At 39.9% G+C, this 144,179-nt stretch overlaps 1 protein-coding gene across 3 annotated transcripts; it reads left to right on the forward strand.

Moving 5' to 3' along the window:
- The first annotated feature begins 17,128 nt into the window (after window positions 1-17,128).
- On the forward strand, window positions 17,129-94,544 carry MBD2 (methyl-CpG binding domain protein 2). Of its 3 annotated transcripts, XM_079942516.1 has the most exons (7): window positions 17,129-17,693; window positions 32,518-32,677; window positions 59,404-59,541; window positions 84,334-84,424; window positions 85,733-85,910; window positions 90,253-90,391; window positions 94,069-94,544. In XM_079942516.1, exons 1-6 carry the CDS (start codon window positions 17,158-17,160, stop codon window positions 90,377-90,379), a joined length of 1,230 nt encoding a protein of 409 aa, XP_079798642.1. In that variant the 5' UTR covers window positions 17,129-17,157; the 3' UTR covers window positions 90,380-90,391; window positions 94,069-94,544. The 3 variants fall into 3 exon arrangements, 2 of the variants coding, with proteins under 2 accessions (XP_079798642.1, XP_079798643.1); XR_013831302.1 differs by lacking the exons at window positions 90,253-90,391; window positions 94,069-94,544 and adding an exon at window positions 60,567-60,690 and having other exon boundaries at window positions 85,733-85,777; XM_079942517.1 differs by lacking the exons at window positions 59,404-59,541; window positions 84,334-84,424; window positions 85,733-85,910; window positions 90,253-90,391; window positions 94,069-94,544 and adding an exon at window positions 34,514-34,757.
- Window positions 94,545-144,179: the final 49,635 nt, after the last annotated feature.

The raw sequence follows: 144,179 nt of genomic DNA on the forward strand, positions 1-144,179 counted from the left end.
AAACAGGCAACAGATTCGTTTGTTGATAGTGCTGAGTGTTGGAAGAATATACTCCTGGACATTGGGTTGAATCTATTCTGTGTCTGTTCAAACAGAATCCCACTGATAGAATTTTTTTTTTTTTTTTTTTTGCGGTATGTGGGCCTCTGACTGTTGTGGCCTCTCCCGTTGCGGAGCACAGGCTCCGGACGCGCAGGCTCAGCGGCCATGGCTCACGGGCCCAGCCGCTCCGCGGCATGTGGGATCTTCCCGGACCGGGTCACAAACCCGTGTCCCCTGCATCGGTAGGCGGACTCTCAACCACTGCACCACCAGGGAAGCCCTAGAATTTTTAATAAGGTATAAAGGGAGACAAAGTTTGAAGCTCATGAATCTAGAAAGATTTTTGAACTGTTTTCACAGCAAAAGTCTTCACTGTGTACCCTATTTAAATCAAACTTTTTATTCCAGTGAAATATATGAAGAGTTATTCCTAGGTTTCAAGAGAAAAGGCTGCAGTCTGCAAAGTTCAGAGCAATTATCTTAGGATGTTAGAGCTGAAAAAGGCCTCCAAAGTTTCTGTCAGGGCTCGGGCTTCTAAAATCTCACACATCAGAGTTATTCTACCGTTCTCAGCAAAGGTTTGAAGGCTAAGACCCAAGATTTTACACATATTTTTACAGAGAGCACATTTATAATAAGATTGAAAATCACTGAGTTCTCAAATAGCCTCATCCAGATTGTGCCTCTGACTTACCAATCGTGGAAGTTGAAACCTGAGAAGGATAACGTCAGTTGTAGGTTGTTATTGATCTGTTTTTTGAGATCTAGAGGGAAATTTCAATAAATAATAGAATTTGAAAGCCCATGATTTTCAACCAGGTCATTTAAGTCTTCTTTTTTTAACTTAATAACTCCCTCCCCTCCCCCAATATAAAAGCAATATGGCAATCCTTTATCAATTATGGAGGTTAAATTCCTAAAGAGTACTGTGGTTGGCAAAACCACTGTGGTTATGATCCTAAACACAAAAATATACAGTGTGAGGAGAAAAATGCACATCATAAAAATGTGATACGTGTTTTTAACTCAGTAAATAAAAGCAGAAGGCATCTGCTTTAGAAAGAAACCAGATTTGTTGGCATTAAATATTTCCTCCAGTAAGTCACCCTTTTCCTGAGTTGCCTTTATCCATTATTCAGGAAAAATTGCTGAGGTAGATATACAAGTTAACAGCATGTTATCAGATTATAACTATTTAATGTTTTCGAATCACCCCTCTCTACGTTAAAATTTACTGTTGTTTTCTTTTCTTATGCTTTCCTTTGTTTTTTGCAAGTCTCAGCAAATGCTTGGGTAACACCCATACTTTTTACAAGGTATCTCAATATTCAAGTATTAGGGGAGAGAGGAGGGAGTCTGATTTTGAAGGCATGTCAGAGAGGGTGGGGCAAAAAACAGAGCTGGCCATGAACCTCTGAACTGGGCCATACTTCCACGAAGGGAACAGAATGGAACCACACATTCACATAAGCCAATGCAAGGTCTTTTTTTGAATCTCAAAGGCCATAGCTCAAATCCTCTCCAGATTCTGCTAACTCAAACACAGCTCCAAGGAGATGGAAGACATTTTGATTCAAAATTTTATTAGCAGTAAAACTAGGTTTGAAGTAAAAAGCCTTTTTCTGAGGCCCCGCCCCTACCTCCCACATTGCCCTACCCACCATGAATTGAAGATAAACAACCAAATATGAACAGCCGCGCTGATTTTTCCACACAGGAACAGGGTAAGAAGCTGGTTCTCAGAGAACAGAGGCCTGTCAGGGCCTGCAGGAGGCTAAACACACCTGCCAACTTACTGATTAGAACCTGGAAGCACAGTGAACCCACAGTGCCTCAGGGGAGGCGGTCCAGGAAGGATTCTAAAGGCTGAGCCTACCTGGCTTTAGGATTGTCAGGCTCTCCCCACTAATTAAATAAATAACTGTTCTTGCCTTGGGGAAGACAAAAGAGAGGATGAAGAGAGTAAAAGAGAGAAGGAAAGTAAATACACCGCCTCTGGGAGAGCAGAGCAGAAGTCCTCTTCATTATTAAAATGTTAAGAGCAAATCTTTAACAAACCACCCCCATATACACATCTGCAATAGTGTGAAAAATAGATCACTGCTATTATTTTGGATGGGACTCCATCTTTTTTATCTGTATTTTGTTTTAGCAGGTAATACAGATTTCAAAGTCTAAGTATGCACACAACTCAGCTCAGAGACAGCTATTCAAGATTTAGAGTAAGGAGATATGTCACCGTCTATAGAGTCCAAAGAATCTACCCTGAGCATGGGAGAGAGCAACGAGAGCTTAATTGTTTTTCAATTTGCCTCTCTCGTTTTAAATAGAAAATTCTAAGTCTAAGGGTAAATATGAGTTATTTAAAAAGTATCCCCTAGATTTCTACTGGCAATATCTCATTTACTAATTGATAGTTAGAGAAAATTTTCCGTTTAAGTTGACATTCTCTCCCTAGAAGGATAACCATAGGAACAAAAACACACACACAAAAAAACTTTCTTCCACTCTACATTGATTGCAAGGAGGCTTTCAACAGCCCCTGCACTAATTCTAGTGCTCATGTCTCCAATACTAATATCTACCACAGGGTATGTGAAATAAAGAGGGCACCAAATTGTAGCAAGCAGCACATGCCCTGGCAGGAAAGATCTAACTATAGAGATAGGGGACATCCAACATACTAGGTGATCAGATTGAGCAGTCCAGAATAGATTCTTATTCTACAGAGAGGAAAGTATAAGTCCCCTCAAGTTTGGTAGAGATCAAAGTGGTTAGCTTATCATTTTCTGAGCCAAAATGTTCAACCTGAGGAAATGGATTATTTGAATGCCAAATCTTTCCCAGACACACTAAAAAACACATTGGACAGCCCAGGAAGAAAATGGGCAAAAGATCTGAACACCTCACACAGAAAGATCCTTAACATCATTAGTCATTGGGGAAATGTAACTTAAGACCACTGCACACCCATTAGAAAGACTAATCTTCTAAAAACAGTACCAAGTGTGGATGAGGCTGTAGAGCGACTAGAACCCTCATACATTTTTCATGGGAATGCAAAATGGTGCAGTGACTTTGGAAAGCAATGTAGCAGTTTCTTAAAAAGTTAAACATAACACCTACCATATGCCAATTCCATTCCTAGCTATATACCCTAGAAAAATTAAAACGTATGCCCACATAAAGACTTGTACGTGAAAGTTCATATCAGGTTTATTTGTAATAGTCCAAAATTGGAAACAACCCAAATGTCCATCAATATTGAATGCATATCAGAATGGCCATCATCAAAAAATCTACCAACAATAAATGCTGGCGAGGGTGTGGAGAAAAGGGAACCCTCTTGCATTGTTGGTGGGAATGTAAATTGATACAGCCACTATGGAGAACAGTATGGAGGTTCCTTAAAAAACTAAAAATTGAACTACCAGACGACAGAGCAATCCAACTACTGGGCATATACCCTGAGAAAACCATAATTTAAAAAGGGTCATGTACCACAATGTTCACTGCAGCTCTATTTACAATAGCCAGGACATGGAAGCAACCTAGGTGTCCATCGACAGATGAATGGATATAGAAGATGTGGCACATATATACAATGGAATATTACTCATCCATAAAAAGAAATGAAATTGAGTTATTTATAGTGAAGGATTGATCTAGAGTCTGTTAAGAGTGTTAAGAGTGAAGTAAGTCAGAAAAAGAAAAACAAATACTGTATGCTAACACATATATATGGAATCTAGAAAAAAAAATGGTTCTGAAGAACCTAGGGGCAGGACAGGAATAAAGACGCAGACATAGAGAATGGACTTGAGGACACAGGGAGGGGGAAGGGTAAGCTGGGACGAAGTGAGAGAGTGGCATGGACATATATACACTACCAAATGTAAAATAGATAGCTAGTGGGAAGCAGCCGCATAGCACAGGGAGATCAGCTTGGTGCTTTGTGACCACCTAGAGGGGTGGGATAGGGACGGTGGGAGGGAGATGCAAGAGGGAGGAGATATATGTATACGTATAGCTGATTCACTTTGTTATAAAGCAGAAACTAACACACCATTGTAAAGCAATTATACTCCAATAAAGGTGTTTAAAATGTATATATATATCCCCTAAAAAATAAAAAATAAAATAAAAATTAAAAAAAGAAAAAAGTATTGATGGATAAACAAATGTGGTATAACCGTACACTCAGCAATCAAGAGGAATGGACAGTTGATGTTCACCACAAGGATGCATGTGAAAATGAGTCAGCTGAGTGAAAGAAGCCAGGCAAAAGAAGAAGACATAGTGGATGATACCATTTAATTTCAGAAAATGTTAATTAATCTGTGATAACGGAAAGCAGAGTACTGGTTCTCTGGGGGAGGGGGTGGAGGCAGGGAAGGATTACAAAGAGGCAACGGAAACTTTTGAAGCTGATGGAAGGGTTCATTACGTTGACTGTGGTGTGCATATGTTAAGATGGATCAAATTGTACTCTCCAGATGTGTGTGGTTTGGTACGTTTCAACTGTACCTGAATAAGATTCAGGGGGAAATCCCCTGAGAAACCTAACACTTTAGGACATTTAGATTTAGCCCTTTCCTGACCCCAGTCCAGGAGAGGAAGTTTTTGTCCCATAGGAGGCACAGACCAAGGGATACACTGTGTTTGGAAAATTGTATTATGGATTTTAGGCAGCCTACAGTTAACTAAAACTTCAGCTGACAGTTGAAAGAACTGACCTTGTCTGGTAAAATGCGACTAGTCAGATCTTAGTGGTAGGAGACTTACTTATTCAGATTTAAGGCTTACTCAGCGACAAAAGAAAGGCTATTGTATATCTCTGCAGCAGAGAATGAACGGGGTCTTGATCAGGTTCAACAAACCTTAGCTAGAGGAGGTGATGTCAGTAGTCCTGTAATCAGACTGGGTGGATATACAAATGATCAAATTATATAAAAGCTCCATTTGTCCTATTCAAGAAAGAATTGAATTAAATTATTAACTTGATTAAGCTCCTGAATTTCCTAGATTCATTTGCTAGCTGAAGACCCAGTCTTCCCAATACTATCTTGTTCAAACTCTTCTGTGGCTTTCAAATCGTTTTAAAGCAATAGACTCCTTAATCAAGCAAAACCTCACTCAGAACACCCACCTCAATCACTGCCCCTGCTGTAGATAAAAGCAGAAACTTATGACCATAAGTCATGTTTATTTTATAAGGTTACATTTTAAAATCCTTATCAACGAGTATAATGTAACTAGAAAATAAAACACAGGCTTGGATGATCGTTGCTGATCTATCTACCTCAGCATCCGTTTCCATATCTTGTTGGGATTGCCGAGTTTTCAGAAATTCCAGATTCATACAGATAAGGAATTTCAAGTGGTATTTTGTTATCCGCGCTCCTGGAAAACTCTTCAATTAAACTGTTCCAGAAGCTTAAGAGGATGTTAATAAAGGTTTGCCCCTGAGTGGAATTCCCAATAATACCTAACAACTGATTTCATTCCTTACCAAAAAAAAAAAAAGGCAGGCAAAAAGCACAAAAGATTTACAATTAGTGTTAAAATCGCTTAACAGGAAGGATCACAACCCCAGGGGCTGTGCATTTACTCTCATTGCACAACTTCATGGTAAGCACACATAAAGCAGACGTACCCGAGCCTCGCCTGATATTTCACAATGGTGCACACAGGCTGTAACAGTGTCTTTACTTGTACAGTTTTATGTGTTCAGACAGGCAAAAACTTAAATTAAGATTGGGAAAAGAAAAGGCTGAGTCAGAACCGAGTGACAAACTCAGTGGCCAGTAAAGCAGGGCAAGAGGCTCAAGCACCTGGCTTGGATGACAAAGGTGAAGAGGTTTTGCAAGGTGTGATTAATGTGCCTGATTAGTTTACACTGAGCGGATCCAAAGGGAGATTATCCTTGTAGCCTGACTTAACCAGGTGAACCCTTTCAAAGAGGGTCCTGAGATCAGAAGCAGAAGCCAGAGACCCTTTTGTGGGTCCTGAAGAAATAGGCCACTGTGAGTACTATGGCTACTACAAGGAATGAATACTGCCAACAAGCACGTGGGCTTGAAAGAAGACTGGGCTTCGGATTGAGACCCTGGCCCCAGTCAACGCCTGGAATATTCTCAAAATCAGAGGACCTGGAAAACCATGCCCAGACTCCTGATCCGTGGAAACTGTGTGATAATAAATATGTGTTGTTTTAAAAGGCGAAATTTGTGGTAATTTGTTATCCTGCAATAGAAAAATGAATACAGATGCTTTATTCCCAGGCAAATAAATCCTGTGAGCACTTCAGGGCTGTCATTCAGTGTTAAAAATTCTTTAAGCTCAGAGATATAGCTGAGAGTGATTTCAGATTAGCTCAGAAAATTCAGCTCAGCTGAAGAGAAAACGCTATAAAGAATCACGCAAAATTATATTGTAAGAACCTGAGAAAGATAGTAAGCAACAGGCTAGGCTCTATGCAAACATAAGTTAAGGCAACAACTTGAAATGGCCTCCAAGGTGTTAAAAGTTGATTTATAAGATATTCTAGTATGTTTTACCATGATTAAAACTTTTTTAGCCTATATACTAAAATACGTACAAATTACAAAAGTAAAAAATGTAACCTTACAGTGGAGGAGCTTGCTAGACACCACCATCAGGTGATCAAAGTTAACATGACCAGTAATGGGCCAAATAGAAATCCTGTGTCTGCTGATAGGATGTAATGAGAACACAGCATCGCTTCTGTGGTGTTCCTGCCAAAGTTGCACATTACCTGCATTTAATCACAAGGAAACAACAGACAAACCCAAACTGAAGGATGTTCTACAAAATAACCAACCTGTAATCTCCAAAAGCTTCAAGGTCATGAAACTCAACGAAAGACTGAAGAATTGTTCCACAATTGAAGGAGACTAAAAAGACGTGAAAACCAAATGCCCTGTTATGATTCTGGACAAGATTCTTTTGCTATAAAGAATATTGTTAGGACAACTGGCGGAACTTGAATGGGGTCTGAGGATCATGATATATATAAATGTTAATTTCAATTGATTGGTTTTACTGCTATTGTTTTGGAGGAGAATGTCCTTGTTTGTAAGAATTACACATTAAAGTATTTGGGGTTATAAGACATCATGTTTGCAATTTAGTTTCAAATGGTCAGGAAAAAGATGTTCTTTAAATTTTTTTGTAAGTTTGAGATTGTTTTAAAATAAAAGGTACACAGGGCTTCCCTGGTGGCGCAGTGGTTGAGAGTCCGCCTGCCGATGCAGGGGACACGGGTTCGTGGCCCGGTCCGGGAAGATCCCACATGCTGCAGAGTGGCTGGGCCCGTGAGCCATGGCCGCTGAGCCTGCACGTCTGGAGCCTGTGCTCCGCAACGGGAGAGGCCACAACAGTGAAAGGCCCGCGGACCGCAAAAAAAAAAAAAAAAAAGGTACACAAAAAACTACATACTTGGACATTTAAGAAATGATGCGTCTGGGCAACCCCTAAAGTACTTCTCAGGGAGCACTGTTTTTAAAAGGCTTTGGTTTATTTTTTCCAAATATAACACCATGTTAAATAAAACTACCTCTCATCTATATGGCAAACATATACTTTTCTATTTATTTTAAAAACTGCATAATTTATCATTTTTCTCTTTTGTGGTTTCACTAATTGTTTAATTTTTTTCCCTTTGTGATTAGGTCATGATTCGTATAATCATAGACTTTGAAAAATTTGCAGGAGATGTTTGCTAAAATAAGTACAAATTTCTCTTCTCATATTTTCAAGCATCCACTAATTCTCCATTTCTCTCCAAAATGTAATTTAGTTTGGGATTTTTTTTCCTTATGCATCCTCCAGTGCTATTTATTTTTTAGAATCAGTTAATTACAGTATTCTATAAGTTGTAGGGGCTAATAGCAAATCCACCATGGATGTTCCAATGTTATTTTAGTGTAAACAATAAAAGGTATACAACTGGAAAACCATTTCTTTCTAACTTTAGATACTAAAAGAAATCAATTTATAACCCTAACTTCTTTTTATTGTTAACTAAGTAGTTGTGGCACACGGGCTCAGTAGTTGTGGCTCGCGGGCTCTAGAGCGCAGGCTCAGAAGTTGTGGCGCACGGGCTTAGTTGCTCCATGGCATGTGGGATCTTCCCAGACCAGGGCTCGAACCTGTGTCCCCTGCATTGGTGGGTGGATTCTTAACCACTGCGCCACCAGGGAAGTCCCTCCAAGAGCTTTCTACTATAATTTTCTGCATAGGCATCAGCATAGATAAACGGTCCTCTTTTTTTTTTTCTAGAAATTTGCCTCATATAACCTTTGTCCTTTTCGCCCAAATATTGCTCCCTGGGCCTACTGCACATCTCTGAGGAGCTCTTTTCCCTATCACCCTGGGCATTCCTTTGCCACTCTCCGGTGTTATTGGAATCGCCCTTTCCTGGATCCCCCATCTTCCTCAATCTTGTTTCACCCCCATGTTTTGGTAAAGAACATCTTTTAGCAGCCTCCTGGGAAAGACCCCTTAGAAGGTTCACTTTTGAGACCTACCCTGCAGTTCTGCAATTGATTGTTGATGGAGTGTAAAATTCTAGTTTAAAAATAACATTTTTAAAAAAATTTAAGGCATTGTTTCTTTGCCTTATAGCTTTAAGTGTTGTTGAGAAGTTCAGTGGTATTCTTACTGCCGGCTCTTTGTATGTGAATTCTCCAGAGTTCAATGGTGTTGTTATTGCCAGTGCTTCGTATGTGAATTTTTTTCTCTCTGGAAGTTCAGGATCTCTCCTTTAACTATGATGTTCTGAAATCTCATGACGCTATATCTAGGGGAGAATTTGTCTTTTTCTTCATTATGCTGGGGTCTCAGTGGGCCTATCAATCTGGAGGAATTTAAGCAATATCAATATTCCTTAAATTTTTTTTTTTTGATAATTTACTCCTCTTTGCTTTTTCTATTCTTTATTTCTGATATTTTTATTGATCAGATATTGGAATTCCTAAGTTTTTTTCAATCTTTTTTCTGGGGGATTTTCTTAATTTTCTAATACTTCTATTGATTTTTAAATTTTGCTATCTTAGTTACATTTCTAAGAGCTCTTTCTTATTCTCTGATTGTTTCTTTTTAACATCATCTTGTTCATCCTGAAACATCTTCTGAATATGTTAATCTCTGAGTATGTTAATTAGAATTTTTTAAAGTTTATTCAGTTCTTCTCATTGCTCTGTTTCTTCCAAAATTATTTTTTTCTACTGTTTTTTGTTTGTTTGTTTGTTTGTTTTGTTTTTTGCGGTACGCGGGCCTCACTGTTGTGGCCTCTCCCGTTGCGGAGCACAGGCTCCGGACGCGCAGGCTCAGCGGCCATGGCTCACAGGCCCAGCCGCTCTGCGGCATGTGGGATCTTCCCGGACCGGGGCACGAACCCGTGTCCCCTGCATCGGCAGGCGGACTCTCAACCACTGTGCCACCAGGGAAGCCCCCTCTCTGGCATTTTGATGCCTGTCCAGCCCATTTGTTCTTGATTGTTCTTGGCCAGGTTATAAAGACTAAAATTAAAAACCAGGCCCCTGGGGGTGGAGGGAGAGCCCCTATATAGTCTAGTCCTAACCAGGCAGGTTAGTCTATTAAATTTTGGGGTTCTGTGTTAAGCCCATTCAGCTGTCACACTATGCTCTGTCCTCTAGCCAAGCTTTTCTCAGTGAGAAAGGAGTTATTTTGGACATCATCTTTCTTGTTCCTTTTCTTATTTCTTTATTAGATTCACTACTCAAGAGTGATAGAGAGGTTCCAGGCTTTGGGCCTTTCAAGGCCTCACCAGAAGCCAATGAGTGTGATTCCCTTTTCACCTGGAAAACTGTTATCCGGTATCTATAGTGGGATGATCTTAGCATTGCTGCCTAAGCCATGTCGGCATCAGAGGACAGGGGTCAGCTCCTGTGGCTAAATCTGGTGAGTAGGTGACATTGCCAAGGGAGAGCATGTAGAATGAGAAGACAAGTCACCTAAAGAAGGACCTCAAAGAATACCGTTATCTAAGGAACTATTCAAGAAAGAAGCTATACCACAGGCAAGTGGAAAGTGATAGAATGAAAACAGAGGAGTATGATGTCTCATAAGTCAAGGAAGGTCAGAATTTCAAGAAGTAGGAGGTCACCAGAGACGAATATCAATTTCTCAGAAATCTCTTTGCTTAGGAAGAAAGGATATGACTAGGAGACTGCAAATTAGGGCCCTTTTCCTTAACCTTGAGAAATACACATATTTCTTTTACAAGGAAAAAATTCTTGAGGACCCTCCCCTCCCTGTGTTGAGTTAAATTATTGTTCTGATGTTACTTAAATATGTAAAAATATGAAACTTGTTTTAACCTCATTATGCTTATGGTTCTTATATAATTAAAAATGAACAAATTTATAAGTTAAATATAAGTAAAATTATCAAATTAACTCAGTTTACTATTGTGGATGATTCCCAAACCCTCCAAAGTCCGTTCCCCCTCCCTGAAGCCAAATTACTGACTTCATGTGAACATGGCACTTCTTGCCACTAGTCAGATAGTTTGGGTTTTGGCCTATGAACACCACTGTATTCGTCAAGTAACAAGCTTTCCCACCGCTTTTCTCTCATTGAAAGAGAGCAAAACTTTTTATTCGTTGTGCCCTGAAGTTATTTGGCTTTCATACGGCACAACCTCATCATTCACATATTAAGTTGGCAACTGTCCCTCCCTTTGTCATTAGTCAATGTCATTCAAAACAGCACTGTTACCAACTAGATGAATCTTGGGCAGTGAAATAAGGTGGCGTGACTCAGACACCAGGTGTTTATTCTTACGTTAGGGATTTTTTTTTTAAACAAAAGATTCTCTTGAAATGGAATTTTCAGCTGTAGAAACACTGACTAGGCTCTCCCTCCCCATACTTATTACTCTACTCAGGGCTCAGATGACAGTTGCAATGAAATGATCAAGTTCAAAGACAACTTAAACTCCAGATACTCTCTGGAGCTGGACCTGTCATTGTGTGAAGCAAGGGGATAAAAATTAGAGCCGAAGTAGTGGGGATCTCTTGGAATGCTTTTCCTTCTATCAGAGTATGAAAGGGAGGCCTTTCTTGGTTTGCTACTGTTAGGGGCAAAGCCTACCATCCATTCTCCTTTGCTTTCTCTCTTCCCTTCTCGCTGACTCTCTCCCTTACCCTTTGCAATCTCTTACCCAGTGATCTTAAGCTTGGGAGCTGCCCAATTTCCAGCAAGATACACACACTTCATTGAAGGTAGGAACCGTATCTCAGTAAAGAATGCTTTCTACTTCAGTTATCCAAAAACCCAAAAGTGGTTTAATCCAAACATGGTTTAGTTTCTCAAATAACACAAAGGTCTGGTGATAAAGAGTTTGCAAGATTTGGTTCAGCTGCTCAATAAGGCCATTCAGGCTTCATCCTCTGGCTTCACTGTTCTTAGGATGTCTGCTGTCTATCTTTCTGTTCTTTGCTTCACAGTTGCAAGTGGCTGTCAAGGTTTCAGAAATCATGTCCATGTTTAAGGCAGGGACAAAGGGACGAGGGTAGTGCCAATCATGTTTTTGTTTTGCTTTAATAGAGAAGTAAAGACTTTCTCAGAACCACTGCCAGTTCTTCCCTGTTCTCATTTAAACTACACTGGGATAGTTAGCACTTAGATTTTTTTAGTCTTTATAATAGAAGCAGGCAAGGGAGATTGGTAGTGGGTGTTGCATTAGATCAACCAATGTGTCTGCCACAGATGGTGACAGACAGCTGCTGGATCACTGCTGTTCCCACCTTCCATCTCAGAGGACAGACTTCCAGGCTGTGTAGAAGAATAAGTGACATTAATAATAGATGCTTGGAGATAAGCAATATGAGGACTCAAGATTGTCTGTACAATTGTGATCAACTTGTTGGGGAGTCGAGGTAGTTGAAAGGTTGGGATATAAAATCTGAAAGTATTTCAGAATGGAATCAAAAGGCCAAATCATGGGCTTGCTCTTAGTTTTTATAAGCTATGCTAAGAAGTACCACAGATTAGGGGTAAGGCAGAAATTAGCAACTCAAAAACAAACAAAAAACACTCTGAGAATTTTGTAAAAGATTCCAAAATAAACAAAAAGACATTGAAATATATGTGTGCATATAATCTCAGACTATTAGGAGGAGTCAAGTTATTCGAAGTCAAAGAGGAGAAACAAATGTAGATAAATATACCAATTCAGGAATGGTTGTTTAGAAGTAGACTCTTATCTTGTGATTCTTTTATGATATATATTCCTCAAAATTTTTGAGGAACCGATGAATAGTTACTTTCAATTCATGTAGGAGCGACTACCCTAAAAAAATCTTATAACTGTTTTATAATTAAACATGTTTGTAAAATAAATTTAAGCCTCATTTTTAATTAAGTCAAATTTATTGTTAAATAACTCTTGGGACATGGAAACCTATTCATATTTTCTAAGATAAGAACAGCTGTTAATCCTCTGATTTCACATAATCCATGTGATTATATATTTCCATTAAGAATAAAATATGCTACCCATTATTTTGAGAGTGCACAATTTTTACAAAATGCATTAATTTGATTTATTCATCAAGTATCTAATAACCTCTCCCATGTTCCAGGCAAGCCCAGTCATAGGTACTGGGGATGCAATGGTGAACATGAAGAATGGCCTTCTAGGCTGGTAGGGGAAGAAAGACAAATAACAAATTACAATAAAGTACAAGAAATGGATGGGGGAAATACTTAAGGACAGTGTGGCATCCAGCACACAACCCAGGGGGGTGCAGGAGAGGAGGGTTAGGGGAGGTCAGAAAAGGCTCCTTGGGGGAAGTGATGTCTAAGGTGAGACCTAAGGGATAAATAGGAATTAGCCAAAGACAGGTGCTGGGGTGGGAGTGGGGGTAGAAGCAAAGGAGCTTTTTCCACTCTGAAGTAGGAACAAGTTCAAGGGCGAGACAACCAGAGACAACGGGGCAGTTTGAAAGCAGCTAAGCAGACAAAGCTCTAAACTTGGGAGTCAGGAGGACTAGGGTCTATCCCTAGCTCTGTTACATCTGAGACATACGTGAGACATTGGGAAAGCCACTTAACAGCACAAAATCTCCTGGCAAGATGCGTTTTCTGATTGATTCAGTTACTACTCCTCTACGTCTCGTGAACAGCAGCCATTGTCAGCCCTTATTTCTCTGGATCACGTGTCCTAGCATTCTGGTGGTTTTTTGTTTTTTGTTTTTGTGTGCCTCAGGTTTATTTGTACAAATAGCACAGGAGGACACCAGCCCCATGCAGCCCAGGGGTCACACTGGTCCTTCTGTCCTCATATTGGCGGAATTCATCAAGACATTCTGTCCTCACAAAGGCCTCTACTCTGGAGCCTAAGCCTGAGCTGGAGCCGGAGCTGGAGCCACAGCTGCAGTTGGCTTGGCCTTGGTTTGAGCCTTGGCCTGGGACTTTGGCCGGCAGAGCCTGAGACCCTTGGCGATGTGGGCACGAGCACGTTTCCCGAGGTTGGGGTGAGCAATGTAGGCAAGTCCCCTGAGGTTTGCAGCTGCCACCCTTTAGGAACTTGGGCTTGAGCATTCTGGTGTTTTGTAGCCAGAATTAAGTTAAAAAACCCCACTGTTTGGCATGTTAAGTGGTATCTTAGGACTCTGAAACCTAAATGTGGTTTTCTTTCTACTCCTAGTACTGTGTTTTCTATTTTTTAGGATGTTAAATCAAATAAGCATCTCTCCACCCCTTAATCCTAAACACTTAATACCAGCCACTTACCTATGGCTAATGTAACAACCAGCAGAAAATTTAAAATAATACCAGACACCATCTTCTGAAATAATTTCCCTTGGTACAAAACTTACCTTTCCTTGTTTTCTCTTGCCTTTCAGGTAATTAACTCTTCTCTTTTTAGTTTGAACTATGCAGTGTAAGATTCCTCTGGAGTCATTCCAAGCGGCAGGTTAAAAAAAAAAAACAACTTTATTTACACTGCATATACTTGAAAGTGTCATTTGGTTTCCTGACATGCCATGCCAGCAAGCATTTTGTTTTAGTTGGGAATTAGGTGAACGGTAGTTGGGCCAACTCAGTGAATCATAAAACCTGCTAAGTAGAGCTGGAAAATGGTTTTTGGCTATGCCCTCACTCTTATTTAATGTCTTGATGAATTCTGACCATACTGCTTGGACTCTGTTAAGAGAGGGAAAGTTATACCCCTGTTATCACTTGATGCAAATATGCTCATTAGAAACAAGAAGAATTTCCAACATTTAAATCCTTCATTTACTTAGTATCTTATCACACTCGAAAATTCAAATGCAGGGTATGTATTTGTTAATTAATATACAGATCTCAAAACCAGCCACTACTTCACGTTCTTTTAAGTTTCATTCCCTGAATTTGTTCTATTTTTCTTAATAAAAATCCAAACTAACACCTATTTTTCTTGAAAACTGCATTTTCTGTAGTGGCTTAAACTCAGTTTTTCCTGGAAATAACAAAGCGAAAATATTTTAAAGAATAGGTAGTCTTCCAGGGGTGACAGTTGGTGTTTCAGCACCTGCTTTTACACCTGGGAGTAAGAGATCAGAAGTGGTTAAATCTCTGTTTGCTTAATGGGCCAGATTTCATACATAGTTCTCTCTTGTCTTTCACTTTTTCCATTAGGTGAAGCCAGCAAGACCTTTTCCACTGTAAGAGAGATAAAATTGAAAAGTTTCGTCACAGCTGTCCTGCCTGAGAAAAACAATGTTGCTATTCTTCAAGGAGTGATACAAAATGCACTTTCCCAGAATTAGAAAAGGGTTATTATTTGTCCAGTATTTTAAGGGAAACAAAAGGACCTATCTCTTAGGTATTTAGCATCTATCCTCAATACTTTTAGGTGTCAATCTAATCCCTGTGAGAATTTAATGTTTACTTAATTACACTATTTTCTTCTTTTAGTGGGAGAATAAATGTTTTTTGTTTGTTTGTTTTTATACTTTGGTTTATGGTATCACAGAAAAATTCAAATGTGAGCAGAAAATCTTCTGAAATGCTCTAAATGAGATTTTCTTAACAGAGGGAACATTCCACTATGTCTAGTGGGAATAGAATAGAATCTGTTAATAGAAGTCAAAGTAATTACCTTAAAATGATAGTGATTTATTCTTTTAAACATGCGTTTATATCCATTACATCATTTGATCTATAGCCTTGTCAGACACAGCATGGAAAGGTAAAAATTTCCAAAAGTATATCTTTTCCCATCTCTTATCTCAACTACCATTTCTACTGAGATTTTTGCTCACATTTATCCTTTTGTTTTTAATTAGGTGTGAATATCAAAGCCCTTCCTCTTACAGAGGTTGTTTTTTTTCTGTTTTTCTTTTGTTTTTTGTTTTTGTTTTTTTTTTTGCGAACTGCGTGGCTTGTGGGATCTTAGCTCCCGGACCTGGGATTGAACCTGGGCCCCCAGCAGTGGACGCATGGAGTCCTAACCTCTGGACCAGCAGGGAATTCCCTGTTATCCAAACTTTGATCTCATAATTCTCTGACTTTTACTCCTTCACCTGAGCCTTAAACGTAGGTGTTCCTTAAGATTCAGTTCTTGGTTCCTCTTTCTTTTTTTAATTATTATTTTAAAGATTTTAATTAATTAATTAATTGATTATTTTACCATGCATACTCTTCCTTGGCAATCTTATTGCAGGGTTTCCTTCAATTGTCACTTTCACAAGATGACTTCTAAATGCATGTCTCCAGCACTGACCTCTCTCCTGAGAACTTGACTTTCCAACTCTTTGCTAGACACATTTCTAGACAGATTTCATGGAGGAAGCTATAGCTTAGCGTATCTCAACTCAAGGACATTAAAAGAAGTCTAAGATCAAGCTCAGAGATTGACAAGTTTGTGTGTTTGAGCTGGTGTTTGAATATGCTGCAAAGGCAAATCAAACAAATTTAGATTTTCCATTATTGTATATTAATCAATATTTTCTATCCATTAAACTTGGCCCTCAACTTTTAGGTCCTACATATGCAAAAACTGAAGATAATTGAACACTATTTTCAGTATTCCAAACATTTCATAATATATCATCTTAAATTTCAAAAGGTTAAAAAAAGATATAGAAACTGTGCTCCTCCGAAATGGAAATCAGTTTTCTTAATCAATTTGGTATTATTCTTTAAAAATCACTCCTGAACAATGAGTTGGCAGGTCCAAGTGAATTCCATCCAGATTCCTAAAGGCTGGTGCCAATGGGTTAAACTGGTCTTTCAACATAAAGGTGTATTTACCAAGTCAAAGGCCATTGATATTTGTCAAAGGTCATTAGACAAGGAAGTATAAATTAAGAAAAGATCCTGAGAAATTTGGTAAATTCTGGGTGGATTCAGGAATTCTGGTCATTTTATGGGGAATTTAGCGGTAAAACCTGCAGAACTGGAGGGAACTTTCCAAGTTGTCACTTACCTTCCTGTAGCCTTACAAAGTTCTAAGAGAATAATCAGTCCAGGGTCCTAAGGCCCGGAAGCCAGACTCTGGAGTATAGTGATACTCCTCTATGGGGACACTTCGACTCAATCCATCAATCTGAGCTCCCTGGCAAGCTACGATGTCGAGGCACAAAAAGGGGTATCTTCTATGCCTTTAAATGAATAGTCTCATATTTATATAGTAAACATAAAATATGAGATACATTTTGTTTGTTGCTCTTTAATTGGGAAGCAAACGTAGGTAAAATCATACAGTGAGAGAGGTTAACCCAGTTTAAAACAAATAAACCGCAGTCCTGACATTTCTCTACAAGTGACTCTGGGCCCAAACCGCCCGCCTCGTGGGGGTGGGGGCCGGAAGGGCGCGGCCGGGGGCGGAGCGGGTGCGGCTGTGGGGCGTGTCCTCGAGGAGGCGGAGACAAGATGGCCGCCCTGACCGCTTGGAGGACCTAAGAGGCGGTGGCTGGGGCCACGCCCCGGGCGGGAGGGCCTCTCTGTGCGCGCCCGCTCTATGATGCTTGCGCGCGTCCCCCGCGCGCCGCTCTGCGGGCGGGGCGGGTCTCCGGGATTCCAAGGGCTCGGTTACGGAAGAAGCGCAGCGCCGGCTGGGGAGGGGGCTGGATGCGCGCGCACCCGGGGGGAGGCCGCTGCTGCCCGGAGCAGGAGGAGGGGGAGAGCGCGGCGGGCGGCAGCGGCGCTGGCGGCGACTCCGCCATAGAGCAGGGGGGCCAGGGCTGCGCGCTCGCCCCGTCCCCGGTGAGCGGCGTGCGCAGGGAAGGCGCTCGGGGCGGCGGCCGTGGCCGGGGGCGGTGGAAGCAGGCGGGCCGGGGCGGCGGCGTCTGTGGCCGTGGCCGGGGCCGGGGCCGTGGCCGGGGACGGGGCCGGGGCCGGGGCCGGGGCCGCGGCCGTCCCCAGAGTGGCGGCAGCGGCCTTGGCGGCGACGGCGGCGGCTGCGGCGGCAGCGGTGGCGGCGGCGCCCCCCGGCGGGAGCCGGTCCCTTTCCCGTCGGGGAGCGCGGGACCGGGGCCCAGGGGACCCCGGGCCACGGAGAGCGGGAAGAGGATGGATTGCCCGGCCCTCCCCCCCGGATGGAAGAAGGAGGAAGTGATCCGAAAATCTGGGCTCAGTGCCGGCAAAAGCGATGTCTACTACTTCAGGTACCGCCTTGGGGGGGGGAGGGGGCGGCAGGGTCAGGCCGGGGTCAAGGGTCGAGAGCTGACCTGGGTAGGGGATGTCAGGAGGAGAGCAGGGGCCAGAGGGGAGTGGCAGAGACAGACTGGCCTTGTAGTAGAAGGTGCCCGAGCCCTTGGGTGAGAGTTGACCCCAGTGCAGTGACAGTCACAGTGTCTGAATGGTGAGAGCCCATAGGAGGGCCTCTTATGGGTAAAGTGTTGGGGAAAATGGTTTGTGGAAAGAAGGGTTACTCTGGCAGGGATGATTATTCCTCTGAAGGGTTAAAAGAAGGTGTAATTCATCGAAACTATAAAACCAGTCACTGTTGGCTCCTGTCCCAGATTCATCATCACAAGAGTGTTTAATCATGCACATGTGGAAGAAAGGTATCTGCAGTAACAAGGTTTCAGTTGCTTTGTGGGATCCACGAAAGTTTCTTATGAAGTAGCCACTTAGAATGCCTGTAGTTTCTTGGTGTTGCAGAATTTACTCCCTTTTGAAACCAAACACTGTAATACGTTGTTAGACTCCTAGACCAAAATTTGTCCTCCGGGCATATTTGATAATGTCTGGGGACATTTTTGGTTGTCACATCTTGGAAGGGGGTGCTACTGGCATCTAGCGGGTAGAGGCCAGAGATGCTGCTAAACATTCTACGATGCACAGGACAGCCCTCACAGTAAAGGATTATCTGGCCCCAGGTGTCACGAGTGCTGGATTGAGAAAACTTGGTCTGAATGATAACAGGTTTTCAGCTTGATGGTGAATCCTGTAATCATGCTGTCCGACCCAGTAAGCTCAGGGAAGTGTCTTTGGCTGTTGATACCAATGGAATTTTCTTAACAACAAATTTACTAACTTTTCTTATAAACAGCCCCATTTCTCAGAGAGTATAAATATAAACATGTTATACTCAGTGGCTTGGAGGGCCATGTTTGTGGGCTAATTTAATCATTTTCAAGGACGATATATGGGTGTTGGAGTAGATGTCGTCTGCCATTTAGCCATTGGAGTATTGTAGGAAGAATTTCCTTTTTTCCATACATTACTCCTGGGTAAAAGTATACACACACACACACAATACAATGTTTATGAATTGAAAATACTGTTGGGCTTCCCTGGTGGCGCAGTGGTTGAGAGTCCGCCTGCCACTGCAGGGGACACGGGTTCGTGCCCCGGTCTGGGAAGATCCCACATGCCGCGGAGCTGCTGGACCTGTGAGCCATGGCCGCTGAGCCTGCGTGTCCAGAGCCTGTGCTCCGCAACAGGAGAGGCCACAACAGTGAGAGGCCCACACACCGCAAAAAAAAAAAGGAAAAGAAAGGAAATACTCTTAAATAGATTTAGGAGGTTAAAAAAATACGTGTATATGTGTATATAAGTATGTACATATATACATACACACAAGAATGCGATCACTACTGGTATAACATGTAAATATGAACATATTCCTGATAGTTGCTCAAATATATAGAAGAGTAGTTTCAGTGAAGTTATTTCACCTATTGAAGTAAAAAAATAAAATAAAATGAAAGTGGTGTTGCACTAGAACTTATTTTGTCACTTAATCCGAGACCACTCATTTTGAAATCTTAAATGATAATTAGAAAACTTATTTTAAACATACAAAGGTGATAATCTTGTTTTGTATTTCCCCATCATTGCATATTAAATTTGTTTCAGTAATACTAAGAAAGTTATTGTGGAACAAATGGTTACTCTCAAGTTCAGTTGTTTCATTTAGTGCTTTTCACAATTGTTCATTTTTGCATATTCTTTTGTTAACAGCTCCTTCTGTTTTCTTTTTAAGCAAGTAGTATGCATAACCTTTATGTGAACTCTGTATTGATGTCTTTTAGCCAGTTATACGTGACAAGAACATTCTGTGTCTGGGATTGAACTCCTTGAGGAATAAGTGAATAGTCTATTCTCAGTAGAGCATCTTTAACTTTGAATTTCACTCCCTGTGGCATTTCTCCTGGGATATGGTTTGTTTGGTTTTGGGATGATGTATTTGTTGGAACTTACTTTTGGTTGCTGCAAAGCTTTTTTCTTGCTCTTCTTCTTTCAGTACCTGGAAAAGTTATTTTAAAAGGCAGATTGCTGTAGCGCTCATTCTGATGTGTGGTCACCTTTTTTTTTTTTTTTTTAATGTGTTGTAAATTTTCGATGTTACCTTTTTTATACAAGCCCAATAGATTATTTTATGGTAGAAAAACTGATATAATCAGTCTAAAACTTTCTTAACAAATTCATCCTGTGAAGAATCACAAACCAGTATAGTAATAATTACTCTCTAAAATTAAAGTCTTGGGCTTCCCTGGTGGCCCAGTGGTTAAGAGTCCGCCTGCCAGTTCAGGGGACACGGGTTCGAGCCCTGGTCCAGGAAGATCCCACATGCTGTGGAGCATCTAAGCCTGTGCGCCACAGCTACTGAGCCTGCCCTTTAGAGCCCACGAGCCACAGCTACTGAGCCCACGTGCCACAACTACTGAAGCCTGCGTGCCTAGAGCCCATGCTCTGCAACAAGAAAAGCCACTGCAATGAGAAGCCCAGGCACCGGGCTTTTAATTTATAAAATTAAAGTCTTTTTTTGTTTTGTTTTGTTTTTTGTTTTTGCGGTACGCGGGCCTCTCACTGCTGTGGCCTCTCCCGTTGCAGAGCACAGGCTCCGGACGTGCAGGCTCAGCGGCCATGGCTCACGGGCCCAGCCTCTCCGCGGCATGTGGGACCCTCCCGGACCGGGGCACGAACCCGCGTCCCCCGCATCGGCAGGCGGACTCCCAACCACTGTGCCACCAGGGAAGCCCCTAAAGTCTTTTAAAAAATAAATTTATTTAATAAATTTATAAAATTAAAGTCTTTTTAAAAAATTAATTAATTAATTAATTTTATTATTGGCTGCACTGGGTCTTTATTGCTGCACGCCAGCTTTCTCTGGTTGCGGCGAGCGGGGGCTACTCTTCATTGCGGTGCGCGTGCTACTCATTGTGGTGGCTTCCCTTGTTGTGGAGCACGGGCTCTAGGCGTTCAGGCTTCAGTAGTTGTGGCACGAGGGCTCAGTAGTTGTGGCTCGCGGGCTCTAGAGTGCAGGCTCAGTATTTGTGGCGCACGGGCTTTCCATGGTGTGTGGGATCTTCCTGGACCAGGGCTTGAACCTGTGTCCCCTGAGTTGGCAGGCAGATTCTTAACCACTGAGCCACCAGGGAAGTCCCTTAAAATCTTTTTATGAGACAGTGCAACATGATTTGCTTTTTACTTGTTTATGCCAAATGAAAAGACACATTGAACAGAGTTGTGCCACATGTGCTTAGTTCAGGGCTGGAGGGACTGTTGTCTATTGTTGTCCACCTACAAAGCTTAGTTACTGTACAAGATTGTAACATCCAGTCTTGATTTCATTCTGAGAGGTTACATTCTGAGACAGGAGGACGCATAGAGTGTGATGTGATACTTGTGATATAGTAGTTACTCTAAGTTTGACTTCTGCTTTCAGTGATGAATGCTGCAAGTCACCTACTCGTATTAGAGGTGAACACACTAGTTTTCAATCTGCAGTGTCACTGCTTTGCATATTAGCATCCCTGTATACCTACCACTCATTAAAAACCAGTAGCTCACAAAATACTAGCCATATCTGTTAATAGGTGGGTTAAGAGTCAACTCTTCTGTTGGTAATGTGAACACCTGCACACAGTTGTGTGCACATAGATTCTAATAATGCTAACTCCTGATTTAGCTTGCCCATGGGAAGATTAATCTAAACAAATCTGTGCCTGTTAATGCAGGGTGTGTCTTACACTTATTTTTTTTTTATTTTTTTATTTTTTTGTGGTACGTGGGCCTCTCACTGTTGTGGCCTCTCCTGTTGCGGAGCACAGGCTCTGGACGCGCAGGCTCAGTGGCCATGGCCCACGGGCCCAGCCGCTTCGTGGCATGTGGGATCTTCCCGGACCGGGGCACGAACCTGTGTCCCCTGCATCGGCAGGCGGACTCTCAACCACTGCGCCACCAGGGAAGCCTTTACACTTATTAATTGGACTTAAATTAAGCTTATTGAGAAAGCCTCAAATTTTGGTAGAATTTTTTTCTTTTCTTGCTGTTTCCTGAGATTGCCAAGTTCTAATAGGAAGGTATGCCTCTGGTTGCTAGTTAAGCAATATAATTATGCCTTCTGTCAGGATTACTGATAGTACTGTGGCAGTTTGTATATGATCATCCAAAGTTTCTTTTTTAAAAGGGTGTGGTTTGATCAAGCGTTGGATCCATTGGTATAGTTTCTGAAAAAGTTCATTGCCATCATATGAGCCCATTATTTGAACAATACTTTTCTTACCGGTCTACTTGACTCCTGTCATTTCTAGTTTTTGGTTCTTACACTTGCAGATTGATATTTTTGAAATACTGTTCTCCTCTGCAGAGGAACCTTTAGTAGCTGTCTTATGCCTTTTTTAAAATCAAGTCTATGCTTAACCTTGGTGTGAGCTCTGTATCGATGTCTTGTTGGGTTCTAGACTTCTGGTTATAACTGGATTAAAGGCCTGGGAGTCATGGTAAACTGCTGCAGCTGCTGCCATAAAATATCATCTGGTTGGGTATTGGAAACATAATAGTAACCATTTTTGACTCTTTTATCAAATTATGATGCATTCACACCTGATCACTTCTCTGAAAAGATAAAATGGAGCCAGAGAACAATTAAAATAATCATTAAGGAGCAGATGCATGATGAGAGACTAAAGAGATTTCATTAAGAAGAGGACTCAGAGGCAATATAATTGAGGGCTTTAAATCATGAGTGAGATGATAAAAGTAGGAGTCTCTAGGGAAAGCAGCAGGGCACAGGGGGTTAAGGTCTGGAATTGGTATTCTACCTCTGCATTTACCAGTGGTGCAGCCTCCAGCATGTCATTTACACTTCCCAGTGCTGTGGTTTCTCTGTTTGTAAAGCGGGTATGATGTACCTGTACCTCATAGTGCTATCAGGTTTCAATTCTAGAACACCAAAATAAATATGTAGATCCCTTAAAGCTTTGGATATGTTTAAGGACTAACTAAGGAAAACAGTTCATTAAATAACTCAAGTTGTATGGACTGAACATATAAATAGGTTTAAAAAAGTCTGTAGGCATATCTCATTTGTTATGAAAGGCTGGTATGGTCTTTGAGGGCATGAATTCTGAATCATTGAGGATGTCAAAGTTCAACTAGGCTCTTTCCCTCTTTTTTTTTTTTTTTTTTTTTTGGTTTAAAAATAATAGACTCTCCCTTGTAGTCTTTGTTGGAAAAAACTAGCTCAGTGGACCAAGGGTCACCGTTCTTTTTTTTTAAAAATAATTTTTATTGGAGTATAGTTGCAAGGGTCACACTACTTAATTGAAGTCTCGTTGACGTTCAGTAAACTGTCTTTCTCCATAATATTTTCTTTCTGGTCATCCCTGTGTAGTTAAACGTGGTGTCTCCTGTATTACTCTGTTGTTCATTCCCCTAGGACCGGTGGCTTTCTCACCTAGCTGTCTTCCTCCCGCCAGACACAGTGCTGAACACACAGATACTAGATAAGTGTTTGATGTATGGCATGTAAAATTTTGTAAAACAGGGATTAAATGACCTCTTAGCCTTTGCTTTATATTACCTGTGATGTTGTGCTGTACAATTATCTCCATTTTATAGGTGGGGAGTTAGGACAAGGAAGTTAAGTAATAGGCTTGAGGTTGTACTGCTAGTAGGTGCAGAGTTAGAATCCTGATGCAGGTGGTTTAACTCCACAACTCTTAGCTACCCTGCTCTGCTGCTGCCTCACATAGAGATCTCTAGTTATATTCTGAAATACTGCAACATCTCTTGCCTAGTCTACTTTATTAAGCTTGGTGTACCACTAAAATAATGTAATTATTTACTGTTATGCTTGCATCCTGAAGTTGACAAGGGGTACGTTTTAAATCCTAATTCACAGTGAAGCTGTTGTACCAAAAGATGATCTTCCAGTTCTATGTAATATTGAAGGGGGAAAAAAATGGAAAAATTGTGGTAAATTAACATAATTAAAGCAGTTTTTCTCTGGGTAACAGAAGTGACCATTTTGTTCAGAAATGTTTCTCTTTCTCTTTCTCTTGTTTATCCTAGGATTGCCCCTCTTATTTATCAGATATTCAGATAGGCAACACATTTGCTGAGGAGCAAGCTATATAGATCTTCTTCATTTTAAAAGCTTTCACTTAAATTAGAAGAAATCACATTGTAACTTGCAGGCTAAATGCAGCTTATGAGATAGTTTTATATGGTTCCTGGGAAAAACTTTATATGTTTCTTTCAGAGTTAAGATATAGTTGAAATGTATCCTACAGACCAGTTTAAAAAAAAATCCCTTTAGTTGGAGAAAGGAAAAAAATACAATATTTATTAAATTCTTATTGCGTAATTGAAAGTTTAACCTGCTGTTAGTCTCTTTTCTTGATGATGCCTGATTAAAGCCTGAATCCAGAAATAAAAGACATAGGTGTGGTGGAAATTGTGCTCTGATAATTCTTTTCTCAACTGTACCATCACATCTTTTTGTGATGTGCTAGAGGGATTTCTGTTAGGTTGCAACATTGCCATCTGTCCTACATCCGATTTTTAGAGTTTGACATGCAAAGTCTCACCTGCCAGAACACGCATAATACCTGTCGTAGAGGAAATACATAGCTCAAAAGGAACTGATACACATACATTCTAAAAATAATCTCCAACAGAAACTGATGTATGATTTTTTTCAAATTGCTTTTAAAATTTCATTTGTGAGATATAGAGTCACAATTTAAGTTTTCGTAATTTAACTTTAATTAGTGGAACAGAAGCAGATGATTTGTGAAGTTGATGATGACTTTTTTTGCTTTGTTTTTGTTTTACACTTTATAGTGGGACTAATAGAGATTCATAATGTTTAGCTTGTATTTGAGATTTGTTAGCCCAGCATGATGAATTAGAAATAAGCCATCAAGGGCTTCCCTGGTGGCGCAGTGGTTGAGAGTCCGCCTGCCGACACGGGTTCGTGCCCCGGTCCGGGAGGATCCCACATGCTGCAGGGCGGCTAGGCCCGTGAGCCATGGCCACTGAGCTTGCGTGCCGGGAGCCTGTGCTCCGCAACGGGAGAGGCCACAACATTGAGAGGCCCGCGTACCACAAAAAAAAAAAAAAAAAAGAAAGAAATAAGTCATCGACTCTTATTTCATGGATTTACTGTTTGACTTGATAGGTATTACTTGCAGCTCTTGTCTGTTGATCTTTTACTGTTGTTTGCCATTTCCACTAAGAAATAACTAGACAAATTGACAAATAAAGTTTTACTTAATTTTGTCAGAACTTCTAAAAACTAAAACTTCTCAAGGAAGTAGAAGTATGAAATAGGGTGAAATTTGAATAATATATGTGGATCTTATGATTTTGCCTTATCTTATTAGAGTATAAATTCAAACTCGTTTGTTTGGGAACTTGACTACATAGGCAGTGTGTAAATGCAAATGATAGTAAATATAATTTAAAATTAGATCTTAAAAATTGAACACTTAGCATTTGTCAGGAACAATTATTAGTGATTTACAAATGTGCGGAAGAAGAACATCATCCTCTTGTTGATTTCTGACTACTGTATCTTGGTATTCTTTTCCTCTTCTGTCTATACTGAAAGAATCCATAGATTAAAGCAAAAATGAATGTCCTTAGAATTCTTTTTAATGTGTATGCAGTGATGTATGCATCTCTTTAAAAAAGAAAGATCTTTCCTGGAGGCCCCTAGCAGAAGTGGGCAATATAATACAAAAGTGGATATATGAAATACACATTGCAACTTTTTATTGTTAGATGCTACAAAAGTCATAAATTTGCCATGTCATATTGCCATAGCAGTTTCTAAATGCTTTCTCTCCATTTCTGTACTTATTTGAAGACCTTGTTTGAAGTAAGTCTGTCCGTAAACTATACTTGCATAGCACTGGTTTAGAATAAAAATAGGGACTCTGAGTCAGAAGATTGGGACTTGAATCTTGCTTTACTATTTCAACTTGGACAGATTCTTAAACTTCTGTAAGCTTCCGATTTCTCAAGTGTAAATCGGGTAGGAATTCTACTTCATGGAATTTTGTGAGATTAAATGAAAATACATGTAAGGCATTCGGCGTGTAGTAGATGGTCAATAGATCAGTAAAATCTTTGTTCCTTTCTCTTCACTTAATTACCCAACATAAATAGACGCATGTGCTTGTTAATTATGTGAGGATTTGCAATATTTTGTTGTATTTTGAAATGTGTTTAGGGTAGAGCTTAGGTTATACACGTTCATCAGAGGTTTAAAAAATATTTCATTTTTTCCCTGATTATAAAAATAACCCATGCTCAGTGTGGAAAATTGGGAAAATAGAGAAGAGTACATAAAGAGAAATGACAATCCTTATATAGTTCTAAAGAGAATCACTGTTAATATTTTGACACATTGTCTTCCATTCTGTTTTCTGAATATATTTGTCTGTGCACACACATATACACACACCCCAACACATATGTGTATATGTTCTTTCATAGTTCTTTTCATACTGGAGGAATCCATAGATTAAAGCAAGGATGAATGAATTTAAAATTCTTTTTAACATGTGTGCAGTGATGTATGCATTTCTTTAAAAAGGCCTTTTCCAGAGACCCCTAGCCTCTTTTTAAGAAATATAGTTTGTTTTTTGGGTGTTCTTGTCTATCTATGTGTATGTTTTTTTATTATGGAAAAGTTCAAACATATGCAAAAAACAAAAGTAGTTAGAAAAGTGTAATGAATTCCTCGTGTACTTGTCTACCAGTTTTAACAATTATTGACTCCTGGCCAGTCTCGTTTCATCAATATGCAGTCCCCTTCCCACCTCTCCCGTTATATTTTGAAATAATTTGCAGACATGCTTAATTTCTGACATTTCCATAGCAGTGTTCAGTCTCCAATTCAACCAAAATAACCAGTGTTTTTGCTTTTTCAGAAGGTGAGTGCTTGTGGCAGTGGGATGAGATTAGGTAGAATTCTATGTTCATTCATTTTTTATTTTTTAGTGGGTCACCCTGAATTTTTAACCATATTCGTAACCATGATATAGAGATAATAGAATTTGCTGCCAATAATATACTCTTTGCATATAATTTTTGTTAAATAAATGCTAGTTTATGGAATAAGGATGATTGGTACAGAATTTGAATTCTACTAAAGGTCTTTCATACCATTTAAAATTGTGTGGTGATTCCTTAAACATTTAAGTCGAGGGAAGAGGTGGAATGCTGTCCTATCTTATCAGTAGCCAAATTGTAAATACACTTTTTTTCTTGTTGATACTTTAAAAATAATTCTCCACCCCAGCCCCCACCCCAGCTGCTAAGGAAATTCTTTCATGCTCCAATTTACTTGCCCAAACTCTTCATACTTAAAAAAAACTAGTTTTCAGTTTTCATGGGGAAATAGCTTGCATACTTTAATGTTTATATTTTAAGAATTTTATTATAGAACATTTCAAACATATATACAAAAGTAGAATTATATAAAGAACTACCAAGTATCCGGTTCAACAGTTGACAGCCTTATTTCATCCATACCCACATCTACTACCCTGACTCAGCCTTCATTATTTTGAAGCACATTTGACGTCCTATCATTTCATTCATTAATAACTATACTTCAGTATGCTATTTGTGAAGATAAGATTTGAACTTGTAGAAGTTTTACAGCCATACGGAACTCAGTGTTTCAAACTAAAAGAGATGCCAACAGGCGGTTCATGATTATTTACATAATTCCTATTACTTTGTTCTGTTAAGGCTTTATGGAAGAGGTATAAGATGGATTAGTGTTTCTGGGCTCTTGGGGATTGCGGGTGGAGACACGCATGCTGGACCAAGTAAAATACATGGTTTGCATAGGGCTGAAGAGGGAAATCATTCAGCCTATTGATTCAGAATAGACTTGAATAAACCAATATGGCAGTAGTCCCTGGGTAAGAGGAGTGGAAAATAGGGTTGAAAGGTTAAGAGAAGACTAGATGACAGAGAATCCTAAATGCAGGGCTAAAATGTTTGGCTCCCTTTTGCTAATGGGTTGAAGTCTGTTGAAGGCATTTAAACTGGCACTTTGGTAATAGTGGTGTTTGAGGAAGAGCAGTCTGGCTAGTTTAGGATGCAAAGAGGCTAGCAAATAGAAAATCAGCCTATTGTGGTGATTGAGACTTGAGGTGATAAAGATTTGGTTTAGGCAGTGGCAATGGAAATGGAAAGGAAGGATGGATTCAAAGGTGATTATGAAGGAACTGGATTTCATAATTGATCAGAGATGGGAGATAGTAAGATAAGAGTAGATAAATTCTGCCTGGGACAAACTATAGAGGAGGGCTGAGGATGTTCATTTTAGGAAAGGCCTACATTTAAAGTTTGGGAGGAAAGGGGTTAAGGGGGACTGGGAGCTGACTTTTAGATGGATTTTCCTGTGTGTATGTCATGTAGTTTTGAAAAAATTGGTATATATTTCTTCGAATTAATTGGTTTGGCAGTTTTCTGATTGTACTAAGGTACAAAAAGATAATGTTAATTTCAGATTTTTAGTCTCAGCTAAAATTTGATTTCTGGAGACAATCGTTATTGAAAGGTAGAGAAATCTTTCAATACTTAACACTCTTGTAAGTAACAAGTAAACTTTAACACTTAGAGGGATAGAAAAAATAGAAAGTTGACATTTCTTTATTCCCAAACTTTTCCAGTGCTGTAGCTTCTGGAATTTTTATTATTCCCCACAAAGCACTTCCTGATGTTGTTGGAGAGCCATACACCTTAGAACTTACCCTTGAGACATAGACCTAACCATCTGCCGTCCACGATGCTCCTTCCTGCTGATAGGCCGGTCCATCGTCTTCCACTCTGGTTGTCACCACCCCCACAGTTCATCCTGTTAGAAACTGGTTTGAAGTTATACTTGTGTTTGCTCAGACCTCTGGTCTCCTCATAATGGCTTGACTGGACATCATGATTATCCATTTTACCAAAGTAACATGAAAAAATACGTTTGCTCTACTACTCATTTTCAGAGTGCAGTTTCACATGCAAGCAGCGGTCTTCAGAGAGTTAATTTTCATATCATAGACTGGCAGGGCATATTACAGTTGTCTAGCTCCAGTAACGCCGTTTACAGATGAGTTCATAGAGTGACATAATGGGAATACTACTAAGTTAAGGTGACCGTTATTTAAGTCTTTCTGGTATCTCAATAAAGTTTTTTCTTAGGTTTGAAAGTCAGATGCCAAATAAAATTTCTTTCCTTTTGATAATCTATAGTTAGAAACCTCTAAGGTAGAGTTAGGTTTAAAAAGTGCTTTAAATCAACTATACTTCAATTAAAAAAAAAAGTTGCTTTAAACAGCTTAATCAAAATGAAGGCAAGCAAAGACATAGTTCAAGTGATGAAATGTTCTAATATGAACCAGAAAAATGTAACTCATGCTTTTGATTTTCATTTAATAGTTACTTTTCTTCAGGGTATTTAGTGGGGAGGACAAGTTAAAGGTGAGATCACAGGTTGGCTCAGGATAGGCAGATCTAGGGGGCAGTTGGTAGGGAAATTTTTTGTGGTTGAAAGTGAAATATTAGTATTTCATTACTAGGATTAGAAGTAATCGCTTTGGGCAGAGAAAACTGAAAGTGACTAATATCCTTCACTAGTCTACTAGAGTTTAAAAAAAAATAATTTCCCTGAGTTACAACTTGATGCTTTTAGAATAAAAGCTTAGTCACATTAAGTCCTGGTGTGTCTGAGACTGTTACCTAACAGCAGCCATCTTAGAGGGCAGACAGATGATAACTTAGTCACTTTAGTGACATACAGTTGTTTTGTTTATCTAGCACTGACTTCCTCGGCCACCACTTCCAGAGTCATTTTGCCGTTGTGCAGTGGTCCCTATGGACAGAATTTCTGCTTAACCATTCCCATGGGCCTTGCCTTTCTAATATGCTTGCCTTCATCTCCTGCAGAGGAAGGTCCCTGGTCTTAAAATCCCTTGGGGCAGCCAGGTTGGCTTTCCTTAAAGCACCAAGCACAAGCTATAGCAGTTACGGAGAAGAAAATGACTTGTAGCACGTTCTGAAGGCAACAGTGTGTATGACCAGTACTTGTAGCTGTGCATTACAGATGCTTGTATCTGTATATCAAGTAGTTTATCAGAATCTTATTTACCAGTAACTGGAATATCTGATTATAAGGACTATATGCCTATTTTAGCTTAATTAAAATTATTCGTAATTATATAAGGATATAATAACAGGGTACTCTTTACCAATTTTTCATTAACTTGGGTTTTTTAGTAGTACTTTTTATGTAGTATAAGATTAACCATGAAAATATTTTACAGTTCAGTTTTTAAATTCCAGACAATGTAAGTTTTATATAAGCATAGACTTTTCTGTTCCATTGTGTCTGCAAATGAAAACCATGTTCTTAACTATTCAACTGAGAGGTTTTTCTTTTTGCTCTCAGAAGTTACTTTGTTCAGTACTAGGCTGTATACGTTATGTTTGAGGGTTTTAATAAGGGACATTGTAATTTTTGGTTGTTTACTAATCAAGGGAATGTTTAGAATTGTAATGAAGTAGAATTGAGGGATAGTCGAATTATTTCTAAGTGGGCTTTCAGAATCACAGACAACTTCATAGATGCAGTGATATTTTAGCTGGGCTTGGAGGATTTAATAGTTTTTGTTTTGTTTTGTTTTGTTTTTTTTGCGGTATGCGGGCCTCTCACTGTTGTGGCCACTCCCGTTGCGGAGCATAGGCTCCGGATGCGCAGGCTCAGTGGCCATGGCTCACGGGCCCAGCCGCTCCACGGCATGTGGGATCTTCCCGGACCGGGGCCCGAACCCGTGTCCCCTGCATCAGCAGGCGGACTCTCAACTACTGTACCACCAGGGAAGCCCAGATTTAATAGTTTTATGATAGACAGGATATTGCTTATGCTCAACCTTCCACCTGGAAAGACATGGCTGGAAGGCAAAGGTACATGGCATATTTTGGTGATGTTGAGTTTAGAATGTGAGGTGTGTTCAAGGCTGGTGGGAAAAAGTCAGGAAAAAAAAAAAAACCTGAACAGATGGAAGGTTTTTGATGTTCCGTTAAGGAGGCAAAACTATTTTGTCAGCATTGGGGAGTCTCTGAACATTTAGAACTTGGTATTGGATGTGTGGGCTGAGGGATGGAGCATTGAACATTGTGTTTGGCCTCCTAGCTTGAAGAGAGTTGCTAAGTAGACAATAATGCTACAGTAGAGGGCAACACAAGAAGATCAGGTTTGGGGGTGGAAGTTTGCAGTGAGCAGAAATGATTCAAGTTTTAAACAGTATTGAGGGTTACGTGCTATTTTATTTTGTGATACTGAGCATATTTGGAAATCTGGATTAGAATGGGAGTTGAGGTTTGTTTCTACATAATTCTATATTCTTTCCTCTGCTGTGTTCTGGTTGTTGTTTGCTTCTTTCTATTCTGTTACATTCTGGTCTTAACTGGTTGTTATCTTCATCTGTAGGCTGAATTCTATACCTTGAATTGTGTTTCAGGAATAGCTATGTCATGTGATTGTGGAAAAAGAATGTTGATACGATCTTCAGTTGTGTTGAAGGCTGTGGTGGCAGAATACCATGGAATTTGTGACAGACTGGGGTGTGTTGATTTGGACTTGACCCAGAGAGAAGTTTTGCTGTTCCAGGGAAACGTAAATTGCTTGGTTTTCCAGCCTTTTCTCTTTTGTCTTCCTGTTGAATTATTTTTCTTTTATTGTAGTCCGCTGGTGCAAGGTTAAGTTCTCAATATGACATGTTGGCTTCTTTGAGAGGTATTTGAGAATTCTCACAATCCTCTTCTGGTGACATATCCCACTGCAGTTTATTCTAGCACATTTGGTTCAGAAAATTTATTAGATGAGACTTTGGGGTATTCTTCCTATAAAATTTTTCTTACATTTCAGTGCAATATGGGAAAAATTTTTTTAGGAAAGACTAGTTTAGTTTAGCCCTCTATATAATTACGGCACTTCTGTCATTTTCCAGCTTCGACAGTTTTTCTTACAGGAAATGAGTTATTCTTGATATCCTTCTCTCAGATAAAAGTTAGGCTAACAAAAGTCATGTCAGCATCATACAAACACATTTGCAAATGTTTGCCTTAGTTTTCTTTCAGTAACGTTAGGGAGCATTTAAATATTGTCGGAAATTCAACACTTTTTTTTCTGTTGTGAATGTTATGAGTTCAAATCGGTAGCGCAAAGATTATATGGGTTCCAAGTGTTGTGTAAATGTGTTGTTAACAAGAGTTGTTGACTTTAGAACAATTTGTTTTGAAGTTCTTTGTGATTACTGTTGGCATTGTGTATGTGTAATACAGAAAAAAAGATTTCAAAAATCAGTTTGGAAAATTTGTAAGATTGAAGACGTTTGCAGTGTGCACATTGTGTTGTGCATGCTGTTTGGGTTGGGATTCTGTTAATGGTTGCTGGGTGAGTGACCAGTGGGATAATCGGTATTCACATCTGTTATGTGCTCCAGGGGTGTACCTCGTGGAGTATTATATTAGGTGACACATTATCTCTTTTTACAGGAGATAAAAAGTTCTAATTAAGTTCCTTTAAAACTTCTAATATTTCTTTGAAAAAAAATATGTAAAATCGTGATGTGATAGTAATTGGGAGCAGAAAAGAAGGCATGAAGAAAAGGGTTATGTAGTGATCTAGGGTAAATATTGTTGTCTTTTGTACAATTAATGTTATCTTTCTTCTAGTCCAAGTGGTAAGAAGTTCAGAAGCAAACCTCAGTTGGCAAGGTACCTGGGAAATACTGTTGACCTCAGCAGTTTTGACTTCAGAACTGGAAAGATGATGCCTAGTAAATTACAGAAGAACAAACAGAGACTGCGGAATGATCCTCTCAATCAAAATAAGGTTGGTTAATTTACTTATAGCAAATGAATGCTATTCCAGAAGCTCTCCCAAAAGTATCTTACATTGTACTATGTCACTGGAATTTTGGTTGCCTGAATGTCCCAGTTTTTTTTTCACCTCCCCCTCCAAAGCATTTTGACTTATATATCTGATTAATTTTCTGGTAGTTGGCTTACAGAGAGATAGCCTAAGTAAAATTGTGCACAATTGAAAACAGCATTTCAGTATCTCTCCAGGCCAACATACATCACACTTTTGGCCCATTGGGACTATTTACAAAAGATTTCTTTGTTGATGTTAATTGTCTCCTTTATTCCCCCCCTTAAAATAGTTCCTGTTGCCCAAAAAGAGGCAAAATTTTATTGTGGCGCAAGTATCCTTACCTACCACATAGTTTATACTTACCTGTTAATTTTCAGGATTAGGATTTGAGAAAGAGCAGTTTTTATTTTGACTTTTTGATGATGTTGAGGATAGTGACCTTTAGGAATAATATTCTCATTCTAATACTGTGATTGGAGATTGTTCCATTAGCTCTTATTTTTACTGAGTTGCTTAGTTGATGGTTTATTGTACAGGAATTTAAATGAGTAGCATTTGAATTCTGATGCTAATTTAATTGTATTAAAGCACCCACTATCTGTACAGAGAAAGCTCCCCACCTCCCCGCGGCCCCGAAACAACTAATCTTAGATAACCTTTTTTTTTTTTTCCAGTTTTTTTCCCTCTAAATTTCAGTGAAACACACGTATGTGTGTTGCCACCACCGTTGTCTCACACTGACCATGAAAATGGTGGAGGGAAAAGGAAGGGCTTTTCTTTCTAGGTATTTGGTTGATGTAGCCCTGTGTGCCCCTTGGGAGTGCCGCGTTCACTTGAGGAACTGGGGCGGCGTATGGAGTGGGGCGGGCATGGTTTGATGTAGTGGCTCTGCCTCTTAACAGCTCATGCAGTCATGGGCAACTTTATTAACCTCTGATGGCCTCAGATTTCTCATTTGTAAAATTTAGGTAATAAAATCTTTACTTTAGTTGTTGTGAGGAGTAAACAGGAATTTATGTGAAATTACCTAGCAAGTTCCTTTCCTGTTCCTGTTGTAGCTTCCTAGGCAGGGAGCTACCTCAGTGAACAGTGTTGCCTGGTGGCCCGTGTAGGAAACTTTTCTGACCTGAGCTCTCTTCCTCCTCACCTTTTACTTTTCCTGGAGAATATGGGATCTCTGCTTCATATCCCTCTTTTTTTTCAGAATTCAGCTTAACAGTTGTCTTTTTTTTTTTTTTTAAACAATAGTTTGATTTCCAAAAAAATGGTGTGGAGGTGAGAATGCACTGTTTCCTCACATACTGCGTTAGTTACCTGGCATGGTTTCCAAAGGGGCATCAGCAAGTACCATGTTTAGAGGCAGAGTGGGAAGGGAAGGCTGGAATTGCCTCCGTATCGCTTAACTATGGTGTTACTGTGGGTTGATGGTTCTGAAGGTGTTAAGGAGGGTATGAGGTAGTGGTAGGAGTCTGGGGGTGCTCAGGTTGGGACCTTGAGTGTGTCGAGGCGAAGCTGGGTGATTTCAGCTTAAGAAAGTCTTTATTCTGGGCTTATTTTGCTGCTTAGATGTACGGAGGAAAATCACTATTTATTTTTCTGAAACTGCCTTTTTAAAACTCTGAACAGTGCTGGATGTCTTTTGAAGGGGCTTAAATATTTATGAAATGAATGGAATGCTTTCAAACTACTCTGTTGTTACCAGAATCACAGTTAAGCTGCGCTAAGTGTAATATGAAGATATACTTCCTGGTAGTTATGATTCACTAAAAACCTAAAACTAATTCGTCTCTTTAGTTTGTATGCACCTTTCCGCTCTAGCTGCGCTGGACTGCTCATCATCCTGCACCGTGGCATGTGCTTTCAAGATTCTGCTTGCTCATGTGCTGTTTCCTCTGCTTGGAGTGTGCTTCCCCCTTCCCCTCCATCTGCTGGACTGCTCCTCGTCCAAGGCCCAGCTCCACTGTCTCCGTCTCTGTGAAGCCCGCTCTGCACCCTCCAGGCAGAACCAGTCCTTCCTTCCATAATGCCTCCCTGGTGCTTGGCCGTTGTATTTGAGATCGCTTGTCGGCTTCAGCTAGAGTGTGAGCTCCGTGAGGGCAGGGTCCGTGTCTTTTGTTTTGTTTTGGTATATTTAGTCCAAAGCCTAGCATACGGTAGGTACTTAATAAATGTTTGCTGAATGTTTGTGTATTATTCACCTCATTCCAGAAGTTTATAGTGGTCATAAATGTTTACTGAATAAATTAATATACCATGCATATTTTGGAAATGATTTTTATTATCATTGTTTTCTGAAGCTCTCTGTCTGAATTTTGAGGGGCCTGATTTATTTTTGTATCTGATTTTATTTTAGTTGAGTAGACAGAAGATGGAGTTTTTCCTTTTTTTTTTTCTTTCAAGTACGTTCTCTTTTGGAGTAACATCAACATTAAATATCTCTATAAAGCAGAAAACATGTTTGTGGGTAATTAATAATAACTATATTAGGTATTTTTTTATAATAATACAGTATAGAGAAAATTGAGAGATTTAAAGTGATAAACAGGAATCTGAAGTAGTGTTTTGCTATGTAGTTGTGAACCTGGCTGAAGTGCTTTATTAATTGTATTATTATTTCTTAGTATTCACTGGTTTGTTTTATTTTTTGAGATTCCACATGTAAATGATAACATACAGTATTTGTCTTTCTCTGTCTGACTTATTTCATTTAGCATAATACCCTCCAGGTCCATCCATATTGTTGCAAATGGCAAAATTTCATTCTTTTTTTATGGCTGAGTAGTATTCAGGGGTGTGTGTGTGCGTGTGTGTGTATCTGTATCTTTATATATCACATCTTCTTTATCCATTCATCTGTTGATGGATGCTTAGGTTGCTTCCATATCTTGGCTATTGTAAATGCTGCTTGTGAACATTGGGGTGCATGTATCTTTTCAAATTAGTGCTTTCGTTTTCTTCGGCTGTATACCTAGGAGTGAAATTTTTTTAAAGACTCGTATCTTTAAAGAATTAGAAATGTAATGAACAAAATAAACTTTGAAACAGGCTAAATTGTTTATATTGACTGATTATAAACTGTGATTTTAATGTATCTTTTATATCAAAGGGGAATTTACTGGGTGAATATCTTCAGGTGTGTTTGGAAAAATATCTTTCGAAGATCTTTGCAAAATGGTTTTTAATTCTTTTAGGATTGGTGGGTACAATGGAGTGGACATTACCTTTCGATTGATACTTACTAAGGTTTTTGCAGTATCTATTCCCGTTTGTCTCAAACTCAGTCTTAACCTTACCCTGAAAATCTGTTCCATTATTGATCACATTGTACCTTATTGATTTTCTTGCCACTGCCTTGATTATTTCCAGCCGCTACTTCCGTCTCTTCAGCTGATAAAGCAGAATTGAAATATCGAGTATGTTACTAAAGATATTCCATTAGGTTAATGGAAAAAGACTAGAGACAGATTTGGAAGTCATCAACCTAGAGCTGATATTTGAAGTCATGAGCAGCTTTCTCAAAGCTTACTCAGAGGGAGAAGTTGTAGAGCAGCACCATCAATAGCAGTTTCTGTGATGATGGAGACGTTTTAGCCACCAGCCACATTCGGCTGCTGAGTACTTGAAATGTGGCTAGTGTGATTGAATAACTGAACTTTTAGGGTTTTCTTTTGCCGTACGCGGGCCTCTCATTGCTGTGGCCTCTCCCGTTGCGGAGCACAGGCTCCGGACGCGCAGGCTCAGCGGCCATGGCTCACGGGCCCAGCTGCTCCGCAGCATGTGGGATCCTCCCGGACCGGGGCACGAACCTGTGTCCCCTGCACTGGCAGGCGGACTCTCAACCACTGCGCCACCAGGGAAGCCCTGAACTTTTAGTTTTATTTAAAGGTTAAGTAGCCATATGTGCCTAGGGCCTACCGTATTGGACTGCACAGTTCTAGAGCTATGCCTCTCAATACAACTTTTGCTTCGAAAGCTGAATATTGTCTAGGTATTTACGCAGGCTTTGCTTTTTCAAAGAGGAGATGTTTCAGTGTTTTAGAGATATGATCCTCAACATTTTATGAAGGAAGTTAATTTCTTAAAAAGATACATTTCTTTAAGAATTAGAGAACAGTCTTAAGATTGGGTAAAGAAGAGTACGGTGTTTCTCAGCACAGGATATGTTTAAGGAACTTGAGCAGCTTGGTTTTCTTGCTAGGAATTTATTTTAATGTTTCAGATGTGTAAATATTAAACTGAATTCCTTGTGTTTCTAGCTCTTAACAATACTGAAATGTTTATGAATTAAATCTACAAAACTAATAAAATTCCAGTTCCCTAACATTAACGTGGATATATTTTACAGCTTGCTCACAATATGAATATGGTGTGGAACAAATTGTATTTTAGCCTGACTTGTCAACTCTGCTAATACCTTGGAAAGACTCAGTTCTTTCATCACATTTCACACATTTGAAACATTTGGAAATAAAGAGCATTATGTTCTCTTGAAGGAATTAATTGTATAAGTCTGCCATTATTTTCTCATGAATTACCTTGGCTTATGGTACTGTGCTATTGTGATTATAAACACAGCATTGGATTCTGTATGGTTGTGTCCTAAGTACTTAATCAAACCATCTAGCAGGTGTTTGCTTTAATTATCTTCAACAAAATAATAACAAATTCTTGTAGAGAGCTAATGTATCTTGGGAGCAATATTGGTGCAAGTTGAGAAACTTAAGTGAGCTGGTGGTAATGGTGGAAGTCAGATTGGGTATTGGATAGGTGAATATCCAGTAGGTGTGATTTGGGAAAAGGGGAGACTTGAAGTAGGGAGAGCAGTTTGAGTTGTTTTAGTCCAGAAAAATAATGATGGCTTGAATTAATGCTGTATTAGGAGGTATGAAAAGGTGTGAGACTCAGTCAACAGAAATTAGTAGATATGAGTACCTGATGATTGTAGAGAGAGGGAATTGTTGATGCTAGCTACAATTCTGGCTTGAGTCACTTGGGACAGAGGTCAGTAGGAAGTAGGACAAGAAGAGCAGGTTTGGGGAGGGGGTTGGTGAGGAAGATTGAGTTAAAATACTTTTGTTTCTTGGACGTCTGAAAAGAAATTGTGGACCGCCAGGGTTTCCCAGGTCACACTTCGAGAACTCCTGTCATAGTGGTTTGCTAAAACATATTGAGATCGCCCAACATAGGGGCAAACAGAAAAGTATCTTGTCACACCGTAGGCAGTGAATAAATTAGTTGTGTGGGGAGTAAGAAGGAACTTCCAGAAAGGTAGTAGGAGAATGAAGAGAACGTGGTGTTATAAAAGCCTAGGAAAGATTTTTGGTTAGATGCCGTGGAGAGATCAAGGAGGATAAAGACTTTGCAGTATTCATTGGATTTTCAAATTAGAAGTCACCTGGTGACTTTGATATAACCAGCTTTTGAGGGATAGAAGGACCAGAAGTCATATTTAGAATGCCAGAAAGTTTCTGGGAAATGAGGTATTAGAAGCAAAAATGTAGCCTGCTGTTTTAAAAGTTTAAAAAAATTTTATTTGATATTATTATTTGATTAGGATTTGCACACATGGTAGAAAGGGTATTCAGTGAGAAACATGTCTCTCCTCTTTCAGCCTCTCAAGCTCAGCCTCTTCCCTAGAGGAAACGGTTGTTAACCAGTTGGGTTGTTTTTGGTGTGTCCTTTCAGAGCTTCTGTGCATTTACAAGCATGTACGCGTGCGTGCATTTCTGCATCTCCCCATAAAATGGTTAGACTACTCTTGTGAAGCTTGAATGAGAGGTAGAGGAAAGAGGACAATATTCAGAAGAGAATGCACCATCAAGGAACATTATTATTATTCTTATTTTTCCTGTAAACGTTGAAAGAGGCCAACTTGGCAGGAACCAGTAGAGTTAGGGAGGTGTCTAACCTGAGAGTCCACGTTTCAGGATGCTCTTCAGGAACCTTTGTAATGTGTGTAATACTTTCTGTTACGAATTTTTAAAAATTAATTTATTTTTGACTGCGTTGGGTCTTTGTTGCTGCATGCATGTGGGCTTTCTCTAGTTGCAGTGAGTGGGGACTACTCTTTGTTGCGGTGCACAGGCTTCTCACTGCGGTGGCTTCTCTTGTTGCAGAGCGTGAGCTCTAGGCGTGCGGGCTTCAGTAGTTGTGGCTCACGGGCTCTAGAGCGCAGGCTCAGTAGTTGTGGTGCACGGGCTTAGTTGCTTCGTGGCATGTGGGACCTTCCCGGACCAGGGCTCGAACCCATGTCCCCTGCATTGGCAGGCAGATTCTTAACCACTCCGCCACCAGGGAAGCCCGTTATGAATTTTTTAAGGAAAAAGTCTATCTTCATCAACTTCTTAAAGGAGACTGTAGCCGAAAAAGTTAATAACTACTGTTTTACAGACAGGAAGAGGGAGCAAGGCTTTGGCAGAAGATGTTAAAAGACCAGCTCATTTGCTGTAGCTCAAATTAGGCATTTGTTTAACTGATTAGGAATTTTTCAGTTATTGAAGTAGCACCTTAGAGGGGTGATTTATTTCTGTCCTAGGGACCCCATTGTCAACCAGCACTAAAGGGCCCTGTGGTAGGATCAGTCTGATTACCAACTCCTGGTATTGTGGTAAGAAGTACCCCTTGGCTTCTACCTTCCTAGAATCTTTCCATCCAAACTGAAAACAGAGACCTCATTCCTTATATCAACATTCCTGGCCTATCAGGAAAGTAAAATCTTTCCCAAAGATGCTGGTGCTTTTTTCATCACTGTGTTAAGCCCTTGCTGAACAGAGTGTCTTTTGGTCTCTCTCTGTTGGATATAGTTGGGGGTGGAAGGAGGAGCGAGTAGATTACAGCTGATGAATCCAGCATTTCTAGGCCTTGAAGTCCTTACAGGGGATTACTGGCATCTCACTTAAGTGTGGGCCACTCTTGAGAACAGGTTTCTGTTAATTGGAAATGAAATTGACAGAAGCGGAAGTGAGGAGCAAGTAGCTGTTAACAGTAGCACAATGAGGAACGACGATGGCCTAGACACATGTGCTGATAGAAGTGAATAGACCCTAGTTCTGTTGTGAATATAGACTTGACAGAATTTACTAATGAATTGGTTGTGAAAGATGACAGAGAAGACTCAAAGTGTGAGCCCTTAGATTTTAGATAGATTGAGTGACTGGGTGGATTGGATTGCCATCTACTGAGATTGCCTTAGGAAAGAATTTATATGGGTGAATACAATAATTTCAACCTCGAATATGCAGAGTTTGAGATGCTTATTAAACATCCAAATGGACATGTCATGTCATGTGTGTATACTAATTGAGAGGTCTGAGCTGGAAAGTCATTAGCACGTAAGTAGTGTTCCAAGTAATGGGACTGGAGTTTATAGATAGGTAGATAGATAGATAGAAGGATCCAGAACAAAGCTCTGAGAAAGTCTGGTAATTAAAATTGGGTTAGAGTAGAAAGAATCAGCAAAGTGGATTGTGAAAGAATGGCTAGTAAGGTAGGAGAGACAGAGAAGAGGAGGAGGTTTCAAAAAAGAGAGTGGTCTGTTACATTGATTGTTGCTGAAAGTTTGAATGGAGGAAGACAGAAATTTCCATTGAGTTTGGCAGCATGAAGGTTATTAATAACCTTGATAGCAGTAGTTTCAGTGGGAAGAGAAGCTAGATTGGATTGGGCTGAAGGTGAATGAGAGTTAAAATTGTCAGCATGGACAATTCTTTCAATAAATTTTCTTGGCTAGGAAGGAGAATCACTAGATAGTAGATGAAAGGGATGCTGATTTGGGTAATCTCCCATTTTAATGATTGTCAAAAGGATAAGAATGGGGTCTATAGCACAAGTGGAAAAACCACAGAGGGCAAGAAAGTTAAGCATATTTGCAGTGTAATAACGATGATGGACCATGGAATCTATACTGGGTAGGGAGGAATGTGAAAGAGGTTATGGAAGAGGAAGAAATATGATCAGTCAGTGGATAGGAAATATTGATGGGTTCAAGGAATGCAGAGAGTAAGTCCTCTGTGAGTTACAAGGATAGGAAGTAGAAATTGGAGAGTTGGACGCTTGATTGAGATATTGGAGGTGGTGTAGTTACTAGTGTTGGGAAGCCTGTGCCTGTAGTGTTAGGTGGGCGAGGTTGGGTGGACAAATAGGTCAGAGGACTCAGGATGTTGGGTGGAATATCCACATGGATAGTGAGGCCTTTAAGAATGACAAGAGTTGGGGTGGAGAGGAAAACGTGAAACAGAAACTAAAGTCTTTAGTGAATAAGGAGAAAGCAGGGACAAAGGGTAGACAGTAGTATAGTCAGATCCTATGAGCTTCAGAGGAGCTCCTGTTTTTGGAGGAGGAAAAATAGATGATTTGAGAAAGATGGGGAGAAAGGAGGCAATTACCACTTCCTGACCCTCAGATATGTAGTTGTAAGAGAGAGAGAAAAAACTCTTTCTCTTTAAATTTGAAAGAACTTTAGGGGAGATAGGATCTTTGAGGGACAGCCAAGTTTCAGTAAGCCCAGCATCTTGAAAGAATGTTTAAAGAAAATATTGAGGGTATAGGAGAGCCTGCTGATCAGTCACTCGAGTGTACAGTGCAAGGACTGGGGGGGTAGGATGGGTAAGGCGGGGGGTTGGTTTTCAAACGTCAGATGGTTAAATCAATGTAATTGTTCATGACTGGAATTTTTAAGGTATGAAATGCAATAGGATAGAAAATAGTGTCCATCCCACTTAGTAAGGATAAGTATTTTAGGTGACTTTTGTGATACACACCCTTGTGTATACTAAGTCATGATGTAAAGTATATATTTCTACTCTTAGTTAAAGTCAAAAAAGTTTGAGAGCCATTGAACTATGACGTGGCTGTACAGAATATTTTGGAGATGAGTACTGGGTGATGACCTATGATCTGGGGGACTTGGCTGTTTGGTTATTATGAAGATAGGATGTGGGGTGTGATGGGATTAATTTTGATAATTGCTAGAGCAGAGTATACAAACATTTGAAATATTATTGTCCTGACTTTTTAGAAAGGAGGTACATGTACCTCTGCCAGATAACTATTGTAAGTGAACTCAGAAGAACTTTCTTAGGCAGGTAGGACCTGTCTGGAACTCTGAGCCCCAAAAGAACAGGCTTTATTCCTGCCTTAGTTCCCAGCCTCCTACATGAGTGATCTGCTACAGGACTACTCAGCACAGTATGGGCTCCTTAAACACCTTTGCTTACCTCCCTAAGAGAGAATAGTTTTACCATTTGGGACAGGCTGAATTCTCACTAAACTTTTTAGGATTCAAGTTGATTAACTCTGTTTATCTCCAAGTTAATATTCTTCTTTTTTTTTTTTGGCTGTGTTGGGTCTTCATTGCTGCGCGAGAGCTTTGTCTAGTTGCGGAGAGTGGGCTTCTCATTGTGGTGGCTTCTCTGGCTGTGGAGCACAGGCTCTAAGCGTGCGGGCCTCAGTAGTTGCAGCATGCAGGCTCGGTGGTTGTGGCTCGTGGGCTCTAGAGCGCAGGCCCAGTAGTTGTGGCACACAGGCTTAGTTACTCCGCAGCATGTGGGATGTTCCTGGACCAGGGATCGAACCCGTGTCCCTTGCATTGGCAGGCGGATTCTTAACCACTGTGCCACCAGGGAAGTCCTATTATTCTTACCAATTAAACTTACACCAACTTTGAGTTGGTGTAACAACCAAGAGATAACCTGTCTCATCTCTATAGCTTACCTGTTGACATCCTGTTAACCTTGCACTTTGGCCCAAGGTTTTAATCTCCATACCAGTCTCCTTTATCTAGACCACTGCTAAATTTTAGGTTATTTTACTATACAGATGAGAAGTTGTTATGGCCAGTAAGTTATAGTGAGATGATCGAAGTTTTCAGATCCATAATGAAGAACATTTTTCCTAAACCGTGGCTCTCTAGGAGCAATATGGCATGCTTTCTGCCAATGTATAGTTTGTTTTGATGTCTTAATCTCATGTTGGCAGTCTGCTGAGTTATACGTTTTTTGTACTCTTTATTTCCCATTATTTCATGGTATAACATCACTATAATTGACAGTGACTTTGCCAAAAACACCATCTGAGGATTTATTTTCCCATGGGATGTTTGTGTAGGACTGGCTGTGTATCTATAAGCATAACTTCATGTTAAATACTAATAAATGGAACAAGTCTGGGGATTATTTTACATTGGTAATCTTGAGGTATATAATACAGATGACTATGCTTAATAATTTTGACATGGATATCATAGACCATGTTGAGTTAATAATTTCCACTTAACGTAGTAGCGTGGGTACGTTTCAGGCTGACAATGAGTATTCAGGAGTAAGGGCTGCATAACACAAGACCTTACATGTAACAGACATTTTATGCATCATTTATTCCACAAAAAATATTTAGCACATTCTGTGTGCTCAGACATTATTCCAGATTCTGGAAATATAGTAGAGGAAGCTTATGTGTTTGTGGAGCTTATTATTCTAGTGGTATGACAAACTAATACACAATTTAAGTATTAAATGCTACACAGTAAATTAAGTAAGAATGGTTGAGATTGACTAGGTGGCTATTTTAGGCTGAGTGATCAGGAAAGCTTTTTGGAGGGTGTGATTTTTGGCCAAGATCTGAATGAGAAGGAGTCAGCTCTATAAAAACCAGAGGGAAGGGCTTCCCTGGTGGCGCAGTGGTTGAGAGTCCGCCTGCCGATGCAGGAGACGCGGGTTCGTGCCTCGGTCCGGGAAGATCCCACATGCCACGGAGTGGCTGGGCCCGTGAGCCATGGCCGCTGAGTCTGTGCGTCCGGAGCCTGTGCTCCGCAACAGGAGAGGCCACAACAGTGAGAGGCCCATGTACCGCAAAAACAAAACAAAACAAAACAAAAAATAAACCCCTGAGGGAAAAGTGTTCTAAACAGGGAATAGCCAGTGCAAAATCCTCAAGGCCAGATACATTTAGCATATGAGGGGAGAAAGTAGGCCATGGTGGCTGGAGGTTAGTGAGTGGGAAAGGGGTACTTGGTGAGGTCAAGGAAGAAGACAAACCTAATGACAGGACTTGGGAGGCCACCGTAAGGAGTGGTATGGAATGCTTATTTGTGGACTTTATGTAGGGAGCGATACGCTCTCTGGCTGCTGTGTGGAGAATATACTGTAGAGGTGTAGAAGTGGGAGCTGGGGGCCAGTTATAGCAGGAGGCTATTTACCCAGGCTGGGATGATGATGCCTTGGACAGTGGTCGTTTAATGAATAAAGAAAGAGTAAGATGTAGCAAGAGACACTAGAACTACGGTTAACCTTTGAACAACACATTTGAACTGCATGCATCCACTTATATGCAGATTTTTTTCCATAGTAAATACTGCAGTACTGCACGATCAGCAGTTGGTTGAATCCATGGATGCAGGACCATGGATCCAGAGGGCTGACTATAAGTTATATGCCAATTTTCATTTGTGCGGAGGGTTGACGCCTAAACTCCCGCGTCGTTCAAAGGTCAACTGTATTTAGTATTCCAGAGAACTTCTAATTTTCTCATATGCAGAAATATCCTTAATAAATAAATAAAGGATATTTATCTTTAGCTGATGAATGAAGATAATGAACAAGTTATTAACAACTAACAGCACTGGTCCATGTTTTGGCTGATTTGAGGTAGGTATTTAGGTATGGATTGTATAAAGATTGCTAGGAAGCAGAAAGTGAACAGAAGAACTTTAGCCATGTTAGCAATAGACTTGCTGATGAGAGTATACTGTTCAGTATGAGAGCAGGTTTAGCATGTTATAAGTTAGTACCTCAAAGGTATCAAAGTACAATAGACCTTTTGGGAGGGTCTGGCTTGGCCTTTGTGCTAATAGTGAAGGTAGACTTGGGGACATAGGTGCCCATGGTATGGTTTTGTCAAGATTTATTTTGGATGCTTGGTTTTCTGTCAACAATTGAGTGAATTTCACCCGGTTTTATAGGTCTTGAAGAGTTAGCTGACTTTGTAGACTCTAGGTCAGCGAGAGAATGAAGCCCTACAGAAAACGATTTGGGTGACTGTTTCCATAATTCTAGGGATGTGTACTCAGCTAGTGCCAACACAGATGTAAAGGAGATAATGAATTCCATGCAATTGATGCCTTAGTTTGAGTAGAGCTGTTCTGGTTGAAACTCATTAATCTTTTGCCATCTGTCCTTTAATGACCCCATATTAACTAAAGCTCCAAGAAGTTATTTTTTCAAAGAAAACTCTTCAAAACTTGATTTCAATGATGAATTTCAAACCTCCACTTCTTCAGTTAACTACAAGTATATGTCCTTTTTTAATGAGCTCAAAGTATAGTACACCCATTTCATTATTTTTTTAATATTCCGTTGATCTCCTTAAAAAGGTAATATCTTATTCCTCATTTAGGATATTACATGAAGTGGATTTTCAGTACAAAATCATAGATCCCAGGTATATTTTTCTTTACTTTTTGCAGAAACCTATGAAGCTTGCACAACCTTCTGCATCTACTAAAACCCACTGAGTTGTATACTTTAAAATGGTGAATTTTATGGTGTGTGAATTATATAAAAAACTGAAGGATTGTAAAGCACTTTGTATTGTTGGCTTTTGATTTTTGTGGAAACGCATTAGCTGTTGGCTACTGTGCATATTCTGGAGAAAGTCCGAAATTACATTTTGAGGATAATCTTGTTTCGACCTGAAGATACCACTCAGGCTCCTCTTTGTGTGAAGCAGCAGATGGCTTCCCTTATGGGAAAGCTTAATAGGTCAAGTTTCTAAATTTTAGTAGCATGTTCAATAACATGTTAGTGCTGATAATAAAAATAGCTCCTATTTCTTCAGAGTTCATGTGCCAACATGACGATAAACTCTACACCTATTTTGTTAATTGTCATCTTATCCCTACCCTGAGAATGTAAGCTCTGAGGGATTTTGGTGTTTTGTGAGTGATACTATACCCAGCGTACGGTCAGTACCTGGCAGATGGCAGGCACTCAGTGTTTGTTCAGTGACTGAATGAAAGCTGCATGAGCTTTCATTATCATACATGAATTATCTTGTTTGATCTTTATAAGAATCTTATGAATAGTTATTGTATTTACCCTCATTTACAGATGAGGAAAGTGACCTTAGAAAAATAAAGTCTTTGCTTCTCAAATTGGGGCATGAATATCTCTTGGGGATATGCAGAGCCACAGAATTAAAATGATACTTAAATGATCAGTTTTCTTTTTTTTCCTTTTGTTTGTTGTTGCTTTTTTAAATTGAAGTATAGTTGCTGTACAATATTATATAAGTTACAGGTGTATAATATATGATTCACAGTTTTTGAAGGTTACCCTATTTATAGCCATTATAAAATATTGGCTGTATTTGCCATGTTGTACAGTATATCCTTGTAGCTTATTTTATACCTAAGAGTTTGTACCTCTTACTCCCCTACCCCTATATTGCCCCTCCCCCCTTCCCTCTCCCCACTGGTAACCACTAGTTTGTTCTCTGTATCCGTGAGTCTGCTTCTTTCTTGTTATATTCACTAGTTTGTTGTATTTTTTAGATTCCACATATAAGTGATATCATACAGTATTTGTCTTTCTCTGTCTGACTTATTTCACATAGCATAATGCCCTCCAAGTCCATCCATGTTGCTGCACATGGCAAAATTTCATTCTTTTATGGCTGAGTAGTATTCCATTGGAGGTGTCCAGTTTTGTTGAAGCATTTTGGGTAGGAGAGCAACATTTTTACATTAAAACAAACGTGGCTAATTTCTAAAATAAAATGCAAAATTTGCATGCATTTTAAAGATAAAATGAATCCCCTAGGCGCTTGTTATAGAATATGCACAGTTCTGAACTATCATACTGTTTCAAAGCTAGGCTGAGGAAAGTGGTATTTACAATATATAGTTTAAGTTCCTGCTGTTCAAACTATGCTATGTGGAGGCTTAACATGGTATACACAGCATGGGTGGTTTTAAAGGAATTATTTCTGTGTCCTTAGGTTCTGAGAATGTACCTGAGATAGAGGTACAGGTTCTTTTTTCCCCAGTTCCTCTTCCATAGTCAACTCTCTCCCATTTTATAGAAGAGTATATAATACTCTTCTCGCTTGTGTGCAGTTTTACCATGGTATAAAATGTTTGACCTCCAGTAAAGGGACAATTTGAAATATTGGTGTTGATACTGAGAAAATGAATGACTTGGTAATTGTCAAATCTTTCTACTAGTACAGTTCTTTGCCCACAATAAAATTTACAGAGGACTTAATGTAGATGTGAATTATTGAAATTTTTGATCGTTTGCTATGTGATATTTTCACATATAACTCAAAAGAAGTCCAAAAAATTGACAGACAGACTAAAACTATTCATTTATGTGAACAAGGTTTCTTAGTGTTATATCTATCAAAAAATGAAGAATAGGAATAGAATCGGTATTAAATCTTAAATGTTCTAGCAATTGGGACTACTCATCTAAGGCTATGGAGTTAATTTTTAAATAAATTATTTTCATGTATAGTTTTTATCTCTTACATTTAATAATTATTTATTAAAATGTATAATTTACTGTTTTTGGTCAGTTATATACTAATAATTGTAATAAACCAGAAAAAATTTTTTTTATCACTAAGAACTTTAAGGTCACAGAAAGTAAAAAAAATAACTTTATGATGTATAAATGATTAATTAAAGGTTTTCAAGTTTAAAATAAATAATTCTGGGAATGGAATTGTTCAAAGGGAAAAAGGAGTATAATAAATGTATTACTACTGAAGATTTTGTTTATGTATACATGGCTGATGGCGGGTATAATTAGATTCTGTTAGCTGCATTTTAACATGATGTAACAGTTTATTATTAAAGTGTCAGTATTTAAAATACCTTAGCTCATCCTCCCCAACTCTTTTTTTAAATTTAATTTTATTTACTTTTTTATACAGCAGGTTCTTATTAGTCATCTACTTTATACATATTAGTGTATACATGTCAATCCCAATCTCCCAATTCATCCCCCACCCCCGCTCCCCAACTCTTTACATTAAAATGTGAAATACTTCAAAATGTAGGTGGGGTATATATATTTGCAAAAAATTTTTAAGGGTAGGAATGAAACAGTATTTGAAAACGACCGGTTTATGAAACATGCTCTGCATCACCTCTTTAGTTATCCTCTTTTCTAGCCTTAATCACATTAGATCACCGAAAGTTTACACAGTAATCCGAACACTCTGGTTTAGTTCTTTTCAGAATCATCTTCACTGAGTTGTCCTTTAAATATGTTCTTGGCTTTTATGGAAGGTCATTGGAAAAAGAAAAAGCATTTGAAATCTGCTAAATATTTGTTGTGATGTTGTGTCTTTAATTTTTTTTCTAGGTTTAATACCAGGACAGCTTTTGTTTTCCTCATTAATTGGTATGCTTCCTCCCTTCTGAGTGTGATATCTATGTAATTTAATATTTCTTTTTTTCATCCACACCCCTAGAAAGTTCAGATCCACATTTGATGCTCAGCTCTAGTATCAATCACTGTTAACCTTTTCAAAAGGAAATTTGTTTTCTCCTTGATTTTTAAAAATTAATTTTAAAATTAATTTTTATTGCATATTTGTCCTTTGTGAGTTTTAAGAGCCATCTCAGATATTTATTGGAAAGAGATTAAGTAAAAATTTAAAAAATTTTTTAAAAGATTTATTTTTGTATTCATCCCAGAGGGATAGAATGAACCCTCAACAATTATTTGAGTTATTTGAATACTTCCAGCTTAATATACACATTATTATAAAATACATTAAATTTTGATTTGAGCGCTACCCTGTATACTGAGAAGATTTATCAAAGGTTGGAAACTTTATTAGAATGTGTGTGTTTGTCAAATTAGGTTTGTTTTTTTTTTTGCGGCACGCGGGCCTCTCACTGTTGTGGCCTCTCCCGTTGCGGAGCACAGGCTCCGGACGCGCAGGCTCAGCGGCCATGGCTCACGGCCCTAGCCGCCCCGCGGCATGTGGGATCTTCCCGGACCGGGACGCGAACCTGTGTCCCCTGCATCGGCAGGCGGACTCTCAACCACTGCGCCACCAGGGAAGCCCTGTCGGTTTAGTTTTATGATATAAGGAACTTCTATTTTACTTTTTCTTGTATTGAAAGGGAAGATTTCAAATACATGAATAGCTTTGACTTGTCCCATAAAAAAAGTGTTGGCTTTATAACTGCTAAGTTCATGGCAGATTGGTAGTTATTTAGAAAAACTCAGACAACAACTGGGCGTGAATTAACAGTGGCTCTTTGACAGTCCTCAGGGGAGAATGGTAATAAAATTTACTGTTTTTTTGACAGTTTCTGGGAAAACCAGTTCGTCCAGCTTCTCAGATTATTCTACACGATACTGCTGTAGAATACAAAATTAATTAGTAAAAAATTCTTTCTGTCTTCAGAGCTTTCAGGCCAGTTTAAAAGACAAAAAATAATAGAAACCAAAATAAGATAAAAGAAGAGCAAGGCAGCACACTCTTGAATAATCTCATTCCATGCCACTGGGAAATGAATTGTCTCATTGTCAGACAATGGAAGTTAATGGTGTATTTTGAATACTTTTAGCCAGTAAATAAATTTTTATTAATTGTACCACAAACATAAGTTAATGAAAAAAATATCAATCTAACCATTGTAGCACAGGTCGTTTTACATGTTCCATGCTTCCTTCCAGTCTGTGTGGATTCAGGATTTTATAGTTTTGAATAGTTTAGGCTAGTCTGTGCTTCCTCCAGTCATTCTTTGTAACAATGAGAATCTTACAGGCTCGACTGTGTTTGCTCATACAAACAGTTTTTATATACTTCTTTGTCTACTGATGCCATCTTCATTATAATACCAGCAGAGTTTATTGTTCTTTATTAAAGAACAAAAACATTAAAAACCAAACAAGATATTGTTTAGTGGAAGATACTAATTATAACTAATCAGTGACAGGATAAGTTCTTCATAAGCATTTATGTGTTAAACTTCCTTAGGATTGAATATTGACTATGTTATAGGTTGGATGGCTTCACTTAGGACCTCAGGATGCTCTAGGTGTCATAAATCAGAGGGATCCAAACCGGTGCATCACAGAATTACCAGGAGAGCTTTAAAAAATACACATTTCTGGGCCTCACACTTTTCAGAGATGGCATCCTAAGTGGTTATTTTGCAGCCTGTTGGTCAAATTTCCACACCTCTAAGTTTTTTGGAAAACCATAAAGATAAGAAAGTGAAATGCCTGAGAAATAATATTAAGAGTTATTAAAGATGAATATGTCTCGTAAAGGTAAGCACATACATGGGGAGAAAATTGAGTGCAAGAAATGACAAGCATGCCCAGTAGGTACAGAAGATCAGTGTGTGTGTGTGTGTGTGTGTGTGTGTGTGTTTGGGGCTGGGGGTAGAGGTATATTTAATAGTGAGTCCAAATAATACTGTAATTGTAATAATGATCAGATTAATCTATTGTGATCCTTACCTTTCTAGTCATCCTGATATTCTTTAAGCAGAGATCACAAACTCAGTACCTGTAGGGCTCAGACAGCTTTGCAAATTTGAATTGAAGACTTTTGCAAAAGAACAAAACTTGACACCTCTAGTGGCAGCCATTACTAATCAATAATGGCCTGCTTTGGCCACATCAGTCCAGTATTTCTAGATCTTTGAGTTTTTAAGAGAAGCTAGAATTCTGCATTTTCTTCTCTTTTTTTTTCTTTTTTTTTACATCTTTATTGGAATATAATTGCTTTACAATGGTGTGTTAGTTTCTGCTTTATAACAAAGTGAATCAGTCATACATATACATATGTTCCCATATCTCTTCCCTCTTGCGTCTCCCTCCCTCCCACCCTCCCTATCCCACCCCTCTGGGTGGTCACAAAGCACCAAGCTGATTTCCTTGTGCTATGCGGCTGCTTCCCACTAGCTATCTGTTTTACGTTTGGTAGTGTATATATGTCCATGCCACTCTCTCACTTTGTCACAGCTTACCCTTCCCCGTCCGCATAACCTCAAGTCCATTCTCCAGTAGGTCTGTGTCTTTATTCCTGTCTTACCCCTAGGTTCTTCATGACATTTTTTTCTTAAATTCCATATATATGTGTTAGCATACGGTATTTGTCTTTCTCTTTCTGACTTACTTCACTCTGTATGACAGACTCTATGTCCAACCACCTCATTACAAATAGCTCAATTTCGTTTCTTTTTATGGCTGAGTAATATTCCATTGTATATGTGTGCCACATCTTCTTTATCCATTCATCTGATGATGGACACTTGGGTTGTTTCCATCTCCTGGCTATTGTAAATAGAGCTGCAGTGAACATTTTGGTACATGACTCTTTTTGAATTATGGTTTTCTCTGGGTATATGCCCAGTAGTGGGATTGCTGGGTCATATGGTAGTTCTATTTGTAGTTTTTTAAGGAAGCTCCATATTGTTCTCCATAGTGGCTGTACCAATTCACATTCCCACCAGCAGTGCAAGAGTGTTCCCTTTTCTCCACACCGTCTCCAGCATTTATTGTTTCTAGATTTTTTTTTTTAACATCTTTATTGGGGTATAATTGCTTTACAATGATGTGTTAGTTTCTGCTTTATAACAAAGTGAATCAGTTATACATATGTTCCCATATGTCTTCCCTCTTGCATCTCCCTCCCTCCCACCCTCCCTATCCCACCCCTCCAGGCTGTCACAAAGCACCAAGCCAATATCCCTGTGCCATGCGGCTGCTTCCAACTAGCTATCTACCTTACTACGTTTGTTAGTGTGTATATGTCCATGACTCTCTCTCGCCCTGTCACAGCTCACCCTTCCCCCTCCCCATAACCTCAAGTCCGTTCTCTAGGAGGTCTGCGTCTTTATTCCTGCCTTACCCCTAGGTTCTTCATGACATTTTTTTTTTCCTTAAATTCCATATATATGTGTTAGCATACGGTATTTGTCTTTTTCTTTCTGACTTACTTCACTCTGTATGATAGACTCTAGGTCTATCCACCTCATTACAAATAGCTCAATTTCGTTTCTTTTTATGGCTGAGTAATATTCCATTGTATATATGTGCCACATCTTCTTTATCCATTCATCTGATGATGGACACTTGGGTTGTTTCCATCTCCTGGCTATTGTAAATAGAGCTGCAGTGAACATTTTGGTACATGACTCTTTTTGAATTATGGTTTTCTCTGGGTATATGCCCCGTAGTGGGATTGCTGGGTCATACGGTAGTTCTATTTGTAGTTTTTTAAGGAAGCTCCATATTGTTCTCCATAGTGGCTGTACCAATTCACATTCCCACCAGCAGTGCAAGAGTGTTCCCTTTTCTCCACACCGTCTCCAGCATTTATTGTTTCTAGATTTTTTGATAATGGCCATTCTGACTGGTGTGAGATGATATCTCATTGTAGTTTATTTTTTTTTATTTTTTATTTTTTTGGCGGTACGCGGGCCTCTCACTGTTGTGGCCTCTCCCGTTGCGAAGCACAGGCTCCGGATGCACAGGCCCAGTGGCCATGGCTCACGGGCCCAGACGCTCCGCGGCACATGGGATCTTCCTGGACCGGGGCACGAACCCGTGTCCCCTGCATCGGCAGGCGGACTCTCAACCACTGCACCACCAGGGAGGCCCTCATTGTAGTTTTGATTTGCATTTCTCTAATGATTAATGATGTTGAGCACTCTTTCATGTGTTTGTTAGCAGTCTGTATATCTTCTTTGGAGAAATGTCTATTTAGGTCTTGTGCCCATTTTTGGATTGGGTTGTTTGTTTTTTTGTTATTGAGCTGCATGAGCTGCTTGTAAATTTTGGAGATTAATCCTTTGTCAGTGGCTTCATTTGCAAATATTTTCTCCCATTCTGAGGGTTGTCTTTTGGTCTTGTGTATGGTTTCCTTTGCTGTGCAAAAGCATTGAAGTTTCATTGGGTCCCATTTGTTTATTTTTGTTTTTATGTCCATTTCTCTAGGAGGTGGGTCAAAAAGGATCTTGCTGTGATTTATGTCATAGAGTGTTCTGTCTATGTTTTCCTCTAAGATTTTGATAGTTCCTGGCCTTACATTTAGGTCTTTAATCCATTTTGAGCTTATTTTTGTGTATGGTGTTAGGGAGTGATCTAATCTCATACTTTTACATGTACCTGTCCAGTTTTCCAGCACCACTTATTGAAGAGGCTATCCTTTCTCCACTGTATACATTCCTACCTGCTTTATCAAAGATAAGGTGTCCGTATGTGCGTGGGTTTATCTCTGGGCTTTCTATCCTGTTCCATTGATCTATATTTCTGTTTTTGTGCCAGTACCATACTGTCTTGATTACTGTAGCTTTGTAGTATAGTCTGAAGTCAGGGAGCCTGATTCCTCCAGCTCCATTGTTTTGTGTTTTTTTTGCCGTACACGGGCATCTCACTGTTGTGGCCTCTCCCGTTGCAGAGCACAGGCTCAGCGGCCATGGCTCACGGGCCTAGCTGCTCCGCAGCATGTGGGATCTTCCCGGACTGGGGCATGAACCTGTGTCCCCTGCATCGGCAGGCGGACTCTCAACCGCTGTGCCACCAGGGAAGCCCCAGCTCCGTTTTTTGTTCTCAAGATTGCTCTGGCTATTCGGGGTCTTTTGTGTTTCCATGCAAATTGTGAAATTTTTTGTTCTAGTTCTGTGAAAAATGCCAGTGGTAGTTTGACAGGGATTGCATTGAATCTGTAGATTGCTTTGGGTAGTATGGTCATTTTCACAATGTTGATTCTTCCAATCCAAGAACATGGTATATCTCTCCATCTATTTGTATCATCTTTAATTTGTTTCATCTGTGTCTTATAATTTTCTGCATACAGGTCTTGTCTCCTTAGGTAGATTTATTCCTGGATATTTTATTCTTTTTGTTGCGATGGTAAATGGGAGTGTTTTCTTGATTTCACTTTCAGATTTTTCATCATTCGTGTGTAGGAATGCAGAGATTTCTGTGCATTAATTTTGTATCCTGCTACTTTACCAAATTCATTGATTAGCTCTCGTAGTTTTCTGGTAGCATCTTTAGGATTCTCTATGTACAGTATCATGTCATCTGCAAACAGTGACAGCTTTACTTCTTTTCTGATTTGGATTCCTTTTATTTCCTTTCTTTGATTGCTGTGGCTAAAACTTCCAAAACTATGTTGAATAAGAGTCGTGAGAGTGGTCAACCTTGTCTTGTTTCTGATCTTAGTGGAAATGCTTTCAGTATTTCACCATTGAGGATGATGTTGGGTGTGGGTTTGTCGTATATGGCCTTTATCATGTTGAGTAAAGTTCCCTCTATGCCTACTTTCTGGAGGGTTTTTATCATAAATGGATGTTGAATTTAGTCAAAAGCTTTCTCTGCATCTATTGAGATGACCATATGGTTTTTCACCTTCAGTTTGTTAATGTGGTGTATGACGTTGATTGATTTGCGTATATTGAAGAATCCTTGCATTCCTGGAATAAACCCCACTTGATCATGGTGTATGATCCTCTTAATGTGCTGTTGGATTCTGTTTGCTAGTATTTTGTTGAGGAATTTTGCATCTGTGTTCATCAGTGATACTGGCCTGTAGTTTTTTTTCTTTGTGACATCCTTGTCTGGTTTTGGTATCAGGGTGATGGTGGCCTTGTAGAATGAGTTTGGAGTGTTCCTCCCTCTGCTATATTTTGGAAGAGTTTGAGAAGGATAGGTGTTAGCTCTTCTCTAAATGTTTGAAAGAATTTGCCTGTGAAGCCATCTGGTCCTGGGCTTTTATTTGTTGGAAGATTTTTAATCACAGTTTCAATTTCAGTGCTTGTGATTTGTCTGTTCATATTTTCTATTTCTTCCTGATTCAGTCTTGGCAGGTTGTGCATTTCTAAGAATTTGTCCATTTCTTCCAGGTTGTCCATTTTATTGGCATAGGGTTGCTTGTAGTAACCTCTCATGATCTTTTGTATTTCTGCAGTGTCAGTTGTTACTTCTCCTTTTTCATTTCTATTGATTTGGGTCTTCTCCCTTTTTTTCTTGATGAGTCTGGCTAATGGTTTATCAATTTTGTTTATCTTCTCAAAGAACCAGCTTTTAGTTTTATTGATCTTTGCTATCGTTTGCTTCATTTCTTTTTCATTTATTTCTGATCTGATCTTTATGATTTCTTTCCTTCTGCTAACTTTGGGTTTTTTTGTTCTTTCTCGAATTGCTTTAGTTGCAAGCTTAGGTTGTTTATTCGAGATGTTTCCTGTTTCTTAGGTAGGATTGTATTGCTATAAACTTCCCTTTAGAACTGCTTTTGCTGCATCCCATAGGTTTTGGGTCAGTGTCTCCATTGTCATTTGTTTCTAGGTATATTTTGATTTCCTCTTTGATTTCTTCAGTGATCACTTTGTTATTAAGTAGTGTATTGTTTGGCCTCCATGTGTTTGTATTTTTTACAGATCTTTTCCTGTAATTGATATCTAGTCTCATAGCCTTGTGGTTGGAAAAGATACATGATGCGATTTCAATTTTCTTAAATTTACCAAGGCTTGATTTGTGACCCAAGGTATGATCTATCCTGGAGAATGTTCCATGAGCACTTGAGAAAATTGTGTATTCTGTTGTTTTTGTATGGAATGTCCTATAAATATCAATTAAGTCCATCTTGTTTAATGTATCATTTAAAGCTTGTGTTTCCTTATTTATTTTCATTTTGGATGATCTGTCCATTGGTGAAAGTGGGGTGTTAAAGTCCCCTACTATGAATGTGTTACTGTCGATTTCCCCTTTTATGGCTGTTAGTATTTGCCTTATGTATTGAGGTGCTCTTATGTTGGGTGCATAAATATTTACAGTTGTTTTATCTTCTTCGATAATGATAATGATCGATCCTTGATCATTATGTAGTGTCCTTCTTTGTCTCTTCTAATAGTCTTCATTGTAAAGTCTGTTTTGTCTGATATGAGAATTGCTACCTCAGCTTTCTTTTGGTTTCCATTTGCATGGAATATCTTTTTCCATCCCCTCACTTTCAGTCTGTATGTGTCTCTAGGTCTGAAGTGGGTCTCTTGTAGACAGCATATATATGGGTCTTGTTTTTGTATCCATTCAGCCAGTGTGTGTCTTTTGGTGGGAGCATTTAATCCAGTTACATTAAAGGTAATTATCGATATGTATGTTCCTATTCCCATTTTCTTAATTGTTTTGGGTTTGTTATTGTAGGTGTTTTTCTTCACTTGTGTTTCTTGCCTAGAGAAGATTCTTTAACATTTGTTGTAAAGCTGGTTTGGTGGTGCTGAACTCTCTCAGCTTTTGCTTGTCTGTAAAGGTTTTAATTTCTCCGTCAAATCTGAATGAGATCCTTGCTGTGTAGAGTAATCTTGGTTGTAGGTTTTCCTCCTTCATCACTTTAAATATGTCCTGCCAATCCCTTCTGGCTTGCAGAGTTTCTGCTGAAAGATCGGCTGTGAACCTAATGGGGATTCCTGTGTGTGTTACTTGTTGTTTTTCCCTTGCTGCTTTTAATATGTTTTCTTTGTATTTAATTTTTGACAGTTTGATTTATATGTGTCTTGGCATGTTTCTCCTTGGATTTATCCTGTATGGGACTCTCTGTGCTTCCTGGACTTGATTAACTATTTCCTTTCCCATATTAGGGAAGTTTTCAACTATGATCTCTTCAAATATTTTCTTAGTCCCTTTCTTTTTCTCTTCTTCTTCTGGAACCCTATAATTCAAATGTTGGTGCATTTAATGTTGTCCCAGAGGTCTCTGAGACTGTCCTCAGTTCTCTTCATTCTTTTGTCTTTATTCTTCTCTGCAGTAGTTATTTCCACTACTTTATCTTCCAGGTCACTTATCCGTTCTTCTGCCTCAGTTATTCTGCTGTTGATCCCATCTAGAGTATTTTTAATTTCATTTATTGTGTTGTTCATCGTTGCTTGTTTCCTTTTTAGTTCTTCTAGTTCCTTGTTAAATGTTTCTTGCATTTTCTCTATTTCCAAGATTTTGGATCATCTTTACTATCATTATTCTGAATTCTTTTTCAGGTAGATTGCCTATTTCCTCTTCATTTGTTAGGTCTGGTGGGTTTTTATCTTGCTCCTTCATCTGCTGTGTGTTTTTCTGTCTTCTCATTTTGCTTATCTTACTGTCTTTGGGGTCTCCGTTTTGCAGGCTAAAGGCTCGTAGTTCCTGTTGTTTTTGGTGTCTGTCCCCAGTGGCTAAAGTTGGTTCAGTGGGTTGTGTAGGCTTCCTGGTGGAGGGGACTAGTGTCTGTGTTCTGGTGGATGAGGCTGGATCTTGTCTTTCTGGTGGGCAGGTCCCTGTCTTGTGGTGTGTTTTGGGGTGTCTGTGGACTTATTATGCTTTTAGGCAGCCTTTCTGCTAATGGGTGGGGTTCTGTTCCTGTCTTGCTAGTTGTTTGGCATAGGGTGTCCAGCACTGTAGCTTGCTGTCGTTGAGTGAAGCTGGGTGTTGGTGTTGAGATGGAGATCTCTGGGAGATGTTCGCCGTTTGATATTATGTGCAGCTGGGAGGCCTCTTGTGGACCAGTGTCCTGAAGTTGGCTCTCCCACCTCAGAGGCACATCACTGACTCCTGGCTGCAGCACCAAGAGCCTTTCATCCACACGGCTCAGAATAAAAGGGAGAAAAAGTAGAAAGAAAGAAAGAGGATAAAATAAAATAAAGTAAGGTAAAATAAAGTTTTTAAAATAATTATTAAGAAAAAAAATTAAAAAAAAAAAACAGACGGATGACACCCTAGGACAAATGATGGAAGCAAAGCTATACAGACAAAATGTCACACAGAGGCCTACACATACACACTCACAAAAAGAGGAAAAGGGGAAAAAATAATAAATCTTGCTCTCAAAGTCCACCTCCTCAGTTTGGGATGATTCGTTGTCTCTTCAGGTATTCCACAGATGCAGGTTCATCAAGTTGATTGTGGAGATTTAATCCGCTGCTCCTGAGGCTGCTGGGAGAGATTTCCTTTTCTCTTCTTTGTTCACACAGCTCCCGGGGTTCAGCTTTGGATTTGGCCCCACCTCTGTGTGTAGGTCGCCGGAGGGCGTCTGTTCTTTGCTCAGACAGGACGGGGTTAAAGGAGCCGCTGATTCGGGGGCTCTGGCTCACTGAGGCCGGGGGGGAGGGAGGGGTACGGATGCGGCGGCAGAGGCCAGCGTGACATTGCACCGGCCTGAGGCGCGCCGTGCGTTCTCCCGGGGAAGTTGTCCCTGGATCCCGGGACCCTGGCAGTGGCGGGCTGCACAGGCTCCCCGGAAGGGAGGTGTGGAGAGTGACCTGTGCTCGCACACAGGCTTCTTGGTGGCGGCAGCAGCAGCCTTAGCGTCTCATGCCCGTCTCTGGGGTCCGCGCTGTTAGCCGTGGCTCGCACCCGTCTCTGGAGCTCCTTTAAGCAGCCTAGAATTCTGCATTTTATGTGAATTTTATTTGTAGATGTTGGCTTAATTTACTAAAGGAACTAAAAACTGAACAAAACACATCTATCTATGGGTTAGACCTGGTCTCCCCGCCACCAACTCGCAGTCTTTGTTTTAGAACAGTCGTTGTCCAAGTGTGGTCGCTGTACCAGCATCAACATCACCTGGCCCTTAATAGAAATGCAGTTTCCCAGGTCCTACCTCAAACCTCCTGAATCAGAATTTCTGCGAGTGAGGCCCAATAACCTGTGCTTTCATCAGCCCTCTGGGTGACTCTGATGCATGCTCAAGGTTGAGAACTGCTGCTCTGGAGTCTCAAAGTTGGTATAATTTTTATTTGGAGATAGTTATAAAGATAAAAGTTCATTGAACATCCTGTAGATGATTTATCAGGTATACTTGTATACTAAAATTATCTGATGTGTATTGCTTTCAGGTGTATTGGAGCTTTATGGTTTTTGCCAGACTCAGAATACACAGTGATTAAATCACATTTTGTTCTTTTTCTTCCTCTTTTTCCTCGCCTCTGCCCCACCTGATGTTAGAGTATTTCAAATGAGCTTAATAGCAATTCTGTGCCACATTTGCTTTTCATTAGAACATAACTTAATTTTTTTACTGGTTGATTAAAAATAAGTATGTTGCTTGCCCTTCTGAAACTTCAATTTTAAGTTTTTTTAAAAAAGCATTAAATGTGCTATAAAATATTAAAGATAACGGATATTTCCTTATTTTATTACATTTTTCTAAATTGAGCTCTGTTTGTGGAATTACAACTTTCATTTCTAATTATCTTTTTTTTTTAATATAAAAGGGAAGGTTAACCTTTGTGGTTTTACGTAAGCCTGGCCCCCTGACAGCTCATGAGGTTATTTATATTTTAATGGCCAAGTGCGCTATTAGTTTCCTCCATTTTCAGAATGTAGAAATGACTGCTTTCCGATTATTGTCCTGAAAACCCTCCTTCCTTTTGTGTAACCTAACCTTAAACATATTTGTTCACCTAGAAGTTCCTAGTATCTTGCTAATCAAATTAATTATGAATTTTAATTTAGAGAATTTTCTTACATTTAAAAGAATACAGAAAGCTTTTTATTATGAGAAAACTTTGCACGTCTTACATAATAAAGTGATTAAAGTGTACTTCAGAGTATTTAAAATGCTGAGATTGAGAAGTTTGGAATAATCCAAGTTAAAGTAATACATATTGAATTAATAAAAATTTATCTAATTGTATTTATATATAATATTTATTAATTAAAATGCACTTATATCCACAGGGTAAGCCAGACTTGAATACAACATTGCCAATTAGACAAACAGCATCAATTTTCAAACAACCGGTAACCAAAGTCACAAATCATCCTAGTAATAAAGTGAAATCAGATCCACAACGAATGAATGAACAGCCACGTCAGGTAAGGATCCAATTGGTTCTCCAATCTTATTTTTCAGAAAATTCTGGTATCTTTACCAGATATAGTTCAAGTAAACTCTGGTTAAAGTGGAATATATTTGGAAAGAAAATTGTTTTATATCCTAGGCTATTACATGAATGCTGGAGAATAACTCTGATAAGACAACATTTAGGTAAAATGTTTTAAGAAAAAAATTAAGTTAATTAAAAAATCTAAAATTAATTTTATGGACTCCACTTTTATGCTTTTGTGTTGTAATGTACATCAGACTTGGTTCTGCTCTTCTTAGTTTTTTAAAGATTATCTTTCCAGGGGTAATATTTCCTAAGGGGATGAAGCATGCAGTTCGTGTTGCCTAGTTTAAAAATATTTTATATTATTTGGAAACTACTTTTTGTTCTGATTTCTTATTACAAGAAAGCAGCCCTCCCCTTTGGAAAAACAGAAGTAAATAAACTTTGTCAATATGGTATATTGTCCTGTGACTTCCATTTTTGTATAAATTGCATTTATTTTTCTCTTCCTTTATTGTTTCAAGCTGTATTCCACCAGAATCTTTTCTTAGAAAAAAAGTATTATCTGAAAGGCCTCCCTGCTGCTTAATAATGCCGCTTAGCCAGGGGAGGGAGACTTGACAAAACGCTTAAACTTTCCAAGTAGTCTTGCTCACTCACTCCCTAATTGCGGTCAAAAAGTTTAGGTACTTTGTGAAATTTTAGTAGCAATTGGGGTGAGGGAGCGGAGGGAGAAACATCGGTGCATTTTTTCTCTCCTTTCTCTGCCTCCTCCCACTTAAGGATTAGAAACACTGATTTACCTACGACCAGTATCTTTTGCTCTCGTATTCCCCTTTTAGATGTCTCACTCCACCTTTTCATGTGAATTTTGTTTTTCACTAGTCCCTCAAGTGTCTCATCTCCAGACTTCAAAAAGGATTGGGCCAAAACTTTCAGACAGTTGCTCTAGAAGAAACTACATAAAGAAATTCAGTTCCCACATCCTCTGTAGTGTTTTTTCCTCTTCAGGTGAGCCAGGAAAACAGAAGATATTTGGAGCCACATTGGATCAGCATCTTGCTATAGATGTCTCAAGATTTGAAGTTCTAAACTTGCTTTACTGTTGGTCCCCAAGAGATTCAACAGGGGCCATGTAAGTGTATCACATCCAATATAAAAGATGCGTACCTGCATGTGCCTTTAGGCTCTTGTCACCACTTAGGTTTTCTTTGGGCCATTCAGCTTTCTGTGCCAGGCTTTTCCCTTCTGTTTTACTACTGCACCCAGTGATAGCCACCAAACCACCGGCAGTTTTAGTATATTCATTCCAACAGGGAAGGAATTCTGCCATTCTGAGCTTTGCCCACCTTGACAAAGCCATTCCCTGACTGTGTTCTTTCTTAGATACTGTCTAAAGTCTTGAACATCTTGTCCTTTGGCTTTTTGGTGATTTTAAAATCGTTTCCTTGTAAAGGTTTTTATCAATTGAAAAATTTGAAAGTATGTAATTGGGTAAGACAGTTTGCTTCAAAAAGCCCAAAAGATAAAGAAAGTGGAATAACTAATAATATTAGTTCCATGTTGAAAATTTGAGTTGTCTCATTGAGAACAGATAGTATTTAGTAAATTTTATCCTCATCTTTTCCTTGTCAAATCATTCTCAATATAGTCTGTGAACAAATATTTTGGTTAAAGACAAACCGAGTAGCAAATTATGGTCATTTTAACAGGAATTTAATTGTTTTCTGCACTTAAGTTCAGTCACAGATTTTAAAAACAGTAGTAATTATATTTACTGGGTGTTTATCTGGTTGTAGAGATATTGGCAACCTAGATTTTTAAAGCTGAAGTAACCAGATTAGTTGCTTCTTATTCTTTGGTATGTTGAGTAGTTGTAAGTTTTCCTTCTTTAATTAACGTTTATGAGATTGTTCTCAAGTGAAAAGAATATGTCAAAAAAGCTAAATCATCTCCTGCCCCCACCAAAAAAACCCCACTTATGTCATTTTAACCCAGATCTTTTGAGGGTTTTTATCTTCCTTCTAGCTTTCAGAGACAGGAAGTGTTAAAATTATTTTGGAGGTTACTTCTCCAAATGTTTGCACTGTTTTTCACATTATCCTCTTGTCACCTGACAATTTTTGCTGGATGTTTTTGATTACACTAAGACATTAGTTGTCTCTCCACCTTCTTTATCCTGAACGTAAGAACTGAGATAATATTTGACTACTGTCTCACTAACAGGATTTCAAAATATAGGACTGTGCATTGAGTAAATGCAGGAAAATAGTAAAGAGACAACTTTGGTATTAATGTTTTTTGAAATCATGATCTGTCATCCTGACTACTCCAGTTTAGATTCAGGTTTTTAAGTAAAGGAAAGATGTTGATTTAATTATATTTTGACATACATATGGCAGATGACTGCTAGTGAGCTATTCTTGTTGAGGAGATAGTTGGCATAAAATACATAGGCAAAAATGATTCTTCCAATTTTGCCACCTTTTGCATAGCTTCATTGAACTAGATTAGTAATATAAATTGCCAAATACTTCATTTGGAGAAGTTATTCTGATCATAGAGTAAATAAATTAGACAGTGAGGTTTCTATTTTTTTGAGGTTCCTGCAGATATGTTTTTATCTTAACTGTATCACATTCTTTTAATAAGGTATTCAAGCTAGTGGTATTGTAATTCCTTTTGGAGTGTTGAATTTTGAGACCTAGAACTAGGATTTGATTTTTAGATCTTTTACCTTGAATCGGTTTGAAGTGATTAGTTTAGATGTGAAGCAATCATAGAAATTCATAGTTCTGTTTTTATATAACAAACATCATGTGCCTAGTTCTGTCTAATATGGCAGTCTAATTTGAGTTCTATAAAATATATAAATTATGAAATTCTAATGTACTGACTCCTTGAAAATGCCTTAGTTTTAAAAGGGCAAATTAAGGTATGTAAACAAAAGTGCATTAAACAGAATTCAGCAGTGATTTCTGCCTACAATTAAAATTATAAGGTAGAGATGGCATTTGTAAAATCTGGTTATTATAGGGTAAGTAGCCAGCCAGTTTTATATATACTATTGGCATATTTAACATGTACTTGTCTTGTCATTAGATTACAAAGAAATCTTGACTGGGGTGGAGGGAATTCTACCAGTTATAAGACTCTTATCCCAAACAGTAAGATCTTTGAACTATCCTTATTTGGCCAGATATGTAAAACTTGCCCCTAATTCTTTTTAATCTAATTGAATAGTGATTTTGCTGTCAAGGGTGTCTTTCCTAGCTTCCTTCTTTCAATATATGAAGAACTCACGTATCTGTTTCTTTCTTATTTCTTTAATGCTGTCATCTTTGACACCTTATGGTCTCTTGCTTTTTCTCTTTTTTTATCCTCAAATCAAAGAAACTTCAGCTTTTGAGCCATTACTTTTTCCTTTTAATTAAAGCCTATAGGCTTTAGGTGTTTCTGATAGTCTTTGAATATTAATTACATTTCTTACAGAATATTCTTTTTTTCACCCAAAAGTAAACATTTAAATCACCGAAGAAGTGGATTTAAATCTTCCATTTGATCCTATATTTTTTTCCTTTTATTTTGTTAGCTAATTCTTTGTTCAAAGGATATGAAACTTGCCTTTACTCCGATCCAGAAATGTCTTTTTTTTAATGATTTTTTTCCCAGCTTTATTGAGATGTAATAGACATATAATATCGTGTAAATTTAAGGTGTACAGTGTGACAATTTGATATGTGTATACATTGCAAAATGATTACCAGGAAAAAGTTAGTTAATACATCTATTACCTTACATAATTACCATTTTTTTGTTGTTGTGGTGACTGTGAGAACATTTAAGATCTCTCTTAACAACTTTCAGGTGTATAATACAGTATTGTTAACTATAGTCACCATGCTGTACATTAGATCCCCAGAACTTATTCATCTTACAACTGGAAGTTCGTATGATTTGATCAACATCTCCCCATTTTCCCCACCTTCAGCCCCTGGCAATCACCATTCTACTCTGTGTTTCTATGAGTTTGGTTTTTTGAGATTCCACATATAAGCAAGATCACACAGTGTTTGCTTTCTCTGTTTGACTTATTTCACTTAGCATAATGACCTCAAGTTTCATCTGTGTTATCACAAATGGCAGGATTTCTTTCTTTTTTATGGATGATAATATTCCATTGTGTGTGTGTATATACACACACGCACACATTATCCATTCATCCATCGATGGACAATTTGTTTCTATAACTTGGTTATTGTGAATAAAGTTGCAGTGAATATGGGGGTACAGATATCTCTTTGAGATGTTGATTTCATTTCCTTTGGATATATAGCCAGAAGTGGGATTGCTGGATCATATGGTAGTTCTATTTCTAATTTCTTGAGGAACCTTCAAATGTTTTCCATCATGGCTGTACCGATTTACATTCTTACCAGTAGTGAATGAGGGTTCCCTTTTCTCTACATCCTTGCCAGCACTTAAATCTCATCTTTTTGATAATAACCAAGAGTGACTATTTTTACATGTTAGAAGAAACTTTCTAGGTGAAAGGTAAATTTTTAAAATGTGCACTTTAAAGACATTGTGTGTGAAAAGTTTATAAAATATTTTAGTATTCAGTTATTATAACCCTGAAAATTGCTGTTCATTCCAGGCATTTTAACATTTACTCCTTCCTAACCCCTGACTGTTACTTCTAGTTTAGTCTTTAGTATAATGCTTTTATGATTAAGAAATAGATAAGCTAAAGCACAGAGTTCCATGGAGGATATTATATTCCTTGTCTCTAGACAGATAAATTGGCTGCCTGGGCAGAAGAAATAGATGATATGTTGTCCAGTATTATTTAAAAGCATTATTCTGGGTGATGTTGGAAAGATGCCATGTATATATACATACTTTTAAAACATTTCACCTAACATTGTATTATACACATTTAATCCATGTTTTATAAATTTGTGTGCTATAATTTTATAATTAACTGTATATTATTCCAAAAACTGTGCATTGTACTGGCATACAATTTACTTTATAATTTCCATATTATTTCCAGTTTTTCACCATTATAGGTAGTACTCAAGTGAGTATCCTTATGTATGTAAGTTCCTTCCTATATTTTTCAATATTTCCTTGGGCTAGATTCCCAGAAATATAATTAGTATGAATATTTATGATTTTTGATACATACTGGCAAGTTGATTTCCAAAGACTTGTACCAAATTAAAAGTCTATTGACAAATTATGTGCAGTTCAGTTTCAGCTTACCTTCTATGGTATTATTATCAATATTTCTTCTTCTTGGTAGTTCATTGTATAAAAACGATGTCATTTTAAATTTGCACTTATCTGAATATTTGTGAAGTTGAACAGACTAAAGCATTTGTGTTTAAATTTGCAAATGAGAAATGATTAAAGGATCTGAACAAGGAAGTAGCTTTTTTATTACCCCTCTGAACTGAACTTGACCATATCTTGTGACCTAAAGGTAATACCAATATCTGTGCTTCCCAGATACATTCCCTCTTACCTTCTCAGACAGCTCACTCAATGGATTATGTCAGCTACCTTTCATCTTCAACTTCTTTCTAAACTGGCTTCTTCCCCAAAGCATTTAAATATATTCAAATCTTCCCTATCTTAAAAATTTATTTATTTTACTCTGTGTCTCCTTTAGAATTCATTTTCTTTCTTTTCCCTTTACAGTCAAACTTCTTGGAGTTGTGTGTATTTACTATCTACTTTACCTCTTAGTTTTTATATCTCTGAAATACTGCTTTTGTTCTCACTATGCCGCTTGAACTGTTCTCATCAAGATTATTGATGATCCTAATTAAATTGGTTGAGCAAACTTCAGTCCTTACATTACTTGACCTGTTTTAGTATTAGGCACTCTTGAGTACATCTGCCTTCTGAAATATTGTCTTTTATTCTGTGACACTGTAGTCTCTTGGTTTTCCTCCTTCTTTGTTTTTTTCTCAATCCCCATCCTGTGTTCCTTCTGTGTCTATCTTTCAAAATGGTGGGGTTTCCTGGGGAATACTGTGCATTCTTCTCTGTAGGTAAACCCTCTATGGATGATTTCACTCATTGTCATGGCCTCAGTTATCATCTATATGTTAATGATTTCCAAATTTACATCTTTATCCTGAGCTTCATTTGTTTGTATCACTCAATCTACTAACATTGTTTGCTTAGACGTCTCACCAGTATCTCTAATTCATCTTCCCAAACTTCATCATCATCCTTTCAAACCAGCTCTTTCTTCTATATGCTTTATCTCACTGTATGTACCACTGCCCACTTGGCCGCCTAAGCCAGAAACGTGAGCATCATCCTTGACTCTTCCCGTCTCTTACCCCCAAATCTAATTAGCCAACAAGTCCTGTTGACTCTGCCTCCTAAATATTCACTTGCTCCATCTCTCTACCAAGGAACTATCATTTCATCTCTCTGCTTCTTGTCTTATTTTCTTCAGTTCTTTCTTTATATTGCATCCTGGAGATCTGTTTGACATAATGATCTAATAGTGTTATTCTGCTGAAAACGTTTTGATGATTCGTGTTAGTTTTTAGGTCAACAAAAAACCCAACATGACTTTTAAAGTCAAAACACCTAACATAACTTACAAAGTCCTTCATGATTTGGCTTTTGTGTATCTCTCTGGCCTCACATTCTTCCCTTGTTCTACAACTGAATCATGTGAAACTGTAGATTTTTGAATGTGCTATTCATCTCCCCCTCTGCACCCTGCCCTTGCATTCCCTGATCATATTTCATGCTGCTTTCTTTCCCACTTTAATTAGCTATTTCCTGCTCATCCCTCAAGTCTGAACTTAGATATCACTTCATCTGTTCAGGAAACCTGATTCATGAAGTCTAGGTTTAGAGACCCTCCTTAGTGCTTCTCCTTTCTCCTTTTCTGATCATAACTGTATTAGCTGTTCATTGCTTTATCCATAGTGTCTCCATTACGTCAGTGCTTAACACATATTTGTCGAAGTAATGAATGAATGAATTTTTTTTTTAATTCAAAAATCATGAATTGAGCCCTCAGCTTGCGCCAGGCACTTTTCTAAGTTGTGGGAATACTGCAGTGAGCGAAACCAAGTCCCTGCTCTCATGGAACTTACTTTCTAGAGTGATAGGGAGAGAGACAAACAGATAAATACATATATAATGTGTCATGGCATGGTAAATGCATGAAAACAAAAAGCAGAGGAGTGAGAGAATATATGGTCTTTGAAAGAAGAGAAGTATGGGTAGGACATTCTAGACAGAGGTTTAAATTTATTTATTTATTTATTTTATTTTTGGCTGTGTTGGGTCTTTGTTGCTGCACACGGGCTTTCTCTAGTTGCGGCGAGCGGGGGCTACTCTTGGTTGCGGTGCGCGGGCTTCTCATTGTGGTAGCTTTTCTTGTTGCGGAGCATGGGCTCTAGGAGCACGGGCTTCAGTAATTGTGGCACATGGGCTCTAGAGCGCAGGCTCAGTAGTTGTGGTTCATGGGCTTAGTTGCTCCGTGGCATGTGGGATCTTCCCAGACCAGGACTCGAACCCGTGTCCCCTGCATTGGCAAGCAGATTCTTAACTACTGCTCCACTGGGGAAGTCCCTAGATAGAGGTTTTAATCTGGCTCTTGTATGTAATATGATAACTGACTTAAGGCCAGGAGACCGTTGAAGAAAGTATAGGAAGCTAGGGCATAGATGATAAGATTGGTTTCATGCTGGTCATAAAATAATTGACAAAATTTATCTATGAATCAGCTGTGCCTATGAGGAGAGTTTTAAAATTTAACGTGACTGGGAAAACAATGTCGTTGACTGGAATGTGGAAATGTTTTTTAAATAATAAAATATGAATATAAGTATTAGAAAATGTATACTCTTAAAGCAGCTGTGGGAAGTAAGAGATCCAGGCAAAGGATGCTGGGTTGGAGCCCTACAGAGAAAGCCGCTTTGGTGACTCGTCAGCTTTATGGGGGTGAGAGTTGCAACTGAAAGATTTTATGTGAATTTTTTTAAAAAAAATAATGAATCCATAGATTTTTCATTCATAGTGACCTTTAATCATCATATATTTTTCTAGATCACTTAAAAATATTTCACCGATATGGGTAGATCCATGGCATTTTTTGAGATTTTTGTATTTCTCTAAGAAACGTAGGAATATAGATGAAAAAAAAAATCAATGCTTAAAAACTTGTGTTTCATAACAGTAGTTTTCTACTTTTTGTGTCTTTTAGTTCCATTTCCAGAAGCATTTAATCTCAATTCTGGTCACTTCCCTTTATAATTACCTCTGTATTTCTGAAGAATAAACTTATTATCCTATTTCTTTATTTATTAATTTTAGACATTATTTCTTGACTTCCCACAATGGTACATGAATACATAGTTCTCTCTCTGCTCCATGCTCCCAACATAGTTATATCACATTTTTAGTTAAATAGGTTAAATAGTCAGGGTTTACATTTTTATGACTGAAAGTTATTCATGGTTATGGCAAGTAATGTCTTTTATCATCAGCATCAGAATTCTTTATTGTTGTCAGTCTTAAGAATTGTATGCTACGTTTTCTTTATAACAGAGTTAATCTTTCCTCATGCTTGTTTCTGCCACATGCCCATCAATAATACTTTCCTTATGCTGAAATCCGTGGCGTTCCTTCTTGTGTCTTTCCTGGAATCACCTCTCCTCCTCTTCAGTCTGAACGCATTCTCTGGTATTGCTGTGTAGCTGTAGCTCTGAGGATTTTCTTTACTGTGCTTCTGTGTGGGGAGTTTGTTTTCTGGAATTCTGTCCTCCTCTGTCTCAGTAGATGCCTTCAGTTTGTAACAAATCCTCTAGTAGCTTTCTAATAAATAAAATGGGAGGTAAAGTTGAGAACCTGCACATTGGAAATAAACTTTATTCCAGCTGGACACAACCAAGTTTGTCTGGGTATGAAATCTTAGATTGAGAATCATTTTCCCTGAAGTTTTGAAGGCGTTGCTTCATTGTTCTCTAGTTTTAGAGTTGCCAAAGAGAAATTCAGTGCCATGCTCAATCTCTGTTCCTCTTTTATGGTCTTCTTTTTCGTCTCTTAAAAAGTTTAGTATATTTATGATTTTTAAAAATTCACTGATATGTGCCTGTAGGCCTTTTTTCATTCACCAGGCACTTAGTAGGTGATAGACGTGACTACTATCCTTTGCGTGGGAAATTTTCCTGTGTCATTTTTTCCCATTTTCTCCTGAATCACCTAACTTTGCATTCTCTCTTTGTATGAGTTGTGTATTAGCCATCTATTTCTACTTTTTCTACTATTTCTACTTTTTCTACTATTTCTACTTTTGTATTTTCCCTCTTATTATTGTTGTTTTACTTTCTGGGCTATATTCTTGATTTTACTTTTAGTCCTTTTTTTGATTTTTTTTATTTTGGTGATCATATTTTTAATTTCCAGCAGCTGTTTCTTGGCGTTTGTATATAAAATTTTGCTGTTCTTGTTTTATGGATACAACCTCTACTCTTCCCTCTCTGAATCTATTAATTATAGGGACACTTTTTATTTGTATGATATCTGCTTTTTCTCTGTTCCCTGCATTGACCATTCTGTTGCTGTTGTTTTAGTTTCTTTCTTGTTGGCTGTTATGGATATTCTTCAGTGAATACTGTAGTATGTGTGTTTGGTTTTGAGCGTATGGAGGAGTAGAAGTGCTGGGTCCTAGAGTATGCATATGTTCAGCTTTATTAGATGCTACCATATAGTTTTCCAACGTGATTATACAAAGTTACCCTTCTACCAGTAGTGTGCAGTTGCTTCAAATTCTTGTCAGCACTTGGTATTATCAGTCTTTAAAAATTTGAACATTCTGGTATGTGTTTAGGTGTATTTGTTACAATTTTAACGTGCATTTCCTTGGTATTTAATGATACTGTGCACTGTTTGTATGTCTGTTGGCTGCATAGATACCCTTTCTTTTGAAGTGCCTACTCTTTTATGCATTGTTCTGTTATGTTGTTTATCTTTTTTTCATTGACTTGTGGGAGTTCTTTGTATATTCTGAGTATCAGTACTTTGTCAGATATATCTATCACACATATCTTCTTCCAGTTTGTGACTTACCTTATCCACTTCCTTAATGGCGTTTTTTGGTAAGTGTAAGTTCATAATTTTAAGAGAGTTGGGAGGTGGGATAGAGCCTGGGAGAGTGTGGGGTGGGGGCTTCTGGGGTACTAGTGATATTCTGTTTCTTAATCTGCATGGTAGTTACATGAGTGTTTACTTTATGAAACTCCAGTGAGCTGTATACTTATGTTTTTTTTACACTTTTCTGTACGTAATACTTCAGTGATGATTTACAAAAAGTAAAGGATATACTTTATCAGTCTCTTCCTTTTATTTCTGTGACATGTTTAAGAAATTTTTGCTTACCCCAAGGTTATCAATATATTCCCCGTGTCATCTTCTGAAAGCTTTGTTTTACTTTTGCATTTGGGTCTATGATCCATCTGGAATTGACTTTTGTGTATGATGTGAGGTAAACTTATTTTTTTCCCATATGGATATCCAATTGATCCAGCACCATTTACTGAAAGACCATTCTTTTTCTGTTGCTTTGTGTTGTCACCTCTGTCATAAATGAAATGTATAAGTGTGAAAGTCTTGTGAAAGTCTGTTTTTGGTCTGTTCTGCTCCTTTGCCCTATTTGTACATGTGAATCTGTTTCTACACTCTGTTTTATTTCATTGGTCTGTTTGTTGTTTCTCAATACTGCACTCTTTTAATTGCTGTAGTTTTATAAAAAGTCTTGATATCTGGTAGTGTAAGTTTTCCAGCTTTCTTATTCTTCATTTAAGATTATCTTGGTTAGTCTTGGCTGTTGGCATTTCCACATACATTTTATTTTATTTGTTTATTCATTTATTTAAAGTTTTTTTTTTTGATGTGGACCTCTTTTTGTGTGTGTGGTTCGTGGGCCTCTCACTGCTGTGGCCTCTCCCGTTGCCGAGCACGGGCTCCGGACGCGCAGGCTTAGTGGTCATGGCTCACGGGCCCAGCTGCTCCGCGGCATGTGGGATCTTCCCGGACCGGGGCACGAACCCGTGTCGCCTGCATCGGCAGGTGGACTGTCAACCACTGCGCCACCAGGGAAGCCCGATGTGGACTATTTTTAAAGTCTTTATTGAATTTGTTACAATATTGCTTCTGTTTTATGTTCTGGTTTTTTTTGGCCACGAGGCATGTGGGATCTTAGCTCCCTGACCAGGGATCAAACCCGTACCCCCTGCATTGGAAGGTGAAGTCTTAACTACTGGACCACCAGGGAAGTCCCCCACATACACTTTAGACTCAGCTTGTCCAGTCTTCTTCAAAACCTGCCAGGATTTAAATCTATAGATCAATTTGGGGGAGAATTAACATTTTTACAATATTAAGTCTTACAATTCACTAACCTGGTATATCCCACCATTAAGATTTTATAGTTTTCAGTCTAGACATCTTACATCTTTAATTGATTTCTAGATATTTGATGTTTTTTGATGCTATTCTGATTACATATAAATTTTTTCTAGTTATCTGTTGCTAATATGAAGAAATAAGCTGAATTTTGTATATTGACTATGTATTCAGTTATCTTCCTAAATTCATTTATTAGATAGTGAGTTTCTCCAACTTTGCACATGAACAAACATATCATCTGCAAACGAGAGTTTTATTTCTTCCTTGTCAATCCTTAAACCTTTGATTTCTTTTTTTCCGTGTCTTATTTCACTGGCTTGGAATGCTAATACGATCTTGAATAAAAGTGATAGCAGACATCCTTGTCTGTTATTGTAATACCAGGGAACGTTTTTAATGATTCTCCATTAAATATGATGCTTGCTGTAGGTTTTTTGGTAAATACCCTTTGTCAAATTAAGGAAATTCACTATATTCCTAGTTTACTAAGAATATTTTTCATGAATGGGTATTGAATTTTATCAAATTATTTTCCCTACCTAGTTAAATGATATAATGATCTCTTTTATGTTAATAGGGTGAATTACAGTGATTGGTTGATGTGGTAAATTGCAAGACTTGACTTTTTTAGATGGAAAAACCTTTAAACATACCTTGAATTCCTGGATTAAGCTCAGTGTGGTCATGTTGTGTTATCACTGTTTAGATTTGGTGTTATTTTGTTTAGGATTTTTTGCACAAGAGAGATTGATGTGCATTTTTCTTTTCTCATAATTTTCTTCTCAAGCTTTAGTATCAAGGTTTTGCTGGCCTTGTAAAATAAGCTGGGAGGTGATCTCTCTTTTAATATTCTCTGGAAGAATTTGTGGAAGATTGGTACTTTTCTTTAAATGTTTGGAAGACTTAATTGTGAAGTCATCTCAGCCTAGTTTGTTGTTGTTGTTTTTAAGTGGGAGGCCTTGAAATTGCAGATTCAATTTATTTAATGAGTACATGGATGAATATTCATAGTTCCTATACCAACTTTGAGAGCATGTTTTTCTAGGAATTTGTGCATTTCATAATTTTCAAGTTAATGATATAAGGATGTTCATAATATTTTCTAGTAATATTTTTAATGTTTGTAGTATCTGTGATACCCTCTTTTCTCTGATGTTGGCAGTATCTAGGTGAAAGGTGGAATGAAGTACTGGGGAGAGCTTTCTTAACAAGTTTTGAACTCAGTCTATACATGCACATTTCCCCATGGAAAACCAAACTCCTACTTTTATCATCAAATGTATTAAGATAATATTTATTTTATGGAAGTTAGTTAATTATAATGGGTTAAGCTTTGTCTTATTTGACACTTACTGCCTTGAAGTAATTTTCTAGTAATATTGGAACCTTTGTTTTCTCATTGTCTATATTTGCTTTCTATTTCTTTACTCTTTATTGTCAGCTTTTTGAGTCCCTTTATTTTTAGAAATTTTTTTTTTCCATAAAACATACAGTTGATTTTTTTTCCTATCTGATCTGAGGGTCTTTTTTTCTTTTATAGCTGAGTTGACCATTATATTTATTGATTTTATAGATATGTTTGGTCTTGATTCTATCATTCTATTTATATACTGTTTTTAATATTTTATTGTCATTTTCTGATATTAATATTTTTGTTCTGAGGTCTGGGTTTTCCACTTAAATTCATACTTCTGATAATTTTGAGGATTTGTAACCTGATTTTAGTTCTAGTCATTGCTCAGTGTCATGTTTTAAATAGTATGTATGTACTTCTATTTCTTGATTTACTGATATTAAAAAGGAAATAGTATCTATTAATGTCCCACTATAAAAATGAGGAATTACTTTATACTATTGAAATTAGTTTCAGGGAAGCTCTTCTGAAGGGCCTCTCTTCTGATAGACAACTAGTGATAGCTCTCTATCAGAGATTAAAGTTCTTGCACTTGAGTGGGTTTTGAAATCATTAATTCATTTATTAAACAGAGTATATTGTTGCTTCTATTACAGGTGCTGTACAAACACACAAATCAGTCATGCATCTCTCCTTATAAAACTTTCAATCTAATAAGGGAAACAAACACTGAACAAATAATTTCAACTGTGTGGAAATGTGACATACAAGAAATAAAGGAACATAGCTACATCCTTATATGGACTTACATATTAATAAGAAAATTGTTACAACTTTTCCTGTGGGAGTAACACATGAAAAACTTATAGGCCTCATGAGCAAGTATTCTTATTCCATGGTTATCTTAGGGTAACAGTACCTTTTCAGGTACTTGGCAAGTATTACCTACCAACTTTGTGTAAGTGAAGTGGCGTTCATGACAGAGTTCAGACGAGCAGCTGCAGCGGACGGTTACTGCACCTCCATCCTCCTCAGCTCTACTGCCTCTTGCTTCATCCTTCCATCCTCTCCAGCCCAAATTGTTATCTTTTGCCTTCACAAGTGATCTCACTGTAGTTTGCACAGCCACATGAGTCAAGCTTTTCCTTGATTTACATAATAATTTTCTTGTCGTTATCTAGCCCTTTCTTCCTAGCCCACTACCCCAAAATAAAAGGGTATCTCATGTTTGTCTTTTGATGTTTGCAGGCCGTGGTATTTAAGTTAAGTTGTTGTTTTTGCTGACCAAAACTAGCAACTCAGATATCATATGGGGTTGATCTGAAATAGAGCAGTTTATAAACTGGACAGCAAATTCCTTCTGGGCAGGAAACATTGTTCTTCTGTGTAGCCCTAACCCAGTGTCTTGCATATTTAGCTTTTCATGAATCACTGAATATAAAGTACATTTTTGGGGTTTTGGTTTAGTCTACAAATACATGACAAGATCCTTTGTTCTTTGATTAGATTTAGCAAAAGCCTTAGAAAAGTGAATAAGATATTCATCGAATTTATGAAATCCTAACGTTGGAAAATATTCTAAACAGTACAATAAAATTTTTATGTTTTCAAAGAACTTCCTCGTTTTATATCAGTGTTTATCTTCTGAGGTAGATAAGGCAGTTATTAGTACTTCTATTTTACTAGTGAAGATACATCCAAAGGCGATTAAGTGACTTCCCTAAGACAGCACATCTATTTAATGGTTGAGTCAGGACCAAAGCATTAAACTTCCAAACCAGTGGTTTTCCTGTTACCCTGTATTCCCTGTACTTAGCCACAAATTCATCCCATGAAATTTGAGTGTCTCACATCATGCTCTTGAGAGAGATGAAGACTGTGCAAGGTAAAATTCATAAAATGGTTAAATTTTAAAGGTAACTTTTGGTTCTTCTACTTTGCAAAGTATTAACACTTCTGTGCTCAAATACTTTAAAAGGTATATTACATCTTTTTTTTTAATGTTGATAATTATTTTGTTTTGTTCTGTTTTGTTTTAAATATTTATTTATTTATTTGGTTGCGCCAGATCTTAGTTGTGTCAGGCAGGCTCCTTAGTTGCAGCTCAAGGGCTCCTTAGGTGTGGCTTGCTGGCTTCTTAGTTGAGGCACACGAGCGGGCTCCTTAGTTGTGGAATGCGAACTCTTAGTTGTGGTGTGTGAACTCTTACTTGCAGCATGCATGTGGGATCTAGTTCCCTTACCAGGGATTGAACCTGCGTCCCCTGCATTGGGAGTGCGAAGTCTTAACCACTGCGCCACCAGGGAAGTCCTGGTGTATTTCATCTCATACATTTTAAATATTTGTTTTTATTAGAAAAATTGCTTATAGTCTTATTTCTTTGATAATTACTGTTAGAAGTCTTTTGTTTTGTTAGAAATCTTTTGTCAATCTGTTGCCTAACAGTAATAGAAAATACAGATGCATACAGAGAAGCATCATAAAAGGCAGACTTCCATAAGTCTTCTGACAGCAGGCAGTGGCAACAGTGAAGTAGGGCAAAGGAGGCTTGAATCAGGAATTGGATTTGGTAATTAGAAGGTTACTGTGACTTTGGGCAGGTCAGTGTTAATATAATAGTAGGAGTAGAGTCGAGGTTAGAAGGAAAGAATGAATGGAAGGTGAGGAAATAAGAAAGTTTCTCTCCTGGTGGAAGGAGGAAGACAGATGGTTTGAGGGAGATGTAGTTAAATAAGGACACTTTTTATGTTAGCCATGTTCCAGTGTATCTGTCACTTCAGGGGAAGAATTCCAAGGAGAGGAAGGGGTAAAATGGAAAGTGTGAGAGGAGGACTTTTTAAATTGATGGGCGGGATCAGAAGGAGGCAGGAGAAGATATGACCAAGCATCATTGTAGAGAAGCTGTCGGAAAGGCAGCAGGACACCTATTCCTCTGAGACAGGAGAAAAGTAAAGGAAGGGCGAAATGGTCCAGAGGCGATCTGTGGGGCAGGGAGGGTAACTGAAGAAATTCGGGGCCTTTAGGCTTCAGTTGCTGGTGTTTCTAGTCAGCTGTGGAGTCAATTATTACAGGCTTCTTGGCTTGGAGCTAATATTCAGCTTGTGGTATTTAAAATGAGCAATAAGAAATAGAAGTTTGGATATATAGCAGTTTTAGATGAATTTAGTTTCATTATTGAAATCTCAGTGTGTTCTATATAGTCAGTTTGATTTTTTCTAATGGAGATTATAATTTCAAAAGGGAAGGGAAGATGTAATTTAAGACAAGATATGAAAATTATATGAAGATCTAAGTTTTAAGTTTCTGTATGGCTCAGTTTGGCGGGATGCTTTTTCCCTGGACTTTTAATTTAATATTGGCCAGGCCCCACTGATAGCTACATACTAAGAATTTGTGGAAGTTAAAAGGTTCAAGATCAACCCATGGTTCTATTTTGTTACCATACCTATATTTGAACACCTGAAGTCATTCTGAATGGAGCTGTGTTTTTCTCAGTAGTCAGTGACATCTTTGCACATACATATGGTCTCTGATCCTGTGGTAATAATAGAGAACTCCCTCTAAAATCTGTACACACAGATGCTTTTCAACTTACAGGTTGGGATATAAGATGTCGTGTTTCAGTCATTTGGAACTCCACATCTTCCAATAGAAATATTATAAATGGTTCTAGTGTCCTAGACCAGCCCATAAAAGACAATTAAATCTAAAGTGTGTCTGAATTACTAAAAATAATTACTGTTTATAACCATGTTTCTATCAGGAAGTGTGTTCAATTTCAACTCTTAAGGTAAGAAGTGTTTCTCCCACTTCTGCTTTATCTTACTCACCCCTTGGCTGTCTGGCAGTGACGAAAGAGGCACCCAGCTCCAGGCCACTTAGTGTGGTTCTGGTAAGGCCCGGGAATGGAGAGCTGGGATAGAGACTCTTTGAAAGTCAAGAAAGGGGCTGGTGTGGTGATGCATATGCCAGGGGAGGGTCTCCCTTCTGTCTCAGCTGTGAGATCTGGGCCCCTGCCACTGTAAACCTCCTGTCTCCTCTCCCCTTTCTCTTTCTCTGGACCCCTGGTTCTTAGCCAGACCTGATTTTCTCCTCCCGCCCCGACCCCAAATACCTGGGGAAGTTTGGCAGTGTCTAGAGACATTTTGGCTGTTATAACTGGGGTGGTGCTACTCGTATCTAGTGGGTGTAGACCAAGGATGTCGCTAAACATTGAGAACCAAGAATTATCCAACTTGACACGTCAGTAATGCCAAGATTGAGAAACTCAGCTCTAGGCTACTGCCACTGGTTTGAGATTTTTGCCTTCTTGCTTCACTGAGGAACAGAAATGTCGTTTGTTTCCAGATTCTTTTCTACCTTCTGTTCTTGAAACAAGCTCATAGCCTTTTGAGGTTTCTCTAAGGGCTCTACTATCATCACAAGATGGAAATAGATGGAGTAAAAATAACAAGAAAATTACAGTTTCAGGAAATCTTAATGAAAAGCTTCCATGTTATCCACTCACTGTACTTTAAATAGAACAAAATTCTCATCCCTCTTTAGGCTTCTGTCCTTCTTCCCCATTATGGTTTCCTCATTCCCTGGGCTTCCCTTCTTCCTACCGTACAGCTCAGTCGCAGAGGCTTTGGCAGGGGTCCTCTCTCCAGTCCTCCAAATGAGGAGTGACAAGAGGGAAGAGAAATCCTTGGGCTGTTTTGACGCGGAGTGAGGGGAAGTTTCCTTTGTTATTGCATAGATCCGGCCAGAACAATTTTCTATTGCCCTGCTACTTTTAAGGAATTCACAGAATGAGATTATACCACAGCGTTTCCCTAAGTACTGCTACACGGCACGGGGGTCTCCTGTCTCTGCTGGTCTCTCCTCCTTTCCACCCGGCACGGTAGTTACCATCCCTCTGGCTTCCTGGGCATGTGACCTGAGCAGTTCCTTACTAGGGCCCGTGCCTGGTCAAGTGCTGTGCTGTCATCATGAAATAATCTTAATAACTTTCGGAACAAGAGCCTCACATTTTCATTTTGTACTGGGCCTTGCAAACTGTGTAGCTTACCAGAGTTCTCCCAGCCAACCTTGGGCCCAGGAGGGGCGCAGACTGGCTTGGATGAGAAAAGGAAGGGGAAGGGTTTTAAGATACTTAGAGTAGCAAGAAGGCCCCCCGCTGAAAATCTGGGCGGGACTGGCAGACCGGAATGCATGTCTCAGTCTTCCTTTGTAAATACGCACTTTTCCGAGCTCTTTTTGCTGTGTTTATATTTGTTAATTTTAGTAAGATGACCAATTACTTACTAGGTACTATTGTGTGATGAACAGTGTGCTAGACGCCGTGGGTAAAACTAAGTAGTAAACTGATACTTGCTCTCTATGGGTTATCTTCAAGCGTTTATAAAACCTCCTCATGTAGTGTCCATAACCATTTGAGATTGTTTTTATTGTCCCATTCCATAGGGTAGGAAGCTGAAACGGGCTATGTTACTTGTCTAAGTTTATAAAGCTAGTAAATGACAAAGAATGGATTTGAACCTAGGTCCGGCTGACTCTGAAGACCAGTCTCGTTCACTCAGCTACTCAGAAGTTCAGTCTTCCTACTGTCCAGTTGACTCTCAAGTTGAGGTCATGAGTATACATAGGAGGTCAATTTCTTTTAATCAGTGAATTCTTTTAAAACACTACACAGTGCTTTTCAAATTAAATATAATGGTGGATGAAAATGTGTGTTTGATCCAGATGCTTTTCCTTGTGTTCATGAGAAATAGGTATTCGCATAAGTAACCTAAAAAAGTACTCTTACAGAAAAAAACTCAAAAGTCTTCCATTCTATAAGCTTCATAAATCACTCCATCTCTCCTGTTTTATGAAACATCCATTGGAGCTAACACTCCATTGTTAATGTGACTTATCTGAAGGAGTTTTCTTGGAGTACGGGTTTCTGTCTTTAATTTTTATCCACCAAATAAAAAATGTGTTGTTCAATGTCATTGATATTTGCGATTAAGTCTAAGAAAGTAATTTGTAGAGAATATATTTTATACCAATTCTTTAGTTTTTATCATGTGAGCTACCCCACATATATTTTTTTTAATATTTATTTATTTTGGGGACTTCCCTGGTGACACAGTGGTTAGGAATCCGTCCTCCAGTGCAGGAGACACGGGTTCGAGGCCTGGTCTGGGAAGATCCTACATGCTGTGGAGCAACTAAGCCTGTGCGCCACAACTACTGAGCCTGTGCTCTAGAGCTCGTGAGCCACAAGTACTGAAGCCCGTGAGCCACAACTACTGAGCCTGCGTGCCTAGAGCCCATGCTCCTCAACAAGAGAAGCCACTGCAATGAGAAGCCTGTGTACCACATTGAAGAGTAGCCCCCCGCTCGCTGCAACTAGAGAAATCCCATGTGCAGCAACAAAGACCCAACGCAGCCAAAAATAAATAAATAGATAAATAAAAATTTTTTTATATATATATATTTATTTATTTATTTATTTGGATGCACTGGGTCTTAGTTGTGGCAGGTGGGCTCCTTAGTTGCGGCTCATCAGCTCCTTAGTTGTGGCATGAGAACTCTTAGTTGTGGCATGCATGTGGAATCTAGTTCCCTGACCAGGGATCGAACCCAGGCCCCCTGCATTGGGAGCGCAGAGTCTTAGCCACTGCACCACCAGGGATGTCCCTTGATATCATCTTGAAACCCTGTGCCAGCTTTAGCCAAAATACATTACACGGCCAGGCCTCTTAATTCTACATGAGGAGGAGGCTGGCGTCGGCACCAGTCACCTGCAGTGGGCAATTTACACAGCATTACTTAGTTGGTAAATGGATTAAGAGCAACTTGACAATTTTCTTAGCAGCTACTGATCCTTCATCTGCCTTTGATTTCATGACTACAAGGGTCTCAGGCCTGTTACTATTAGCACAGAGCCATGCATGTGAGTGTTCTTCCAGAGCTTTTACTGTTAAGACCAGGACTGTTTAATCACACTGACCTGAGTTTTAATTCCAGCTGCACCGCTGACTAGTTGTGCACCTTTGGTGAGTTACTGTAGGTGGGACCAATGATGTCTTCTTCAAAATGCTGTAGGAAAGACCGAATTACTGTATGTAAAGTCCTGAGCACAGTGCCAGGCTGAAGGAAAGGGCTCAGTGGGTAAGTGGGAGTTGTCATCCTCCTCCTCTTATTCCACCAAGAGGATATGCCTGGGCACAAACAGAACTTTGGGCAAGCCCTTTTTCTGTTTACACCTAAATAATTTGGTATACTCTTAAATATACTTCGACACACGTCCTCCTGCAGTGAAAAATAGAAAGGCAAATATCTTCCTCCTGTTCTCTGTGAGGAGAGGATAGCATGATGTGTTTTTTATCTTCTGGTAGAATCAGGAATAACTCGGGGGTCTCGGTGATCAGTGTACACAGCCCTGTGTGTGTCCTGCCATTCTCTCAGCACAGACCAGACCAGCCTTTTTCAAACTGAGATCCCCGGCCTGCATCAGAATCACCTAAGACACTGGTTAAAAAAATAAAATAAAAGCCAGCTCTCTAACCCCAGACCTACTGAACAGAATCTCTGGGGCTGAGGTCTTAGAACATGCATATAAAATAAGCCACCCTGGTTATTCTTGGGTATAAAAACCATTTAGAAATACTGGCCCACACTCTCTGTCTCACTCCCCTGCCTTTGCTTAAGCTATTTCCTTGGCTTGGAGTAGTCTTTCCTCTTCTGTAGAATTCTTATACATTTTTCGAATGCTAACTCTTCCTAAAAGTCCTTCCAGATTCTCCCAAATTGGAAGTTAATTTTGTATCTTCATTAGTGCAGTTATTACAGTCTACCTCATAGAGTTTCGCTAGTTTTTCACCAAACAGTAAGCAGCCAGAGGGCAGTGATTGCCTGATTGCCAGTTATCCTAATAACTGTCCCTGGTGCCCAGCAAAGTGCTTTGTGTATAATGGGCACTAAAAGAGTATCTGTAATTTGGATGGATTCTCTACTGCTTTTTTCCAATAAAACCTTCTGTTCTGACTTCCTCCGAAGAGCACAGATCCCTTCAGAGTACGTATTATTAAGCTCAGGGTGATGGAGGACAGTCCTAATAAACATGATCAGCCTTACCTCCCAGCACATCAGAATTGGGATGTGTGTTTGTGTATGATATGAGCAATTGTTTGACACCCCCATTTCTTCCTCACCCTCATCTTTGGGTATCATTTGTAAGGCATGTTGAAAGAGTCTGCCAAAGTCCTAGTTATAACACGTCATCATGCTTGTCCTCTGGGACTCTAAGATAAAGTACTTGCAGCCGCGCTTCCACTGATGTCATAGAGGTGTTTCCTACATTCATGTGAGGAGCAAAGGTGTAGAGATGGACTCCACTTTCTAGTAAGATGGTTTCTCCAAAGCTGCACTGTCGCTGTCAGTGATATTTTAGGCACTCTTTTTCGTTTGGGACAACTTTTACTCACGTCCTGTGCTTCTTTATCAACTGGCTTGTTGGATAGGGCATTGCCCAGATCGTTGGCAATATAAAGTGATGCACACATGGGAGCTATCCAGTTCTCTTATATACTGGAGGGTGACAAAGAAAACATGATATCAGAGGAGGGTCTGATTAGTGGCGATTAGAAAGGGATGTAATAACTGAGAGGGATAGCACATTAGGGAGTTTCTCCAAATATTAGATCCTTAAAAGTCTTACATTGATTATTTGACCTCACACAAGGCAGCAAGGTTAAGCCATGAAAACTATTGGATTTGGCAGGTGAAATCAGATTTTCATTGGGTAGATTAGGATTTATGAAAGCAACAGTGTTCATGAAAGTATGGTGGAGAAGACAGCTGTCCTAGTGGGGGACTCCTTACAAATTTAGGGAGATTCATCTTTTCGATATTTCTGTCTTTAGATTTCTACTGGAAATTCAATAGAAAGAACTCTAGATTACCACAGTTAATCACCTAGTAAACACATGGAATACATAAATGAGTAGATCACAAATTTTAATTTCAGGCAGAGGAAGACCTCTCCCTTTCGCTGCACCCCTCCAAAGCATTCAGGGCTATAAAGTGACCAGAGATAACGAGAAAAGGTCACTGAACTTGGTGAGAGGAGCTGACTAAGTTTTAACAGTAAATTTAATGGAAATTCATGGAATAGGGGGTGGGGTAACAAAGTTGAACTGGGCCTGGGAGAATGGAGATAGTGCATGTTGATCATTCCTTGAGCAATTGGCTTGGGAAAAAAAATGGTAATTGTATCAGCGGGATAAAGTTTATGTTTATAAAAAAAAAACCAGTACAATTCCAGCACCCCAAGGAATTCCCTTGTGCTAACCCCTTGCAGTGAAACCCTCCCTCCACCCCTAATCCCTGGCAACCATCCCTATAGTTTTTTCTTTTTTAGGATGTCATATAAATTCAATCATACAATATGTAAAAGACTGGACTACTTCACTTAGCATAATGCCTGCTCAGTATAAATTTTAAACATATTTTAAAGTACAAAGAATCCCCCCTCTCCAAAACAAAACAAGCAGGAACCTGAGAAGATGGGTGTAGAGAAAGTGAGTTAGGGACATATTGAAATATAAACAGACATCTAGCTCATGAAGATAGCTCCAGTCCTCATGGAACCTAGGCAAGCTTGTTAGCTTTGAACGCATGGTGGACAGGATGGAGAGGAGGGCAGTGGTACCCCTGACCAGTTAAATATTTTCTTTTCTCAAACTAGCCTCCTTTCCTGCTCTGAACTTTCCCACTACCTCCCCACTTCTCAGGGTGGGTAGGGGCAGGGAGAAATACACACATACACACTTACACATTCATAAATACATGTATCTCCATTTTCATGGCATAAGCATTTCATTTATAAAGAGCTCATCAACCTTTCAGTTTCAACTTCGCATTTAGTCGAGGGCTATCAGATGACGCGTAGTGGTACCAGGATTTGTAATCTAGACCTGTACACTTGTTTCTCAATCCAAGATTTATTCTGCAAAATTTTTCTTTCTAAATTTTTTTTCCTTCAAATAAATAGGAATTTAAACATTAAAAATTATAGAGGGTAAACAATTTAACTTTTGCTATCTAGAATTGGCATTTTTAGGTGTAATTTGTTAGTAATCATCTCTGTACAAGGTTTTCAAACTTGGTTTTTGGCAGTGTTATTTTTACAAATTATATATATATATAATTTTATTATAAAAGCACTTACTAATCTCATATTCACTGACTCCCTCTGTATGCTTTTTCATTAGGAATTAACTGCACTTTCGTTTTTCTTGTTTTTTTCCTGTAGTTGTGATATTCAAAGCATAGATGATTGTTATTTCCCCAAAGAGGAAAAGCAGGCAGACTGTCTTGAGACATTTATCACATTCATTAATTATTACCTTCACCTAACTATTTTTCTCATGACGGTTGATATATTCATGTCCTCATATGTGTTGACCATATATTCTGCTGCTGACGTAATTTGTGTGGAGATACAAGGAGCTGTTAACCATATACCAGAGGTCTTCAAGGGACAGTGAAGCAGGTTACTCTTGGTGCTAGCATTGTGGTTATTATATAATCTAACATATTATTGTTCTGCCATAAATAGAAGTATTTTACTGTATCTTTTCTTGTCTGGAAGGCGATTATTTGATACTTTTCATATATCCTGAAGTTAGAATATAAGCCTGAAGAGCCCTCAGAGTGGTCAAAATTTGTTAAAAGTAAATGTAATGAACCTTATTCCTACTCTGTGACAGGTGTTTACATATATTGCTTTATTTAATCTCCACAGTAATCTTACGTGATAGTCATTGCTGCCACATTTTACAGAAGAGGAAATTGAAACTCTGGAGGTCATAGAACTTGTCCAGGGTCATACATCTATAGCTGGGCTCTCAACTTGGGTTTGTGTGTCAGTCAAGATCCTGATTCTGAGTCCATTTACTCCCACATTCAGTCATTCACACAAATATTTTTTCAGTATTTACCACATGACAGGCCCTGGGTATCCAGGGTTAAAGACAGGTATATCGAATCCTGAGGAATTCCTTTATCTGTTTTTTGGGCTGTAGTAAATATGAAGCAGACTAGAAAAGAGATGAGGCTTAAGGACAAAGACACTGTCTATCTTATCTGCTGTTGCATCCACAGGACAAGCACAGCACATAGTAGAAGCTCAATAAATACATGTCGAATGGATGAATGTTATTAGTGAGAAGTAATAGCCAACTAGGAGAGAGAACTAAGTGTAGGAAGGGTATAAAATCAAACAGAACTGTCCTGGACCATTTAGTGTTTGAATAAGCAATTGCGTACCTCACTAGCCCCAGAGGGTGTGAAGAGACTTCAGTGTGCTCACTGGTGCCAGAAGGATGACCTGGGGCCCCCGAGTGGCTAAGGCGACCCAGGCTTTGTGCAACAGGAAGAGAGTCACTCATGAACATTACATCCTGTTTAAAAAGCAAGGAAGTATGTAAGACATTTTAGGCAAGTTTCCATTAAAAAATGGCCTTTTCCCCTTAAAGTATGCTAAAGGGCTAAACTTCAGTGTCTTGGAAAAATCACATAGATGGAGGAGTTATTTCCCAAACAATATTGGATTAAGAGGTATTACATAATATAGTTTTTTTCTTTCCTGGTAAATTATAACATTAAATTTTCATGCCAAATGAATCTTTAAAAAATTCAAGTTATACTCTTTGGAAGATACCTTATAAAGGACTATATATAGTACATAGCACATAAATATCTATTGTATGTAACAAGTGAATAGGTTGCATAGAATAACAAAAGTTTTTGAGTAATACAACTTGAAAGAATTATGATGTGTTGAAGTCATGTTTGGAATATCATTTAGCTTTTTGTAAGGAAAAAGTGGGGAAATTAGGAAACTATTGAAATGATTTCAATTTCATTATTCAACAGCATCGATGCGCTACTTTCTTGTCCCAAGAATGTATCTATTAACAGTGATGTTTTGCCTTACAGCTTTTCTGGGAGAAGAGGCTACAAGGACTTAGTGCATCAGATGTAACTGAACAAATTATAAAAACCATGGAACTACCTAAAGGTCTTCAAGGTATTATCCAAGTTCAGTTGAGAAGTACCTACTATGTGCCAGGCTCTGTGTTAGATGCAGTGGAGTCAGACATGATTGAGACAAGTCTTTGCTTTGGGGACTGTATGCCTTGCTGGATGAGGTACCTCTTGGGTTTTAGTAAACCCAGAGGAAATGTACCTGAAAAGCTTGTATGTTGCAGGAATGCGTCAGGGCAGTGTCTTACTTAAGAGTTTTTTCTGCGTGTACATTTTGGCTTTAGGTTAGTTAGGTTCATCATGTAAATTAACGCATGTTCTGCTTTTAGAACCAAATGCAGCTGAATGATAGGATGTCCCAAGCTTCCTGCTCAAAGCAGCATCTGGCCCCAGCACATGCTCTTTCTGTCCTCCTCTTATCAAAAGAGCAGCCAACAGCTCTCCTTCTGCCTCTCCCTCCACAAACTGCTGCTGCAAGTAGCAGTGGGAGCAGATGCCCATTGGTCCAGTGACAGGAGTGAGTGGGATCTGGGTGGAGAGCTCAGCTGCTGGTGTGCTTGTCATATCATATGTTAATTCCAACTTCTAGAGAAGCATTATTTTTCAAGTATTGGAACTTTGGCTTCTAAAACTTGATACATTGTGGATTGCTCAAAAATCCTCATAATTCATGGTTAGAATATTGTCTCATCCCTCTATGCTCTTGGAAATTATTGCTTTAACTGGTTTAACAAGTTTAGGACTTTAAGCAATGCACTTAAATGTAGCCATGGTTCCAGTCTCCTACATGTAGTCAAGGTGTGCAGTTTTTAATTCTGTTAATTTGGATATTTTGTTAGGTATTTGAAAAACCTGTTAAAGGTGCAGGTACAGCATACTTGCATTGGCTTTTCCTTTGAAATCCCTACATAAGAAAGATAAGTTTTGAGATATGGCTAGAAATGAATGTTAAACAGCTACAGGGGAAACTATTCCAGGATCCTAGGGATACATTAATAGGGATACTGGAGTGTAATATGACCTTAGAAGAGACTTAGATATTAAAATAATTGAACTTGCTTGTGGAAATGTAGCCAACTTTTAAAAAGTTTAATACTTTGGAAAATGTATTTTTAAGTTATGTTAAAGTTTTATTATAATACTCAGGTATTTTGTTACTGTTTCTTTAATGTTAATTCTTTGGTGTATAATAACTAAATAGATACGCCATTATCCTTTGCTGCTTTGGCTTGTGTCAGTTTTAAATAGCTGATCCCAAATGAATATAAAGATATGAGTTGTTTTAGGTTACATAAGGTTTGCTCAGCACATCTAGAAATTTCCTTTAACTCATATATGTTTCTAATCGCAGGAGTTGGTCCAGGTAGTAATGATGAGACCCTTTTATCTGCTGTTGCCAGTGCTTTGCACACAAGCTCTGCACCGATCACAGGGCAAGTCTCCGCTGCTGTGGAAAAGAACCCCGCTGTTTGGCTTAACACGTCTCAACCCCTCTGCAAGGCTTTCATTGTCACAGATGAAGACATTAGGTAAGGCAGCTTAACATGGCTTCAAAAGCTTGTCTTTTACACTTGTTACATTTTATACTGCCTGTTAGGTTCCGTGGCACATCTAGTAAGTGATGAATCAATCAGAAGGAGCTTTTGTGAAACTAATGAAAGGTGATAGAGAACATTTAAAACAAATACATGCTTGAAAAAGGTAGCAGTGCTGTGTATAAGGCATATCATCACGATGATGTCCAAAGGACAGATCAGTTGTACTCTGTCCACATCATTTTGGCAGTGTCTTGTGAAATCTGGGGTTCTGCCTTTCTGCTCTAAGAACCCCTTCATTCAGTTATGCCCTTTGTGATTGCTGACTGCATGGGTTTGTCTGCAGTAGCAGTCCATTGCCGTGCTACTTTAAGTTCAGTTGTGTTTTCAAAATTCAGTTTACTCATCTTGATTATATTTACCTCACGTAAGCTCAATTTAGAGATTTATTTATCTCTACTTAAACCTGTTTCAAGTAAAAATTTAAGGTGACTCCAAAGAGACAGACACACACACACACACACACACACACACACACACACACACACACACACACACACACACACACACACACACACACAGACACACACACACAGTGAAGCCAGATAAGAAGCAAATGAGAAGAAAGACAAAGCAAATGAGGAGCGGACACAAGGTGCATCTTTTAACACCTTTTACTCTTTCTGAGGCTGGGCCACAAATTAGGTTTTTAGCAGCAAATTTTGAAAGGAAGACATATAGCTCAGATTGATAATGCCCAAGGAGTATAAGCAAACCATTGCTCAAGAGAAACAAAACTATTCCAGATATTTAAGACCACAAAGAAATTCTTATATGGGATTTATGAACTTCAGTATTATTACTCTAGAATGATTGTGTAGTATACTGTATTTTCTTTTTTTTTTTTTTTTTTTTTTTTTTTTTGCGGTACGTGGGCCTCTCACTTTTGTGGCCTCTCCCGTTGCGGAGCACAGGCTCCGGATGCGCAGGCCCAGCGGCCATGGCTCACAGGCCCAGCTGCTCCGCGGCATGTGGGATCTTCCTGGACCAGGGCACGAACCCGTGTCCCCTGCATCGGCAGGCGGACTCTCAACCACTGCGCCACCAGGGAAGCCCTGTATTTTCTTTAAATATAGGGCAGTGTGTACACTTCACTATTTCTATCCTCTGAATATAAACCAGAAAGCTTTACTGGAGTATTATTCCTAGACCAAACCGGCAGAAGGCACTTTTGAATTAAAAAATATGTATTATATTTGTATTTTTTTTGTAAATCCATGAAAGTTGGCATGAGAATGTTTTTAAATGCCTGAGTCTAGCTAGGTTTATAATTGGAAAGCCTTTCCTGGGTTTTAAAGTGGTTCCTTTTGCAAAGATGTAGAATGGTTCAAAGTTGCATTCAGATGCCTTTATTACATAGAATTTACGATCAGTGTTATTTTTTAAGAAAAACAAAATGTAAAATCAAGGAAGGGAATCAACTTGCTCTTTGGACAATTCTTACCTTGGAGGAAGGAAATTACTCAGGAGACAAGTTCCTATCTGTCTTGGAATGAGTGCCCAGTTAATCAGCAGGGATTCCTCCAGGTCATTATGGGGGTTGAACTGAGGTTCTCTGAGTGATGTCTTGGGAATGCTGACGGCTTCAACACCAGATCTTTTGACAGTGGAGGAAGCTGTCTCAAAGCCAAATCTGGATGCTTTCCTTTTAGGGTAAACTTGTCTAGCAAATTGTCCATTTGATTTCATTGTCATAACGGAAATTATTAAGCAAACATTTCTTGTTGAATTAGTACAGGTTCAAAATACATGACTGCAAATGGAATTGTTACCCTTTCTCCAATTGGGTAGCCAATAATCTGTATTAAACCTTCAACTAAGAATCTCAACGTTAAGCATATATATTTTCATCAGTCTTGATACGTTTTCACCCACGGGTGTATTTGTTTTCTAATACTGAGTAACAAGTTCTCACAAACCTCACAGCTTAAAACAATACCTACTTATAGCTCTCAGTTCAGTCGGTCAGAAGTCTGGGACAGGCAAGACTCGATTCCCTTCCCGGGGTCTTACAAAGCTGAAATCCAAGCGTCGGTAGAACTGCAGGCCTTCTGGAGCTTGGGCTCCTCCTAAGTTTGTTGCAGAATTCATTTCTTTGTAGTTGTAAGAATGAGGCCCCTGTTCTCTTGTTGGCTGTGGGATGAGGCCGTTCACAGCAGTTAAAGGCTGCCAGCATTTCCTTGCCCCATGGCTCCCTTAATATCCCCTCTCCTGCTTCTTTCTGGAAGGGCCCAGCCCCTTTTAAAGCCTCTTCTTATTAGATCAGGCCCTCTATGATAATCCCTTTTGATTAACTCAAGGTCAGTTATTAGTAACCTAATCATAGAATGATAGCTCAGTCATATTCGTAAGTTCTGCCTGCCCTTAGGGGAGAGAATTTTACTAGGAACGTAAGCAGGGGCAGGTGGGGACATCTTGGGGACTGTGTTAGAATTCTGCCTACCACATCCAGCAGATGCTTTAATTTCAGTTTTCATAAATGTGGGGAGCAGTGCTCAAGACAAAAGAGAAACAGTGGCCAATGTCAAGAGTTTCAGATATACTTCTTGAGCCAAAAGCACCATTCCTTCCATTTTATTTGTCTTCCTGATGGGGTGACTTGAGGGCAGTTGTGTAGACTCTTATACTCTGTTACTAGGCATGAGAGACTGCCATGAGACTGATAAGCCGTTTATCATAAAGCTGGAGTCACTGAGCCAGTGGCAGGGCTAACTGTATTAGAAATAAACATTGTGTTCTTTATGACTCTGCTCCACTGTATGAAAATCAGTTGAACTTCAGTTTCTGTTAATATGATCGAGGCTACAGAGCTCGATTAATTCAGTGACAGATCCCCTCTTTTTGAAAATTCATTTAAAATGTATAAGTCCAAACCTTTTATCTCTTCGTGCTATTTTTAGAGTTTAGTAAAGATGACGTCTAAAGTTTCTGTGTTTACACAGTATATGTTAATTTTACTACCTTGGACATGGTCTCATGACATAGAGAGACGTGGGGACTAGACTACAGTAAACACGACTTTACAACTGGTTGAGTGCCCAAGGGGTGAATACTCAGGGCATCTTAGTGGAGTCTTCTGGAACATTGCTCCTCTACCCTTCTGCTTTCCCAGGTTTGGGGCATTGTTACAATTTGTCTTCCTCAACTGTTGATGGAGAAAATCACTTCTTTCAGTAGAGCCATCAGTGTTCTTTGTTGCATCTCTTATTTGTCCCCGGGCTGCTCCGTCTCCCATCTGTATCCATCCTAACCACCTTTCCTTTGGTCTCAGGAGGTGACTCGTCCTGTTTTCTAATCAAGGCTCATCCTCCCAGCTGGGCCTTTGCCTCTCTCTCTTTCTTGCTTTTTTCTAAGTCTTTTACTTAGCCAGTCTTGTCCCTTCCCTTGTGTCTTCAACCACTGCCTCTCCACTGGGTTCTGGAGGCGAATTTCTATTTACCATCTTCATTTGCTAGAACTGTTTTAGGAATCCCTCTCTTGCCCTGTCAAGGAGCTAGTCTCCGTTTTTTCCTGCTTTTTTAAGATGAATTGTATACCAGTAGCCTTTCTTCCTGTGCTTTGTTTTTCACCTAATGGTTCTGAACTTTTTTATGACTCGGTGTTATTCACTCTCACTTTTGAGGTTCCTTTAGAGTCCCCAAGACACAGGGAAACTTGTGGCATATTCTTAACCTACTCAGCTCATCTCAGTTCCAGAGTCTTTTCATTCCCTGTCCCTGGTGTACAGGATCACGTGGTCTTGGTTCCTTCCTGATGGCCTGCTCCCAGCAGGCCGGGGAACCCAGGGAGAACTCCAGCTACCTTTCCCCTGACACAGCAGAGAGTGGCAGCGAGATCCCAGCTCATCATGCCTCCACCTCCTCTGTCTTTCTCAGTGCTTCACTGAGCAAATCTCTTCTCCTTCTTTATTTTCTGTGTTCCTTCCCTGCTTTTAAATTATTTCTAATTATCCTTTATAGGAATAACCCTGAATCTTCACATATTTGAAGTTTGTGAAGTTGTAGAAAAGGTCACTGAAATAAATCTACTCCTGCCAGAATTCTCTGTGAGATGAGGGCTATCTGCCTGTCTGAATGTCCCTCTTTTTGACAGAGTTCATTCCCCATGTGACTTGGTTTTGTGAGGGTATAAGCAACTTTTGCAAAGTCTAAGGAGAAGGAAATGTATGTTTCTCAGGAATTTTCATGACTTTGAAGTAAAGATAAACCATTTCGGCAGCTTCATTGTTCCAGTACTGGCCAAATTATTAGTATCTTTTTACTCTGTTTTTAAAAAGGAAACAGGAAGAGCGAGTACAACAAGTGCGTAAGAAATTGGAAGAAGCACTGATGGCAGACATCTTGTCACGAGCTGCTGATACGGAAGAGATGGGCATTGAAATGGACAGTGGAGATGAAGCCTAAGATTAGCATCAGGTAAAGCAACACCGGAGAGACGTGGAACTTAAGGTCTTTTATTTCCTCGCTTTTGCCCTTGTCGCCTGATTCAGCAGTGCCCACAAAGCCTTCTCGTCTGCAAATCCTGTGCATGTGCTGTTGTTTGGCCCCTCTATATTGAAGGACCATATAAGCGTGGCATCCTTTTGTTCTCATTATGTGAAGATGTTCACACCCCTGCAGCCACTTGCAAGGGATCTGGTCTCCAAGGTGTCACTAGAGAAAAGCAGGAGGAGGAGGAAAGGACTCTGCCAGGGAGGGAGAAGCAGCTGCAGGAGATGAAGGCGCCATCACCTCTACCACAGTAGCTCTCTGGGGTCTGTTGTCCCCTCTGTAAAATTATGGTCACAAAGTTGGCCAAAATCCCTCCTTTTTTCCCTCCGTTTCTGTTCTCTCTAGCACAGACTTGGTGCAGGGAGAATGAGAAGGACATTTTAAAGTAGGATAAATAATTTACCTTAAAAAGTACAAATTATGAACCGGTCCTGAACTCACGTAGGAGTCTCACAGTCTCTGTTCCATCGGGTACATATTCTCTTCAGATGATTACACTCCCGTCTCCAAGGGTTTATATGGCATCTTGCTTCCCAACTTCTATCCTGCTTTGTTTTGGGGGCCATGTCTTTCTGCCACCCCCAAGCCAATTATTTATTTGCATCCTCTGAAGGCAAAACTGAGCGGTGGGTGGTGGCGTTGGGAGGGAAGGAGAAAGGGATGGGCCGAGAAGCAGAGCGAGCGGAGCGAGTGGGAGTCTCACCCCGTGGCGCCCTTCGAGCCCGTCTCTGCCCCTCACACCTCGTCCTCATAATCGGTCCTGCATTCAGTGCTGGGTCCTGGGGACACCCCTGCGCTCACAGAGCTTACCATACAGTTGTATGAAACAGATGCTCACATAGCTGTATGAGCACCAACTGTGATCAGTGTGATAAAGGGAAAATGAAGGTGCTGGGAGAGCCGCTGGCGGGGGAGCTAATGCGATGTGAGGGCCAAAAGGAATTTGGGGATGTGGCATTTACGGTGAGCCTGAAAGGTGGGTAGGAGTGAGCAGGAGAAGTTAGGGGGAAACGGTTCTCATCCAAAGAAATAGCAGGGACAACTCAGTTCCTTTAAGGAGCAAAGGAAAGGTCACTGTGGTTGGCATGTAGGAATTCTGGGGAGGGTTAGAAAGTGTGGAGACGCATCAAATCCTGGTGAGCCTTGTGGATTCTTGTTAAGGATTCTGAGCTTCGTCATTGAAACCACTGGGAACCCCCTGAAGGCTGCGTAAAGCGATTAGATGTGCTTATTTATAAGGTCCCTACGGCTGCTGCCTGAAAAAGGATGTCCTTTCTAAGGAAAGCTTAGAAGCAGGGAGACCAGTTAGGAGGCTGCCGTGGTCCCGCAAGAGGTGATGGTGGCTTCACGAGGGTCTCGGCAGCGGGTGTGGCGAAAAAGAGGAAAAGGCCAATTTGAGGTGTATCTGGAGGTAGAATCGACTTGACTGGGTGACTGTTAGTGAGGGTGAGAGAGTGGGACGAATGACTCTAGGTGTTCAACCGGAGCCACTGGATGGATGGGGCGGGGTCCTGTTCAGAGGGTCATACTGAGGGTGTTGCATGCAGGGGGGATGAATTCATTGTTAACACAGTCTTTCCTTCCCCTCAGTGCCTTGTCTTAATTCAGGGAGTGGCCCATGCCACAGTGACACAGATCAGGTAATAATCACAGTGTCTTCCATTTACATAGTCAGGGACAGCAGCAACATTTCGGTCTCACAGTTTCCTGACCACGCAGAACCTTTTAAATCGAGTTCAGTGCTATTTTAAGTGGTTTTGTTTTGTTTTCCATATTGAGGACAGGAAGATGCCATGTTGACACTGAATCTTGTTTTCCACTCCGATCAGGATGTGTTTTATGGACTTTGATGAGCATACTTAATGTGTGTAAAGTCTCTCAGAGGCAAGTCTGCAGCGTGTTTCTTTTCTCCAGAGACTTCAGTGCAGTGTGGGAATCTGGACCATTGCGCCTGCACCACATCAGAACCGACTCTGGGAAAGCCCTCTTCTTCTCCGGAGCTTTTTGTTGTTTTTCAGACTTTTTTCCTGAAAACAATTTAGAATAATCAAGGGTCATGTAGTTGAGGTTTTACGGGACCCTCACTTACTTTGCAGATTACTTTGCAGGTTGACGTCAGGGCAGCACCCTAATCTATGTAAGCGAGCCTGTGGTTAATGCACGAATAAACTAATTAAAGTTGAGGGATTAAAGTTTTAAGAGTAGCCATCACTTTGGCATGGTGCTAGGGGGAGATCTGCATTACGTGTATCATATTCTAAACTTGAGAATGGTATTATTAGACCAGGCCATTAGACTTGTAGGTTATGGAAGATTTAGATGTACTTCTTAATTATCAAAATTAAATTTACCTAAATCACTAATTAAGCCCCCCACGTACACCTAAAGTGTTTAATAAACCAGAGCACTGCCACATGACTTAATTAGGTGTTCATAATAACCTGTGGAATAGGTAGGACTTAGCTTGACTAAAGTGGGACATGGTCAAGTTCACATGGCTGCCAAGAGATGGAACCTGTAACACGCGGTTCTGTTTAGGTCTGTTCGCTGCATTATGACATGGATGCTCTTTCTGACGGTCCTTATTAGCAAAATGGACCTTAATTTGTATGTATATACATTTGGCAGGCGCAGAGTTTAGGAAGCTGTCAGCGGAGGTGTAACTCCAAGTTTCGTGCAGTCGCAAGGAGAGATTTCAGCTCTGCTTCCTTAGTCACACAGCCCCTGGGGCTCAGTTGTGGTTTCAGCCCACCTCTGCGTGCGTTCCTCCCGCCAGAATCTGCTCCAGAGATTGCCGGAACACATGAGCCCGTCAGGGAGGACGGAGCTGAGGCTGTTATTGGTCGGGGCGAGCAGGCGTGCGTGCGTGCGTGCGTGTGCGTGCGTGTGCCCGTGTGTGTGTGTGTGTGTGTGTGTGTGTGTGGGTGGGTGTGTATGTACACACACACTGTCAATAGCACGTTGAGGTTTGCTGTGTCACTTAAGATTTTACACTCAAGAGGAGTGCCCAGCTTATCAAACATTTTAGGAGTGACTGCAAGAAGAAGAAAACTATAAGAACAAAAGTGTTAAAACGTTTAGCTATAAATGAGCTAGAGTATCACATACATAAGCAGTTGCACAGTACCATTTCACCCAAGTTAAACAGTAATAAAACTTCAGTACATTTCTATCATCTGTAAATTCTGAGAAGTAAAATAAATTATTGTGAAATAAAATAAATCATTGTTAGAAATTTTCCTAAAAAGGTATGTTTGGATTTGGCTACGTCTGTTATGTTTTCTTCATTTGTATGCCCTGTGATTTCTCTTTTTATGCTGATTTAATTAATGATAGAAAATATTTTCATAAGCATACAAAGGGATACATATGATTTATTTGAAAATGAAGTGAGTATTAAGGATTATTTTCAAAATAAAACACTTGAAACAATGAAGGGAAATGTTGAGCACTTTTTATGTACAAAGTGCTGTAACTAAATGCTATCAGGCTCTAAAAATCCTGTTCCAAGTGAAATTTGGCCTTTAACTGCTTTCCCACGTTTTGCTGACCTTACCTGAGAAATCACTGAATTACTTAAGTTTGTTTGTTTTTTCTTACAGGTAACTTTCGACCGACTTTCCCCAAGAGAAAATTCCTAGAATTGAACAAAAACGTTTCCACTGGGTTTCGCCTGTAAGAAAAAAATGCACCCAAGCACATAGAGCTTTTTAATAGCACTAACCAATGCCTTTTTAGATGTATTTTTGATGTATATATCTATTATTCAAAAATGATGTTTATTTTGAGTCCCAGGACTTAAAATTAGCCTTTTGTAATATCTGTCAAGCAGGACCCTGAAGATGAAGCTGAGCTTTTCATGCCAGGTGCAATCTACTGGAAATGTAGCACTTAACGTGAAATATTCGTCTCCCCCGCAATTTTAATATGAACGGATCAGGAGTTACCAAATAAATTTCCCAATGAAAGCTTATCGTGACTTCACTGTATATAAACAGATTTTTATACTTTATTGAAAGAGGACACCTGTACATTCTTCCATCATCACTGTAAAGACAAATAAATGATTCTATTCACAGACTGATTGGAATTCTTTCTGTTAAGGAGCAACAATACATAGCCCCTCCTTAGGATTCCTGGTTCACATTCAACTGTGATCCCTGGGACTTAGGTTTGAAATGGCGGTAGTAGCAAATAGTTCATACATTTGCAGTGTGCCTCTGGATATCATGACAATTGCGCTGCTTTCAGCAGAATTATAAGTTGTTGTGTAGCATGGGTAATTTTTTTCCCCTTGCCTGTAACGAGTACTTTTGTTGGTTCTATAAAAATAAGGCATTTTCTTCCCATGGGCATGAGTTAGGTACACAGGTGCGCTTCAGATGTTACTGGAAGTCCATGTCTGTTTTTCTAGAACATTTTACATTTTCCAGTGTCTACTGGCTTACAGAGTTAACAGGTGCAGGTCAGACCCTTTGCCACAAAGAGAGGCATTTTTCTGGGCAGAGTTGCTTAATGAACCAGATTGTAATACTTTGCTAATTACTACCCGGCCTCCAAAGTATTAACATCTTTTTTTCTGTTGAAACTCACAAGCGTTAACTTCATTACCAGTTAAATTCCTTGATATCTAATTACTAAAACTGGCATAGCATTGAGAAATGAGTTTTAAAAATCAAAACATACTTAAGGTAATCTGATGCCAAAGAAAGGAGGGAGTGGTTGTAAGCAAATTTAAGTACATTTTGAGAAATAGAGCAAACATGTTTTCTTTCTGTACGAAGGGTTTATGCACTTCTTAACTCTGAGTTCTTTCAAAATCAGATGTGATGTGATCAAGGACGTGACCAAACCCCTCTAAATGTCACTTGTACATTTTTTTATCACTACCTCCAGCACCCTTCCGGTTTCCGAGGAGGGGAAAGAAAAGAAAACAGTGAAAGCAATATGACTGGCTAGGTTTGAGCTGCTGTCTCTCTGGACCTTATGCAAAACTACATAGATATCACCTTGGAATTCCTGATTTCCATGCAACTTTGATCTCTGGGCTTTAGGCCACCTATTTCCACAGAGTAATCCTGCTGGCAAAGAAGCAGAGATACTTGCAGACTCTGGGAAGACAAGGGGCAGAGGGTGCCCGCTCTGGGCCCTCCCCACTGTCCCCGTTGGGGTGGCAGTGGGAAGTTAACAATAATATTGATTTCTTTTTAAGAGCTATTATGACTAGTTAGAATGAATGTCCAAAGGCTTTGCTTAGACTCCTCAAAGTTCACGAGTCTTCATTTGTAATCAAGCTTGGGGTAACTTCACCTTGGTGATCATATGTTCTTTTCACAAAGCAACCCAACCAAGACGTACATGCCTTTATAAACAAATTTTGTAAAAGGAAAAACACACACGTACAAAACTTTGATTTTTGCCCTTATATACATTGCTCAGGTAGAGAACAAGGTTTGAAAGCCGTTACATGGTGTCTAGCTGGGAACTATCCCATAAGTCCAGGTGTTCCCAGTATACCTGCGGGACATGTCCAAAAATAAATGCATCCTCTTATCCCCCAGACCTACCACCATCTTGCATTCCCTAACTTGTGTAAAAGCAAATCATCTGATCCAGTTGCCCAAGGCAGAAGCCCAGGAGTGATCCCAGATGCCACTCTTCCCCTTGCCTCCAATAGCCCATCAATCCTGTTAGAATTGTTAACCACATTTCTCACACCTTCATCTACATCTCTTCTCCGTTCCTGCACCCACTGCCTCCTTTCCTCTCCTCTGCTCTTTCAGCGGCTTCCTTTTATTTTTCACCTGTCCCCTTCCCCTTCTTCCCTCTCCATCCCTCCTTCTTTTCCTCCATGTAGTCATCAGAATGGTCCTGGAAGCAAATGTGACCTTATCATTTCCCTGCTCGAAACTCCTCACTTCTCCGTGTATGCAGTTTAGAATCATGCTTAAGAAGGAGCACTTTGAAATGGAGAGAACCTGTGTCCAAACCCTGGTTTTGCCATTTGTGTGACTTGTCAGGTTACTTAATGTCTTTGAGCCTGTTCCTCCTCAGTGAAATAGGAATAATAATACCTACCTCATAGAGTCGTTGTGAGGACTAAAGGAGATACTGTTTGTCAAGTGTTAGCACAGTGCCTGGCGCATCGTTGGAGCGGGCGCTCTCGCTGTTATCTCTGCAGGTGTCATGTCACTTCCAAGAGGCACTCGCTGATAACCCTCCACTTTATAAATACCCGCGATACTTTATTTTCTGCCTTGGCACTCTGTTTATTTCCTTTGTAGAAATCTTCTAAATCTGTATTTTATTTATTTGTTGACTTTTTGTCTGTCTATCTACTAGAATGTAAGCTCCCTGAGGGCAAGGATGTGTCTGTCTTGTTCCCTGTTATAACCCCAGCGCTTAGCCTAGTGCTTGGCACACAGTGAGCACTCAATAAGTGCGTGTTGAATAAATGGACAAATGATCAAAAGCCTCTTCACGATCTGATGCCTGCCTCCTTGTCTAGCTCATCCTGCACTGTCCCCGCTGCACCTTCGGCTCAAGAAAAACCACATCACCTGCTCCTTTGAAGTGCCCCTTGGGCCTCTGTGTCTTTGCACCTGTCGTTCCCTTTGCCTGCCTGTCTACATGGCCAATTCCTGAGCACTGGTCAAGTCACAGCTCCCTCCTCTGAAGCTGTCCCTGGTTTCTCCAGGCAGATGTTCTTTTCCCCCCCTTCCAAATTCCCACTGCACTTTGTCAATACCTCCACGGAAGCACTTTACTGTATTGTATTGTAAATTGTTTGGATGTCTGTTTCTACTTTTAGACTGTAAGCACAGTGAAGGCAGAGATTGCATCTTTTCATCCTCATGTCCCCAGAGCCTAGCGCTGTGCCTGGCATATAACAGTTTGTCAATAAATACTTGTTGAATGAATTAGTGAACAAAGCGTCTTGCAGTTGGAAAAATCTTGCAAGACGTATGTATTATTACAGAAAGGGATGCCCCTGGCGGCTTCCGGGGTAGTTTTTTGTGCTAGAGAGGAGATCTAGAAAGCATTATGTAATCTCTTTGAATAGAAGATGACTTGTTTGAATTTCTAAAATAAGTTGAACAATATAGATCTTCATAAATGATTGCAAAAGATATCAAAAAGCTTTGTGATCCCTCAAATGCTACGAAGTCCAAAATAAATATTTGCACTATTAGTATTTCCATAGTAAATGCTATGCGAAAATGTACAGCAATAAATTTTGAAGCTTTAAAAATGTTTGTGTAAGTTATCTTCAATGACTTAATCTATGGAGAACATCTAGGACCTGTGTTTCCCAGACATAGGGGCTTCAGACTGGGGTTAGGGCCCCTAAGCTTTCAAGCTTATCCAGTGATACTGCTTTCATTTGTTACTGAGACAAAGTGCTCAGTCATGCTGCTGGCATGTCCAGTGAACAGAAAGGTCTGGAAGGGTTCTCCACAGAATCAGGTGGTGGCCACACTTGACCTCGTGAGGCCACAGCCTCCGAACCTCCACTAAGACTGTCATAGCTCCCTTGTCCTGCCCGCCTTCACTGCTGGGATGCATATATGACCCCTATACGAAATCTACTTCAGTGGCTACCACATCCACAGGTGGAGTCATCACATCAGTCAAAATAGCATTAGCTATGGGATTGCAGATCACAGCAGTGGCTTATCAAACCGGCATGTCTCAAAGGGTCTGGGGTGGACTTTAAGATTTCCAGTTGCATACTGGTTTTTCCAGAAGGGCACATGTAAGTTACTCTGTCAATTATTTGGCTTTTGTGTTTACGACAGGAGGACACAAGTTTTTATTTCCTCTCATTTATATAGCATTTTATGATTTATAGAGCACGTTTACCTCCATGAATGTCATGTTTGAATTGCAAGCTACAGATAAGCCATGTCATATACACATGCTGTTACTCCCATTTAAGAGCTGAGGAATCTAAGAACCAGACAGGTTAAATGACTGACTTACTCAAGCAGTAAGATACAGAGAGGGGCATTTGAATGCAGAGGTCTTCTGTTTCCAGAACGCCATGCAACCTTCCAACACTCTTCTCCACTCACATCTGAAGCTGCCTTTCTCTCTGTGGCCGAGAACAAAACAGTTTGGTTTATCAAGTACAGTGTGACTGTAGCCTGAAAGCTTACACAGGGCAGAGTGACTCTTTATGGGAAACTTAGTTCTTTTCAGTCTGAACAGTCAAAGCTTTTCCATTGAGTTCTTCTGCTGAGAAATCTCTACTAAGATTAATCCTTTATAAGAGGTGGGAAGAGGTGCAGCTTCTCAGTCGCAAAGTGTTGGGAGTTGTTTTTATCTGAGGGGTTAGCATTTTCCTTCTGCTGTAGTACTTTCTATTTTGTGCTTCATGAGCTTGATGCTGTGAGAAGTCTGGCATCAAGATGCAACTGGACCGCAGGGCCTGGGGAAGGGGCTGCAAAGTGGGGCACGTGCATCTAGGGCTTGTGTAAAAGCATTCAATGGGGGTGGGAATGTTACCGAACCAAACTTGGGTCTGCCCACCCGAGCGCAGTAAAGCCAATCTACTGACACTGGGTCTTGGTGAGGCATAGTGCAGTGTTTATTGCAGGGTGCTAGACAAGGAGTCTAGGGAAGCTAGTGCTCAAAACAGGTAACAGGGCAGTGTCACAAGGGTTAACATTATCAATCCTTAGGTGCCAGTAGGTCTGGGGGCTACATGCTCATGATCATCAAGTAGTTAATTTCTTCCATTTGGTGGTGGTTTTAGCATCTGAAAAACTCAGGAAATCTGCATCAGATACTATTTTCTAGATATTTCACAGAGGAGCTGCAGCCGAGGATATGGAGGAGGGGTCTGTCCCAGCAAAGCCCCAAAGGGTCCTGCTCAGTTACAGGAAAATATCTGACCTTTTAATATTTGTTTTCATCTCATCTGTTTGAGATTTTAATGAGTATTTAATTAAAGATATAATACGTTAGGAGAGTAGTACATGATTTATAAGTAAATATCCATAAGTTGGGGACATATACTTTTGTTTTTGAAAGGGCTTATTATTATTAAAAGGGTTTGTTATTAAACTATTAAAAGAGTTTTGAGGGAGGAGAAGATGGCGGAAGAGTAAGACGCGGAGATCACCTTCCTCCCCACAGATACACCAGAAATACATCCGCATGTGGAACAACTCCTACAGAACACCTACTAAACGCTGGCATAAGACCTCAGACCTCCCAAAAGGCAAGAAAGTCCCCACGTACCTGGGTAGGGCAAAAGAAAAAAGAAAAAACAGAGACAAAAGGATGGGGACGGGACCTGCACCAGTGGGAGGCAGCTGTGAGGAAGAAAGTATTCCACACACTAGAAGCCCCTTCACGGGCGGAGACTGCGGGTGGTGGTGGGGGGAGCTTCGGCGCCGCGGAGGAGAGCGCAGCCACAGGGCTGCGCAGCGTAAAGCGGAGGGATTCCTGCACGGAGGATCGGTGCCGACCGGCACTCACCAGTCCAAGAGGCTTGTCTGCTCACCCTCCAGGGCGGGCGTGGCTGGGAGCTGAGGCTCGGGCTTTGGTCGGAGCGCGGGGAGAGGACTGGCGGTGTGAACACAGCCTGAAGGGGGCTAGTGCACCACAGCTAGCCGGGAGGGAGTCCGGGGAAAAGCCTGGAACTGCTGAAAAGGTAAGAGACTTTTTCTTCCCTCCTTCTTTCCTGGTGTGCGAGGAGAGTGGATTAAGAGCTTAAAGGAGCTCCAGAGACGGGCACGAGCCGCGGCTATGAGCGCGGACCCCAGAGACGGGCATGGGACGCTAAGGCTGCTGCTGCCGCCACCAAGAAGCCTGTGTGCGAGCACAGGTCACTCTCCACACCTCCCTTCCGGGGAGCCTGTGCAGCCCGCCACTGCCAGGGTCCCGGGATCCAGGGACAACTTCCCCGGGAGAACGCGCGGCGCGCCTCAGGCTGGTGCAACGTCACTCTGTCCTCTGCCGCCGCAGGCTCGCCCCGCGTCCGTACCCCTCCCTCCCCGCGGCCTGAGTGAGCCAGAGCCCGCGAATCAGCGGCTCCTTTAACCCCGTCCTGCTGAGCGAAGAACAGACGCCCTCAGGTGACCTACACGCAGAGGCGGGGCCACATCCAAAGCTGAACCCCGGGAGCTGTGCGAACAAAGAAGAGAAAGGGAAATCCCTCCCAGCAGCCTCAGGAGCAGCGGATTAAAGCTCCACAATCAACTTGATGTACCTGCATCTGTGGAATACCTGAAGCGACAATGAATCACCCCAAATCGAGGAGGTGGACTTTGGGAGCAAGATATATTATTTTTTCCCCTTTTCCTCTTTTTGTGAGTGTGTATGTGTAGGCTTCTGTGTGAGATTTTGTCTGTATAGCTTTGTTTTCACCATTTGTCCTAGGGTTCTGTCCGTCCGTTTTTTTGTTTTGTTTTTTTTTTTCCCGGTGCGCGGGCCTCTCACTGTGTGGCCTCTCCGGTTGCAGAGCACAGGCTCCGGACGCACTGGCTCAGCAGCCATGGCTCACGGGCCCAACCACTCCACAGCATGTGGGATCTTCCCGGACCAGGGCATGAACCCGTGTCCCCTGCATTGGCAGGCGAACTCTCAACCACTGGGCCACCAGGGAAGGCCTGAAATTTTTTTCTTAATAATTACTTTTTATTTTAATAATTTTATTTTATTTTATCTTCTTTCTTTCTTTCTTTCTTTCTTTCTTTCTTTCTTTCTTTCTTTCTTTCTCTCTTTCTTTCCTCCAGCCCTCCCTCCCTCTCTCTCTTTCTTTCTCTCTTTTATTCTGAGTCATGTGGAGGATAGTCTCTTGGTGCTCCAGCAAGGCGGCAGGGCTGTGCCTCTGAGGTGGGAGAGCCAACCTCAGGACACTGGTCAACAAGAGACCTCCCAGCTCCACGTAATATCAAACAGTGAAAATCTCCCAGAGATCTCCATCTCAACACCAACACCCAGCTTCACTCAATGACCAGCAAGCTACAGTGCTGGACACCCTATGCCAAAGAACTAGCAAGACAGGAACACAGCCCCATCCATTAGCAGAGAGGTTGCCTAAAATCATAAAAAGGCCACAGACACCCCAAAACACACCACCAGACGTGGACCTGCCCACCAGAAAGACAAGATCCAGCCTCATCCACCAGAACATAGGCACTAGTCCCCTCGATCAGGAAACCTACACAACCCACTGAACCAACCTTAGCCACTGGGGACAGTCACCAAAAACAACGGGAACTACGAACCTGTAGCCTGCGAAAAGGAGACCCCAAAGACAGTAAGATAAGCAAAATGAGAAGGCAGAAACACACAGCAGATGAAGGAGCAAAGCAAAAACCCACCAGACCTAACAAATGAAGAGGAAATAGGCAGTCTACCTGAAAAGTAATTCAGAATAATGATAGTAAAGATGATCCAAAATCTTGGAAATAGAATAAATGCAAGAAACATTTAACAAGGACCTAGAAGAACTAAAGAGGAAACAAGCAATGATGAACAACACAATAAATGAAATTAAAAATACTCTAGAAGGGATCAATAACAGAATAACTGAGGCAGAAGAACGGATAAGTGACCTGGAAGATAAAATAGTGGAAATAACTACTGCAGAGAAGAATAAAGAAAAAAGAATGAAGAGAACTGAGGGCAGTCTCAGAGACTTCTGGGACAACATTAAATGCACCAACATTCGAATTATAGGGGCCGCAGAAGAAGAAGAGAAAAAGAAAGGGACAGAGAAAATATTTGAAGAGATTATAGTTGAAAATTCCCTAATATGGGAAAGGAAATAGTTAATCAAGTCCAAGAAGCAAAGAGAGTCCCATACAGGATAAATCGAAGGAGAAACACACCAAGACACATATAAATCAAACTGTCAAAAATTAAATACAAAGAAAACATTAAAAGCAGCAAGGGAAAAACAACAAATAACACAGAAGGGAATCCCCATAAGGTTCACAGCTGATCTTTCAGCAGAAACTCTGCAAGCCAGAAGGGAGTGGCAGGACATATTTAAAGTGATGAAGGAGAAAAACCTACAACCAAGATTACTCTACACAGCAAGGATCTCATTCAGATTTGATGGAGAAATTAAAACCTTTACAGACAAGCAAAAGCTGAGAGAGTTCAGCCCCACCAAACCAGCTTTACAGTAAATGCTAAAGGAACTTCTCTAGGCAGGAAACACAAGAGAAGGAAAAGACCTACAATAACAAACACAAAACAATTAAGAAAATAGGAATAGGAACATACATATCGATAATTACCTTTAATGTAAATGGATTAAATGCTCCCACCAAAAGACACAGACTGGCTGAATGGATATAAAAACAAGACCCATATATATGCTGTCTACAAGAGACCCATTTCAGACCTAGGGACACACACAGACTTAAAGTGAGGAGATGGAAAAAGATATTCCATGCAAATGGAAATCAGAAGAAAGCTGGAGTAGCAATTCTCATATCAGACAAAATAGACTTTAAAATAAAGATTATGAGAAGAGACAAAGAAGGACACTACATAATGATCAAGGGATTGATCCAAGAAGAAGATATAACAATTGTAAATATTTATGCACCCAACATAGGAGCACCTCGATACATAAGGCAAAGACTAACAGCCATAAAAGGGGAAATCGACAGTAACACAATCATAGTAGGGCACTTTAACACCCCACTTTCACCAATGGACAGATCATCCAAAATGAAAATAAATAAGGAAACACAAGCTTTAAATGATACATTAAACAAGACGGATTTAATTACTATTTATAGGACATTCCATACAAAAACAACAGAATACACATTATTCTCAAGTGATCATGGAATATTCTCCAGGATAGATCATATCTTCGGTCACAAATCTAGCCTTGGTAAATTTAAGAAAATTGAAATCATATCAAGTATCTTTTCTGACCACAATGCTATGAGACTAGATATCAATTACAGGAAAAGATCTGTAAAAAATACAAACCAGCTTCCCTGGTGGTGCAGTGGTTGGGAGTCCGCCTGCCGATGCAGGGGGCACGGGTTCGTGCCCCGGTCCAGGAGGATCCCACATGCCGCGGAGCAGCTGGCCCTGTGAGCCATGGTCACTGGGCCTGTGCGTCTGGAGCCTGTGCTCCGCAGCGGGAGAGGCCACAACAGTAGAGGCCCGCGTACAGCAGAAAAAAAAAAAACAAAAAAACACATGGAGGCTAAACAGTACACTACTTAATAACGAAGTTATCACTGAAGAAATCAAAAAGGAAATCAAAAAATAACTAGAAACAAATGACAATGCAGACACAACGACCCAAAACCTATGGGATGCAGCAAAAGCGTTTCTAAGAGGGAAGTTTATAGCATTAGAATCCTACCTTAAGAAACATGAAACATCTCAAATAAACAACCTAACCTTGCACCTAAAGCAATTAGAGAAAGAAGAACAAAAAAACCCCAGAGTTATTAGAAGGAAAGAAATCATAAAGATCAGATCAGAAATAAATGAAAAAGAAATGAAGGAAATGATAGCAAAGATTAATAAAATTAAAAGCTGGTTCTTTGAGAAGTTAAAAAAATTGATAAACCATTAGCCAGACTCATCAAGAAAAAAAGGGAGAAGACTCAAATCAATAGAATTAGAAATGAATAAGGAGAAGTAACAACTGACACTGCAGAAATACAAAGGATCATGAGAGATTACTACAAGCAACTCTATGCCAATAAAATGGACAACTTGGAGGAAATGGACAAATTCTTAGAAATGCACAACCTGCCGAGATAGAACCAGGAAGAAATACAAAATATGAACAGACCAATCACAAGGACTGAAATTGAAACTGTGATTAAAAATCTTCCAACAAACAAAAGCCCAGGACCAGATGGCTTCACAGGCGAAATCTGTCAAACATTTGAGAAGAGCTAACACCTATCCTTCTCAAACTCTTCCAACATATAGCAGAGGGAGGAACACTCCCAAACTCATTCTACGAGGCCACCATCACCCTGATACCAAAACCAGGCAAAGATGTCACAAAGAAAGAAAACTACAGGCCAATATCACTGATGAACACAGATGCAAAAATCCTCAACAAAATACTAGCAAACAGAATCCAACAGCACATGAAAAGGATCATACACCATGATCAAGTGGGGTTTATTCCAGGAATGCAAGGATTCTTCCATATAGGCAAAGCAATCAACCTGATACACATATTAACAAATTGAAGGAGAAAAACCATATGATCATCTCAATAGATGCAGAGAAAGCTTTTGAAAAAATTCAACACCGATTTATGATAAAAACCCTGCAGAAAATAGGCATAGAGGGAACTTTCCTCAACATAATAAAGGCCATATATGACAAACCCACAGCCAACATCGTTCTCAATGGTGAAAAACTGAAACCATTTCCACTAAGATCAGGAACAAGACAAGGTTGCCCACTCTCACCACTCTTATTCAACATAGTTTTGGAAGTTTTAGCCACAGCAATCAGAGAAGAAAAAGAAATAAAAGGAATCCAAATTGTAAAAGAAGAAGTAAAGCTGTCACTGTTTTCAGATGACATGATACTCTACATAGAGAAACCTAAAGATGCTACCAGAAAACTACTAGAGCTAATCAATGAATTTGGTAAAGTAGCAGGATACAAAATTAATGCACAGAAATCTCTGGCATTCTTATACACTAGTGATGAAAAATGTGAAAGAGAAATTAAGAAAACATTCCCATATACCACTTCAACAAAAAGAATAAAATATCTAGGAATAAACCTGCCTAAGGAGACAAAGGACCTGTATACAGAAAATTATAAGACACTGATGAAAGAAATTAAAGATGATACAAATAGATGGAGAGATATACCATGTTCTTGGATTGCAAGAATCAACATTGTGAAAATGACTCTACTACCCAAAGCAATCTACAGATTCGATGCAATCTGTATCAAACTACCACTGGCATTTTTCACAGAACTAGAACAAAAAATTTCACAATTTGTATGGAAACACAAAAGACTCCGAATAGCCAAAGCAATCTTGAGAACGAAAAATGGAGCTGGAGGAATCAGGCTCCCTGACTTCAGACTATACTACAAAGCTACAGTAATCAAGACAGTATGATACTGGCACAAAAACAGAAATATAGATCAATGGAACAGAATAGAAAGCCCAGAGATAAACCCACTCACATATGGTCACCTTATCTTTGATAAAGTAGGCAAGAATATACACTGGAGAAAAGACAGCCTCTTCAATAAGTGATGTTGGGAAAACTGGACAGGTACATGTAAAAGTATGAAATTAGAACACTCTGTAACACCATACACAAAAATAAACTCCAAATGGATTAAAGACCTAAATGTAAGGCCAGACACTATCAAACTCTTAGAGGAAAACATAGGCAGAACACTCTATGACATAAATCACAGCAAGATCTTTTTTGACCCACCTCCTAGAGAAATGGAAATAAAAACAAAAATAACTAAATGGGACCTAATGAAACTTAAAAGCTTTTGCACAGCAAAGGAAACCATAAACAAGACCAAAAGACAACCGTCAGAATGGGAGAAAATATTTGCAAATGAAGCAACTGACAAAGGATTAATCTCCAAAATTTAGAAGCAGCTCTTGCAGCTCAATAACAAAAAAACAACTCAATCCAAAAATGGGCAGAAGACGTAAATAGACATTTCTCCAAAGAAGATATACAGGTTGCCAACAAACACATGAAAGGATGCTCTATATCATTAATCTTTAGAGAAATGCAAATCAAAACTACAATGAGATATCATCTCACACCGGTCAGAATGGCCATCATCAAAAAATCTACAAACAATAAATGCTGGAGAGGGTGTGGAGAAAAGGGAACCCTGTTGCACTGTTGTTGGGAATATAAATTGATACAGCCACTGTGGAGAACAGTATGGAGGTTCCTTAAAAAACTACGAATAGAACTACCATATGACCCAGCAATCCCACTACTGGGGATATACCCTGAGAATAACATAATTCAAAAAGAGTCATGCACCAAAATGTTCATTGCAGCTCTATTTACAATAGCCAGGTCATGGAAGCAACCTAAGTGTCCATCAGCAGCTGAATGGATAAAGAAGATGTGGCACATATATACAATGGAATATTACTCAGCCATAAAAAGAAACGAAATTGAGTTATTTGTAATGAGGTGGTTGGACGTAGAGTCTGTCATACAGAGTGAAGTAAGTCAGAAAGAGAAAAACAAATACCATATGCTAACACATATATATGGAATCTAAGGGGAAGAAAAAGAAAATGTCATGAAGAACCTAGGGGTAAGATGGGAATAAAGACACAGACCTACTAGAGAATGGACTTGAGGATATGGGGGGGGGAAGGGTAAGCTGTGACAAAGTGAGAGAGTGGCATGGACATATATACACTACCAAACGTAAAATAGATAGCTAGTGGGAAGCAGCTGCATAGCACAGGGAGATCAGCTCGGTGCTTTGTGACCACTCAGAGGGGTGGGATAGGAAGGGTGGGAGGGAGGGAGATACAAGAGGGAGGAGATATGGGGATATATGTATATGTATAACTGATTCATTTTGTTATGAAACAGAAACTAACACGCCATTGTAAAGCAATTATACTCCAGTAAAGATGTTAAAAAAGAATAAAAGAGTTTTGAGACCACTACTCCAGTGCAGGACCCGTCATCTGGGGTTCATGTACCCTAGAGTCAAGGAGCCCACTAACCTTTGCCATCAAGTGCAAAGTTTTGTGGCAATGTGCCCTTCTCCTGGGCTGGTATCCAGAGTTTCCATAACATTCTCAATAGGGAATACATATCACAGTTTCTGTATTTCATAAATGGTACCAACCCCTTCCCTCAAAAAACACCCCGATGATTTTTTCAGGATTGAATCTGCTTTGGGGGGAGTTATCCTGAATTTTGCTGACTTGACAGATACCTCGGTGCAAGAGAGAGCCAAAGTGGGGAGTTGGGTGTGTTGGTGGGAGGTTGGTGCCCAGCTGTCAGAGTGCCTTGTTGATCGCAGCATGATTTACACTGAAGAGCCTTGGACCCAACAATAGCTAGTTGTGTGAAAATAGAAACATTTGGAAACTTAAAGGGAAAGATATGAATAGCAGCATGGTAGAATGTTCTATTTATGAAGGGAATAAATGCCTTCTTTTAAAGCCTTTCTTTCTTCTGTCAGCCCCAAAACCTAAAGTCACTTAGTATAATGTTGTAAATGAGAAAACCACAGGCTTACAGCTATGACTGTTATTTTTAAAAAAATAACATTGTGGCTCTTTGTAGCAAGCCAGATTTTAGTTTCTCAGAGTCTGCTGTGAGAAGGGGATGGAATAGTCACCTAACCCTGAAAACACTTAACGCTGGGGAGAAATGCAGTATTATTCAGTGAGTCAAAAACACGTACAACTTTCCTGGAACTTTAAATTCATTCAAGGAGTGATCACAATCTTTGTTCTTCTGAATTTTTTTTTTTTTTTTTTTTTTTTTTTTTTTTTTTTTTGCGGTACGCGGGCCTCTCACTGCTGTGGCCTCTCCCGTTTCCGGATGCGCAGGCTCAGCGGCCATGGCTCACGGGCCCAGCCGCTCCGCGGCATGTGGGATCCTCCCGGACCAGGGCACGAACCCGTGTCCCCTGCATCGGCAGGCGGACTCTCAACCACTGTGCCACCAGGGAAGCCCTGAATTTTTTTTTTAATGAAATCCGATAGACTCCATTGCCATATCCTTAAAGACCAATTGAGACGCAAGAGGAAATACAGGTGAGAGGTAAAGTATGGAGATAACTCAAACCACTCAAGGAGATTTCTACCTGGCACAGAGATACCGCAGAGGACATTTGGGGAAGAAACAAATGTGACAGTGAAGAAATGTACACTCTCACAAATATGTCCACTTAGTACTCGCTTATTTAAATATCTATAAAAATCTTGGCTCATATTCTCAAATAAAAAGGGAAACTTCTTTTTTTTTTTAAAAAAAAAATTATTTAGGCTGTGCCTGGTCTTAGTTGCAGCATGCGGGATTCGTTGCTGCACGCAGGATCTTTAGTTGTGACATGAGAACTCTTAGTTGCGGCATGTGGGATCTAGTTGCCTGATCAGGGATCGAATCCGGGCCCCCTGCATTGGGAGCGCAGAGTCTTAGCCATTGGACCACCAGGGAAGTCCCAAAAAAGGGAAACCCCTTATTTGGTTATTTAACCATGTGATGTGTGGCAGACAGAGAAGGTTGGCTGACCCGATAGCCATTCACAGATGTACTGGTGCCACACTTATGCTCCTAATTCAGATCGGATGCCTAGATCTTCAGCAGCCATTGCTAATTAGTACGTACCCAAACTTTAGACTCAGCTTTGAACACTCATATTCAGTTAGTCACTGGAAGCCCCACCCAGTTTCCCTTCTCATTCTCATGGTTTCGTATGCTTTTGTTAACCCCTGCCTGGATTCCTGCAGTGGCTTCTATCTGCTGTCCCTGCCTCTAGTTTTTCCAGCTCCATTCCATTTTGTCTATTGCTGCCAGATGTTTCACCTATACCTCTTAGATAATCTGATGTTCTCGGTCATGTGTACAGTGGGCTTCTATCCTTCTGAACCAGGTGTGTATTCCTCAAATGACATCTGGCCCTTGGTCGACACACCTTACCTGAGTGAGGATACTCCCAACTAAACCCCTTAATCAGCTCAGACACTGTGTATTCGTTTTCTGCTGCTGGGGTAACAAATTACTAAAGTTTTAGAAACTTAAAACAGCATCTCTTTATCATCTCATAGTTTCTGTGGGTCAGAAATCCCAGCACAGTGTGACAAGCTGGTTCTCTGCTCAGAGTATTATGGTTGAAATGGAGGTGTTGGCTGGTCTGAGATTTTATCTGGAGGCTCTGGGGGAGATCTGCTTCCGGGTGCATTCAGGTTGTCCGCAGAATTCAGGTACATGCAGTATAGGACTGAGGTCCCCCTTGATGACTGTTAGCCAGGGATCATTCTCAACTTCTAGAGGCTGCCCACCTTCCCTGGCTCATGACTCCCTTCATCTTGAAAGCCAGTAAAAGCAGGTCAAATCCATTCTACGCTTTGTATCTCTCTCATCTCCCCTTCTGCCTCATGTCTCCAACTCCAGCCAGAGAAAGTTCTCTGCTTTTAAGAGCTCATTTGATTAGACTGAGTCCACCCAGATAATCCAGGATAATTTTTCCTATTTTAGGGTCTGCAACTTTAACTGCATCTGCAAAATCCCTTTTGCCATGGAACCTAATATATGGATGCTACTAAGAATTAGAGCATGGACATTTTGAAGGAGCCATTCTGTCTGTCACATACTGCTAGCTACAAGTAACAGAAAAATCAACTTAGGTGGTTTAAATAATAAATGTATATTAAAGACAATCCTAGTGGAGGACAGGCACCCAGGGCACACCATCAGCGCTGCCCCCAGCTTTGCTTCTGCGTAGTCTTCTGTTTCTGGCCTCCCCTCCACGCATTAGCTACATCCTCATCTCAGTAGCAGGATGGCTCCAGATGACATGTTTAGACATGACAGTGGCCAGAGGAAGAAGACAGACTGTTTCTTCCTACGTCTGCATTTTAAAAGCCCCACACACTTTCCTCCCTACGTCACTGGCTGGATCTGGGTACCTGCCCATTCCTAAACTAGTCACTGAAGAAGGGGGTTGGAATTACCCCAAATGGCTTAGATTAATCATATCGGAGTGACATGGCTGTTAGGAGTCAACCACAATACCTGCTTCAAACGACTCACTATACTTCTGTGTCATGCTTTCCCCACATTTGTGCTTTCAGTTTTACTTGTTTCTTTGTAAAAACTAGCTTGTTTTTCTCACAATCATCCAAGTCCTATATTTCCTTTAAGCCCGAGAACATCGCGTTGCTTTCCGCAGTGCTTCTCATGCATCCCTCCCTCCAATCTGTCCCTTCCAGATAGCATGACTCTGTCTGACACACTGTCTGACACACCCTTGACTCCATATGGCGCATTCCTCAAATGTTTCTCATCTTAACTAGGTGTTAAGTTCCTCCAGGATGTGAGCAGTGAATTTGGGGGTGAGTTTGTCAGTTTAATACCTGGCATTAATTGCAAAATCCCCATTTTCCTCTCCCTGCTGAGTTAGGACACACTACCTTCCCAGCAGCAACGTGATAAAATGCACCGGGTATTGCCAACCCAGAGAGCTCACCTGAGCTTCAGGGTTCATTGTTTCATTGGGGCTTCACTATCTAGGCATGGCTGACTGATTGATTGCCCACAGGGTCAAACTCAGTCTCCACGATACTGCTTGACCCAAAGCCTCTACCCAATTCACACGGTTGGTTCTTTCTGGTGTGGCTAGCCCCTCTCCCCATAAGACAGTGTGGCATGGTCAGCCCCATTCTAAAATCTATTGTGACCAGGCCTTCCCATAAAAAGAGAGACTCCCTTCAGGTATACATAGATTACCTCCCAGAAGCCAAGGGCAATGGCCACTCTTTTCTCTAGGCAAGGCCAAATTCTTTACTACACGCTTCATGGTAAGTATTTTAGTAATAACAAAGACTAACCTGGTTATTACTAGAGCCTTCAGCAAAGAACTGTGATAATCAAATTAATATTTAGATATACTATAGAATGATCATACTTAAACAGCAATTAGCATTTTGTGCCATTCCACTAAAACCTTATTTTTCAACTTTGCTCTTATTATACAGGAATAATTCCTTGCACTTGTAATGTAAACTAAGCAAGAGTGTCTCTCTGTTGCTTTTTCTTCACAGTTATATAAGATAATTAAGACATAATTGCTTTCTTTTTTCTCAATCTGGAGCAAATAAATGGTGTAGGAATAACAACAAGGCCACAGACTGAGTAATCATGCAAACACTTTACCTCCTAGAAAGAAAAAGCAATAATCTCCATTAAACTTTAACAGTAATAATTATTGCAGCAATTACAAAGTCATAGGTCTTTCCTACCTCTAATTCAATATTTTTTAGACCTTTTAAAAAATCCATCCTTTCATCTATATCACCTTAGAACTTTCTTGATGCTAATCTTATGATGCTAGGCATAAAAATCTAGTAAAAGGGATAAACCAATAAGTGAGGTTATAGGACAGGAGAACAAGTCTTGACACATTATTTCTCCAATAGAGTCATGATCTCTGGGGGGTCCTGAGGTTCCAAAATACATATGGTCAAAATGTAGATATATCAGAGCATTTTGCCTTTCAAGTAAATGTCACTCTCTAGATGTGAATTGGGGTTGGTGGATGGGTGGGTGGGTAGAGAATTCTAAAGTGCTGCTGCCTGCCTGGAGGATTTCATATAATTTTGGTTTTAAAAAATATTTATTTTAAAAATTATATACACTGAAATTTTTGATGTGCAGGCCTGTGAGTATTGACAAAGGAAGAAAGTCATATGTCCATCACCATAGTTGATATGGAAATGTTCTATCATCATCACCCTTCCTAATTCCTTTGTTGTTAACCACTTCCCTACCCTAAACCCTTGTCAACCACTGATCTGTTCTCCATGTCCATAGCCTTTTGCTGTTTCCAGAATGTCATATGAATGGAATCATGTAGTATGTAGCCTTACAGGACTGACTTCTTTCACCTAGCATAATACATCTGAGAATAAGTCATGTATTGAAAGCTCATTCTTTTATTGCTGTGGAGGTTTGTTTATCCATGGTTATCCATTCATCTGTTGAAGGACATTACTCCACTTTGTTTTAGGATCAAAACTTGATCATCTTAACACATCTTATGGCTGAGAGGTTCAAACAAAAGAGTAGCATCATATTCTATGCATAGTGAACTTCCAAATTCAATGTAAGTCAAATTCAAATAGGAGACAATTGCTCTGTTTTTAATCATTCTGCTTTTTGTTTCAGAGAGTTGCACTTTAATATATGCTCGGGATTGTGCTGGATACAGTAAAGAAAGTACAAAATACTCTCCAAATGCAGCACATGAGTTAGACACCACCTTTGTCCTCTGGCCTAACCCAGCATAATACGGGAATGCTGTTTGCTTGGTAGTCACAGTCATTGTGGGTCTAAAGAGGAAAAGAAAAAACACTATTATATAACCTTAATGATGTTCTTTTGGAATCATAACTGTATATTCACCTGAACGTTTCCCTACCAGGTATTTTGAGTGACATTTTTCTTGTTTTAGCTACTTTCACCCTTGGCAATCAGAATTTCTTTGGCTGCTCTAGTACTAAACAAACATGGATAGGAGGGCTTTCTGGCTGCAACATCTCCTATAGGAGATGCTAATCCAGTGGGTAGATCCAGAGGCTGGATCCAGCTGATCTGGCTGGAAAGGAGTGTGTTGCCTTTCTCATCTATCGGTGTGTGACCCTCCTGAATCTCCGCGAAGAGGCAGACTTTGCAGATGGATCTTGGTCAGCAGCTGTCAAATATGGAACTTATGTTACCATAGCATCTCCCTTATTGTAAATTTCAGTTTTTAATTTCTTTCCTTCCTTGTGACCAGTTTCTGTCTTTTGTTGGATGGTTTTGGTGGCGGTTTTGGTTAATTCCTGAAGAAAAATGCTGACTTCTGACTTCACACTCTGCGGTGGGGTTTAATGGAAAATTGGCAGGCTGGACTAGTGAACTTAATAATTAACTTTCAGTTTGACCCAATGATGGGCTTTCAAAAGATCCAATTTGTTTAGAACTGTGTATGAAGATACAAATGAGCGGGGGTAAGGATCCATGGGGCATAAGCCCAGGGTCACCCTTGTGATCACATTAAGATGTCACGTAAGGAAGGGAGATGATCTTTGCAGTGACTGGACCTTCTTCCATGTGGTTCTGCTGGCACAGAGGGAAGTGACACAGACCAAACACTTCCAGGAGAAGCATTACTCTGTTTCCTATTACAATCCATTTTTCTTTCCATGAAAAGGCTTATCAGTTCTTACTGAGTTGGAGAACTCCCAGAAAATAGCTTATGAGATAACATATAATAATGACAGATGTCTACATACACTCATTTTAGACTCACAATATCCCCTGCAAGAAAGACATTACTATCCCCATTTTGCAGATAAGGAAACTGAGTCTTAGAGGACCTTCATCAAGGCCACCCAGCGGGTGCCAGAGTCCATTCAGGACACCATTTTCACCTCTCTATTCTGTCTCTGTGGATCGGGTTAGCATATTCACAGAAAGAACAGAATGAGGGAGTGCCCCAGTTCTAGAGAGGAATGGATTATGTTAAAGTGGGAGAACAACCTTTTTGGCAACATTTCTGTAAAAACCCCAGAACTGAGAGAAATGGCATGAACTCAAATGAGTGGAAAGTAGGGATATCTGAGTGGAGTAGTGGACCTGGGAATGAGAAAAGGTGAGAAAATATGACTTGAAATAGAAATATATATATGTATATTAATTCATATTCAATAATATATATATATATATATATTTAAACAGGGAATGGTAAAGAAAATTGTAAAGAAAAAGCCTGTGTCAAAATATGAAAGAGGGCTTCCCTGGTGGCGCAGTGGTTGAGAGTCTGCCTGCCGATGCAGGGGACACGGGTTCGTGCCCCGGTCCGGGAAGATCCCACCTGCCGCGGAGCGGCTGGGCCCGTGAGCCATGGCCACTGGGCCTGCGCTTCCGGAGCCTGTGCTCCGCAACAGGAGAGGCCACAACAGTGAGAGGCCCACGTACTGCAAAAAAAATAATAAAAAATCGGAAAGAAAACAGGATCAAGAGCCCCATGTTGAAAGAAGCCACATTTAGATATTTTAGAAAATGTTGCTTCTTCAGCACTTTGCATCTTCACTCAAATGACATGCTTTATTTCTTTAATGCTTCACTTTTCCTAGCCTTTGGTTGGAGAGGCAGCCTCATTACCTTTATTTTTTACTGGCTGTCGAGATAGCTCAGGTTCAGATGGGCCAAGCCGAGGTAATGACCCAGGCAGGGTAAATGGAAAACTTTCTGTACTCTTGGGAATAAGTCATCAACATAATATATTTCCTGAATGCTACATTCTTTCTAAAAATCATATACAAAATGTATGCAAGCTAGTTCCTGAATTGTTTTTATTCAAGAAAATTTAAGAGGAGCATTGCCAGCTCACGCATCAATGTCCACGAATTACTTACAATGAAATGTGCTCCAAGAAGCACGTGTTGATAAGTCAGTGCTGAGTTTCCAAGAGAACTCTTCTGAGGTTCCATTTACCATACTCTTTCAGAATTTTGTCCTGAGTCTTTTCCAGAGCTAATAGGCAATTCTTGCCCAGGCTGGATCGAAGGGATGCTCTTCCTTCTTTGCTTTTTCTCTCCTCTTCCCTTTCCCTCTCTTTAGTCATCACCACGGCACGCAGGGCTTTGTTTCAGGACCTGTTCTAAAAGAGGAAAACAACCTGGCTCACAGACTTGGGCTCTTATTTTCCTAGAAGCAACATTTGGTGCTAACATTCATGTCCTTTCTGCTTGCAGTAGCAGCCCTACCATTACCTTCAATTATGCATGGCCGTAGCTTGAGTATTGTACAGGGAGATTTCAATCTCTGCTCTCTGGCCAAACGTGATTAGCGTTTTGACAAAGGACAGCGACAGTTTTCCCCCTCTCAGAAATAGAACATCTGCATCTACATCATTCATGCTTGCATACACTTGCCTATGGAATCTTTTCCTCTTGCCACGTAATTAAGTTCATCCGGATACAAAGGTTTTGTATTTATTGTTGGTTCATTCGGACAGTCTCATAGAGTCTCACGTGGGATAACAGTTTGAGAATTTCAAAACAAGGATGTAGTATTTCAAACAATGTCTCAGTAAAATTCATAATCACAACTGTTTTTCTTCACCTCTTTTCCATATTCACACATCTAAGTGCAAAGGAATAGGTGTTCCCCCTCTTTTTTGCAACTTTTTCAGCTCTTCGGTTCAGCACACCCCAATGCTGTCACTATTTCTATTACCCTGTGTGTTAATTTGCCAGGGCTGCCATTAGAAAGCACCCCAAAGTGGGGGGCTGACACAACAGAATGTTTTTTTCCCACACTTCTGGAGCTTAGATGTCCAAGATCAAGCTGTCAGCAGGTTTGATTTCTCCTGAGGCCTCTCCCCTTGACTTGTACAGGGCCATCTTCTCCTTGTGTTTTCCCATCATTTTCCTTCTCTATATGGCTGAGTCCAGTTTCTTCTTATAATGACACCAATCAGATTGGATTAGGGTCATCTCAGATGACCTCATTTTAAGTCATTTACCTCTTTAAGACCCTATCTCCAAATGAGTCACTTTCTTAGGTACCGGGGGCTATGACTAGACTTATGGACATGAATTTGGCGGGGGGGCACATTTCAGTCCATAACTCCCTACATCCTTGATACCACATCTTAGATGTTGAAGTTTTAAAAATATCTTAATGCTCATTGTGCCATCATGTTTTCACTGTAAACCTGATTTCAGCATAAGGCGAGGCTTCTTATCTAGAGCCCATGGACGACTTGGGGTCCATACACATGCTGAAATCATAAAGCAAAACTTGTGTCCTACATTATGAGCACACTTCCATCAGACTCTTAATGCGTTTGTAGTGCAAAAAATGCTAGGGTCTAGTGGTTGACATACGGGTGGTGTTGTTAGAATACCTTTCCCATAAATAACAAGCACTCTACATTTTGTCTCCACATTCAACACACGCATACACAACACTGTGCAGCCCTTATAACGTACCCAACGCTCTTTCAAATGCCCCACATATGAACTCAGTTAATCCTCACAGGGACACTGAGAGGAAGGTAATATATATTTTTTAACATCTTTATTGGAGTATAATTGCCTTACAATGGTGTGTTAGTTTCTGCTGTGTAACAAAGTGAATCAGCTATACATATACATATATCCCCACATCTCCTCCCTCTTGTGTCTCCCTCCCACCCTCCCTATCCCACCCCTCTAGGTGGTCCCAAAGCACCGAGCTGATCTCCCTGTGCTAGGCGACTGCTTCCCACTAGCTATTTTACATTTGGTAGTGTATACATGTGCATGCATTAGGCTTCTTTAAATACAATTGGAGGAGGTCACAGAGGGGATATGGCCACCAGTTGACCATGACATCAGAGGCTCCCCACCCCGTCCCCTGTCCTTGGGGTGTATGTTCCACCCGTCCACTGTTCTCATATTAGCAGCAGTTGCAAGGAACAAGTCTTGAGAGAGTAATGTCTGGTTGAGACCACCTGGACCATGTATGTGACTGAACTCTATTAAGGGCTTTATATAAACTTAAGATTCTGGTGCACAGGTGTGGAGAGTTACTCATCTTGCAGCGGCCCAAGACAAGCCTTGTAGGTAAGTTCTCTTGCTTGTTACACCTGCCACTTACCAATCTGGAGTGGCCTGCCTATGGTCACTCCTTGTCCTCTGCATGCTGGGGCCGGTTTTGAATTTCACCAGGGGAACTCCTGAGAATGCAAACCAAACAACATTCTATCATTTCTAGTCCAAAAGATGAAATTAAAGGAGAAATTGCATCCTTGGACTGGGGTGGGTACAGGAGTTAGCCAACTAGCACTTGCTTTTTCCGCCTACTTAGCTGCTGTATTTTCTTCTACCTTCCAAGCCCAGAGGACAACTAGAAATGCCTCATTACCCTTGGGCAAAAGGTGCTTAACTAACAAAACACAATTGAAAAGGAAAGTAAGTATAAATCACATCTTCTTGTAATTTGGGAAGATTGGTATTCTCCCAGGTTTTTTTTTTTAGAAATTATAGACGTAACTATGAAGGCTTACAAGTTGGTAGCAAGTGCTTGCTCTGATACTTTTTTAGAACTCAAACTCCACATGGGGAAAAGGGATATATTTGAAGGCACAATCAGTGCTATAAGTCTTAGGACCGACTGCATCAGGATTCCTTGTATATGAAAGTGGGAACCCCTTAGACTGGCAGTAAGGTGGAAACATTTGATAAATGCTCACATACTTATGTATTTCTTTTCCTTGGTTTCTGGACATACTTTTTAAGTGATGACTGCAGTGGGGCGCTGGAAAATTTTGTGACTAATTATGATGCTCTATGGATCTACTGAAGGGAATGCATGAGATCCTAATGGGCAAAAGATGGTGTGTAAGCCCCTCATCTGTGGAAACTGTCAATCCAATTATTTCAGCTAGTCCCCCATCAAATCAGATCACTGCCTGATCAATTATTAGAGTATCAGTAGTAAAGACAGCCTGAAATTCCAAATGGATAACGTCAAGGATAGTGACACTAACAGTTGTTATTTTCATGAAATGGGTAACTGGTTTAGCCACAAGACACGAGTTGTTTAATTACCGTCTATGTTTCTAATTTTTTGTTTTTTGCGGTACGCGGGCCTCTCACTGTTGTGGCCTCTCCCGTTGCGGAGCACAGGCTCCGGACGCGCAGGCTCAGCGGCCATGGCTCACGGGCCCAGCCGCTCCGAGGCATGTGGGATCTTCCCGGACCGGGGCACAAACCCGCGTCCCCTGCATCGGCAGGCGGACTCTCAACCACTGCGCCACCAGGGAAGCCCTATGTTTCTAATTTTGGTGTCAAATCAAGTGTCTAGATGAGAAGTCATCCCCCCTCCCCCCACCAGGTATTCATTTTTAAAAAGAAAAAAAGTCACCTACGTATATACCGGCTTAAAATTCCTTCTTCCACAGTTCATAGGGATAAAGAGATTTATCTGCGATTATATTTCTCAGACTCACCATTTTTCAATAAATTCAGCCTCTTCCCAGGTGTATGCTCTGGAGAGGCTGGCTTTGTTTGAGATGTTAACGATTACCACTGCTGAGGAAAGGAGCTTTAGGGTAGCGATCTTGTAGGTGAGAGTATTATTGCCCAGAGGAAAATAGATTAGAAACCTCATCCGAACTCTTGCCTGCTCAGACCAAGACAATCGAGGACCGAGGAGTGGACACCATGTTGCTTCACCCATGGACTGCAATGACCTCTCCAGGTTAGTTGGCAATCCCTTTGGGGAGCATCCTCCAGTTCCAATCAGGTAGCCCTGAGCCCCGGTGTACAACCAGGTGCAAACAAAGCCGCTTTCAACCAGAGATGTCCTGGAAGGGGAGGGCCCCTTTAGGTAGGTCTGGGCTGCTTCAAGGCTAAAGAGGCTTTACATGACGTTTAGAGGGTGATCGAGCTATGGTTTTGGAGCTGTTTCCAAAGTTCCTTATATTTTTCCTTTGTCCCTATTTGTGACACTATGTAGATTCCCTGACCATAACTCCGGATCATTTGAATTTCAGAGTACAATCCCAGCTCCTTCCGGACTGATTGACGTGGGCTGCCTGCCCCTAGGGGGGTTCATTCCTTATTGCAACCCTAGAATGCACCCCCCAAATCGCCCATCCCTCAAAGTTAGACTTGCAGACTCGGAATCTCAGCTCCCTCAGTGTTCCATGTGCTTCTTTTCCTTCAATCCCCCCTGTATATGGGGACAGATCTCTGGGTGATCTGTGTATTACAAATCAAAATTTCAGTTGCCAGAAGTGTGTCGTTAAGATTCTTGGGAGAAGCTGACACGCCACAGCTGTTTTCCCCCCACTCGGTGGCAGTGCTGCAACTTGTGTCCGCCGCGCCCCCAGCCTCCGTGGCAGCGCTGGTATTTCCATCTAGTGTGACTCAACCTCCTCTTCTCGATGAGGAATGAAGCAAGGCAAGGGGTGACGCGAGTGATGCCGCATCCCAGGCAGCCCGGGGCCTCCACGCAGGGACACAGCTCCCGGTTGCCTTCCCTGTGTTGGGAGGGACTGGAGTGGTTGGCAGCTGGCCTAGGGTCTCAGCTGCTACACGGGGCAGGAAATCAAAGTTGCACATTTAAAATGCAAGCGCTTGTTTCCAATCGGTCTGACTAATACAGCAGCAAGCTTAACTGCTGGTGCTCGGGTCGTGAGAAATACGCTGATGAAGTTTGCTCCTACTAAGGCGGTTTTCATCGATGGCACTTGGCAGTGAGATCCTGCTCTCTGCTTTACCGCTACTCTCCACACCCTTTCTGATTTTAAGAAAGCGAAGCAACATTTTCCCATACTTTATTTCTTTTCCCCTGAGCCAAACGCCTAGCATGTTCTGAAGGAAATGAAGAACCTCTAGGGGTCAGTGCAACGTAAAACATGGCCAAGGCTCGCAGCTGAGCTGAATCCCAGAGATTTCAATCACAGCTTTGTCCCTATTTCATCATAATGAGGGACCCGTCCCATTACTTCCTGCCGAGGCTGGCTCCAGAACAATCCCCCAGATGGCCATTTTCCTTTAATGTAACTTTAAACATGTACAATCAAAGGCAGCTCTAATTTGAAATTCAGGACTGTTTGTGCTGTTTTCAAATATGTTGCTTTTCACCTGTTCTGTTTGAACCTGGAAGGTTGCCCACTGTCCTTTCAAAGCTTCACCCCCAGGGTGGGCAGAAGCCTGTTGCCTTTTCACCTCACTTTAACTCCCCCTTTTTTCCCTTGTAGTAAAAGAACCCGTGTATGTGTGTGTGTGTGTCTGTGTGCGTGTCCCCTTTTGTATACATATGTCATTTTGGCCTTTGTTTTTCAACGTTGAAAAGTCCTAATTTCTATTGTTATGTTATCAAAGGATATTTCAGTTTTAGGGCGCAGTGGAGATGGTGTGGAAGTGTTGGGGGAGAGAACGATAAACAGCCACAGGACACACTGAAACGGCAGGTGGCGATGGAGAACTTGAGATCCCTGGGCAGGCACTGTAGCGTGTGAAGGATGCTGGGAATTTCTTGAGCCGTAGTCTCTCCTTATTGAAGTAGTTTCAACTCCTCCCGTTTACTCCTCAACCTTCTTCAGTTCTGCCCCCACTACATCACTGAGACAACTCTCAAATCACAAAGGTCCAAATTCCAGCATCCCTTTTTCAGCCCTTAATTCTATTAGCTCTCCCTGGGGCACTTGCTCGTGTTGAACATTTCTTTCCAACGTGCTTTCTTGTTGGCCTTTTGCACTTTTGCATTTCACAACCTCCTAAACCTGGCATGGTAGCCTCATGGCACCGGTGTCTCCACTTCGTTCCCCACTAACGACCTTGTGAATCCATCCTGGCACCTGTTTGTGGCCCTAGCATGCTCTCTCGGGGCTCCAAGCAGACACTGCCAGTTGATCAAAGTGGGCAGGCTGGATGATACCTCCCGTTCAGCCTGCCTTAATTGTACCTCTCCTACAATCCTTGATTCCATTTCATTTTGATATCCATCCTTTCCCTGGATGACATCATCCCTTCCCACAGTTCCAATGAGTACTCATATGCTGAAAACACCCCAATCTCTATCTCCAGAACACATCTTCCCCCGACCCCTAACACTGATAGTTCTATAACCTATTAGATTTTCCCATCTGGAATGCCTACAAGTGCTTCTAATTCAGCATGTCCCAAACCAAGCTCGTCATCATACCTCCCAAATCTGGGTCTGCTGTATTCTCCAACTTTGTTAACGGCATCATAGTCCATCTAGTGGCCCAAGCTAGAAGCTTCTCTTCTTTTTTTTTCAATCTCTCCCCACCCCATTCCTACTCCCCGCATCACTACTGCTTTCCCCTCAAAATCCACCCAGTAACAAAGACTGTATATGATAAATGACAAATGGGTAATTATTTGGTGGGAAGGGCTTTAGCTTCTCCATAGTCTTTATTAAACCACCGCTCCCAACCGGTCATACCCTGAAAACATACACTCTAAGTATACTTATCCAACCTCTCCTTACAGAAAAGCAGCCCTTAACCTCTTGTATGTGAATTCTGGAGTTCTCTGCAAGAAAGCATAAATCTAATCACACCATTCCCCAACTTAATAAACCTTTACTGGTTTCTCTTTGCCTGTAAGGTAAAGCCCAAAACTCTGGGCATGTTATGCGAGGCTCTGCCTGGCTTCAGTCCACATTTTCAGCCATATTTTCTGCCCTTTCCCCCCTTCACATCCAGCCCTCATGCCTGGCATGTTCGTTATACACTGAATTAGTTCATGTTTCCAGGACATTTTTTTTTAACATCTTTATTTAAGTATAATTGCTTTACAATGGTGTGTTAGTTTCTGCTGTATAACAAAGTGAATCAGCTATACGTACACATATATCCCCATATCCCCTCCCTCTTGCATCTCCCTCCCACCCTCCCTATCCCACCCCTCTAGGTGGTCACAAAGCACTGAGCTGATCTCCCTGTGCTATGCGGCTGCTTCCCACTAGCTATCTGTTTTACTTTTGGTAGTGTATATATGTCCATGCCACTCTCTCACTTCGTCCCAGCTTACCCTTCCCCTTTCCGTGCAGGACATTGTTCTTACAGCTATCTGCTGGTGTAGCTTTTCTTCGTAATTCTCTGTTTGGTCCCCCAGCTCAAAGGTCACTTCTGTGGAACCTTCTCCAACTCATCCAAGTAGACCAATCAGAATTAGGTATTCTCTGCTCTGTGTCCCCTTAGCATATGATATTATACATTTCTCAGTAGCACGTGCCGTGCAGAATCCTGATTGGGTGTCTTTTTGGCCACCAAAATTCTAAGTTCCTACAGGGAAGGACGTCTGCTTATTTTTTGAGTCCGCAGCACCTTGCATGGTGTCTAGCACATGGCAGATGACCATCAATTGTTTTGTGAATGAAGGAGCCAGTGGATGTGCTCAAACAGGAAATGAGTGTCATCAGCAACAGACTGTTAAGATTATGTTTCAGACCAATCCTAAGTAAAGATATTTACAATCTAGAAGTTCTGGGTTTTGCAAGACGCAAAGGCGCCCCTAGCCCCACCCACCTGGAATGAGGCTCACGGTAAAGATAGTGTCTGTGGAAGGAGCTCAAACATGTACTCTGGCCAGACTGTGAGTGTGTGTGCATGTGAGTGTGTGTGTGTAGGGGAGGGTAGTGAGGAGTAGCGTAGGTAATTCCCCATAGAATTATCTGTTGGGCAGACTGTTGATAAGCAAAATAAGCATTCCTGGCTTGCCCACTGTCAAATAAGACCAGCTGATTTTCAAGGGCTGTTTGAGCTGCTACATTGGGCAAATGTGCAGCACGTGCAGAGGTGTCAGAGGAATGCGATAAAGTTCTCGTCACTGAGTCGTGGACAATCCTGCTCTGGAGGCAAGATTCTCGCAAAGCTGGGTTTGATAAGTAGGGCGATCATGTTTTATCATCTGGACGGAAACATTTTTGAGCATGAAAGGGGGCGCTATTAAGTATCTCACCAGAAATAGAGATGCAAAATAGGAGTGTCCCACACACACCGGGACATACGGTCACGCTAAGGAAAACTGTCAGATGTTTAACGTGAACTATAAATGTCATAGTTTCAGAGGAGAATACAATCATTAGGAGGTGAGGGGTCACAGAATCTCTGGGGAGGGGCACCTTGTTATAGGACTTGAAGAAAGGGGAGAAAGGGGAGGATTTGGTGAGAGGAGGTGGGAGAAAATGTTGAAGTGTGGAAAAGGGGGTGAACGTGAATATAATGAGGGAAGAACCAAGGGTTTGTATAAAGGAGCCAAGAGCAGATCCATCTGCCTGGATCAGAGGGTTCCCAGAAGGTGGTGATTCTTGGGGTGGAGTGGTTGGGTGTAGAAGCCAGAGGGGAAGGTGAAAGCCAAGCTGTCAGGCTAGAACATTTGGATTTCTTACTCAAGGCAGTGACACTTTTGAGTGAAGTGATTTGCTCAAAACAAAGCAAATATGTATACATATATATTTAAATTAAGGTTGACTTGGCAGTTTTTTCAGGATGGAGCTAGAGTCTAGATTAGGTCATAAGGATGTTGAGTGGCAGAGGAATGGAAAGAAAGATGTTTGCAAGAGACTTCGTGGAGGGGAAAAAAAAACAAATGATATCTGAAGACTTTTTTGCATAGGGGAGGCAAGCAATGGAAAGAGGGAGGATCCAGGGAAAGTTGAGGTTTTGACAGTAGGTGACTGGGAGGGTGGTGGCCCCAAGTTAACAGAGAATAAAAAAGTAGATGGAAATGGTTTGGGGGAAAATAATTAAGCTGGGAGAATTTGAAATGCTTTTGCTTTTGATGTTAAGAGTAACTACATGCTTACTTTCGAAAGCCTGGATAATGCAGGAATTATGGAAGAGGATTTCAGCATCTTGTGATTTTGATGCGTCCCATTCCTGGGATATTCCTGATGGCCTATTAATTCTAAAGAAATAGGTGGAACAGCAGAAGGGGTGAAGGTAGACCTGATTTCTATGGGAGTTTTTCAAATGGTTTGCCTTCTGTGTCTTAAAAAATATTTCACCCATAAAAATATGCTTGTTTAAAACTTATTGGTCCCTTACTCTGTGCCAGGCACTGTGGAGGAAATGACGTTAAGAAGTAGCAAGGAAAGATTTACAGGTGGAAACTCATGGGACCAGTATAACAGGAATTGTGATAGAGTTTACAGAACGGAGAAATCAGATACCTGAATGAAAGGCCTATTGAAATATACTCACCAAACATGAATTCCAGTGGTGGGAACAATTACATACAATGAAGATGCTGACAGGTTGCTTGTATGTTTGAAGTTTATACAACTAAAGATTCTCTAGGGTTTATTCTCTGTGAAGACTGGGTTGTTCCATCCTTAACTAAACTAGTTTCTCCCAGCCTTCTTCTGTTTCCTTCATTCTTGAGCTACGTTCACTCATAAGAACTGTTGTTCTTTTATCAGCAACAGTATTTATGTTGAATATCAGTGAGTCGTGACAAGACTAATTCTATGACATCGTCTAAAGGTTCTCAGCTGTATACAGCAAGACTGTTGTAGCTTTATCAGGCCACATCAGTTTGAGCTTAAAAAGATGCTGACGATAATAGTAAATACTACTCTTCTGGCTCTTTCCTCTCCTCCAATTTCAAAACCTCCAACAGCCAGTTATTTCTAGGGGTCTTCTGAGAATCTCACTTTGCTCATGAATAGAATCCTTTTCAGCCCCTGCAAGGCATCCTCTTGTCTCTTCTCTTTGACGACACATCCCGACATTTCCTGCCAAGGCGATGCTCTTGGTTCCGGTGATGCTGCTGGCAGAGCTGCTCTGGGTACCAACATCTGCTGATGCCCCTGAAGTTGTGCTGTGCCAACCCCAAAGGGCCCTGCAGCATTGCCTTGTGCTAAAGCACTGATGCTGCTGAAGCCATTTGATGCCCAGCCCCCTTGATGCGACAGTACCATGCTTCATGGACAGATGAAGTGAGGCAACATCCTTTCCCTAGCTTTCTGCCGCATCCTCTTGGTTCCAAGGCAGTGCTACCTTCTGCTCCCCAAATAATACTGAAAATAGATCTTTCAGTTTTTGTAAGCAGCCCTTAGCTTTCTAAGACCCTAACACAGGACCTTCTGAGTGAAGGATACCTGCCGTACTCAAAATTCTTCCTCCCCTCAGATTCTAGGACACTGTCATGCAACCAAGTATAAGGGTCTGCTGGCTTCCCGTAGGATTTTCTCTTTCTTACCCAGGGTTTCTCCATTTCTCATGTAACTATATCCCTGCAGAGCTGACTTGATTATTCTGAAAGACATCCCTAGATGTGTCTTTAACATCAAGTCAGGATGGAATTATACTCTTCTGCTGGTTCAATAAAGATGTCCCTCTTGTTGCAGGCAAATTTCTGTTGCAGGATCCACAATAGTGGTGCCTGACATGCTAAACCCATCTTTCCACCAGAGGGCAGATATGTCATAGCTATTGAAACACTCAGCGTATGTTTTGCAATGAAGAAAGACCAGGTTAATAAAAAATGTAACATAAAAATTATGTTCCTGTATCTTTCTCTGTATATCTTTAATATTTATAAGCTTCTATAGGGTATATTAGTATGTATAACACTGATATCTATCCTAAGTGAATATGTATAGTCTTATGGTGGTTTTACTTATACTTTCACTTATAGTGGTTTTATGGACCTTTTATAGACCTGGAAAGGGTAGTTAGCAATAGAAATTGGTTTGTGTTACCCCAGATTTCCTTTGAAACATAGAACATACATCGCAGGAGATTTTAAGAAGAAATAAATGTTGAACTAATTGGCATGGCATGCCATTTTGCAAGAACATTTGTGGTCATATCCTAGTTTTGCCTGATATATATTTGAAATAACAATTCTGATATACTGATTTATTTCTACTTCAAGATATTTTTTCATCAGCTTGGAGAAGAGCTATGTGCAATTTCTAAGTGGGACTATTTTGATTCTGAGTATCCTTTTTGCCAATTTACTTCTACTATGTAGGAAGTTAAATCCTGGTGAATGTTATGGCTGGTTTGTGGTTTTAGAGAATTCTCTAAACCATGTAGAAATGGAAGCCTTATAATGGCAATGTGAGGTACAACTAATTATGTATTTCTCTTTGGCTGTTGAGAAAATCAAGGTGTAGAAATTATCCTGAGGCCCTGATAAGGGGAAGTTCTTTATAAGCTTTTATTTGGGCCAAGGCTTTTAAAAAAACCGGTGCAATAGCATACCTACAATTTTTCAGTAAATATGTGTTCCTAAAAATGTAGAGCTATAGTCTCATAGTTAGTTTCAAAGTTGATACAGTGCTTGGAACCCAAAGGTGTTCTGGGGCTTAGATACTCCCTTTGCCTTAGTTCAAAGGAAAAACTTTACTTATATAGCACTATTGTTCCGGAGGCATCTCAGGAGGGGGAGAGAGCCAGAGTAAAAGACGCTGCCTTAATTTTGCTCGGAGAGTGAGCTTGGGTGGCTCAGTGAAATGATATTGCGTGAGATCAAAGCTAAAACCTTTGACCAGCCCCACTATGCCCTGCCTTTTCATTGCTGTTATGAAATACTATGAAGACTCCTCTGAAAAGTGTTATGGTAGCTGACTGCCTGCTTCAAATAAAGCCCTCCCCAGCAAAAGTGAGGGTGGGGTTGGAAGTGCAATAGAAAAAAAAAATGAGGATCAGGAAATATTGTCTCAGTGAGTTCCTTTTTCTCTTGATCTTTTCCCCTCACTGATATGAAGACCTCAAAGTCATTTTGCCTGGATGTTCAAGTTGCTGATAAACTGCATAGTATAAGGTATCCTTCTAACCATTATTTTAGAGACTCAGTTTAGACCCTTGCTACTGAAAGTATGGTTCATGGACCAGCAGCATTGGCGTCACCCAGAAACTTGTTAGAAAGCAGAACCTCTGTGCCTCACCCCAGACCCCTGAATCAGAATCTGCATTTTAACAAAATACAGGTGACTCACATGTGCATTAAATTTTGATAAGTGATGGCTTAGATAATGCCTTTTTCTTTCCTCTTTCCCTCTTTCTCTCCCTTTCTTTCTTCCTCCCTCCTTCCCTCCCTCCTTCCTTCCTCCCTCTTCTTCTTCCCTCCCTCTTTCTTCCTTCCTTTCTTTCTTTTTCTCCCTTCCCTTCCCTTCCTTTCCCTTCTTTCCCCTTCCTTTCCTTTCCTTTCCTCTCCTTTCCTCTCCCTTCCCTTCCCTTCCCCTCCTCCCCTCCCCTCCCCTCCTCCCCTCCTCTTCCCTCCCCTCCCCTCCCCTCTCCTTTCCTCTCCTCCCCTCCCCTCTCCTCTCCTCCCCTCCCCTCCCCTCTCCTCTCCTCTCCTCTCCTCTCTTTTCCTTTCCTTTCCTTACCTCTGTTGTCTGCAACTCAGTTTTCCTCTTCCTATTCTGCCTCTGTCCTGGGATACTCGTCTACCTGGTACAAGTGATTTGAAAACTAGAACAACTGATCTCATGAACCTAGTGACTGGAATGCATATGGAGATAAAGTCGGCCAGTGTGCTGCCATTTCCTTCATAGTAATTTTTTTTTTTTACATAAACTACAAGGTGCGGTTTGCCTTGCATTAAGTAAACTTGACAAAACTCCAACTTACAAGACATAAAATGAGGAAGTGATTATTCACATTGTAAGAGTCTCTGCTTTAGAAGGAGATTTACTAAATTATTTCTTTAAATTGCCCTGGGGTACATTTCACATAGAATTTGACTCAAGTGTTGATTCACAGGCCAATTTCTGAGATGGCATGTAATACATAAATTGAGACATGATTGCACAGATAGTAGTTTGGGGCATCTTATTAATACATTTCTGAAAGAGCTGTTGACCACCCGTTTCATTTCTTTTCTCCATTTCATTCTAATTTCTTTAAGTCTATAGTCTGGAATGACTTCTTTTTATTCATCTACCAACTCATATAAATCTATCAGTTCACATCCCTGTGAAGTCAAAGACTTCACCAGGATTGAATTAGCAGAGAAGACACCTAAAGACGAATCCCAGAAAAATGACCCTTTAGTGTGATGAATAGTAATAGTGGTATTACGCTTGGTTTGAGCCTATAATCCTCTCTGGTAGTAAAATCCTGCAAAGGGAAAGCAGATACGTTCCTGCAGAACCCTGAACAACGGCATAGAACTATTTCTGACCAGTCTGAGATGATATCTCATTGTAGTTTTGATTTGCATTTCTCTAATCATTAGTGATGTGAGCATTCTTTCGTGTGTTTGTTGGCAATCTGTATATCTTCTTTGGAGAAATGTCTGTTTAGGTCTTCTGCCCATTTTTGGATTGGGTTGTTTGTTTTTTTGACATTGAACTGCATGTGCGGCTTGTAAATTTTGGAGATTAATACTTTGTCAGTTGCTTCATTTGCAAATATTTTCTCCCATTCTGAGGGTTGTCTTGTCATCTTATTTATGGTTTCCTTTGCCGTGCAAAACGTTTTAAGTTTCATTAGGTCCCATTTGTTTATTTTTGTCTTTATTTCCATTTCTCGAGGTTGGTCAAAAAAGTTCTTGCTGTGATTTATGTCATAGAGTGTTCTGCCTAAGTTTTCCTCTAAGAGTTTTATAGCGTATGGCCTTACATTTAGGCCTTTAATCCATTTTGAGTTTATTTTTGTGTATGGTATTAGGGAGTGTTCTAATTTCATTTTTTTACATGTAGCTGTCCAGTTTTCCCAGCACCATTTATTGAAGAGGCTGTCTTTTCTCCACTGTATATTATTGCCTCCTTTATCAAAAACAAGGTGACCATATGTGCATGGGTTTATCTCTGGGCTTTCTTTCCTCTTCCATTGATCTATATTTCTGTTTTTGTGCCAGTACCATACTGTCTTGATCACTGTAGCTTTGTAGTATAGTCTAAAGTCTGGGAGCCTGATTCCTCCAGCTCCATTTTTCTTTCTCAAGATTGCTTTGGCTATTCAGGGTCTTTTGTGTTTCCATACAAATTGTGAAATTTTTTGTTCTAGTTCTGTGAAAAATGCCAGTGGTAGTTTGATAGGGATTGCATTGAATCTGTAGATTGCTTTGGGTAGTAGAGTCATTTTCACAATGTTGATTCTTCACATTCAAGAACATGGTATATCTCTCCATCTGTTTGTATCATTTTAAGTTTCTTTCATCAGTGTCTTATAGTTTTCTGCATACAGGTCTTTTGTCTCCTTAGGTAGGTTTATTCCTAGGTATTTTATTCTTTTTGTTGCAATGGTAAATAGGAGTGCTTCCTTAATTTCTCTTTCAGATTTTTCATCATTAGTGTTTAGGAATGCAAGAGATTTCTGTGCATTAATTTTGTATCCTACTACTTCGCCAAATTCATTGATTAGCTCTAGTATCATCTTTAGGATGCTACTAGATGCTACTTTTCTGGTAGAATCTTTAGGATTCTCTATGTATAATATCATGTCATCTGCAAAAAGTGACAGCTTTACTTCTTCTTTTCTGATTTGGATTCTTTTAATTTCTTTTTCTTCTCTGATTGCTGTGGCTAAAACTTCCAAAACTATGTTGAATAATAGTGGTGTGAGTGGACAACCTTGTCTTCTTCCTGATCTTAGTGGAAATGATTTCAGTTTTTCACCATTGAGAATGATGTTGGCTGTGGGTTTGTCATATATGACCTTTATTTTGTTGAGGTAAGTTCCCTCTGTGTCTACTTTCTGGAGGGTTTTTATCATAAATGGGTGTTGAATTTTGTCAAAAGCTTTTTCTGCATCTATTGAGACGATCATATCATTTTTCTCCTTCAATTTGTTTATATGGTGTATCACATTGATTGATTTGCATATAATGAAGAATCCTTGCATTCCTGGGATAAACCCCACTTGATCATGGTGTATGATCTTTTTAATATGCTGTTGGATTCTGTTTGCTAGTGTTTTGTTGAGGATTTTTGCCTCTCTGTTCATCAGTGATATTGGCCTGTCATTTTCTTTCTTTGTGACATTTTTGTCTGGTTTTGGTATCAGGGTGATGGTGGCCTCATAGAATGAGTTTGGGAGTATTCCTCCTTCTACTATATTTTGGAAGATTTTGAGAAGGATAGGTGTTAACTCTTCTGTAAATGTTTGATAGAATTCATCTGTGAAGCCATCTGCTCCTGGACTTTTGTTTGTTGGAAGATTTTTAATCATGGTCTCAATATCAGTGCTTATGATTGGTCTGTTTATATTTTCTATTTCTTCCTGGTTCAGTCTCGGAAGGTTGTGCTTTTCTAAGAATCTGTCCATTTCTTCCTGGCTGTCCATTTTATTGGCATATAGTTGCTTGTAGTAATCTCTCATGATCCTTTGTACTTCTGTAGTGTCAGTTGTTACTTCTCCTTTTTCATTTCTAATTTTATTGATTTGAGTCTTCTCCCTTTTTTTCTTGATGAGTCTGGCTAATGGTTTATCAATTTTGTTTATCTTCTTAAAGAACCAGCTTTTAGTTTTATTGATCTTTGCTATCATTTCCTTCATTTCTTTTTCATTTATTTCTGATCTGATCTTTATGATTTCTTTCCTTCTGCTAACTTTGGGGTTTTTTTGTTCTTCTTTCTCTAATTGCTTTAGGTGTAAGGTTAGGTTGTTTATTTGAGATGTTTCTTGTTTCTGGAGGTTGAATTTTATTGCTATAAACTTCCCTCTTAGAACTGCTTTTGCTACATCCCATAGGTTTTAGGTCATCATGTTTTCATTGTCATTTGTTTCTGGTTTTGATTTCTTCAGTGATCTCTTGGTTATTTAGTAGTGTATTATTTAGCCTCCATGTGTTTGTATTGTTTACAGATTTTTTCCTGTAATTAATATCTAGTCTCATAGCATTGTGGTCATGAAAGATACTTGATATGATTTCAATTTTCTTAAATTTACCAAGGCTTGGCTTGTGATCCAAGATATCATCTATCCTGGAGTATGTTCCACGAGCACTTGGGAAGAAAGTGTATTCTGTTGTTTTTGTATGGAATGTCCTATAAATATCAATTAAGTCCATGTTGTTTAATGTATCATTTAAAACTTGTGTTTCCTTATTTTTTTCATTTTGGATGGTCTGTCCATTGGTGAAAGTGGGGTGTTAAAGTCCCCTACTATGACTGTATTACTTTCGATTTCCCCTTTTATGGCTGTTAGTATTTGCCTTATGTATTGAGGTGCTCCTATGTTGGGTGCATAAAGATTTACAATTGTTATATCTTCTTCTTGGTTGTATCCCTTGATCATTATGTAGTATCCTTCTTTGTCTCTTGTAATAGTCTTTATTTTAAAGTCTATTTTGTCTGATATGAGAATTGCTACTCCAGCTTTCCTTTGATTTCTATTTGCATGGGATATATTTTTCGATCTCCTCACTTTCAGTCTGTATGTGTCCCTAGGTCTGAAGTGGGTCTCTTGTAGACAGCATATATACAAGTCTCATTTTTCTATCCTTTCAGACAGTCTGTGTCTTTTGGTTGGAGCATTTAATCTATTTACATTTAAATTAGTTATCGATATGTATGTTCCTATTACAATTTTCTGAATTGTTTTGTGTTTGTTATTGTAGGTCTTTTCCTTCTCTTGTGTTTCCTGCCTAGAGAAGTTCCTTTAGCATTTACTATAAAGCTGGTTTGGTGGTGCTGAATTCTCTTAGCTTTTGATTGTCTGTAAAGGTTTTAATTTCTCCATCAAATCTGAATGAGATCCTTGCTGGGTAGAGTAATCCTGGTTGTAGGTTTTTTTCTTTCATCACTTAAATATGTCCTGCCACTCCCTTCTGGCTTGCAGAGTTTCTTCTGAAAGATCAGCTGTTAACCTTATGGGGAGTCCCTTGTTTGTTATTTGTTATTTTTCCCTTGTTGCTTTTAATATTTTTTCTTTGTATTTAAATTTTGAGAGTTTGATTATTATGTGTCTTGGCATGTTTCTCCTTGGATTTATCTTGTATGGGACTCTCTATACTTCCCGGACTTGATTGACTATTTCCTTTCCCATATTAGGGAAGTTTTCAACTATAATCTCTTCGAATATTTTCTCAGTCCCTTTCTTTTTCTCTTCTTCTTCTGAGCCCATATAAGTCAAAACTTGGTGCACTTATTGTTGTCCCAGAGGTGTCTAAGACTATCCTCAATTCTTTTCATTCTTTTTTCTTTATTCTGTTCTGCAGTAGTTATTCCCACTATTTTATCTCCAGGTCACTTATCCGTTCTTGTGCCTCAGTTATTCTGCTGTTGATTCCTTCTAGAGAATTTTTAATTTCATTTATTATGTTGTTCATCATTGCTTCTTTGCTCTTTAGTTCTTGTAGGTCCTTGTTAAACATTTCTTATATTTTCTCCATTGTATTTCCAAGATTTTGGATCATCTTTACTATCATTATTCTGAATTCTTTTTCAGGTAGACTGCCTATTTCCTCTTCATTTGTTTGGTCTTGTGGGTTTTTACCCAGTTTCTTCATCTGCTGTGTGTTTCTCTGTCTTCTCATTTTGCTTAATTTACTGTGTTTGGGTTCTCCTTTTCGCAGGCTGCAGGTTCATAGTTCCTGTTGTTTTTGGTGTCTGTCCCCAATGGCTAAGGTTGTTTCAGTGGGTTGTGTAGGCTTCCTGGTGGAGGGGACTAGTGCTTGTGTTCTGGTGGATAAGGCTGGATCTTATCTTTCTGGTGGGAGCACTGCATCTGGTGGTGTGTTTTGGGGTGTCTGTGACCTTATTATGATTTTTGGCAGCCTCTCTGCCAATGGATGGGGTTGTGTTCCTGTCTTGCTAGTTGTTTGGCATAGTATGTCCAGCACTGTAGCTTGCTGGTCATTGAGTGGAGCTGGGTCTTAGCATTGAGATGGAGATCTCTGGGAGAGCTTTCACCATTTGCTATGATGTGGAGCCGGGAGGTCTCTGGTGGACCAATGTCCTGAACTTGGCTCTTCCACCTCAGAGTCACAGGCCTGACAGCTGGCCAGAGCACCAAGACCCTGTCAGCCCAGTGGCTTTTGGGAAGTCTGAGGTCTTCTACCAGCGTTCGGTAGGTGTTCTGTAGGAGTTGTTCCACCTGTAGATGAATTTCTGCTGTATTTGTGGGGAGGAAGGTGATCTCCACGTCTTATTCCTCTGCCATCTTGAAGGTCTCCTCTCTACAGCCACATTTAACTGAGCATTTCAGAAGTGAAACTAAATATGCACTTGATTGAGTGATTCCCTGGAATGTCTAGCTCCTTTTTGCTTGGGCGATACATGGATAATTTATGAGAGTGTGTGCTCTGGGCTAAGACCTGGAAGGGAGGGAGAGCGTCTGAGATAGGTCCTCAGCATTTTCTTTCTTTGGGGCTTTCCAAGCTGCTTGATACCTTGGACTTTAGCATAAGGTAGTTCATCCAGGGAACATTTTTGGTGACTGTTGGAGGTAAGACCAAAATTGTTACAAAATGTAGCTCAGGCAGCTGACAAGTGTTAAAACAGTTGATCTCTAATCTTTTATGGGCTGTTTTAATACTCTAAGCACTCTCTTGAAGGAGCTAGGAAACATAGTTATTGACTTTTGCTCCATTTGGGGGAGGTTAGGCTATAGTTGTATTGACAGATGTTTGTCCTTTGGGAACTTGTTGGGAGGAATAAATATATTCCTGGGTCAGACAGCCCCTTTCTCCAGAGGGTTCTAACTAAGGGTGAACATGGAAATATTCCTCAGACTCATGTTTTATACTACAAAGGAGTACCACCACTTAGTTGAGAACGTTGGCTGTTACTATTTCTTTTTCTTAAACAGATTTAGAATCTTTGGGATTATCTGGTAATTTAGGGTCATCAGTCCCAGTTATCCAAAGATCAGAACCTCTTGCCACTGGCTAGAGTAATTGGAAAAAGCTGTCTAATCATGCATCCACATTCCTTAGTATCTGCCAGCCAATCTAGAATTATTACATTAGCCTATGATTGTTGGTCCCAATGTTCAAATGGTTTCCAGCTGGGGAATACTGATAAGGGAAAAATCAACCTTTAGCATATTGGAAGATGTATACAGCCAGGTCTGACCCATGAAAAAGCAGAGAGGAACACAATGTTCAACTCTAGCACCTTGGGTACTCCCTTTGGGTGTTAATTTCCCTTTTCTGTATTCCTTATCTGGCCTGGGGGTGCCTACTTTTTTTTTTACCTTAATAATAGATTGTCTGCATCTTTCCATTTCAATGAAATATGTGTATTCATCAACAATTTTAATGGCTACTTATTATTTTGTGGGATACATGTTTTTAACCAAACCTTAACTGATGGCAATTTTACTTCCAATTTTCTTTTTGTTTACAATGCCTAGATGGGCATCTTCACACATACAATTTTGTATTCTTATCAATTTTTTTTTTAAAGGATAGTTTCCTTCGAGTGGAATTAGTAAGTCAAAGTGGATGTGCATTCTAACATTGGCCCATGTTACCAAACTGCTTTCCAGAAGCTGTCAATTTACATAATCATCAAAAGTACATCAGAGTTCCTTTTCCTCCAAACCTAGCCTGTACTATTCTTTAGAATTTCTTTAGTCAGTTGGAGAGATGGAAATAATTTCTAATTATTTTAATTTTTGATTGTCAGTGATTTTAAATATTTTTTCATGATTTCTAAGAGTTCTATAGCATTAACTCTTTCACTGAAATTTTTGATTCACTTTGAGTTAATTTTCATGTGGGGTGTAAAGGAAGGGTCCAGTTCATTCTTTGGGGTGTGAAAATGTAGTTGTCTCACCTCATTTGTTGAAGACTATTCTTTCCCCATTGAGTTGTCTTAGTACCCTCATCAAAAATCAATTGACTATATATGTATGTGTTTATATCTGGACATTCAATCCTATTCCATTGATATGTACATCTATTTTATGCCAGTATCACACTGTCTTTTTTTCTTTTTTTTAAATGTCTTTATTAGAGTATAACTGCTTTACAATGGTGTGTTAGTTTCTGCTTTATAACAAAGTGAATCAGCTGTACATATACATATATCCCCATTTCTCCTCCCTCTTGCGTCTCCTTCCCACACTCCCTATCCCACCCCTCTAGCTGGTCACAAAGCACTGAGCTGATCTCCCTGTGCCATGCGGCTGCTTCCCACTAGGTATCTATTTTACATTTGGTAGTGTATATATGTCCATGCCACTCTCTCACTTTGTCCCAGCTTACCCTTCTCCCTCCCCGTGTCCTCAAGTCCATTCTCTAGTCTGCATCTTTATTCCTGTCCTGCCCCTAGGTTCTTCAGAACCTTTTTTTTTTCTTTTAGATTCCATATATATGTGTTAGCATACCACACTGTCTTGATTACTGTAGCTTTGGAGAAGTTTTGAAATTGGAAAATATGAGTACTCCAACTTTGTTCTTTCTCAAGATTGTTTTGGTTATTCTTTTAATGATTTGATTAATTTTTCTATTTCTTTTTTGAATTGCCTATTAATGCCTGCAGTTAATTACTTATTCATTTGATTTGTGAAAAGAAAAGTTTTGTGTTTTTTTTGAGGTGATTATTATTATTTTTTAAATTTTATTTATTTTTATATTTATTTTTTTATTTTTGGCTGTGTTGGGTCTTCGTTTCTGTGCGAGGGCTTTCTCTAGTTGCGACAAGCGGGGGCCACTCTTCATCGCGGTGCGCGGGCCTCTCACAATCGTGGCCTCTATTGTTGCGGAGCACAGGCTTCAGACGTGCAGGCTCAGTAGTTGTGGCTCACGGGCCTAGCTGCTCCACTGCATGTGGGATCTTCCCAGACCAGGGCTTGAACCCGTGTCCCCAGCACTGGCAGGCAGATTCTCAACCACTGTGCCACCAGGGAAGCCCGAGGTGATTATTTTTTTAAAAAATTGAATTATAGTTGATTTACAATGTTGTATTAATTTCTGGTGTACAACAGAGTGACTTAGTTAAACATATATATATATATATATATATATAGTTTTTCATATTCTTTTCCATTATGGTTTATCACAGGGTATTGAATATAGTTCCCTGTGCTATACAGTGGGACCCTATTGTTTATCCATTCTATATATAATAGTTTGCATCTGCTAATCCCAAACTCCCAATCCATCCCTCCCCCACCCCTCCTCCCCCTTGGCAAACACAAGTCTGTTTTCTATGTCTGTGAGTCCGTTTCTGTTTCATAGATAAGTTCATTTGTGTCATATTTTAGATTTCACATATAAGTGATATCGTATGGTATTTGTCTTTCTTTTTCTGACTTACTTCACTTAGTATGATAATCTCTAGTTCCATCCATGTTGCTACAAATGGCATTATTGCATTCTTTTTTATGGCTGAGTAGTGTTCCATTGCCTATATATATACCACATCTTCTTTATCCTTTCATCTGAAAAGAGAAGTTTCTTAATCTCTCTTGGTTTTGGGGAATGACATGAAATGACTTTGTGATATGGGACCCAGCACAGCACTTTGGGCATTATCGGTCTTTTATTGACTTTTGTGTGAAAAAAAAATCTGGATCAGGTAAAACTGTGAACAGAAAAAAAAAAATTAGACTTTATTTACTACCATGAGCAAAACCACCGTAAGGCAAAATGGCTTGAATTGAAAAGAAGCAGGCACAATCCTTAAGAACATAGACTGCCTCAGTCAACTCATCAGTAGTTTCTAATAAGAGAGTGAAAGTATTCCAGGATATGCAATGATCCATTGGTGTGTGGAAAAATAACATTAACATTTTTTTTAAAGGAATTAATTTTTTTTAAATTTATTTTTGGCTGCGTTGGGTCTTCGTTGCTGCACGCCGGCTTTCTCTCTAGTTGCGGTGAGCAGGGGCTACTCTTCATTGCGGTGAGAGGGCTTCTCATTGAGGTGGCTTCTCTTGTTGCGGAGCACGGGCTCTAGGTGCTCAGGCTTCAGTAGTTGTGGTACACGGGACCAGTAGTTGTGGCTGGTGGGCTCTAGAGTGCAGGCTCAGCAGTTGTGGCACACGGACTCAGTCATTCTGCGGTATGTGGGATCTTCCTGGACCAGGGCTCGAGCCTGTGTCCCCTGCATTGGCAGGTGGATTCTTAACCACTCTGCCACCAGGGAAATCCCCATTAACATTTATTTTTAAATTAATTTCATCGCATTAAAAATATTTATTTTTCCTGTGGTTTAGAATATACCAATGCAGTGATACATGTATATATGTTATAATAAAAACCCCTATATTAAAAGCATATTCTAAAATACTTTTCCTGATAGTGGTGAAACGAAGGAAAATTGGAGTCCACCAGTCTGATTTTGTCTTAGGCTATCTCTTTTAGGCATTCTCATGCATTTCCTTGATTTCTAGGCATGTCTTCATACTGATTTAATTTCCTCGTAACTTGAACCCGGTTACTTGGCCATCCAAGTTCACTTCTTCTTGGTTAGGTGGGTTGTTGTTGACAGTTGAACTTCTGGGCTCCTACACATGAATGGTTGTTGGGAGACTCTGAGTCCCAACTACAGGGGAAAGTAGCTCTGTTTGTAGGAGATAGAACACATTGTAACATTATATTTTTATATTATATAATTGTAATATCTTGTTATAACAGTGTATCTAATGCACTTTTAGCAAATTATTGGCACTTACAGACCTTTTCCATCATCACTGGGCAAGGCTAACCCTGCTTTTTTTTTTTTTTTTTTTTAATGTGGCCATAAAAATTGGTGGGTCATATAATTTCCAAACTCAGAATGCATATTTTGGAGACCATATCCTTTAATCTAATAAGTACATTCATAGAAATTTATCAGAGATTTTGAAACACTCCAAAACGTTAACAGTGGTTATCATTCAATTAGTGAGATACATGTTTTTTTGTTTGTTTTCTGTGTATATCTTCAGAATTTTAAAACTTTTCAATGAAAAGAACTTTTAAGTTAGAAACATTCAATTAAATATTGGGTGTTTTGAAAAATACAGCGCGAGGAATAACTGAATAGCAAGTCACCACTGACTAACACTATGAGCCATTAGGTACACGTTTTACGTCTGGGCTTTGCTACTTCCTACCTGGTTGACCTTGGACAAGAGACCTCTCTAGGCCTCACTTTTCTCAGCTCTATAAAGTGGACATTTACTGAGCATCTACTGTATGCCAGAAACTATTTTCAGTGATAGAGATAAAGCAGTGAACAAAACAGACAAAAATCTTTGCCTTCTTAGAACTTACCCTCATCTACTTTATCAGCTTGTGAAAATTAGAGTTAAAACATGTAAAGCAATTAGAACAATGGCTGACATAAAGAAACTATTTACTACATATTACAATGATCGTTATCGTGAGCACTGCACACTTTTTAATGGCAAAACGAGAGCTTAGTAGCAAATAGCTGAATTAAAAGCCAATACGTGAAAGGTGAATGTTGGTAAGTCAGGACTTGACTTCATTGGAGATGTGTCAGGGCCTAATGAATGATTCATATGAGGTCATTCTGTCACATTAATTAACCCAATTGCTCTGTGGGCCCACAAACTAGGTACAGGACGGATACTAAGAAATTCTTATTCCTCTGAACATAACATAAATCAGGGGACTGAGGCGTTTCAGTGGAAAATCTTCCCATCACTCAAGCTAGTACCATGGGATACTATAAAATCTATTCTGTCCACATTCTCCCTTACATACATTTTGAATTGCATCTGTTTCATTTTCTTATTACAGCATATATGTGGAACACCTCAGGGGAGAGAAATCTTTCAAGAAAAATGATGGCTCGCAAAGTTGCCCCAGGGGAAAAACAAAACAAAAATAAAAGTTGTCTTTGAAACACCTGTCAGCAAGCATCTTCCTATATGCCAGTTATTGTTGTAGAGAATTGTTTTCAAAACCAAGAGCACAGGCTTCCCTGGTGGCGCACTGGTTGAGAGTCCGCCTGGCGATGCAGGGGACACGGGTTCGTGCCCCGGTCCGGGAAGATCCCACATGCCGCGGAACGGCTGGGCCCGTGAGCCATGGCCGCTGAGCCTGCGCGTCCAGAGCCTGTGCTCCGCAACGGGTGAGGCCACAGCAGTGAGAGGCCCGCGTACCGCAAAAAAAGAAAACAAAAACAAAAACAACCCACGAGCACAATTTTTTTTTTTTTTTTGGCCATCTCTGAGTTCAATTTGAGCGGCTTGAAGTTCCTTGCATAATTATTTGTAAAAGAATTAAAGAAGAAAAAGAAAGAAACCCTCCCCCCTGCCATATCCACTTTCCTCCTTTTCTCTACCAATTCTGTCCATCTACAGCTTCATTGAAAATACTGTGTTTTCAGGTTTTATGTCTGACTCAAAGCTCTTGAGAGAGTTCTGTGCAATTTAAAGGCTATTATAAAACTTTAGGGTCTCATTGTTATTGTTTATAATAAGCTCTCATTGGTTGGGGGAAGGTCACTACTGCTGCTGAAGTAATCTTTTCCTTCTTCTTCAGAAAAAAAATATCTAAGCTCTGATGACCAGAAAATTAGATCATAAAGGAGAAAATGGGACAGTATGGTTTATTTTGTAAGCAGTACCTACTTAAGCGCTACATTGTTTAATAGGAATTTTATAGCGCTTCTGGCTATATTCCCTTCTGTCATACTTAGTGAGGAAGTTTACAAGGCAAAACATTGAACACCTTCAGGTTTTGCCTCAGGCTTCATGTTTCTCTGGCATAGATCTCAGCGAAGGTCAGTATTACTATTTTGTTAAGAGTTTTGTTAAGGCAATGAGTGGAGAGTTATCGAAAAGACATCTTTAGCAAGCCTTATAGGCAGGATTGTTCTATTTTAAAAGGTAGAAATGAGGTATAATTTTGTTTTTTGAACAAAATTAGTTGGCAGAATGCCAAGAATATTGAACAAGGAGTCAGAGTTGCTAGATTCTAAGTATGGCTTTTTCTAGCTGTGTGTCTTTGGGCAAGTTGCTTAACTTCTCTGGGCTTCAATATACTCATACATAGAATGAGGGCATTAGGCTGCATCACTGGTTGTTAAATATTTCTGGTTACAGCTCACAGTAAGAAATATATTTTATATTATAAAACTGTGCATATATACGTATATGAATAGATATATAAATGTAAATTAAAATTTTGCAAAAAAAATCACTCCTGCTGCCTCTGATGCTCTGATATCCTCTAATTCATTTCATTCCATTCTATCTCATCTAGAGCAAAATGCTGGTTGAGACTCACTGAACTCATTTCACCCATAGGTGGTTGCAATCAAGTTTTATCAACACTGGGCTAGATAGTGTTTTTTTTTAATCTTTATAAAGTTTGGTTTCCATTTATTTCTTTGGATTGTGTGCATGTGTGTGTGTGCGTGTGCATGTGTGTGCTTCCTTTTTTAAAAAATTTATTTATTTATTTTATTTTTGGCTGCATTGGGTCTTCGTTGCTGTGCACGGGCTTTCTTTAGTTGCAGCGAGTGGGGGCTGTATGTGCGTGGGCTTCAGTAGTTGTGGCACGCAGGCTCAGTAGTTGTGGCACACTGGCTCTAGAGCACAGGCTCAGTAGTTGTGGCGCACGGGCTTAGTTGCTGGAGGCATGTGGGATCTTCCCAGACCAGGGCTCGAACTCCTGTCCCCTGCATTGGCAGGCAGATTCTTAACCACTGCGGCACCAGGGAAGCCCTAGGTAGTGTTTAAGGTCTTTTTTAGGTAGAAAAACTCTAAAGTAGAATAATGAGGGATCATGGAATTGCTGCTAAGTAAGAAAATACCTCTTCCCAGTGAATGAATAGCTCTTTCCTTTTATGAGATTTGTCAGCATATTTGAAGTAATCAGACTAGATTTTGCCAGATGAAAATGTGATTTTCTGCATCTTCCATTTGGTGGGAAGCATGTTAGCTCCTGGAATCCTGGGTGTCAGTGGCTGCCTACTGGCCACCAGACCAGCTTTAGATGAAATCCTGAAATGGGCCACATTCATTTGCAGAATCTTCTGCTCTTCCTCTTTAAGCCTCCTCCTCCAGATTCCTGCTTCATTCTAGAAGGTCCAAGAGATAGACACGGTTACTCTATAATGCAGGTAGGCTTGGGTCAAGCACGTCCTTGGGAAGCCAGTTCAGTTCCAAGCTTGCTTACATTGGAGGATTTAGTAGAACAAGAGGCTGAATTTCACCAAGTTACCCAGGCATTTCTCATTTTTCTCTGTGTAAGCCCTTCTGTCACCGTTTTTACTGTTGGCTTATTTTCCTTAATTCTTGGAGCTATTTTAATCCATATCACTGTTTCTCAGGGTTCCGTAAGAGTTCATGTGTATGCCATGCTAAAAGCATCTAATGAGATTGAGACATGGTGATAAAAGAGAGATACAGGTTTATTTATTCCTAGTGAACACTGTGAATCTCTGATAAGTGGATCGATGCAGTATTTACTGTACTTACCTGACCATGAAACCCTTCTACGGTCTCTAGGACTGTAAGCCCAGTAAGAGGAGGGAGCTTAAGGGGTTTTCTTCAACGCCTGACGCGTATTCACAATCATTCGTGGCATGAATGTCGCTGAATGTAAACGATTTGACTGCATTAACATATCATTGAAAAGAATGAGACAATCTTTTTTTGTTTTGTTTTGTTTTTAGAATGAGACAATCTGAAGGCAGTTGTCTGTGGAAATACAAGAAAAGTGGTGTCTTAACAGCACACGTTGGACATGTCCAGCTGGGAGGATTTTAGCCTTTGAGTATTTCTGGTCCCAAGAATAAGGCTATCTTCTTACTGGAGTTTAATGTAGAGGATTCTGAATTTTGAGTATTGATGCTTCCACTGTATGAGATGAATGTGTCAAGCCAGACTGATACATTAAATATTGAAAGCATATACTGCTTTTTTTTCTTTTTTTTTCCCCCAGATTTGGCCTTATTATGGTTGTAGGTCTACATAAGGGATTAGTGGGCTAGTCATGCTACATAAGTACTTACTGTCCTTGTGATAGCAATTTCTTCTTGCAAATAAATTCTTTTCCATTTCAGTGTCTACCTCAAGCTTTTGTTTGCTTTTAGCCATTTTGACTGTTTCTCTTGGGTCCTGGGGAGCGCCCCTGGACACTGATGGAAACTGTTTACTGTTTCCTTAAAATGGAAGTTCAGATCCTACCGACGTCTCTAAGATTATTTCCCTCCAAACCGATTTAAGATCTTTCAGAATCATTCATGCCAGACACATTTATATACCTTTAAAGTAGACCAGTGTTTCACAAAGTGTGGGCCCTGCACCATTTGCATTGGCATCACCTGGGAGCTCTTGGAGATACCTTGGAAAAGAATTAAGTCACATAAAATATGTGACTTTTTTTTCTGCTGGGAAAAAATATCCTAGGAGTTTACAGTGTTCTTCCTCAGAACTGGATGTGGCTCCCAAGACACTGGTGACCTAAGAACTAAAAGGACAAGATATCTGCCCCTACACATCCAACATACATCCACCTTTCTTGTTCTCCTTCCCCCAGGACCCTACTTCCCTGGTGAGAGGCTGGAAAAGTGAGTAATTTAAGAAAAGGTGTTAATGGCTGAAATTCTCTCTTCCAAAGGGTTGCCTTGTGAACAGTGTTGTTCTCTATTGTCAATCAAAGGAATGACTCATGTTTGAATTTTACTTCAAAGCTTGAGGAAAAGCTGGAAAAATTCTGGGTAAGAGGCTGCTGACTCTTCCAGGAAAAAGGCTGGCCCTGCCTGGGAATTTCATGGACAATGGGATTTCATGACTCACAGACAACAGCAAAATTGTGGTAACTAATTAGTTTTACCCTCTTACTACTATTTGGATGAACCAAATACAAAATTTAAAAAAAATCAACATATTGACTTCTCTGCTCAGACTCTGTCAGGACGAGTGATGTGCATTATTGCTGAAAGCAAGGATTGTGCAATAATTATAATAATAATAGTAACAATGCTTACTTTGCATAGCAAGTTACAAGTTGACAGATTGTGTATATATATATTGTTTATATGTAAACATGTATATACATATATTGCTTATACATTTAGTCATATTTAATCCATCTATCACGTACATATTATTCTCATTTTACAAGTGGGCAAATCAAGGCTAATTTAATGTGACTTGACCATCTAAATGCCTCTAGAATGTGGGAGACTTGAGATAGCATCATTTTTAGTTAAATGCCGGGCTTATGTTGCTACTTAAGTATGAGTTTCTTTTTTTCTTAATTTTTGGCAAACATTTTAGTAAAGTATAGCATATATAAATGTTCATATGAAGCGTATTCACAAAGTGACCACAGCCATGAAACCAGCACCCAGGACACACCCAGTCCCTTAGCGGCCCCTCTCCTGCCCCGTCCCAGGTGTTGGGTCTCCCCACCTCGGCCACCAAGAAAAAACATTGTCCTGTCTTTTGACAGCATATATTACATTTGTGTGTTTTCAGACACTATATAGTTGAAATCATAAAGTGTGTACTCCTTGTGTGTGTGTATATATATATATATATATATATATGTTAAGGAAATATTAGAAGCTTGTAAACATTTCTTTAGTGGAACGTCCATATTATCCAGATGATGTTAATTGGCTCCATGTGATGAGGGGTTTTGCTCTCCCCTGATGAGTCAGGAAGGCTGCCTTTAGATGAAGATGAATATACTTCTGTCAAGGGGAAGTTATGCTTGATTTGGAGCTCTGTTTGACCAGGTCAATTAATCAGATTGTACTGGTAAAACCTTGCCACTTTCAGGAATCATGGCAGGTGGTATTAAATTATGGAGTCTAGTCTTGGTGTTTATGAATAACTCATAATAAGTAGACCTAGCATTTTTACGGAGTGACTAATAGAGTTTGACTTATCCCTATGGGCTGATTTAATGTGTTCAATCGGCTGCCAGGAATGAGTGCCAGAGAAGAATTGCCAGTGAACAGAGTCAGGAAGAGGCATTTCTAATAAGGGAGGATAGGGCCTTGCTCTTAACGGATAAAACCCTCAGACCTTTTATATAAACCAGGTGGGTTTCATCTACTTGGAGACTCTCCTCATCCAATGGACAGTTGGCTTTAGCAACTATACAGTTTGGTTTTCTTCTCTTTTTTTAAAAAAATTAATTAATTAATTATTTTATGGCTGCATTGGGTCTTCATTGCTGCGTGTGGGCTTTCTCTAGTTGTGCCGAGCAGGGGCTACTCTTTGTTGTGGTGCGAGGACTTCCCATTGCGGTCTCTTCACTTGTTGTGGAGCATGGGCTCTAGGCACATGGGCTTTAGTAGTTGTGGCACGTGGGCTCAGTAGTTGTGGCTCGCCGGCTCTAGAGCGCAGGCTCAGAAGTTGTGGCGCACGGGCTTAGTGGCACTGCGGCATGTGGGATCTTCCCGGACCAGGGCTCGAACCCATGTCCCCTGCATTGGCAGGCAGATTCTTAACCACTGTGCCACCAGGGAAGCCCCCACAGTTTGGTTTTCTGATGTATCTAGAGAGCTACCATTATGGTTTAAAAAGAAAGCCACAACAGATTCGATCTCAGTGCCTCAGTTTCCACATCTGTGAAATGGGGCTGATGATTAGACCTGCCTCTTGCTATTATTGCGAGGGTTCATAAGACAGTACATGGTTTGGA

The sequence above is a fragment of the Stenella coeruleoalba genome, assembly GCF_951394435.1.
Source record: "Stenella coeruleoalba genome assembly, chromosome: 14".
In the NCBI taxonomy this organism is placed as follows: Eukaryota; Metazoa; Chordata; class Mammalia; order Artiodactyla; family Delphinidae; genus Stenella; species Stenella coeruleoalba.

Excerpts from the sequence above, each read along its gene's own strand:
- MBD2 (XM_079942516.1), top strand. The coding sequence starts at position 17,158 with ATGCGCGCGCACCCGGGGGGAGGCCGCTGCTGCCCGGAGCAGGAGGAG. Across the intron at positions 17,694-32,517 it reads AGCGATGTCTACTACTTCAG|TCCAAGTGGTAAGAAGTTCA; the intron begins GTACCGCCTTGG and ends TCTTTCTTCTAG. Across the intron at positions 32,678-59,403 it reads ATCCTCTCAATCAAAATAAG|GGTAAGCCAGACTTGAATAC; the intron begins GTTGGTTAATTT and ends TTATATCCACAG.